General features: G+C 48.1%; 2 protein-coding genes and 1 non-coding gene across 3 annotated transcripts; all 3 read right to left on the reverse strand.

The window, feature by feature from the left end:
• Positions 1 to 495: 495 nt before the first annotated feature.
• Positions 496 to 32,926, reverse strand: SDHB (succinate dehydrogenase complex iron sulfur subunit B). Its single transcript, XM_038747200.1, has 8 exons — positions 32,835 to 32,926; positions 11,670 to 11,797; positions 10,863 to 10,948; positions 9,272 to 9,408; positions 8,662 to 8,778; positions 7,554 to 7,655; positions 6,175 to 6,297; positions 496 to 725 (listed from the first exon to the last, which is right to left on the reverse strand). The coding sequence occupies exons 1-8, from the start codon at positions 32,907 to 32,909 to the stop codon at positions 651 to 653; spliced, it is 843 nt and encodes a 280-aa protein (XP_038603128.1). The 5' UTR covers positions 32,910 to 32,926; the 3' UTR covers positions 496 to 650.
• Positions 32,927 to 44,889: 11,963 nt separating this feature from the next.
• On the reverse strand, positions 44,890 to 108,573 carry PADI2 (peptidyl arginine deiminase 2). Its single transcript, XM_038746471.1, has 16 exons — positions 108,423 to 108,573; positions 89,886 to 90,069; positions 86,837 to 86,909; positions 77,701 to 77,762; positions 71,758 to 71,875; positions 71,108 to 71,233; positions 65,861 to 66,039; positions 64,682 to 64,785; positions 64,077 to 64,188; positions 61,454 to 61,561; positions 58,048 to 58,199; positions 53,991 to 54,135; positions 48,945 to 49,038; positions 48,750 to 48,835; positions 47,369 to 47,497; positions 44,890 to 46,166 (listed from the first exon to the last, which is right to left on the reverse strand). Exons 1-16 carry the CDS (start codon positions 108,512 to 108,514, stop codon positions 45,933 to 45,935), a joined length of 1,998 nt encoding a protein of 665 aa, XP_038602399.1. The 5' UTR covers positions 108,515 to 108,573; the 3' UTR covers positions 44,890 to 45,932.
• Positions 85,409 to 85,545, reverse strand: LOC119929384. Its single transcript, XR_005451510.1, has one exon. It is a non-coding gene; the product is annotated as a small nucleolar RNA SNORA7 (small nucleolar RNA).
• Positions 108,574 to 144,179: the final 35,606 nt, after the last annotated feature.

Consider the following 144,179-nt stretch of genomic DNA (forward strand, 5'->3'; position numbering starts at 1 on the left):
AGAGCAAGCATCAGTGGGATGGGAAGAAGGAAGCCTGAAGACAGGAATTACTTTAGTTTGCTGCCGACCCGAGCCTCGGCTCTAGGCTGGAGATGTTATATTGAAGTGGTGTCCTCTCCCATGCGCTTAGTACAGTGCTTGGCAAAGAGTTAAACGCTCAAATACGATTGATTGGTTTTACAACCCAATATGCCCAGGCACCCGGCAGAGAACCCACGTTTAGCGAAGCTTGTTGGGAGGTGCTCGCCCATTTCAATGCTGCATTCAGACACACAACTGTTCCTTTCAACACCACATCATGCTGATTCCTGACAGATGCAGACCCTAATTCCACCCTTGAGTTCTAACCAAAACACGTAGGATGTACGAGTATCAATTTTCCAATCACTTCCCCAACCTTCCCAAACCAAGATTCTGACACGCTTCCACAACTCGCCGATTCCTTCGGCACGTAAACTGCTTCATTCCCTCTGAAAGAACACGGACTCGGTCTAGTTGTTTGTTAATAAAGTAAGCTCTTTATTATCCTTTAAGGTTTTTTATTGTACATGCGGTATTCCTGGAAAGACAAATCCCCAGGGGTGAGTTTGAATCAGATATAAATTACATTCAGCCTGTGTTATGATATTCCCGGTTGCCGGAGGAGGCGGTTAAGCTGAAGCTTTCTCCTTGTAAGTTGCCATCATTTTCTTGATTTCAGCAATTGCTTTTCCTGGGTTCAGCCCCTTGAGAAATGAGAAAGGAGCTGTTAGGCCACCCCCAAATTACAGCAGTAACAGCTTTATTTCCCCAGGACTGGCGTTTTTGGGGGCCGAGCGAGAGACCCCGCTTTGTGTGTGGGGGCGGTTCTGGCCCGCTGCGGGTTGTAAGCCGGCCTTGGTCACTTAACCAACAATATCCTACGCTCCTGGCTGGCAGAATCTCCCATCAGGAATGGCAGACAATAATAATAATCACAGACCCTCCCCAGATAAAAAGTCATCAATAAATAGATTTTGTTGAGCACCTACAAGGGGCCAAACGTAGTACTAAGCACTAAGGAGAACACACAAGAGTTAGACTACACAAACCCTGCCCTTAAAGGAGTTTACAATCTAGTGGAGGATGCAGACACGGTATAAATTACATTTAGTTGGAAGAGGAGGATGAAAAACTGGAATAGGAGAAGCAGCGTGGCTCAATGGAAAGAGCACGGGCTTTGGAGTCAGAGGTCATGGGTTCAAATGCCAGCTCCACCAGTTGTCAGCTGTGTGACACTGGACAAGTCACTTAACTTCTCTGTGCCTCAGTTACCTCATCTGGAAAATGGGGATTAAGACTGTGAGCCCCCCGTGGGACAACCTGATCATCTTGTAACCTCCCCAGCGCTTAGAACAGTGCTTTGCACATAGTAAGCGCTTAATAAATGCCATTATTATTATTACTTAAGTGCTTATTGAGTGCCAAGCACTGCTCTAAGTGCTGGGGTGGATACAAGGTAATCAGGTTGTCCCACGGGGTGCTCAAAGTCTTAATGCCTTCTAGACTGTGAGCCCACTGTTGGGTAGGGACTGTCTCTATATGTCGCCAACTTGTACTTCCCAAGCGCTTAGTACAGTGCTCTGCACACAGTAAGCGCTCCATAAATACGATTAATACCTATTTTACCGATGAAGTAACTAAGGTACAGAGAAGTGACTTGCCCAAGGGGACCCAACAGACAAGTGGCAGAGCTGGGATTAGAACCCGTGACCTTCTGACTCCTAGGCCGGTGCGCCATCCACTACGCCACGCTGCAATACGTCCTGAGGCTTCAGGACTGGGAGTCGGTTGAAGTGGGAATCCACTGAAGAGCCAGTTAGTGGTCGGGGCAGGGCGTTTCCTGCCAGCTGTGTTCCCGCTGGGGAGCCCAGTGCAACGAGCAGGCAAGGAGCCAAGGGTGCAGCACATCGCGGTCTGGATTACTGCATCAGCCTCCTCTCCGATCTCCCACCCTCCTGTCTCTCCCCACTTCAATCCATACTTCACGCCACTGCCCGGATCATTTTTGTCCAGAAACGCTCTGGGCAAGTCACTCCCCTCCTCAAAAATCTCCAGTGGCTACCAATCAATCTGCGCATCAGGCAAAAACTCCTCACCCTGGGCTTCAAGGCTGTCCATCCCCTCACCCCCTCCTACCTCACCTCCCTTCTCTCCTTCTCCAGCCCAGCCCGCACCCTCCACTCCTCCGCCGCTAATCTCCTCACCGTATCTCGTTCTCGCCTGTCCAGCCATCGACCCCCGGCCCACGTCATCCCCCGGGCCTGGAATGCCCTCCCTCTGCCCATCCGCCAAGCTTGCTCTCTTCCTCCCTTCAAGGCCCTACTGAGAGCTCACCTCCTCCAGGAGGCCTTCCCAGACTGAGCCCCTTCCTTCCTCTCCCCCTCGTTCCCCTCTCCATCCCCCCATCTTACCTCCTTCCCTCCCCCACAGCACCTGTATATATGTATATATGTTTGTACATATTTATTACTCTATTTATTTTACTTGTACATATCTATTCTATTTATTTTATTTTGTTAGTATGTTTGGTTTTGTTCTCTGTCTCCCCCATTTTAGACTGTGAGCCCACTGTTGGGTAGGGACTGTCTCTATATGTTGCCAATTTGTACTTCCCAAGCACTTAGTACAGTGCTCTGCACATAGTAAGTGCTCAATAAATACGATTGATGATTGATGATGATGATGATGATCCCACTGTTGGGTAGGGACCGTCTCTATATGTTGCCAGCTTGTACTTCCCAAGCGCTTAGTACAGTGCTCTGCACATAGTAAGCGCTCAATAAATACGACTGATTGATTGATTGATCTTAGAGCCTAAGAGGGGGAGGAGGGGAAGAGGGGTACACACAGTAAGCGCTCAATAAATACGATTGATTGAATGAATCGGGAAATGCCTTTTAGGTCTCCGTCCCTGCTAGCCAGCCACGGGCAGGTCTGGGACTAAAACCCACGGCTCCCGATTCTTTCTTCTGGGTCAAAAACACTCCTAGATTCGGACTTACTTTCTACAGATCTTCTCGTGCTCTTCAACTAATCAGGTCCAGCAACCAACAGTTTACTTTGGGAATCTGGAGGTGGCCAGAAAGGCGGAGATTCAGTGGTGCTGTACCACTTTGCAAAGGACCAGCAGTGGCTGCTGTAGCTTGGAGCTGTTGGGGTCTGAGCCAGGCAGAGTCTTACACTCTGCTCCTCTAGCCACTGTCCCGTACTGCCTTTTTAGCTTTCCTTTTTCTTTTATCACTGTCTTGTCCCTATGCTGTTATGTATTTTCACTGTTTCATCTAGTAATAAATAATAATAATGAAATTTGTTAGGCGCTTACAATGTGCCAGGCACTTCATTCATTCAGTCGTACTTATTGAGCACTTTCTGTGTGCAAAGCGCTTGGGAAATACAAGGTGGCAACATATAGAGACGGTCCCTACCCAACAACGGGCTCACAGTCTAGAAGGGGGAGACTGACAACAAAACAAAACATGTGGACAGGTGTCAAGTCATCAGAATAAATAGAAGTCAAGCTAGATGAGCCCCATCCGTTTTCAGGGCTAGTTGATTCGGCAGGTGAGTTGTTACACCCTCCTTAGCGGATTCCGACTTCCATGGCCACCATCCTACTAAGTGCCAGGGTGGATACAAGCAAATCGGGTCGGATACAGTCCCTGTCCCGCACAGGGCTCCCAGTCGTCATCCCCATTTTACAGATGAGGCAACTGAGGCACAGAGAAGTGAAGTGGCCTGCCCAAGATCACATTGTCCTTATGTGTCTGTTGTCCGTCCTCGCTCCCCATCTTCTTAGGTTGTGCACCCCTTGGGGGCCAGGAACCGGGTGTAATTCTCGACTGAGTGCTCTTTCCCAACACGTAGTTCACTGTTTTGCACCCAAAGGGACTTTATTCATTCGATCGTATTTACTGGGCGCTCACTGTGTGCGGAGCACCATGCTAAGCACTTGAGAAAGTGCAGTACAATAAACAGTGTCATTCCCTGCCCACAATATGTTTACAGTCTAGATGGGGGGAGACAGACAGCAATAACAAATAAAATGACAGATATGTGCATAAGTGATTTGAGGCTGGGGGGGGAAGAGCAGAGGGAGCACGTCAGGGTGACGCAGGAGGAAGTGGGAGATGAGGAAAAGGGGGGCTTAGTCTGGGAAGGCCTCTTGGAGGAGATGTGCCTTCAATAAGGCTTTGAAGGGGGGGACGAGAGTAATCATCTGTCAGATTTGAGAAGGGACGGAGAGGCAGGATGTGGGTTAGGGGTCAGGGGTGAGAGAGGCAAGACCGAGGCACGGTGCGAAGGTTAGCACTATAGGAGCGAAGTTTACGGGCTGGGTTGTAGAAGGAGAGAAGGAAGGTGAGGTAGGAGTGGGCAAGGTGATGGAGTACTTTAAAGCCAATGGTGAGAAGTTTTTGTTTGATACGGAGGTAGACGGGCAACCACTGGAGTTTTTTTTTGAGGAGGTGACATGCTCTGAGCGTTTTTGTAGAAAAATGATCAGGGTAGCAGAGTGAAGCATGGACTAGAGTGGGCAGAGATGTCAGCAAGGTGGCTGACGTAGTAATCCAGGAAGGACAGGATGAGTGATTATATTAATGTGGTAGCAGTTTGGATGGAGGGGAAAGGGAAATACTATTACTCCTCCTCCTACTCTTACTCCTGAGCCTTCTTCCGACGGCCCAAATCTCAAAGCGAGGGGGGAAATCTGAAGGACTGAGGGCAATTCAAAAATAAAACACTGAGAAACTGGTGAGCAGACACAGCAGGAGAAATCAGTACGACCTTCAAACTTTTCTTTGTTTAAGGAGTTAAACCACTGCCACATTTCCCTGGGGGTAGAAATGTGGAACCTCAAAATTGCCAAAAAAGATTCCCTGTTGATTCTGATTTGTACCGGGAGAATGGTGAAGAGCAGGTCCATTCCAGAAGTCTTTATGATTGCCCGTAAGGGGCACTGCAGGTGGGGAGGGGGGGCTGGCGCCGTGCCACGTGCAGGGTCTGCTGGATCAATCCAGCAAGGGGTTAAGTGGACAATCCCAGCTGAATGACTATGTGCCGGCACGGGTGGAGGAATGCTTTTGAGTGGCTCTCGGTTCTGGACTTGGTGGTTTGCTCCTACATCCAAGCTGATCAAGTTGTGCTTTCATCAATGACATGGGAGGGCGGGGGAGAAGGGGCATGACTGGTCGCCCCTGCCCTCTGCCACAGCTGGAACCTCGGTCTCCAGAAAAGGAAGCTTCCCTCCTCTAGACTGTAAGCTTGTCGTGGGCAGGGGACGTGTCTTCCAACTTGTTGTATCATTCTCTCCCAAGTGCTTAACATGGTGCTCTGCACGCGTTAAGTAAGGGCTCAATGAATACCAGTGATGACGACACTGAAGCTTCCGCTTGATGCAGGGTGGAAAGGGATGCAGGAAAGGGCCCAGGCCCACATTACTGCCCTTTTATCGGCAGGGTTTGCCACTGCTCAGAGCAGAAATCATGGTCCCAGTCTATACATGGGGACATCGAGGCCCTGAGAAGGGAAAGGACCTGATCTAGGGCTCCTGATATGTAGCACAATAGAATCTTGGTTTTGCTTTACAGAAACAATGGATGCGAATGGCATAATTTATTACGTTTGATGGCCCAATAGAGGTCCTTGGCAAAGCCCTGGTGAAAGAGGTCATGATCCTAGTTCCCTAGTCTGCTCTCCAACCAGAGGGTTGGCTTCATCATCATCCTCAGCCGTATCCCCCAAGCATACACAGTCTGGCACATTCCTAAGCCGGGCACTTGAGTCTTAACATTTTCTGCAGATCACTAGGCCCAGTCAATCAATCAAATGGGGTAAGCAGCATGGCCTAGTGGATAGAAAACAGGCCTGAGAGACAGGAGGGCCTGGGTTCTAATCCTGGCTCCGCCACATGGCTGCTGGGTGACCTTGAGCAAGTCACTTAACTTCTCTGTGCCTCAGTTACCTCATCTGTAAAATTGGGATGAGTGCGAGCCCCATGTGGGACAGGATCTGTGTCTGACCTGATTAACTTATATCTACCCCTGTTCTTAGAACAGTGCTTGGCACGTAGAAAGCACTTAAATACCATAATTATTATTAATTTAACCAGGTTCGACCGAAAGAGCAAAGCTGAGGCTTCTGGGGAGGCCAGAGTACCTTGGGGCAGGTCCGCGTGCAGTTCATGATGGTGTGGCAGCGATATAGGGAAAACGGGTCCTGCAGCTGGGCCAGACGCTCCTCTGTGAATTCGTCTCTGGAGTCGATCATCCAGCGATAGGCCTGGGGGCCAGAGCAAACACCAGTCGATAATCTCAATTCAACTCCACCGTGACTCAGACCAATGCCTTCTAGCTGAACTTATCTGGTGCTCCTTCCCGGCCCCTGGATCCTGTCAGAGTTTTAACTGATGAGATAAATTCTACAATTCTGGCCCGGTTCGTGGTTTTAGAACAGTGCCAGGAACATAGTAAGTGCTTAACCATAAAAAACCACACCCCGTCATGCACCAAACTCCCACCCTCCCAAAAAACAAACAAATGAAGAAACCAAAAAACAAAACCCTCCCTGACCCAGTGGAATAAAGGAGGGAGAATTTGTTTTTGGAGGAGCTTGGGGTTTTTAAAAATGAAATGGGCAAAGTTGAAGTGCCCACTGTTTTCCGGGGAAAGGAGAGGAAGAGTGTTTTCTTCGAGAAGAGCCATCCTCCTGGTGTGGGGTCATGCAAATACACCCTGGTGGGTGCCCAGTCAATGTCTGATAGCCTGGCAGGGTGTCCTCATCCTGATCTAGCTCAGAAAACCTCCACCCACCCACTGCTCAGGTGGCAGAGCCCTGGGCCCCAGGCCTGAACTCTGGGTTGAGGAAAGGAGCAGCGAGAGGGAATCTAGTACTGGAGGAGAACAGGCGGGTGGGAAGTTGGCTGAAAGAGGGAAAACATCTTGACACCTATGAAACGTGCATCACAGATGAACAAACTTCCTCCCAAGGCTTCGAATGTGGGGAGAAATCAGTCCTGAGGGCTTTTGCCTTTCGGAAAGCTCAGGGGATAAATAATAATGATAGTATTTGTTAAGCGCTTACTATGTGCAAAGCACTGTTCTCAGCGCTGGGGAGGTTACAAGGTGATCAGATTGTCCCAGGGTGGGGGGTGGTGGTGCTGGTAACAGTTTTAATCCCCATTTTACAGATGAGGTAACTGAGGCACAGAAGTTAAGCGACTTGCCCCAGGTCACACAGCTGACAGTTGGCGGAGCCGGGATTTGAACCCATGACCTCTGACTCCAAAGCCCGGGCTCTTTCCACTGAGCCACGCTGGTTCAGGTCCAGAGCCCGTCAGCTGCGAAGGCAGAGAAAAGCAACCTAACCCTTTCTCTGAGCTGGAGCGTTGGCCTGAGATGTCCGCCTGGGTCTCCGGGACTCTGAGTTCACCTTCTCCTCCACATACCTGGCTGTGGGATCTAGAGCCCTTCTTCCCGCAGCGCCTTCCCACTCCTCCCTCCTCGCAGCTTCCAGCTGAGCCGGTTCTCCAGCCTCACCTGCATGAGGACGGCGGGTCCCAGGTACTTGTCTCCATTCCACCAGTAGCTGGGGCAGCTGGTGCTGCAGCAAGCACACAGGATGCACTCATAGAGCCCGTCCTGCACACAGAAAGCAGGACAGTCAGATGCACGCAACGGAGAGACGCGCCTGACCCTGCCGAGGGAATTTCAATTCATTCAATCGTATTTACTGAGCGCTTACTGTGTGCAGAGCCCTCTAACTGGGACATCCATAAGCATCTGAATCTTCATCTGAGCCATTTAAAAGTCCTTCTCTCCAGTATCCTCACAACTCCCACTCCTGGAGGAAGGGAATGTCACCCTGGAGGAAGGTAATGTCACCCTCTTGAAAAAATGAGGCAATTGAAGCTGAATGGAGAGTGGACTGGTAGCTCCTTGTGGGCCAAGAATATTTATAGTCTATATTGTGTTTCTTTGCCAAGCACCTAATATAGTGCTTAGCCCACACAGTAAGTGTGTGGTAAATACCAGATTGATTGATTGGGGCTGCCAAGTCAGGGGAGGAACTGGGATTAGAAATGAGTTCCCAGGTAAGAGTGGCCACTCCATTACGAGCTCCAGGACCCTTCCTGAGCAGATGGTTCCAAACTTGGGGGCCTCTCTGGAAATGGATGTCGGGATTAGCGTGCGTCTGAGGAAGAGACTCTTCTTTGTCCTGCCTTAGAGCCACATCTCCCTCTTCTGACACCTCATGACCTGTGGTGGTGGGAGATGGCTGCAGAAAGGAAGGGTGTGGGGAAGAGTTGGCTGTCTCCCTCCTCCAACAGCTCACCCTAAGATGTGCTGGGAGTTTTTGCAGGGTCAGAGAGTTGGCAGCCAGCGGGAGTGTGTAGAATATGCGGCTTGGAATGAATCTGATGGTTTAAACAGGTCTTCCCTCTTGCCCACCAGCTGGAAATCCCAATGGGATTTCTGAGGAGAGAGTTCCTGACCATTTCTCACCTTCCCTGACCAGGTGGCCCCTGCTATTACTGGGCTACCAAGACCGAACCAGCACCCAGTCCCCTGGTTCCACCCAACCCCAGAGGCACGCCACCCCCACCCCAATCCCACCCAGCAAGGCAATTGATCGGCAAATCATCACCAGTTTCTCACGATCTTCTATGGACTGTAGATACTGCTGTTTACCCTCCTGGGATTCATCTTTCTTCTTTAAGTATGGCTCAATGGATTTGTACTGGGCATAGAAGTTACTTAAATCCTGAGGGAAGGACAAAAGGCAAGGAGTGAGGCAAATCCCACTGCCGTGGTTACTACCAATTCACAGCAACCTTCCTGAGCTGATGAAACGAGTTGTCGAGTTTCTCCAAGCCTGTCCCAAGTGGGCCGCCTCCGAAAGGGTCTTCAGCGGAGGCGGTCCCACAATCAGAGCCGTCACGCCACTCTTCCCGGAACATTTCCTTGAACCCCGGAGAGCTAGATTCCCCACCTGGTGCTCTCCCCCCGTGGGCCACCCAACCCCAGAAGCAACGACCACCAGAGATCAAATGCCTGAAGTCTCTTTAGTCAGTTTTTCCACCTCAGCATTTTCAGTTCCCTTTCTGCACCACCAGCTACTACTATATCAGGAGATGAGGCGGCGGCCTAAGGAAATTGCTCCACCCACTGCCTAATAACAAGGCTCTAGCGAAACTAGGATTGTCTCCAGTCGGCACTTTCTAGGACCAAAAAACAAGAGAGGTGCAGAAACTCACAGGAACCAGATCCTTCACCACGTACATGTGGGGTAGGGGGTAGATTTTAGAAACTTTGTTGATGTCGGGGTCGATTCTTCTGGTGCAAGCCAGGGTGTTGCCCCCGTTGATGTTCATTGCACAAGAGCCACAGATACCTGAGAGAGAGAGAGACAAGCCTTGAACACAAGGAAAAACAATGCTTCCCTACAGTGTCAGCCCAACCCTTCCTCAACCTCTGCTGTTCTCACCCCGACTTGGGAGTCGGGGGGCTGCCTGACACCACGGCACCATCTGGAGACCCCTGCATAGAGATCGCTACCACCCCAGTCCTGTCTCCCACCCCCGAGGAGTGGTCCTCGGCTGAACATCAAGAAGTGGTTCTCCCACTCCTCCTCCCCAAGGGACACCAGGACTAGGGCTCCAAATAGCCTCACACATAAGTAGGGCACCGATCAAAGCCAGTGCCTGTGCTCTCTCCTTTTCTGTCTCCCAGTGTCACAAATGGCAACTTCGCCACAACAAGCTATCCAAGGGCCTAGAAACAAGAGTTGCTTTGGCCTGGCTCCGTTCCCTGGACCCTTTAACTCTTCGCTCTGTCCGTTTTTTCAAACACCACCTTTTCCAGGCTCCTGACCACCGTACCTCTTTTGGCGTTTCACCTCAGTAGCCAAGAAGACACAATTACCTGCTTGCATCTGATACATCACTAACCCACCACCTCCGCCCTTCCCAAGTCAAGGGGCAGAGCTCCTTTCCTTGACTGCTCTGAAGCATTTCAGAACTGAACGGCCATGCAAAAGCAGAAGATGGCATTTAGAAAGCTCCTGAACCTTGTGTTTTGGAAACCATTTCTGGCCAAGTTTTGAATGAAAGGCATTAAAACAAGGACTTCCCCTTCATGAGCTGGCTAAGCTCCCCCTGCCATCCCTCAACATTAGTAATACCACATTCGTTTCCACAATTCCACTTGGGATCCAACAGATTGAAGAGCGTGGAGGCTTGGGGTTAGTATGGAACAGAGACAGCCCAACTAGGTTTCCCTTTATTTGGCCCTAGCGTGACCCATGGATCTGAGAAATCCCCAGCTCCTTTGCTTGAAAAATGCAACCTCGATGGAATTTATTGAATGCTTACCATATGCTGAGCACTGTACTAAGTGCTTGGGAGAGTATAATACAGTAGAGTTGGGAGACACGATTCCTGCCCTTTAGGAGATTATCCATACAACTGACAAAGTTGTTGGGCAAGCCAAAAGAACCCGGGATCCTCTGTTTCCCCCAAGTTCACCGGGGCAAAGGTACCCAGACCGAAGGCTGGTCTTCAACAGTTCTCAGTAACGTCATACAGCTCCAGCTGTATCCGGAGGGCTGAAGTGATGGAGTAACCGTTTCAGTTATGGTCACTGAAGGAAATGTACAATGAGAGCCTAGTATCTGAATCTAAGTGACTTTGACTTTTTTGTACTTTCACCAAAGAAGGGTGGGTGTAATGAACCCAAGCTCACTTGGAAAAATGCCAGCAGCTCTAAAATCTGTACAACATGACCCTCCAACTGGGCGGAGGCTCTACCGTTAGCCCTTCCCTGTGCCCTTTCAGAAGAAAGGGGTACCTTCTCGGCATGATCTCCGGAAAGTCAGAGTGGCATCCATTTCATTTTTTATCTTGATCAGCGCATCCAACACCATGGGCCCGCACCTAACGACAAAAACGACCGGCAAAAATTGCACAAATCCGTCCCATCACCCTCCCTCTCCCCCTGCTCCAGGGGCTTCTTTTCTAACCCACACAGTCTCCTTGACCTGTTTCATTTTTCAGCCTGTTTCCACGGCAGCCTGCGAAAAAGATGGCTGATTCTACTTTTGTGCACTGGCACCAGAGACCTTTAGCACATCCCAAGTCCAAACTGGGGGGAACCCTTTGAGGCGACGGAATACTAGTGAGTCAGATGATTTGCAGATTCAATTAGGACCAGACCGTTTCTAATAAGAATGAAAAGATGTTAAGGGGAAAGTCCGTAAAAGCCCCCAGCATTAAGTCTCCAAATTCAAAAGCACAACAATTTACCTCTAACTGGGAAGTGGGGCCATAGGAGCACGGATTTAGAAATCTGCCAGGCTGGGCCATTTTGGGGCGAGGGAGCCTGGGTTGACCCCGGCTTCTGATGCTCAGAAATTGCCACTTCTCGTGGGATTCCTGGGTGAGCAGCACGCCCCAAGTTTGTGGCCCCGTGATCTGCCTCTGTAGGAGACGTAAGTGCCTTCGGAGGGGTCACTTTGGGCATTTTGACACTGACCTTCTCTTTACTAATCCCAGCAGCTCTGGTTTTTGCCCTGGGGTGGGCAGGGGAACGGTCGCCCCTGTAACTGAGATGGCCCCTGACTGGACGCCCACCGCCCTATTTCACCACGACACTCACTTGTTCAGGTCTATCTCGTAGGTCTGCATGTGAGGCTTGTCTCCGGGCTTGTCAGGGTCCCATCTGTAGATGGCAAATTTCTTAATGCGAGGAGCTGCCGCCGCCTGGCTCTGAGCCCCACGGATGGCCTGGAAGCAAAGAATCGGGGGAGCGGGAAGGAAAAGAGTCAGAAGAGAAAACTGGCTGGGGTAAACCCTCGATCTGTTTATTCTGTCACTGCTGAAATGTGGACTTCTAGTGGGCCTGCTTCAGAGACCACAAATTCTACAATTTCTGGCTTATAGAGCACAGATCTGGGAGCCAGACGGTCATGGGCTCTAATCCTGATCCTGTGTGACCTTGGGCAAGTCACTTCTCTGGGCCTCAGTGTCCTCATCTGTAGAATGGGGATGATGAGCGTGAGCCCTATGTGGGACAGGGACTTGGTCCACTCTGACTACCTTCATTCATTCATTCAATCGTATTTGTTGAGCGCTTACTGTGTGCAGAGCACCGTACTAAGCGCTTGGAAAGTACAATTCGGCAACAGATAGAGACAATCCGTACCCAACAACGGGCTCACAGTCTAGAAAGGGGGGGAGACAGATAACAAAACAAAGCAAAACAAGTAGACAGGCATCCAGGGCATCAATATAAATAGAATTATAGACATCATTAATAAAATAGAATAATACATCCGTATCTATTCAAGTGCTGTGGGGAGGGGGTAGAGCAGAGGGAGGGAGTTGGGGTGATGGGGAGGGGAGGAGCAGAGGAAAAGGGGGGCTCAGTATGGGAAGGCCTCCTGGAGGAGGTGAGATTTCAGTAGGGCTTTGAAGAGGGGAAAGTGTGCTAGTTTGGCAGATGTGAGGAGGGAGGGCATTCCAGGCTAGAGGTAGGACGTTGTTGCCGACTTGTACTTCCCAAGAGCTTAGTACAGTGCTCTGCACACAGTAAGTGCTCAATAAATATGATTGAATGAATGAAGTGGGCCAGGGGTCAACGGCATGACAGGTGAGAATGAGGCACAGTGAGGTGTGGGCTGAGCTGTAGAAGGAGAGGAATAGTGTGGAGTTTCTGCCTGATACAAAGGTTGACAGGCAACCACTGGAGATTTTTGAGAAGGAGGGGTGACATGGCAAGAGCACTTCTTTAGAAAGATAATCTGGGCAGCAGAGTGAAGTATAGACTGAAGTGGGGAGAGACAGGAGGTTGGGAAATCAGAAAGGATGCTGCTTAGAACACAGCTTGGCACACAATAAGCATTTAACAAGTACCATAATAATAATAATTATTATTATTATAATTAAGAGAGAAAGGAGGAAGGTGCGGGGGGAAAGGTAAAAACATTAGGGAGGGGAGGATGGGGGTGGCGGTGTGTGTGTCAGCAAAATGACAGGATTTTTGAAAGGATGATGTTTTGGAGTAGAAAATAAAGGAAAATTCCAAATTGGGCACCTCGAACTGCTTTTTCCGATCTTTGGGCTCTAACAACCTAAGAGGCTGTATTGTTAATAATGTCCAACTGCAAACATCATTACAATCTTAAAAAATGGAAGGGTGCCACTTGAGGATTTGTGCGAATCACAAACTTCAAAGACAAAAAAATGATTTTTTTTAAAAAAGGAATGACAAGAAGCTCCAGAAACCACTTATGGCTTCCTTGGCCCCTCAGTTGGCTCAGGGAGCTGTACCCCACCCAACCAAACCCTCTAGAAGGCCCAGAACCCGCCAGCGTCTGGAATCCAAGTCTGGTTCAGGTCTCTCCCCCATCTTGACTGGGAGCCCGCTTTTGGGTAGGGACCGTCTCTATATGTTGCCAACTTGGACTTCCCAAGTGCTTAGAACAGTGCTCTGCACACAGTAAGCGCTCAATAAATACGACAATGAATGAATGAATGAATGGTTTGTGCTCCAAGGTCACCTCCCCAGCCAGCCTCTGCTAATAGAGGGGGAGTGTCTGGGGAACCCCAGGGTTGGGGGGGGGGGGGGGGGGGGGGGGGGGGGGGGGGGGTGTGTGTGTGTGTGTGTGTGTGTGTGTGTGTGTGTGTGTGTGTGTGTGTGTGTGTGTGTGTGTGTGTGTGTGTGTGTGTGTGTGTGTGTGTGTGTGTGTGTGTGTGTGTGTGTGTGTGTGTGTGTGTGTGTGTATTAATCTGGAATCACAGCCACTGAGAATATGTGGGGAACTGACATTTACACTAGACTGTAAATTTCTTTTGGGCAAGGAGACAGGTTTTGTGACCGGACCTCCTTCCCCTTCGTATCTCACAGACCGGCACTCTCTCCACCTTCAAAGCACTACTTAAATCACACCTCCTTCAGGAGGCCTTCCCTGACTAAGCCTTCGCTTCCCCTCTTCGCCCTGCCTTCTGAGTTACGTGTCTGGGTCTGTTCCCTTTAAGCACTTTGATGTTCGCCCCACCCCACCGAAGTTGAAGTACAGAGCCTCAGGTAGAAACAGCATGGCCTACTGGAAAGGGAATGGGCCTGGGACCCAAAGGACCTGTGTTCTAATCCTAGCTCTGCCACTTGCTTGCCGTATGACTTTAGGCAAATCGCTTAACTGCTGCATGCCTCAGTTTCCTCACCTGTAAAATGGTGATTCCAAACCCATTCTCCCTCCCCCCTAGAATGTGGGATAAGGACTGTGTCCACCCACATTAGCTTGCATTAACCCAGCGCTTAGCATGATATCTGGCACATAGGAAGCATAATAAAGTCCCCTATCCGTAATTTATTTTAATGCCTGTGAGCCCACTGTTGGGTAGGGACTGTCTCTATATGTTGCCAACTTGTACTTCCCAAGCGCTTAGTACAGTGCTCTGCACACAGTAAGCGCTCAATAAATATGATTGATTGATTGATTGCCTGTCTCCCTCACTAGCCTGTAAACTCCTTGTGTCCAGGAATCAAATCTACCACTGCACTCTCCCAAACAGTTGTGGTAACAGCACTTGTTAAGGGCTTCCTGTGTGCAGAGCACTGTACTAAGCACTGAGAATACACAGGAGGGAATGAGATACAGTCTCTGTCCCCCAAGGGTGGGGTAGAAAATGAGGGGGAATAGAGTGTGAGGGGGCTTGCAATCTAAGTACTACGTACAGTACTTAGTACAGTGCCCTGCACTCAGTAGATGCTCAATAACTGCCATTGGAGAAGCAGCGTGGCTCAGTGGAAAAAGCCCGGGCTTTGGAGTCAGAGGTCATGGGTTCAAATCCCGGCTCCACCGATTGTCAGCTCTGGACTTTGGGCAAGTCACTTAACTTCTCTGTGCCTCAGTTACTTCATCTGTAAAATGGGGATTAAGACTGTGAGCCCCCCCGTGGGACAACCTGATCACCTTGTAACCTCCCCAGCGCTTAGAACAGTGCACACAGTCCGCGCTTAATAAATACCATCATTATTATATTATTATTGACTGTGCTTCCGTTGTCCTTTCCCAAGTGCTCGCTATAGTGTGTTGGACTCCGATGGACCTTTGGCCCTTCTAGAAGATAATAATAATAATAATAATAATAATAATAATAATACTGATAATGATAGATAATGACGATCCGCTCCTGCTCTGCTTCCCACCTGTCCCAGTGGCATATGAGCCTTGGGAAGCCCGTGGCGTGTGCATTCCGCCCCACTCAACCACTGGGCAACACCACCAGGAATTCCCTCCGCACCATCCCGGAGCTTCACTCAATCACTGCTATTTTCTGAGCACCTATTCTGTGCACAGCACCCTGCTGACTCATTCAGAGAAAAACTACTGTAGGAAGGCATGATCCCTCCCCTCCAGGAGCTTACAGTCTAGCAGGGGAGACGGCTACTAGAATAAATTACAAGTGGGATGAAGGAAGAAGATATAAGTAAGAAATGGAGCTAAGTGCTATTGCGGTTGTGAGTACTGGAGGGCTTACAGGGTGTGGGGACGCTGAGGCGGTAGTCGGGGAGAAGAGATATTAATCAGGGAAGGCCTCCTGGAAGAGGTGTGACTTCTGAAGGGCTTTGGAAATGGAGAGCTGCCAACTCTGCCACATGTCTGCTGTGTGACCTTGGGCAAGTCACTTAACTTCTCTGAGCCTCAGTTACCTCATCTGTAAAATGGGGATTAAGACTGTGAACCCCACATGGGACAACCTGATCACTCTGTATCCCCCCCAGTGCTTAGAACAGTGCTTTGCATATAGTAAGTGCTTAACAAATGCCAACATTTTCTTTTAGACTGTGAGCCCACTCTTTTAGACTGTGAGCCCACTGTTGGGTAGGGACTGTCTCTATATATTGCCAACTTGTACTTCCCAAGCGCTTAGTACAGTGCTCTGCACACAGTAAGCACTCAATAAATACGATTGATGATGATGACAGCTGCGGCACGGTGGATATGAAGGGGGAGTCTCTTCTCTTCTAGACTGTGAGCCCACTGTTGGGTAGGGACTGTCTCTATATGTTGCCAACTTGTACTTCCCAAGCGCTTAGTACAGTGCTCTGCACACAGTAAGCGCTCAATAAATACGATTGATTGATTGATTGATTGAGGGAGGCAGCGAGGAAAAGGTCAACAGCAGGAGATGAGAAGGAGGCCCCGTGTGAGACGGCTAGCTTGAGAGGAACGGAGTTCAAGCTCGGGCACACTGGGAGAGGAGAGAGGAAAAGTACCAAGCTGAGAGCTGAGTGAGGGCCTTAGAGCCAGTGGTCGGGAGTTTCTGTTGCTGGGGACAGGAACGGGCAACTGTTGGAAGATTCTGAGGAGTGGGAAGACGTGTGCAGAACGGTGTTTTAGAAAAATGGTCACAAAGGGAGGTGGAGAGGAAGTGGAGGCAGAGGGTGTTGGCCACCCGTTTGCAGAGTTTGAATGGAACGAGAGGAGGGAGATGGGGCCAAAGCTGAATGGTGCAGGGGGATTCAACTGAAGCACTTCCACTCAGTTGCCAAGATCCGCCCTTTCCTCTCCATCCATACCGCTACCCTGCTCGTTCAAGCTCTCATCCTATCCCGTCTGGACTACTGCACCAGCCTTCTCTCTGATCTCCCATCCTCGTGTCTCTCTCCACTTCAATCCATTCTTCATGCTGCTGCCCGGATTACCTTTGTCCAGAAACGCTCTGGGCATATTACTCCCCTCCTCAAAAATCTCCAGTGGCTACCAATCAATCTGCGCATCAGGCAGAAACTCCTCACCCTGGGCTTCAAGGCTGTCCATCCCCTCGCCCCCTCCTACCTCCCCTCCCTTCTCTCCTTCTCCAGCCCAGCCCGCACCCTCCGCTCCTACGCCGCTAATCTCCTCACCGTACCTCGTTCTCGCCTGTCCCGCCGTCGCCCCCCGGCCCACGTCATCCCCCGGGCCTGGAATGCCCTCCCTCCGCCCATCCGCCAAGCTAGCTCTCTTCCTCCCTTCAAGGCCCTCCTGAGAGCTCACCTCCTCCAGGAGGCCTTCCCAGACTGAGCCCCTTCCTTCCTCTCCCCCTCGTCCCCCTCTCCATCCCCCCATCTTACCTCCTTCCCTTCCCCACAGCACCTGTATATATGTATATATGCTTGCACATATTCACTACTCTATTTATTTTACTTGTACGTATCTATTCTATTTATTTTATTTTGTTAGTATGTTTGGTTTTGTTCTCTGTCTCCCCCTTTTAGACTGTGAGCCCACTGCTGGGTAGGGACTGTCTCTATATGTTGCCAACTTGTACTTCCCAAGCGCTTAGTCCAGTGCTCTGCACACAGTAAGCGCTCAATAAATACGATTGATGATGATGATGAAGTGGAGTCGGGAAGGCTCCCACCATCAGCAGTGGGTGTCCTCGGCCTTCGACCCTTCCCGGGGGTGCCCGCGGCCTTGCAACTACCTCCGCCCCTCCAGTATGCCCTCCTGGGGCCTTGCTCCTCACCTGCCCCATGCCAGCGGGGCCCGGAGGGACTCCAATACTAGCAATACTAGCAGCGGAAGGATTCTCAGCCGCGAAGAGCCAGAAACTCTGCTCCCCTGGCCATGGTGCACTATTCATCATCATCAATCGTATTTATTGAGCGCTTACTGTGTGCAGAGCACTGGACTAAGCGCTTGGGAAGTACAAGTTGGCAACATATAGAGACGGTCCCTACCCAACAGTGGGCTCACAGTCTAAAAGGGGGAGACAGAGAACAAAACCAAACATACTAACAAAATAAAATAAATAGAATAGATATGTACAAGTAAAATAAATAAATAAATAGAGTAACAAATATGTACAAACATATATACATATATACAGGTGCTGTGGAAAAATACCTTTCCTGGTATTTGCCATTTTCCTTGTCTCGTGGTTGTTCTGATGTTATCATTTCATCCCTCTTTATATGTCCATCGCCAACATTCCCCATTTAGCCTTAGATTGGGAGCCACTTGGAAGCCAGCCTCCCTAACTCTCATCTGTGTATCTTTTTCCCAGGGCTTCAGAGTGTTCTGCATCAAGTGAGTGCTTAAGAAACACTAGTCCTCAGCGTGGCTCAGTGGAAAGAGCACGGGCTTTGGAGTCAGAGGTCATGGGTTCGAATCCCGGCTCCGCCACATGTCTGCTGAGTGACCTTGGGCAAGTCACTTAACTTCTCTGAGCCTCAGTTCCCTCATCTGTAAAATGGGGATTAAGACTGTGAGCCCCACCTGGGACAATCTGATCACCTTGTATCCCCCCAGCGCTTAGAACAGTGCTTTGTACATAGTGAGCGCTTAACAAATGCCATCATTACTAGTACTCACAGTAGGTGCTCAATACACATAATCATTAGAAGCAGCGTGGCTTAGCGGAAAGAGCACGGGTTTGGGAATCAGAGGTTGTGGGTTCTAATCCCAACTCCGCCACTAGTCAGCGGTGTGGCTTTGGGCAAGTCACTTCACTTCTCTGAGCCTCAGTTCCCTCATCTGTAAAATGGGGATTAAGACTGTGAGCCCCACGTGGGACAATCTGATCACCTTGCATCCCCCCAGCGCTTAGAACAGTGCTTTATACATAGTAAACACTTAACGAATGCCATCATTATTAGTACTCGTAGTAGGTGCTCAATACACATAATCATTAGAAGCAGCGTGGCTTAGCGGAAAGAGCACGGGTTTGGGAATCAGAGGTCGTGGGTTCTAATCCCAACTCCGCCACTAGTCAGCGGTGTGGCTTTGGGCAAGTCACTTCACTGTGCCTCAGTTACCTCATCTGTAAAATGGGGATTAAGACTGTGAGCACCGCGTGGGACAACCTGATTACCTTGTATCTTCCCCAGCACTTAGAACAATGCTTGGCACATAGCACTTAACACATACAATTATTATTATTAATTATAATAATTATTATTATTACTATTCTTGGCTGCACAGAGCTGCAGGCAGACTCCACGTGGCTCTCTATTGCCACCTAATGGTAACTGGAGGAAATGTCCCCGGGAATCTAGATTACCATACTGAATTTCAATAAAATAATAATAATATTAATATTAATAATAATAATAATGGCATTTGTTAAGCTCTTACTATGTGCAAAGCACTGTTCTAAGCGCTGGGGGGATACAGGGTGATCAGGTTGTCCCATGTGGGGCTCACAGTCGTCATCCCCATTTTACAGATGAGGTAACTGAGGCTCAGAGAAGTCAAGTGACTTGCCCAAGGTCACACAGCAGACATGTGGTGAAGCTCTTCCTCCCTTCAAGGCCCTGAGAGCTCACCTCCTCCAGGAAGCCTTCCCAGACTGAGCCCCTTCCTTCCTGTCCCCCTCGTCCCCCTCTCCATTCCCCCCATCTTACCTCCTTCCCTTCCCCACAGCACCTGTATATATGTATATATGGTTGTACATATTTATTACTCTATTTATTTATTTATCTTACTTGTACATATCTATTCTATTTATTTTATTTTGTTAGTATGTTTGGTTTTGTTCTCTGTCTCCCCCTTCTAGACTGTGAGCTCGCTGTTGGGTAGGGACTGTCTCTATGTGTTGCCGACTTGTACTTCCCAAGCGCTTAGTACAGTGCTCTGCACACAGTAAGCGCTCAATAAATACGATTGATTGATTGAAGCCGGGATTCAAACTCATGACCTCTGACTCCAAAGCCCGGGCTCTTTCCACTCAGCCATGCTGCTTCTCTAAAACCCTACTGGTGTCATCAACAACAATGGTATTTATTGAGCGCTTAGTATGTGCAGAGCTCTGTTAATAATAACAGTAATAATAATGATGGTATTTGTTAGGTGCTTACTATCTGCCAGGCACTGTTCTAAGCGCTGGGGTGGACACAAGCAAATCAAGTTGTCCCAGGTGGGGCTCACAGTCTCAATTTGCCATTTTATAGATGGGGTAACTGAGGCACAGAGAAGTGAAGTGATTTGCCCAAGGTCCCACTGCAGGCAAGTGGCAGAGCCAGGATGAGAACCCCTGACCTTCTGATTTCCAGGCCCAGGCTCTAACCATTATGCACGTTGCTTGGGAGAGTAAGTGTTTGGGAGATTACAATGCAAGGGAAATTAGCAGATGCGTTCCCTGCCCACAGTGAGCTTACAATCTACAGGAGGAGACATTAATATGAATATGTAATTTATAATACATAATTTCTACTCCCCTCTCCTCCATTATCACAGCCAAATCATTATTTTAAGAGACCCCAAAATCCAAAACTGTTCATTTTGTAGAGCTACCAAAGCCCTCATGCTACAGTAGAACACATCTCTACCAAGAGGTCTTAAAATTATATGAATAAATACCTTACAACCTAGGGACAGGGTACATCAATCAATCAATCAATCAATCGTATTTATTGAGCGCTTACTATGTGCAGAGCACTGTACTAAGTGCTTGGGAAGTACAAATTGGCACCACATAGAGACAGTCCCTACCCAACAGTGGGCTCACAGTCTAAAAGGGGGAGACAGAGAACAGAACCAAACATATCAACAGAATAAAATAAATAGGATAGAAATGTACAAGATAAATAAATAAATAAATAGAGTAATAAATATGTACAACCATATATACATATATACAGGTGCTGTGGGGAAGGGAAGGAGGTAAGATGGGGGGATGGAGAGGGGGACGAGGGGGAGAGGAAGGAAGGGGCTCAGTCTGGGAAGGCCTCCTGGAGGAGGCCTTATCTGTTACATATCTGTTACATATCTGGGAACAACTCAAAAAACAGTCTGAAGGTCTCAAGATTGGGAAGAGGAACCAGCTCAGAAACGGAGATAACATCAGCAGAGTCTTGGGCATGTGGAGGATGATTCCTTGGGGCGACCAGGCCAAGGATGTTGTACAGAGCTTTTCCAAGTGCTTATGACAGTGCTCTGCACCCAGTAATCACTCAATAAATATGACTAACTGAAGGGTCCTTCCAGAAATCACCCCCTGGGGCAAGAACAAAAGCAGCAGTAGCAGCCAGTGCTCCACCCTACACACTAAGAAAAGTCCTGAGTAGCCAGCCTGGGGGGAAAAAACCCCCAAAAACAAAAACCTGCTCTCCTGGAGCTGGTTCACTGACTGATAATCCAGTTTACCTTGTAGGGATTCATTCAATCGTATTTATTGAGCGCTTACTGGGTGCAGAGCGCTGTACTAAGCGCTTGGGAAGTACAAGTTGGCAACATATAGAGACGGTACCTACCCAACAACGGGCTCACAGTCTAGAAGGGGGAGACAGACATCGTGTATACAGGTGTCAAAGTCGTTGGAAAAAATAGAATTAAAGCTATATGCACATCATTAACAAAATAAATAGAATAGTAAATATGTACAAGTAAAATAGAGTTATAAATCTGTACAAATGACGTGGTCTCCTAAGAGATCTGCATCAAGCAGAGTGGCCCAGTGGAAAAAGCCACTATGGGAAGAGAATGTGTCTTCTAATTTTGTTGTATTGTACTCTCCCAAGGGCTTAGTACAATGCTCTCCACCAGTAAGCGGTCAATAAATACCACTTGCCTGCTGTGTGACTTTGGACAAGTCACTTCACTTCTCTGGGTCTCAGTTCCGTCATCTGCAAAATGGGAATTCAATACCCATTCTCCCTCCTACTTAGACTGTGAGCCCCACGTGGGACCCATTACCTTGTTCTTACTTCAGAGTTTAGTACAGTGTCTGGCACATATTAACCGCTTAACAAATTCCATTATTATTAATCAATCAATCAATTTCACTTGGTTACTGAAATCAAGCACTTTTTGAAAATCCACTAGGACCTTTAGGCTACCTCAAATAAAGACCAGATATGGTTCTGCCCTCAAGAAGTTTATAATCAGTGACGGAGACAAGACAAACACACCTTCGTGCACTGAATGGTTGGTACGTATTCACTATATTTATTTTATTAATGATGTGTATGAAGCTATAATTCAATTTACTCTGATGGTATTGACACCCGTCTGTTTGTTTTGTTGTCTGTCTCCTCTTTCTAGACTGTGAGCCTGTTGTCGGGTTGGGACTGTCTCTATATGTTGCCGATTTGTACTTCCCAAGTGCTTAGTACAGTGCTCTGCACACAGTAAGCGCTCAATAAGTACGACCGACTGACTGACTGAATGAGGACTAGTGTTTCAAAGAGAAGCGGCGTGGCTCAGTGGAAGGAGCCCGGGCTTTGGAGTCAGAGGTCATGAGTTCAAATCCCTGCTCCACCACTTGTCAGCTGTGTGACCTTGGGCAAGTCGCTTCACTTCTCCGTGCCTCAGTTCCCTCATCTGTAAAATGGGGATGAAGACTATGAGCCCCACGTGGGACAACCTGATCACCTTGTATCCCTCCCAGCGCTTAGAACAGTGCTTTGCACATAGTAAGCGCTTAACAAATACCATCATTATTATTATTATTCTTATAAAGAGGGGTTTGAGCTGCAATTTAAAGAAGGACGCGACTGCACTTGGGATTTCGGGGGCGAAAGGTTGCAGGTGGGAGACAGGACAGGACCGATGCCGTGAGCTGAAGTGGACGGCGTGGGCTGGGTATAATGGGGTCAATTTCTGAGTTCTGCTCACTTTCTCAAAACCCTGTAGCCAAAAATAACAACAGCTTTCCATCTTCTAGACCAGAAGCTCCTTTTGGGAAGGGATCATGTCGACCAACTCTGCTGTACTGAACTCTTCCAAGCACGTAGTACAGAGCTCGGCACACGGTAAATGCTAATAAATACCACTACTCCCCGGTCTCCCATCACTTCTGCTCATTCCTTAATCAATGAGTGCCTGTTGATATTCATTGCTATTATTCCCCCAAAGGTAATAATATATACCACATCTTAGCATTCATTCAATCGTATTTATTGAGCACTTACTGTGTGCAGAGCACTGTACTAAGCGCTTGGGAAGTACAAGTTGGCAACATCTAGAGACGGTCCCTACCCAACGTGGGCTCACAGTCTAGAAGGGGCAGCCAGACAACAAAACAAAACATATTAACAAAACAGAGTATGTACAAGTAAAATAAATAGAGTAATAAATACATAGAAACATATATACAGGTGCTGTGGGGAGGGGAAGGAGGTAAGGCGAGGGGGATTTTGGATAGGGACTGTCTCTATATGTTGCCAACTTGTACTTCCCAAGCGCTTAGTACAGTGCTCTGCACACAGTAAGCGCTCAATGAATACGATTGATTGATTGAGGGGGCTCCGTCTGGGAAGGCCTCCACTGTTGAGTTATCTGATAATTCAGATAAATACCCCTCCCCCAAAAAACAGAAACCATTACTTTAATTGCTTCAAGGTGAGTCTAATTTGTGTGTCAAATTCACTCCAAACAACCCTTTCCCAGCACCCATGGATTCTTTCCCAGCACTTAGTACAGTGCTCTGCACAGACTAAACACTTAATAAATGTTATTACCATTACCCCCCTCTTGGAAAAGGGGGGTCCAGGTTTTGGAATTTGTTCCCAGGTTGGGTTTTCTTAAAGCAATACCTGCTTTCTCAGCTCTTTTCTCTGCAAATGTAGAGGTCATTGGGCAACAGTGTCTGGGAGTATAAGCAAGTTGATTATTAATAACCTAGGTTTCTGAAGAGCAGGCCACGAACTGAAAGCACAACCAACTCGAAAGGGGCCAGAGGATGAAGGTCACTTGCCCTAACTGAATTGCAACAAGTCAGGCTCTGAGCTATAATCAATCAATCGATGGTATCTCATCATCATCATCATTAATCGTATTTATTGAGCGCTTACTGTGTGCACAGCATTGTACTAAGCACTTGGGAGAATACAATACAGAGGTGGGAGATGCATTACCTGTCCAGAACAAGCTCACAGTCCAAAGAAATCATACAGTCAAGAGTTAAGCACACAGAAATAATGCTCCATGAGTAATGTTATGAATCACTTGGCAGATTCAGCTTCAGGAAAACTGGGATATGAAAAGACAGGCTTGGAAACAATCAATCGTATTTATTGAGCGCTTACTGTGTGCAGAGCACTGTACTGAGCGCTTGTGAAGTACAAGTTGGCAACATATAGAGACGGTCCCTACCCAACAGCGGGCTCACAGTCTAGAAGGGGGAGACAGAGAACAAAACCAAACATATTAACAAAATAAAATAAATAGAATAGATATGTACAAGTAAAATAAATAAATAGAGTAATAAATATGTACAAAGCCCGGGCTCTTTCCACTGAGCCACGCTGCTTCCCTCAATATCTGTACCACCACTATATGTTGCTACAGATTTATTACTCTATTCATTTTACTTGTACGTATTTACTATTCCATTTATTTTAATAATAATGGAATGCCTGGAATAATAATCCTAGCCTGTGAGCCCACTGCTGGGTAAGGACCGGCTCTATATGTTGCCAACTTGTCCTTCCCAAGCGCTTAGTCCAGTGCTCTGCACACAGTAAGCGCTCAATAAATACGACTGAATGAATGCATAATTACTAATTACCAATAATTAATGCTACTATTAGCGAGGCCGGGCCTTCCCTGCAGGCAGCCTCCAGACCTAGATCCTGACAGGGAAAAACTTGACAAGAAAGATAGCGGCAGCGATCGATCCTTATGTGCATTCAATGACCCTGCATTGGTCTTATCAGTCACAATCCCATGCATCAACCATTAATCAACCCATCACTAATAACAACTGTGGTTTTTTAAAGTGCTTATTATGTGTCAGGCACTGTACATAAGCAAATTGGGTTGGACACAATCCCTGTCCCACATCAGGCTCACGGTCTTAATCCCCATTTTACAGGTGAGGTAACGGAGGCCCAGAGAAACAAAGTGATTTGCCCAAGGTCACACGGCAGACAAGCAGAGGAGCCGGGATTAGGACCCATGTCCTTCTGAGTCCTAGGCCTGCACTTTATCCACAAGGCCACTGAGGTACATTCAGCGCTTAGAACAGTGCTTTGCACATAGTAAGCGCTTAACAAATGCCATTATTATTATTATTATTGCACACCTGCTGGGCACAAAACACTGCACGAACACCTTAGGAGGCTGCAACTGGAGAAAAGCTGAGAAGCAGTATAGCCTAGTAGGCAGAGCACAGTAGGAGGGGGCAAGTTGATGGTAAGTAATGCCCTCCCTCTTCACACCTGCCAAACTAGCTCTTTTCTCCTCTTCAAAGCCCTACTTAGAACTCACCTCCTCCAGGAAGCCTTCCCACACTGAGCCCCCCCTTTCCCTCCACTCCTCCTCCCCATCGCCCCCACTCCCTCCCTCCGCTCTACCCCCTTCCCCTAGCACGTGTGTATATTTGTACATATTTATTACTCTATTACTGATGTGTATATCTATTAATATTATATCCATATGTTATAATTTAATTATATTATATGTAATATATATTAAAGATATATTATTATATCTATATTATATATCTATAATTCTGCTTATTTTGATGGTATTGATGCCTATCTACTTGTTCTGTTGTCTGTCTCCCCCTGTGAGCCCGTTGTTGGGTAGGGACCGTCTCTATCTGTTGCCGAATTGTACTTTCCAAGCGATTAGTACAGTGCTCTGCACACAGTAAGCGCTGAATGAATGTATGGAGTTTCTGTCTGATGCGGCGATGGATGGAAATAAATCACTGGAAGTTCCTGAGGAGTGGGTAACATGGACCGAAAGTTTCTACAGAAAAATGATCTGGGCAGCAGAGTGAAGTATGGACTGGAGTGGAGAGAGACAGGAGGCTGATAATAATAATAATAATAATAATAATAATGTTGGCATTTGTTAAGCGCTTACTATGTGCAAAGCACTGTTCTAAGCGCTGTGGGGATACAAAGTGATCAGGTTGTCCCACATGGGGCTCACAGTCTTAATCTCCATTTTACCGATGAGGTAACTGAGGCTCAGAGAAGTGAAGTGACTTTCCCAAGGTCACACAGCAGACATGTGGCAGAGGTGGGATTCGAACCCATGACCTCTGACTCCAAAGCCCGGGCTCTTTCCACTGAGCCACGCTGCTTTATAATGATTGTATTTGTTAAACGCTTACTACGTGGCAAGCACTGTTCTATGCACTGGGGGGGGAGATACAAGGTTGTCCCACGTGGGGCTCAGTCAATCCCCATTTTACAGATGAGGTAACCGAGGCACAGAGAAGTGAAGTGACTTGCCCAAAGTCACACAGCTGATAGTGGCCACGCCGGAATTAGAACCCATGACCTCTGACTCTCAAACCCAGGCTCTTTCCACTAGGCCACACTGCTTCTCTGATTACTGATGGAGTAATCAAGGCAGGATATGACTCAGAGGACCCACGTGGCCTAGTGGAATATTTATTTATTTATTTTGCTTGTACATATCTATTCTATTTTTTTTATTTTGTTAGTATGTTTGGTTTTGTTCTGTGTCTCCTCCTTTTAGACTGTGAGCCCACTGGTGGGTACGGACTGTCTCTATGTGTTGCCAACTTGTACTTCCCAAGCGCTTAGTACAGTGCTCTGCACCCAGTAAGCGCTCAATAAATACGATTGATGATGATGATGATAGTGGAAAGAGCCCAGGCTTGAGAGTCGTAGGTCATGGGTTCTAATCCCGCCTCTGCCACTTATAATAATAATAATGGTGGCATTTGTTAAGTGCTTACTATGTGCCAAGCACTGTTCCAAGCGCTGGGGTAGATACAAAGTAATCAATTTGTCCCACATGGGGCTCACAGTCTTAATCCCCATTTTACAGATGAGGTAACTGAGGTCCAGAGAAGTTAAGTGACTTGCCCAAAGTCACGCAGCTGACAAGTGGCCGAGCCGGGATTAGAACCCGTGACCTATGACTCCCGAGCCTGTGCTCTTTCCACTGAGCCCTGCTGCTTGTCAGCTGTGTGACTTCTGGCAAGCCACTGAGCTTCTCTGGGCCTCAGTTCCCTCATCTGTAAAACGGGGACTAAGACTGTGAGCCCCACGTGGACAACCTGATCACCTTGTATCCCCCCAATGCTTGGAACAGAGCTAGGCATCTAGTAAGCGCTTAACAAATACCATCCTTATTATTATTATTATTATTATTATTGGATCAACATGGTAGCAGTTTGGATGGAGAGGAAAGGGAGGATTTCAGCGATGTGGTGGAGGTGAAACTGACAGGACTGAGTGACACACAACATGAGGGCTGAAGGAGAAGTCGAGGAGAACGCCAAGGTGACCTTGGCGGGCCCGAGTTCTAATTCCGCTGTGTGACCTTGGGCGAGTCACGTGACGGCTCCGTGCCTCAGTTTCCTCATATGCAAAAAATCTCCTCAGAGGTTGAGGCCTGGCGGGGCCGGGTCTTGGCCCCCTCACAGGCCGTGCTCGCCAAATTCCACGATAATGAAATCTGAGGGGGCCGCGCTGTTCCACCCGTCCCCATTCATTCAATTGTATTTATTGAGCGCTTACTCTGTGCAGGGCACTGTACTAAGCGCTTGGGAAGTACAAGTTGGCAACATACAGCAAGGTCCCTATTCAACAACGGGCTCCCAGTCTAGAAGGGGGAGACGGACAACAAAACAAAACATGTAGACACGTGTCAATGGCATCATAAATAAATGGAATTAGAGACGTATATTCGTTCATTCCATCGTATTTGTTGAGCGTTTCCTGTGTGCAGAGCACTGTATTAAGCGCTTGGGAAGTACAAGTCGGCAACATATAGAGGCGGTCCCTACCCCACAGCGGGCTCACAGTCTAGAAGGGGGAGACAGACAACAAAACAAAACATGTAGCCAGGTGTCAAAATCATCAGAACAAAGAGAATTACAGCTATATACACATCATTAACAAAATCATCAAAATGACAAGCAGCGTGGCTCAGTGGAAAGAGCCCAGGCTTTGGAGTCAGAGGTCATGGGTTCAAACCCTGACTCCGCCAACTGTCAGCTGTGTGACTTTAGGCAAGTCACTTAACTTCAGTGCTTAGCACAGTGCTTTGCACATAGTAAGTGCTTAATAAATGCCATTATTATTATTATAATTATTGTTCTCTGTGCCTCAGTTCCCTCAGCTGTAAAATGAGGATTAAGACTGACAGTCCCCCGTGGGACAACCTGATCACCTTGTAACCCCCCCAGGGCTTAGAACTGTGCTTTGCACATGGTAAGCGCTTAATAAATGCTATCATTAAATGCTATCATCAACTTCTCTGGGCCTCAGTGACCTCATTTGTAAAATGGGGATTAAGAATGTGAGGCCCCCCATGGGGCAACCTGATCACCTTGTAACCTCCCCAGCGCTTAGAACGGTGCTTTGCACATAGTAAGCCCTTAATAAAAATGCCATTATTATTCTTATTTAAGTAAATAGAATAGTAAATATGTACAAGTAAAATAAATAGGGTAGTAAATCTGTACCAACATATATACAGGTGCTGTGGGGAGGGGAAGGAGGTAAGGCCGGGGGGGATGGGGAGAGGAAGGAGGGGGCTCAGTCTGGGAAGGCCTCCTGGAGGAGGTGAGCTCTCAGTAGGGCTTTGAAGGGAGGAAGAGAGCTAGCTTGGAGGATGTGTGGAGGGAGGGCATTCCAATATGTAATAATAATAATAATGATGGCACTTATTCAGTGCTTACTATGTGCAAAGCACTGTTCTAAGCGCTGGGGAGGCTACAAGGTGATCAGGTTGTCCCTCGTGGGGCTCACAGCCTTAATCCCCATTTTACAGATGAGGGAACTGAGGCCCAGAGCAGTTAAGTGACTTGCCCAAAGTCGCCCAGCTGACAACTGCTGCGTGGCTCAGTGGAAAGTGCCCGGGCTTTGGAGTCAGAGGTCATGGGTTCAAATCCCGGGTCCACCGCTTGTCAGCTGTGTGACTTTGGGCAAGTCACTTCACTTCTCTGGCCCTCAGTTCCCTCATCTGGAAAATCAATCGTATTTATTGAGCGCTTACTGTGTGCAGAGCACTGCACTAAGCGCTTGGGAAGTACAAGTTGGCAACATAGAGAGACGGTCCCTACCCAATGGGGATGAAGACTGTGAGCCCCCCGTGGGACAACCTCATCACCTTGTTAACCTCCCCAGTGCTTAGAACAGTGCTTTGCACACAGTAAGCGCTTAATAAATGCCATTATTATTATTAACAAAAGCCATCATTATTATATAAAAAAAGGGGCAAAGTCAGGATTTGAACCCATGACCTCTGATTCCAAATCAATCAATCAATCGTATTTATTGAGCGCTTACTATGCGCAGAGCACTGTACTAAGCGCTTGGGAAGTCCAAGTTGGCAACATATAGAGACGGTCCCTACCCAACAGTGGGCTCACAGTATAGAAGGGGGAGACAGAGAACAAAACAAAACATATTACCAAAATAAAATAAATAGATATGTAAAAGTAAAATAAACAAATAAATAAATAGAGTAATAAATATGTACAAAGCCCGGGCTCTTTCCACTGAGCCACGCTGCTTCCCTCAATATATGTACCACCAATCAATCAATCAATCGTATTTATTGAGCGCTTACTGTGTGCAGAGCACTGGACTAAGCGCATGGGAAGTCCAAGTTGGCAACATCTAGAGACGGTCCCTACCCCACAGTGGGCTCACAGTCTAAAAGGGGGAGACAGAGAACAAAACCAAACATATGTTGGTACAGATTTATTACTCTATTCATTTTACTTGTACGTATTTACTATTCCATTTATTTTAATAATAATGGAGTGCCTGGAATAATAATTCAGGCCTGTGAGCCCACTGTTGGGTAAGGACCAGCTCTAGATGTTGCCAACTTGTCATCATCATCATCATCATCAATCGTATTTATTGAGCGCTTACTGTGTGCAGAGCACTATAATAAGCGCTTGGGAAGTACAAATTGGCAACATATAGAGACGGTCCCTACCCAACGGTGGGCTCACAGTCTAAAAGGGGGAGACAGAGAACAAAACCAAACATATTAACAAAATAAAATAAATAGAATAGATATGTACAAGTAAAATAAATAGAGAAATAAATATGTCCAAACAAAACCCGGGCTCTTTCCACTGAGCCACGCTGCTTCCCTCAATATATGTACCACCAATCAATCAATCGTATTTATTGAGCACTTACTGTGTGCTGGGCACTGTACTAAGCGCTTCGGAAGTCCAAGTTGGCAACATCTAGAGACAGTCCCTACCCAACAGTGGGCTCACAGTCTAAAAGATCAATCAGTCGTATTTATTGAGCGCTTACTGTGTGCAGAGCACTGTACCAAGCGCTTGGGAAGTCCAAGTTGGCAACATATAGAGACGGTCCCTACCCAACAGTGGGCTCACAGTCTAGAAGGGGGAGACAGACAACAAAACCAAACATATTAACAAAATAAAATAAATAGAATAGATATGTACAAGTAAAATAAATAGAGTAATAAATATGTACAAACAAAGCCCAGGCTCTTTCCACTGAGCCATGCTGCTTCCCTCAATATATGTACCACCAATCAATCAATTAATCGTATTTATTGAGCACTTACTGTGTGCAGAGCACTGTACTAAGCGCTTGGGAAGTCCAAGTTGGCAACATATAGAGACGGTCCCTATCCAACAATGGGCTCACAGGCTAGAAGGGGGAGACAGACAACAAAACCAAACATATTAACAAAATATAATAAATAGAATAGTAAATATGTACAAGTAAAATAAATAGAGTAATAAATATGTACAAACAAAGCCTGGGCTCTTTCCACTGGGCCACGCTGCTTCCCTCGATATATGTACCACCAATCAATCAATCAATCGTACTTACTGAGCGCTTACTGTGTGCTGGGCACTGTACTAAGCGCTTGGGAAGTCCAAGTTGGCAACATCTAGAGACGGTCCCTACCCAACAGTGGGCTCACAGTCTAAAAGATCAATCAGTCGTATTTATTGAGCGCTTACTGTGCACAGAACACTGTACTAAGCGCTTGGGAAGTACAAGTTGGCAACATCTAGAGACGGTCCCTACCCAACGGCGGGCTCACAGTCTAGAAGGGGGAGACAGACAACAAAACCAAACATATTAACAAAATAAAATAAATAGAATAGATATGTGCAAGTAAAATAAATAAATAAATAAATAGAGTAATGAATATATGTACAAACAAAGCCCGGGCTCTTTCCACTGAGCCACGCTGCTTCCCTCAATATATGTACCACCAATCAATCAATCGTATTTATTGAGCGCTTACTGTGTGCAGAGCACTGTACTAAGCGCTTGGGAAGTCCAAGTTGGCAACATATAGAGACGGTCCCTATCCAACAATGGGCTCACAGGCTAGAAGGGGGAGACAGAAAACAAAACCAAACATATTAACAAAATATAATAAATAGAATAGTAAATATGTACAAGTAAAATAAATAGAGTAATAAATATGTACAAACAAAGCCCGGGCTCTTTCCACTGGGCCACGCTGCTTCCCTCGATATATGTACCACCAATCAATCAATCGTACTTATTGAGCGCTTACTGTGTGCAGAGCACTGGACTAAGCGCTTGGGAAGTCCAAGTTGGCAACATCTAGAGGCGGTCCCTACCCAACAGTGGGCTCACAGTCTAAAAGATCAATCAGTCGTATTTATTGAGCGCCTACTGTGTGCAGAGCACCGGACTAAGCGCTTGGGAAGTCCAAGTTGGCAACATCTAGAGACGGTCCCTACCCCACAGTGGGCTCAAGTCTAAAAGGGGGAGACAGACAACAAAACCAAACATATGTTGGTACAGATTTATTACTCTATTCATTTTACTTGTACGTATTTACTATTCCATTTATTTTAATAATAATGGAGTGCCTGGAATAATAATTCAGGCCTGTGAGCCCACTGTTGGGTAAGGACCGGCTCTAGATGTTGCCAACTTGTCATCATCATCATCATCATCATCAATCGTATTTATTGAGCGCTTACTATGTGCAGAGCACTGTACTAAGCGCTTGGGAAGTACAAGTTGGCAACATATAGAGACAGTCCCTACCCAACAGTGGGCTCACAGTCTAAAAGGGGGAGACAGAGAACGAAACGAAACGTACTAACAAAATAAAATAAATAGAATAGATATGTACAAGTAAAATAAATAGAGTAATAAGTATGTACAAACAAAACCCGGGCTCTTTCCACTGAGCCACGCTGCTTCCCTCAATATATGTACCACCAATCAATCAATCAATCGTATTTATTGAGCACTTACTGTGTGCTGGGCACTGTACTAAGCGCTTGGGAAGTACAAGTTGGCAACAGAGAGAGACGGTCTCTACCCCACAGTGGGCTCACAGTCTAAAAGATCAATCAGTCGTATTTATTGAGCGCTTACTGTGTGCAGAGCACTGGACTAAGCGCTTGGGAAGCCCAAGTTGGCAACATCTAGAGACAGTCCCTACCCCACAGTGGGCTCACAGTCTAAAAGGGGGACACAGAGAACAAAACCAAACAAATTAACAAAATAAAATAAATAGAATAGATATGTACAAGTAAAATAAATAGAGTAATAAATATGTACAAACAAAGCCCGGGCTCTTTCTACTGAGCCACACTGCTTCCCTCAATATCTGTACCACCACTATATGTTACTACAGATTTATTACTCTATTTATTTTACTTGTACGTATTTACTGTTCCGTTTATTTTAATAATAATGGAACGCCTGGAATAATAATCCTAGCCTGTGAGCCCACTGTGGGGGAAGGACCGGCCCTAGATGTTGCCAACTTGGACTTCCCAAGCGCTTAGTCCAGTGCTCTGCACAAAGTAAGCGCTCAATCAATACGATTGAATGAATAATTACTAATTACTAATAATTAATACTACTAATAAGGCCCGGTTTCGCGGGCCTCACCTGCAGGCAGCCTCCGCCGCGGAGGGTCACGGCGGGCCCGCTCCGCCTCAAGGAGACTCGAAAGGCCGCCGCCATCTTGCCCGCCGCCGCCGCCGCCATCTTGTCCTCCGACGTCGGCCCCCGCCCCCTCCACGCCGGCGCTCCTCCGCGGCCCCACCGCGCCTTGCGGGCGCGGGGGACGCTCTAGCCGCCGCGAGGACATCGAGTTGAGAAGACGCTTCCGGCCGAGCGGGGAAACCAGGCGAGCCCGGAGGACGCGAACGGCGGTCCTCAGTGCGCATGCGTAGGGAGTTTTTGCGCACGCTCATTTGACGCCTGGCGCCCGTCCTTCAAAGGCCTTCGCAGACTGAGCCCCCTTTTCCTCTCCTCCTCAGTGCGCATGCGTACGGAGTTTCTGCGCACGCTCATTTAACGCCTAGCGCCTGTCCTTCAAAGGCCTTAGCAAACTGAGCCCCCTTTTTCCTCTCCTCCTCATTCATTCATGCATTCATTCATTCATTCATTCATCCACTCATTCATCCATCCAACCTGTATATATGTCTGTACATATTTATTACTCTATTTATTTATTTATTTTACTTGTACCTATCTATTCTATTTATTTTATTTTGTTAGTATGTTTGGTTTTGTTCTCTGTCTCCGCCTTCTAGACTGTGAGCCCACTGTTGGGTAGGGACCCTCTCTATACGTTGCCAGCTTGTACTTCCCAAGCGTTTAGTACAGTGCTCTGCACACAATCAGTGCCCAATAAATACGATTGATTAATTGATTGATCCATTCATCCATCCATTCATCAATTCATTCATCAATTCATTCAGTCGTATTTATTGAGCACCTATTGCGTGCAGAGCACTGTACTAAGTGCTTGGGAAGTACATTCATTCATCCATTCATTCATCCATCCATCCATCCATCCATTCATTCATTCATCCATCCATTCATTCCTCCATTCATTCACTCGTATTTATTGAGCGCCTACTGTGTGCAGAGCACTGTACTAAGCGCTTGGGAAGTACAATCGTTCATTCATTCAATCATATTTATTGAACACCTACTGTGTGCAGAGCACTGGACTAAGCGCTTGGGAAGTACAATCATTCATTCATTCAATTGTATTTACTGAGCGCTCACTGTGTGCTGAGCACTGGACTAAACGCTTGGGAAGTACAATCATTCATTCATTCAATCGTATTGAGTGCTTACTGTGTGCTGAGCACTGTACTAATCGCTTGGGAAGTACAATCATTCATTCATTCAGTCGTATTGAGCGCTTACTTTGTGCAGAGCACTACTAAGCGCTAGGGAAGTACAATCATTCATTCATTCAATCATATTTATTGAGCATTTACTGTGTGCAGAGCACTGTACTAAGTGCTTGGGAAGTACAATCATTCATTCAATTGTATTTATTGAGCGCTTACTGTGTGCACAGCACTGTGCTAATCGCTTGGGAAGTACAATCATTCATTCATTCAGTTGTATTGAGCACTTACTGTGTGCTGAGCACTGTACTAAGCTCTTGGGAAGTACAAGTCGTCAACATCTAGAGACGGTCCCTACCCAACAACGGGCTCACAGTCTAGAAGGGGGGAGACAGAAAACAAAACAAAACATGGAGACAGGTGTCAAAATCATCAGAACAAATAGAATTAAAGCTATATGCACATCATTAACAAAATAAATAGTAATAGTAAATACGTACAAGTAAAATAGAGTAATAAATCTGTACAAATATATATACAGGTGCTGTGGGGAGGGGAAGGAGGTAGGGCGGGGGGGGGATGGGGTGGAGGAGATGATTCGCCTCCTCACAGCACTTGTGTATATTTGTACATACTTATTACTCTATTTTATTAATGATGTGTATATAGCTATATTTCTATTTGTTCTGGTGGCATTGCCACCTGTCTGCTTAATAATAATAATAATAATGGTGGCATTTATTAAGCACTTACTATGTGCAAAGCACTGTTCTAAGCACTGGGGTGGATACACGAGAAACAGCGTGGCTCAATGGAAAGAGCATGGGCTTTGGAGTCAGAGGTCATAGGTTCAAATCCCAGGTCTGCCGATTATCAGCTGTGTGACTTTGGGCAAGTCACTTCACTTCTCTGTGCCTCAGTTACCCCATCTGTAAAATGGGGATTAAGACTGTGAGCCTCCCGTGGGACAACCTGATCACCTCGTAACCTCCCCAGTGCTTAGAACGGTGCTATGCACATAGTAAGTGCTTAATATGTGCCATCATTATTATTATTATTACAAGAGAAACAGCACGGCTCAGTGGAAAGAGCACAGGCTTTGGAGTCAGAGGTCATGGGTTCAAATCCCGGCTCTGCCAATTGTCAGTTGTGTGACTTTGGGCAAGTCACTTAACTTCTCTGTGCCTCAGTTACCTCATCTGTAAAATGGGGATTAAGACTGTGAGCCCCCTGTGGGACAACCTGATCACCTTGTAACCTCCCCAGTGCTTTGCACATAGTAAGTGCTTAATAAATGCCATTATTATTAATATTATTATTACAAGGTGATCAGGTTGTCCCACGTGGAGCTCACAGCCTTAATCCCTATTTTACAGATGAGGTAAGTGAGGCACAGAGAAGTCAAGTGACTTAACCAAGGTCACACAGCTGACAGGCGGCAGAGCCGGGATTAGAACCCATGACCTCTGACTCCCAAACTAGGGCTCTTTCCATTGAGCCACGCTGCTTCTTTTTTGTTGTTGTTGTTGTCTGTCTCCCCCTTCTAGATTGTGAGCCCATTGTTGGGTGGCGACCGTCTCTATATGTTGCCAACTTGTAGTTCCCAAGTGCTTAGTACAGTGCTCTGCACACAGTAAGCGCTCATTAAATATGAATGAATGAATGATTTCTTTCGCGGTTTTTGGGGCCGTGACCTGTTTTAGCGACAGATCTTGAAAATGGCATGGAACTTCATCACAACAGGAGATTTTGAGGCCTTCCTCAATCTATATTGTGAGTCCTTTGACAGCAGGGATCGTATCTACTACCTCTGTTGTACTGTAATGATGATGGTATTTGTTAAGCGCTCACTATGTGCCAAGCACTGTTCTAAGCGCTGGGATAGATAATAATAATAATGGTATTTGTTAAGCGCCCAAGGTAATCAGGTTGGACAAAGTCCTTGTCCCACTTGGGGCTTACAGTCTAATCCCCATTTTATGGATGAGGTAACTGAGACACAGAGAAGTGAAGTGATTTGTCCAAGGTCACACAGCAGACCTGTGGCAGAGATGGGATTAGAACCCATGACCTTCTAACTCCCAGGCCCGGACTCTATTACCTAAGCCATGCTGCTACTCTGTAGTGTCCCGGGTGCTTAGTACAATGTCCTGCGTACCGTGCTACTTAATAAAGACCTCTAATTGATTGTTGTTCCATTGTTTCTTTTTGGGTATAAGGAAGTTTGGACTCGGAGTTTACGTGCGTCTGGTTCTGTTTCTTGAGGATTGAGTGTTATAGGGGAATGAACATTTGAAGTACAGGTGACTATTACTACTAATGCTACATTATGACTACTAATTAATAATAACAATGATGGCCTTTGTTGAGTGCTTACTATGTGCCAAGCACTGTTCTAAGGCGATCAGGTTGTCCCACGTGGGGCTCACAGTCTTCATCCCCATTTTACAGATGAGGTAACTGAGGCTCAGAGAAGTGAAGTGACTTGCCCAAAGTCACACAGCTGACAAGTGGGGGAGCTGGGATTAGAACCCATGACCTCTGACTCCCAAGACTCTTTCCACTGAGCCATGCTGCTTCTCACTGTGGTATTTACTAATCAAGCGCTTAGTACAGTGCAAGCGCTTGGTACAGTGCTTTGCACACAGTAAGCGCTCAATAAATACGATTGATTGATTGATTGATTAAGTTCTATGTGTCAAGCACTGCACTAAGCACTGGGGTCGATGCAGTTTCATCAGCTCAGACACAGTCTCTGTCCCACATGGGGCTCACTGTAGAAGGAAGTACAGGTATTTCATCCCCATTTTGCACGAGGAATCAATTCATTCATTCAGTCGTATTTATTGAGTGCTTACTGTGTGCAGAACACTGTACTAAGTGCTTAATTGTATCAATTGAATCAACTGTATTTGAGTACTTACTGCATACAGAGCACTATACTAAACTTTTGGGAGAATAGAATATAACAATATAAAAGATGATAATAATAATGATAATGGCATTTATTAAGTGCTTACTATGTGCAAAGCACTGTTCTAAGCGCTGGGGGGGGGTTATCAGGTGATCAGGTTGTGCCAAAGGAAGTTCACAGTCTTAATCCCCATTTTACAGATGAGGTAACTGAGGCCCAGAGAAGTTAAGTGACTTGCCCAAAGTCACACAGCTGACAATTGGCAGAGCTGGGATTTGAACCCATGACCTCTGACTCCAAAGCCTGTGCTCTTTCCACTGAGCCACGTTCCCTGCCCACAACAAGCTAACAGCCTAGGTGGGGGGACCAACATTAACATAAATAAAGGTATGTAATAATAACAATAATAATAATTGTGGTATTTATTAGGCACTTAATACACACCAGGCACTGTACTAAGTTCTGTGGGGTGGGAGGAGGGATGAAGACTGTGAGCCCATTGTTGGGTAGGGACCGTCTCTATATGTTGCCGACTTGTACTTCCCAAGCGCTTAGTACAGTGCTCTGCACACAGTAAGCGCTCAATAAATACGATTGAATGAATGAAATGCATATAATAATAATAATAATAATAATAATAATGATGACATTTGTTAAGTGCTTACTATGTGCCAAGCACTGGGGGGATGCAAGGTGATCAGGTTGTCCCACATGGGGCTCACAGTCTTCATCCCCATTTGACAGATGAGGGAACTGAGGCACAGAGAAGTGAAGTGACTTGCCCAAAGTCACTCAGCTGACAAGTGGCGGAGCCGGGATTAGAACCCATGACCTCTGGACTCCCAAGCCCGGGCTCTTTCCACTGAGCCACGCTGCTTCTCCAGGCATGTGAGGACATTTCCAACAGTTGTTGTTACATAAGTAGATAGGATAATGACCAAGGATGCTGAATATTGCTTCCTTTTTTATGGAATTGTTAAATTCTTACTATGTGCCAGACACTGTACTAAGTGCTGGGGTAGATACAAGATAATCGGGTCGGCCACATTCCTCTTTCCACATGGGGCTCACAGTCTTAATCTTCTTAGAGAAGCAGCGTAGCTCGGTGGAAAAGAGCACGGGCTCTGGAGTCAGAGGTCACGGGTTCAAATCCCGGCTCCGCCATTTGTCATCTGTGTGATTTTGGGCAGGTCACTTAAGTTCTCTGTGCCTCAGTTACCTCATCTGTAAAACGGGGATTAAGACTGTGAACCCCCCTTGTACTTCCCAAGCGCTTAGTACAGTGTTCTGCACACAGTAAGCGCTCAATAAATATGACTGAATGGATGAACCTGATCACCTTGTAACCTCCCCAGCACTTAGAACAGTGCTTTGCACGTAGTAAGTGCTTAGTAAATGCCACTATTATTATTATTATTATTATTAATCCACATTTGATAGATGAGGTAAATGAGTCACAGAGAAGTGAAGTTCCTTGCCCATGGTCACACAGCAATGTGGCAGAGCCGGAATTAGAACCCAGGTCCTTCTGACTCCCAGGACCCTGCTCTATGCTGTTTCCTGGCTATGGAAGAAGTTATGAAAAACACTTTTGACTCACTCTTATGGAGGAGGTAAAGGAATAAATCAATAAGCGAAAAAGGAATAAGAATCTCAGGGTGCTGGGGTGGCTAAAAGGAAGGCTTGAGCAGGGTGAGGAGAGGAGATTCATCAGAGAATATCTTCTGGAGCAGGGGACTTATATCAAAGACTTTGAAGGAAGAGAGGGGTTTAATGAAGTAGACGCAATAGAGAAGCATGGCTGGGAGTCAGCATGGGCCTGGGAGTGGGAAGGCCCTGGGCTCTAATCCCGGCTCTGCCACATGTCTGCTGTGTGACCTTGGACAAGCTACTTAACTTCTCTGTGCCTCAGTTATCTCACCTGTAAAATGGGGATTAAGAGTATGAGTCCCATGTGGGACAAGGGACAGTGTCGGAACTGATTATCTTGCGTATACCCCAGTGCTTAGAACAGTGCTCGGCACATAGTAAGAGCTCGACAAGTACCATAATTATTATTATTATTAGAGCATGTGAGTAACGGGCTGGAAATGGAGGTTTGCTCTAAAGGGGCAAAGAGCAGGAGCTGGAGTGTAATGGGAGAAGAGAGCGAACAGATAAAGCGGGTGAGGATAGAGAGACTCGAAGCCGATGGCTAGGAGTGTTGTGCGTGCAAAGCCTTTGGAGATTTGTGGGGAGGGAAGTAGCCGGCGATTTGGAAGGGCCAGTTTGGTGCTTTACACGCAGCGGGCATTCATTAAGAGCGGTTACTATGATAACTTTAGATATTTGCAGCTGCACAGAGAGGGAGAAGCTGGAAGGAGGCTATTTTGGGATGGAGCAGAGGCCTGCCACATGCTATTTTGGTTCCCAGGCGAGTAGAGTCAGCATCTGGACGTCCCCACTCTTGGGTAACCCGGCTCCAGTGCTACACTTCTTACCGTGAGTCATTGCTCTTAGTACTCTCTTAGGACTCTCTTAGAGAGTCATTGCTCTTAAGCAGTGCTCTGCACACAGTAAGCACTCAATAAATACGATTGATGATGATGATGCTCTCTGGAGGAGTTAGCGGCTGCCAGATGTTTCACCGAGTGTTTCTAGAGCAGGGTTGGGCAGTCTACGGCTTGGGAACCGTAACTGGCTCTTGGAACCAAATGTGGCTCTCAAGCTGGGGAAGACGGTGGCGGGGCGTTTACAACTGTTATTCACATTGAAAGAAGTGACATTCATTTGTGTTTATATTGTAGGATTGACTTTTTGCACATTTACTGCTCAAAGGCATAATTTAGTGCGTCTCTTTTGCCCACAGAGGTTGCTTACCCCTCTTCTTGGGCATTACAAAGTACCTCTGGAGGACATGTGGGACAGACTGTCGGGTTACCTTGTGGCCACCCCACATGTAACACAGTGTTTGGCACATAGGGCTAATAAATACCAGCATTGAGGGGAAAGTTGACAGGACTCAAACCCACTGTGTCCCATGCCTTTAGAATGGCCAGTCCCTTCTTCTCTTGTTTTTTTCACTCCAAAGGCAGCTCATGTCCCCCAGCTCCTTATAATAATAAAAATGATGATGATGATGATGGTATTAGAGAAGCAGCACAGCTCAATGGAAAGAGCACGGGCTTGGGAGTCAGAGGTCATGGGTTCAAATCCCAGCTCTGCCAGTTGTCAGCTGTGTGACTTTGGGCATGTCACTTGACTTCTCTGTCCCTCAGTTAGCTCATCTGTAAAATGGGGATTAAAACTGTCCTGTAACTGGCTCCTGGAACCAAATGTGGCTCTCAAACTGGGGAGACGGTGGAGGGGGATTAAAACTGGGACAACCTGATCAGTTTGTATCCTCCCCAGCTCTTAGAACAGGGCTTTGCACGTAGTAAGCGCTTAACAAATGCCATTATTATTATTATTTGTTAAGATCTTTCTATGTGTCAAGCACCGTTCTAAACGCTGGGGTAAATACAATCTAATTAGGTCGGACACAGTCCTTGTCCAACATGGGGTGCTCAGTCTTCATCTCCATTTTACAGATGAGGTAACTGAGGCACAGAGAAGTTAAGCGACTTGCCCAAGGTCACACAGCAGACAAGTGGCAGAGTCAGGATTAGAACCCAGGTCCTTCTGACTCCCAGGGCTGTGTTCTATCCACTAGGCCAAGCTGCTTCAAATAATAAAGTTATTTGTTAAGTGCTTACTCTGTGCCAAGTACTGTACTCTGCCCATCCGCCAAGCTAGCTCTCTTCCTCCAAGGCCCTACTGAGAGCTCACCTCCTCCAGGAGGCCTTCTCAGACTGACCCCCTTCCTTCCTCTCCCCCTCGTCCCCCTCTCCATCCCCCCATCTTACCTCCTTCCCTTCCCCACAGCACCTGTATATATGTATATATGTTTGTACATATTTATTACTCATTTATTTTACTTGTACATCTCTATTCTATTTATTTTATTTTGTTAGTATGTTTGGTTTTGTTCTCTGTCTCCCCCTTTTAGACTGTGAGCCCACTATTGGGTAGGGACTGTCTCTATATGTTGCCAACTTGTACTTCCCAAGCGCTTAGTACAGTGCTCTGCACACAGTAAGCGCTCAATAAATACGATTGATGATGATGATGATGTACTAAGTGCTAGGGTGGATATAAGATAATCAGATTGGACACAATGCCCGGAAGCGGTAAATGCCTCAGAGGCAGAGTTCCACTGTGGGGAAGCCCTAGGATGGATCCTGTTCCCCCGTGGGCTGGAGTTGCGACAGTTGTCCCGACAATTGTCCCGACAAAAGTCCCGACAATTGGAGCTCGGAGAGGAAAGGATTGTAAATTGGCCCGTGGCCCCTAAGAGAGTCTGACTCCCTCACTCAGCAGATGCCTTCTGGTGATGATGGCCAGTCAATCATGCTGTCGGTTCGCTCTTGCATTAACCGCAAATTAACAAGCATGATTACACCACTTATTCCAGGGAAGAATATAGGCGGCTGAGGCTCCAGGCTCCCGGAAAAGAGGAGGTGATTCGGATGCAAGGAATCAGACCTGCCAGAGCTGAAGTCGCACGTCCCGTGGCTGAGCAACTCGGCTGCTCGGGTTCCGAGCAAGATGCGGTGTGGGGTTCTGGTCTTCACTTCCTCATCCTTGATTTCCTGGGCCATGCTTCAGAGAGGCTGGGTAGACTGTTAAATTATCTTACTCAAATTAGCTGCCTTTTTTTAATGGTATTTGCTAAGTGCTTACTGTAATAATAATGGTGGCATTTGTTAAGCACTTACAATGTGCCAAGCACTGGAGTATACACAAGATAATCGGTTCCGATACTGCCCCTTGTCCCACATGGGGCTCATACTCTTAATCCCCACTTTACAAATGAGATAACTGAGGCACAGAGAAGTTAAGTAGCTTGTCCAAGGTCACACAGCAGACATGTGGCAGAGCCGGGATTAGAGCCCAGGACCTTCTAAATGCTGTTCTAAACACTGGGGAGGATACAAGGTGATCAGGTTGTCCCACGTGGGGTTCACAATCTTAATCCCTATTTTACAGATGAGGTCACTGAGGCACAGAGACATTAAGTGACTATGAGCCAAGGACACATGTGCCCCCCCCCCCCCCCTTTTAGACTGTGAGCCCGTTGTTGGGTAGGGACTGTCTCTCTATGTTGCCAACTTGTACTTCTCAAGCGCTTAGTACAGTGCTCTGCACACAGTAAGCGCTCAATAAATACGATTGATGATGATGATGATGACGACTTTACTGAATGCTAGGGTAGATGCAAGCTGCACATTGCACGTAGTCTATGTTCCGCATGGGGCTCTCAGTCTTGATCCCCATTTTACTGATGAAGCAACTGAGGCACAGAGAAGTGAAGCACTTGCCCAATGTCACACAGCCGGCAAGTGGCAGAGCTGGGATTAGAATGGGTTTAGAACTCAGGTCCTTCTGACTTCCCCACCCATGGTCTATCCACTGGGCCATGCCGTTTCTCTAATTATTTCTTTTCTGTGAGGATGTGGAGGTGGTATGTGTTTGGGAGGGAGAATAATCGTGTATACAAGTGTGTACATGAATGCATTTAGTTTCACATACTCTTTGTCCCGGCGAGAACATGCTGATGGGGATAGCACACAACCACTGTCAGCCTAATCAATTCCTCTGGTCATGTCTTGGTATCGAAGGCTCTCGACCCAAGCTTCTCCGCCGCTCCTGGTGGGAGACTCCCTCCGTGTGAATTCACCAAAGAAAGAGGAGTCAAGCAGCCGCTTACAACTACCCCTCATTTTCACCATAGCATTTTATTTTCTTTTAGTCAGAGGAGCTGTAAGCAGCATTAGGCTCGCGCAAGCCAACTCCCAAGGTCCCTCAGGGTTGCCTCTGCCTGTACTTTACTGAAAGAGTAAAAAAAAATCAACTGCGGCTCGTTGAATTCAAAGCCACCAGTGACCAAACCATTTCAAGAAAAAGCAGGAACAGGAACCGGCTTTAGTTGCCGCACACAGTCTCATCCCCGCCAACTCTAAGAACCAGGGAGGGTCCCGATTAGTCCGGAACAGAGCCACAAATGCAGCGACCGGCCACGCTCCTTGCTTCCACAGATGTCTTGGCCCACTGGGCCGCCCCTCTTGTGTCTCCAAGCGGCTTGGAAGATATCAGGCTTAATTGTTGGTGAGAATCACATCAAACTTCGGCTGCAAAACCCTCAGAAAAATCCATAGGTACACCGATTTTGCACTCAAAAAACTTAGCATCTCCTTAAAGCAGTAAAGAAAGAGAAAAGCACACCTCCAAGAGAAGGTCTTTCCGTAGACTAACACCCTCTAACAGGCACTTGGCATGCATAGGCAGGAAGGTGAGAACCTGAGGAAAGAACTGAAGAGCCAGAGTTCCCAGACCCCTTTGGCTATTTTGGATTTTGGAAGGCACCATTGGTTCTGGGGTCTCCAATGCCTTAGCTTTCAAAGGATGCTCCCTATTGAATGTGAAATGGAGTTGAGGTGGGACTCTCTGCCCAGACAAAGAATAAATGATCCTATCACAGAAGGGTCACGATCTTCAAACACACATACACACACCCACACATACACACACCACCTTCAGTTGCAGGGGTAACACAGGCAGCGTGGGATCTGGGGAGAGAGGGGAGGGAAGGAAGGCCGAATCCTCTCCAGACCCGAAAACTCCAGCCACAATTTCCCTCAAAATGAAGTGTCCTTCCAAGTGGAATGAAAGATTTGCATTTCCATGCCACCCAGGAGGATCTTTTTGTAATGGAATTCTCTTTCCAATCTAAATCATTTCCTTTTGCCCCAAGCCATTTTTCAGGCTGTGTTGCTGCAGGAGTGTTAGGATTATCACATTAATCATGCAGATTGGCAGGAACATGGACAGTGCCAATGCCCCATCTTAGTGTGGGGTCCCAAGCCTGTTTTTGCTATTGGTCTCTAACACCAGAGAGGGTTGAATCATTCTCATCATTCTCATCTCATTATTCTCATCATCATCTGTGAATAATCAGTCAGGTCCTTCAGAGTCAGTGAGAGACCCCCCAGGGAGGAAGGGAGAGTGTTTTGGAGGGGGATAATCTGTTCAGGGTTTGGGAAGTTGAGAAAATGACCCTAGTCTGTATTCCCCACATCTCCCTCAGTGAGTTTACTAGATAAGTCACAGAATGTCAGCCCTTCATGCCAGGGATCCAGTAGCTGGCAGCTTGGGAAAGCCAGGCTGATTACCCGTTAAGTTATCTCTGAGGTGTGGGGCTGGGCCGGCCTCCAGTGAGGCTCAGAAGCTGTAAATAGAGTCAAGTCCTACTCCTGTAAGTTGGAAAAAACGAGGGCCTGGTCAAGAGGCTGGAAAGAGGGAAAAAGCCAGGGAGCTGCCCACGAGTTGGGAAGACTGTGTCCTTAGAACTGGATTAGGCTGGTTTGGAATCCACCCTCTCTATGGCTGGCCACAAGAGCCTTGCCCGAACAGGAGCTGGGCTAGAAGGCGCTGGGGGCAAAGGTTTATAGCACAGACCAGCCTAATCAGGGGGTGGGAGAAGAAAGCAAGTCAGTCAGGCTGATACAGATCTTTGTCTGGGCCAGTTACTTCCCCTTTAGCCCCTACAGCCCTGAGGTGTCTCCTGGGCTCCCTACCAAGAGAGATCCAAGGATCTGTCCCAGGCTGTTCTCTGTTAGAAAGATCCACAGGCCTCATAGGGAGCTCATGGTGGGGCCTCTTTCAACCAGGCTGGGTCTCTCTGGGAGAAATGTTATCAGATCCTCAAGCCGATCAGAGAGCCGACCCAGTGGAGTCAGCCCTCAGTCTCTTGCCGAGCTTCTAGACTGTGAGCCTGTTTTTGGGTAGGGGCCGTCTCTATATGTTGCCGACTTGTACTTCCCAAGCGCTTAGAACAGTGCTCTGCACACAGTAAGCGCTCGATAAATACGATTGAATGAATGAATGAATAAATAGGGGCCCTTATTAATAACCATTCTGCCCTCTCCTCTGCTCTGCGATCCTTAGGCAGAAACTTTCTGAATCCTAGTTGATCCTGGAATAATAATAATAATGTTGGTATTTGTTAAGCGCTCACTATGTGCCGAGCACTATTCTAAGCACCAGACTCTCCCAGGGCCTGGCTCAATAAGGAGAAGCTTCCTATCTGAAAGGATTAGGATTAGGATATTAGGATTAACAGGGTGCCAAGAGAGGTTCTTGGGTCTTCGTCTCTAATTATTACTATTATTTTAAAAGGAACCATTTTTCCTGAATGCGATGACCATTCAATAGCTTGGAGGCAGGCGGTTGGACTGCATGATCCCCCCCACCCTCCCAACCAGGTTCCCTTCCAGCTTTAGGATCCTGTGGCTCTAGTGGCCTGGAATAATCCCAGATGAGGATCCTCAGGAGGCCAGAAGCATTCAGCCTTGTGAGATAGGCTGATTCCTGAGCCAGGACACCTCAGCGGAGGATGCTTAATGCCCAGCGCCCAGCGGTCCTGGGGCCAGCAAAGCATCCTGGCTGCTGGGATGCCACAGTAGGCAGATCCCTGCTGCTGGATGGAGTGGCCAGAGGAACGTGCCAACTCTGCTCGTTCAGGAACGTGGACCCAGCTGGGCCACGATGGGGAGGCCACCACAATAGGGAGCGAACGCGGGTGGCAGAGATGGAGGGTCAGAAGTTGGGGTGAGGACAAGGGCTCCCACTAACAGGTAGTCCGGTTGGGAATTATTGCTCAGGAACTTGGAGATCTGTTCGGAGCGGGAGGTGACCTGGGTGGTTGGGGGAGACCGATGGTTGGGCACGGGCCCCTTTGAGGCTGGATTTCTCTGGGACCCTCCTGGTCTTTGGGGAACATCTATCGCAGGTCCTCGGGTCCCACCCCCCGTAGATGCCAACAGGGAAAAGTGGCCTCCCCCCAGGGGTTTGCTCCAGGGGTGGGAGGTGAGGAGGGGCAGCTCCAGCCCACCGGGGGAGGGGTCACAGCTCCATGTGCCACCACTTGAAGGCGAAGGGCTGCCGACGCACATTGGTGCCGCAGTGGACCTCACCCATGTACTTGTGGTAGGCGGAGATGTCGTCGATAAAGGTGCAGAAGAGGCCCAGCGGCTCCAGGAGGGCCCGGGCGTGTGCCTCCAGGCAGCACTGCTCCTCGATCATGGGCCCGAAGGGCTTGGGGACACCCAGGTTCTTCTGCAGCACGATCATGTTCACCTGCATGGGAGAGGGCAGCGGATCAGTAGGCCTTGTCCCCCTCTGAGCTCCGGCCCAACCATCCTCTCTGTCGTCTGTCTCCCTTCCTCTAAGTCAAGCTTTAGCTTTCTCGCTGACCTCTCTGCCTCCAGCCCCTCCCCTCTCCAGTCCATACTTCCCTTGCTATCTGGATCATTTTCCTAAAATGTCATTCAGCATTCATCATCCCACTCCCCAGTAACCTCCAATGATTACCCATTCCTTACATCAAGTCCCTTCTTCCCCTCTTCAAATCTACCAGACCATCGCTCTCCCCAACTCCAAGGTCTTCTAAGCAGCCTTCCCTGATTAATATTTCTTCTCCCTGCATTGTCTCCCTTCAAAAAAATAGCATTTTTGTCACCTATGCACTCATGCGCTCACATGCCATCCATAGCTCTTCTGTGCACACTGACTTACCCTACTTTTTTAAGCTCTGACTCATCTACACATCCATCTTTCTTTTCTCTTCCTCTATCGGTAAGCTATTTTTTGTCCATCTCCCTGGCTAGATCATAACCTCCTTGAAGACAGGTATCGGGTTGAATAATTCTATTGTGCTCTCCCAAATGCTTAGTACAGTGCTCTGCACAGAGAAGGTGCTCAATAAAAGAGAGATGATTGATTGGTAGGAAAAAGGGTAAAGTAGCTTCCTGGGTTAGATGCCCTGAAAGATCCCCTAAGGTCCAGTTGGACCACCTTAAAGCCCAAGAACCAGTCAGTGGGGATGGGGAACTTGGAGGGCAGAGAAGGAGGTGGGGTTGGAAGCACTCTTTTCTCCTGTTCCTTCCTATCTCCATGGCTCTGGGAAACCCTCCCTAAAGGAGGGTTCCCTGGAAGGTTTCCAGTTGGAGTGGGAACCAGGGATGGGGGAGGGGGCTCCCCTAACTTTTTTTTAACAATGCCTGACTGAGGTGTGGGGGCAATGTGGTGGTAGGGGGTATAGGACTTAGCCCTCAGTGGGTAAGGGCCTAGGAAAACCAAGGGGGTGGGCTTGCTGTAGCTCCAACCCTCCCTGTCATCCATTCTCACTGTCAGTTCCCCCTTCCAGTTCACCCCAGCAGGTGGTTCCGGAGATGAGATGAGAAAACAGGGTGGGGGTGCGAGGGCCCTGGCCCGGGAGCCCGGGGCCTGGAAGAAGGGGTGGAGCGATCTCAGGCTGTGACAGGGAAGGAGAGGCTCACCATGTTGGGGAAGTAAGCCAGGGCCTGGCCCTGCTCGTTCACTACGAACAGAGCCGGAAGATCGATGATGTCACGCTCTGTCAGTCCCAGCTCCTTCTTCAGGATGTCCCGGTTCCAGTCCAGGCAGCGCTGTAGAAGCCAGGAGAGGGGTGGGGAGAGCATTCAGAGGACCCGGGATGCCAGGATGAGGAGATCCTAGGGCTGCCCTCTCCATGTCTCCTCTCCCGACATGGGTCCCTTTTCTGCCACCCTCCCCAATCCCACGTCACAGCCGAGCTCCTTGATCCCCACCTCCTAGCAAAGCACTGGCCCTGCTCCCGCACTATCCCAGATGTTGGCTGCCTCTGCCCTTCTCTGGCCCTGGTGTAGGGGATCTGCCTGCTCAGGGAAGGGATAGGGGAAGAGGGAGGAGAAAGGACTGCAGCACGACGTGAGAGAAGCCATGAAAAGCTAAAACTCTGGATCTGAACAACCTGCAAACAGCCCCAGGGTAGTTTGTGTAAATGAACAGAAGCTTCATCCAGTTCCCCATGGGGCCTTTTTCGTTTCACTTCCTGGATCCAGAGGCGCCTGGGGAAGTGTCCCAGAAGGCTGCTCCCTGATCTGCTCTATAGTCTCGCTCTGTGTGGCTCATCTTTCTGGCGACCCAGATGGGGTGGAACAACACATCACTCCATCTCAGCAGTCACCCTGCTTCCTGAGAGATAGCGTGGCCTAGTATATGGAGCCGGGGACTGGGAGTCAGGGGACCTGGGCCCTCATTGCCTGTTGTGTGCCCTTGGCAAGTCACTTCACTTCTCTTTGCCTTGGTTTCCTCATCTGTCAAATGGGGATGAATTATCTGTTGTCCCTCCCTCTTCGACTGTGAGCCCCTTGTGGGACAGAGACTGGTGATCTTGTATTTACCCCAATGATCAATACAGTGCTTAGCATGTAGAAAGTGCTTAATCATCAATCAATGAATGGCGTTTGAGGCCTTATTTGTGTGTAGCGCACTGTACTACGCGCTTGAGAGACTACGATATAATAGAGTTGGTAGACATGTTCCCTCTCCACAACGAGCTCGCAGTCCAGAGGAGTTAACCAATAGCCCAGTGATGATTATTAGCAGAGCCATTCCCACCGTCACCACGAATGGGTTTCTAATTGTCTTCTCCCGGCTCCTCCCTACCCTCGCGTCTGGGAGCTGGCACCTCTGGTTCAGTTCCGGAGCCGCATTCCAGGGAAGCAGCGGACAGAGGGGGTCCGGTTCCCCTCTCTGTCCAGCATTTGGGGTTGGTCAGCGGGGTGGCTTAGCAATTCTGGGCCTCTGCTTCCTCCCCAGACAGCTTCTGGTCCTCGGCCGGGGCCAGAGCCCCTGCGCTCGGGGCCGCACGCCTACCTGGACGTACAGGTTCTGCTGTGTCAAGCTCTCGTTGGACAGGACCTTGTTGATGGTGATCCTCTTGGTGTTCACACCACTGAAGCCTGCGAAGGACAGGTTGCCCATTGACCAACCGCCTTCCGCCAGCCTCCACCGACCATGGCTTCCCTGGCCCCGGCCCCCTGGCCATCCCAGTTCCCGTGGGTGCCGTACCTTTGAACATGACCGCTTCCCCGTGACCCTCCTTCTGCTTCTCCCGGAAGAGCTTGTAGCAGGCCGTAGTGCTGGCCATGACCATCCGGAATTCCTGGGGAGAAGGCCCAGAGGACAGAAGATGAAACTTGAAAAGATCCATGTTCTAATAATCCGGTAGCCCAGAGAGCTGTGTGGTTTAATGGAAAGAGCATGGGCTGGGAGGCAGGTGGCCTGGGTTCTAACCCCAGCTCTGCCACTGGCCTGCTGTGTGACCACCGGTGAGTCACTTCACCTCTCTGGGCCTCGGTTTCCTCACCTGCAAAATGAGGATAATAGTACTTGCCTCTCCCCTTGTCATGGGGCTGTTGGGAGGATAAAATGAAAAAATTGACGTGAAAGAACATAAGAATGCTCCACAAATTCAAGGAACTACTCACATCATCCAGGAGAGAAAGGGAGGGGGATTTGGTTGCAGTATCTAGACTATAAACTGATCGTAGGCAGGGAGCGTGTCTTCCAACTCTTCCAAGCACTTAGCAGAGTGCTCTGCACACAGTAAGTGCTCAGTAAATACCATTGATGGATTGAAGCTTCTGCTGAGGATCCTCTCTAGACAGTATGCTCACTGTGGGCAGGGAACGTGTCTACGAACTCTGTTATATTATACTCTCCCAAGCATTTAGTTCAGTGCTCTGCACGTAGTAAGCACTCAACAAATACCGTTGATTGATTGATTGCCAAGCGGAGATTGGGACAATGGAGAGGGCAGAAGGGGGGAATGCAATGAGACGAGGGAGGAGCAGTGTGGAGGAGAGCAGGAATGGTGTTGAGAAGAGAGTACAGTGGCATCAGAATTGATTGAATAACTGTGGTATTTATTAAATACCGACTTTGTGCCGAGCAAACCTGCCGTATGCAAAGCCTTGGACTAGATGCTTGGGAAACATACACCAGAAGACGAAGTGTGTACTGAGTGCTTACTGTGTGCAGGACACTGTACTAAACGCTTAGGGGAGTACACTAGAGAATGCGGACGTGATCCCTATCTTAAAGGAGTTTACACTCAAGCAGGAAAAGTGACGGCTGGGAAGAGCCAAGGAAACAGGAAAAACCTGTGAATTTCTCACAGGTCTCAGGGACTGAATCACAGTGGAGACCCCTGGTTCCTCTTATCCAGTGTTTTCCTCCGAGGAGGCAGAGCGCCAATTTAAACTCCACCTCCAGCTACTGAACTGAGGCTCCCCATCTTCAAAGTTCTACTAAAATCACCTCTCCTCCAGAAAGTTTTCCCTCACTAAACTCAATGCATCACCTGTGCACTCAAGTCCGTACTCTGATCTTCAACCCAACCCCACAACACGTAGGTACATATCTTTATATTTCTAAAAAAAAGATATTTGTTAAGTGCTTACTATGTGCCAGGCCCTGTACTAAGTGCTGGGATAGAAACAGAGTAATCAGATTGGACACAGTCCATGTCCCACATGGGGCTCCGTCTTAACCTCCATTTAGACACAAAGAAATTAAGTGACTTACCCAAGGTCACACAGTAGACAAACGGCAGAGCTGGGCTTAGAAACCGGGTCCTTGGCTTCCTAGGCCTGTGCTTTTTCCACTAGGTCACATGGCTTTTCAATTCATTCATTCAATAGTATTTATTGAGTGCTTACTGTGTGCAGAGCACTGTACTAAGCGCTTGGGCCACAAATCGGCCACATATAGAGACGGTCCCTACCCAACAACGGGCTTGCAGTCTAGAAGGGGGAGACAGACGACAAAACAAAGCAAGTCTGCCCTTCTAGGTTGAAAGCTTGAGGGCAGAGATCCTGCCTCCTATTAACTCTCCCAGGTGTTTAGTACAGTGCTCTGCAAATGGTCAGCATTCAGCAAATACTACTGACCATTATGCTGTAAGCTTGTCTCTACGATAGGCTATAAGATTGTCTCTAGATTGCAATAATAATAATAATAATAGTACTTGTTAAGTGCTTACAATGTGCCAAGCACTGTTCTAAGCAATGGGGTAGATACAAGTTGGGCTCACACCCTAAATCCCCATTTTACAGATGAGGTAATGGAGGTCCAGAAAAGTTAAGTGACTTGCCCAAGGTCACACAGCAGACATGTGGCAAAGCCAGGATTAGAACCCTTCTGACTCCCAGCCCGTGCTCTATCCACTAAGTCACACTGCTCCTTGTTATGGGGGTTGTTGCCAACTTGTACTTCCCAAGCACTTAGTACAGTGCTCTGCACACAGTAAGCGCTCAATAAATATGATTGACTGATTGATTAGGGAATATTTCCACTAATTCTGTTGTTCTGTTCTCTCTCTAGCGCTTAGTACAGTGCTCCGCACGTAATAAATTGCTCAATGAATACCACTGATTGATTGATTAACTGAGTAATTGATGGAGAGGGAAGGATCTGCTCAGGATGACTCAATTGCATAGAACCAGATTATCATCCCACCCTCAAGTCCAGGCTGGCTCCTCTCAGGCTGATTCTCTGGCAGGCTGATGCCCTGTCTCCTTCTTGCTATAACAATCAATCAGTGGCATTTATTCATTCATTCAACTGTATTTATTGAGCGCTTACTGTGTGCAGAGCACTGTACTAAGCACTTGGGAAGTACAAGTTGGCAACATATAGAGATGGTCCCTACCCAACAGCGGGCTCACAGTCTTATTGAGCGCTTACCTTGTTCAGAGCCCTGTACTAAGCACTTAGAAGAGTTCAATATAACAGAGTAGGTGGACATGTTCCTTTCCCTCAAGGAGCTTAGTCTAGATGGGGAGACAGACATTAATATAAATATAACAAACAATCCTTGCCCTCCAGACGACTGGCCTGAGTGGGTGTTCAAGATCAAAAGGCCTTCATGGCAGAGCTCTAGACGGCTCCAATTCAGCACCTCAAACTGATTAAAATAATGATGATCGCATTTGTTAAGTGCTTACTATGTACCAGGCACTGTACTGAGCGCCGGGGTACGTACAAGCTAATCAGGTTGGACACAGTCCCTGTCCCGCAGGGGGCTCACAGTCTTAATGGCTCAGTGGACAGAGCCTGGGTTTTGGAGTCAGAGGTCATGGGTTAAAATCCCAGCTCTGCCAGTTGTCAGCTCTGTGACTTTGGGCGAGTCACTTCACTTCTCTGTGCCTCAGTTACCTCATCTGTAAAATGGAGATTAAGACTGTGAGCCCCCTGTGGGACAACCTGATCACCTTGTAACCTCCCCAGCGCTTAGAACAGTGCTTTGCACATAGTAAGCACTTAATAAATGTCATCATTATTATTATTATTAATCCCCATTTTACAGATGAGGTAACTGAGGCACAGAGAAGTGACTAACCAAGGTCATAGAGCAGACAACTGCTGGAGCTGGGATTAGAAACCACGTCCTTCCAACTCCCAGGCCCGTGCTCTATCCACTAGGCAACACCGGTCAAACTAGGAGTTGGGAACTTTATGTGGGGAACCAGGAGAGCTTGGGAAGCTGGTGGAGACAGGAGCTATGGAGCGTTGAACAGTTGTGGGATGGTGGCAGTCACCAGAGTGGCCACCTACTTCTGTCATTTAATGTCCATCTCCCATTCTATATAGTAAATCCCTTGTGGGCAGGGAATGTGTCTACCAACTCTTTATCAAAGCAACGTGGCTCAGTGGAAAGAGCACAGGCTTTGGAGTCATGGTCATGGGTTCAAATCCCGACTCCGCCAATTGCCAGCTGTGTGACTTTGGGCAAGTCACTTCACTTCTCTGTGCCTCAGTTACCTCATCTGGAAGATGGGGATTAAGACTGTGAGCCCCCCGTGGGACAACTTGATCACCTTGTAACCTCCCCAGTGCTTAGAACAGTGCTTTGCACACAGTAAGCACTTAACAAATGCTATTATTATTATTATTTATATTGTACTCTCCCAAGTTCTTAGTACTGTGCTCTCCATACGGTATATAATCAATAAATACTATATTAACTGAGCGATTGTTTGATTTTTTAATGGTATTTGTTAAGTGTTTTCTAGGTGTCAGGCACTGTACTAGGCGCTGGGGTAGATACAAGCTAATCATCCCCCTGGCCTGGAATGTCCTCCCTCTGCACATCCGCCAAGCTAGCTCTCTTCCTCCCTTCAAGGCCCTACTGAGAGCTCACCTCCTCCAGGAGGCCTTCCCATACTGAGCCCCCTCCTTCCTCTCCCCCTCTTCCCCCTCTCTATCCCCCCTGGCTTACCTCCTTCCCCTCCCCACAGCACCTGTATATATGTTTGTATGTATTTATTACTCTATTTTATTTGTACATATTTATTCTATTTATTTTATTTTGTTAATATGTTTTGTTTTGTTCTCTGTCTCCCCCTTCTAGACTGTGAGCCCACTGTTGGGTAGGGACCATCTCTATATGTTGCCAACTTGTACTTCCCAAGTGCTTAGTACAGTGCTCTGTACGATTGAATGAATGAATCAATGACACAGTCCATGTCCCATAAGGGACTCACAGTATCAATCCCCATTTACAGATGAGGTAACTGAGGCACAGAGAAGTTAAGTGACTAGGGCAAGGTCACACAGCAGACAAGTGGCGGAGCTGGGATTAGAACCCAGATCCTTCTAACTCCCAGGCCCAGGCTCTGTCCACTAGGTAATGCTACTTCTTTAACTGAAGCGTTTTATCTAGTTGGGAATTTCAGAATTGGGAATTTCAGATCTACTGTGAGATCTAACTCTGATACGGAGGTGGTTCAGAGGAGTTATGGGAGCCTTTCATGGGGGGCAGTTGGAGGATGAAAATGCTGGAGAACCTCTGCCCATCTCTTGGGATGGCATCACCCCAACACTACGTTGCGTTCCAGTCTGCATCCTTCATCATCATCAATCGTATTTATTGAGCACTTACTATGTGCAGAGCACTGTACTAAGCGCTTGGGAAGTACAAATTGGCAACATCCTTCTTCCTCTGGTTAGGTGACTTCCTGCGGACACCATCGTCTGCTGCCAAGAACTGGGAGGACAGGCTCCCCGCCTCCCACTCGGCTGAATCCACTGCAGCTTCATCTCGCCACTCACCTTCTTGCGTGGGATGGGGACGAAGGTCATGAACTCATCCACGTGGCCGACGACCAGCCAGTCTGAGTACAGCTCAATGGGGGCCTGAACTTGCTGAGCGTACAGGAAGTCTCTCACCACCTTGGTCATCCTCCTTCCAGCAGCCCTGAGGCAGTAGCAGTGATAGTATTTATTAAGCGCTGACTGTGTACGGGGCACTGCACTAAGCACTGGGAGAGAATACCCAGGTGGGGATTAGACACAGGCTATGGGGATGAACAGTGGAGGAAAACATGCCCCGCAGCCTAGCTTGTAGAGTCACAGATGGGAAGGGACTCAGAGATGATAAGTGACTCAGTGCTAAACGCTTATTACAGTGCTTTTCAGTCAGTAGGCGCTCAACCAATCCCTCATCAATCAGTCAATCAATGGCAAGTCAGCAGAGGGGTAGTGCCGCTGAAATTAGAAGCCAAGTCTCCTGTCTCCCCCTTCATTACCCTTTCCTTTGGACTAGGCCTCTCCACTGAACTCACCTTCATAGCTTTACTAAATTCATATGTCCTCTTAGAAGCCTTCCCTGACTATTCATTCATTCATTCACTCATTCAATCACATTTATTGAGTGCTTACTGTGTGCAAAGCACTGTACTAAGCACTTGGGAGAGTACGATATAATAACAAATAGACACACTCCTGCTTACAATGAGCTCACAGTCTAGAGGGGGGAGACAGACATTAATATAAATAGATAAGTAAATAAAGCCCTCACTTCCCCTACTCCCTCTTCCTTCTGCATCACTCTTCAACTTGAACCCTTTAAGGCCTTGACATTCACCCCACCCTCAGCCTTACAGCATTATGTAATAATAATGATGGCATTTATTATGTGCTTACTATGTGCAAAGCACTGTTCTATGCGCTGGGGAGGTTAAAGGTGACCAGGTTGTCCCACGGGGGGCTCAAAGTCTTAATCCCCATTTTACAGATGAGAGAACTGAGGCCCAGAGAAGTTAAGTGACTTGCCCAAAATCACACAGCTGACAATTGGCGGAGCCAGGATTTAAACCTATGACCTCTGACTCCAAAGCCCGAGCTCTTTCCACTGAGCCATGCTGCTTCAGGTCTCTCTCCCCGTCCAGGCTGTGAACTCTCTGTGGGCAGGGAACAGATCTTCCAACTCTGTTGTTTCGCACTTTCCCAAGCTCAGTAAATACCATAGTATTTACTCATAGTAAGCGCTCAATAAATACCATTTATTGATTGATGTTCCCTAGTATCTTTGAACTCTAGGACTAGAATACTCCCATGCAAGGATTATTTAATCAATCTTTTCCCAAAGGGAGAGGTCTTCACCTAGGGATTCCCACTGGCTGGTTCAAGGCCACTGTTGGAAGGGATTCACAGTTAACTAGAAGGAGAGGGGAGGAGGCAGAAACTAAGGCCAGGGATGCTGTCTCCTCTTCGCCGATCATCCTCCCTTCTCATTTCTAGCTAGTAGGGCCCTCTAGAGAACACTCGTCCATTCCATCTCAAGGACCCTCGCTTGGTTCAAGGCCACTGTTTGTAAGGGATTCATAATTAACCAGAAGGAGAGGGAAGGAGGCAAAAACTAAGGCCAGGAATGCTGTCCCCTCTTCTCCCATCATCCTCCCTTCTCATTTCTAGCTACTAGGGCCCTCTAGAAATCACTCGTCCCATTCCATCTCAAGGACCCTCGCTTGAGGGGCTGGAGAAAAACACCGAAGGCTGATTACAGCACCTCCCTGGGGTAATCAATCAATCAATCGTATTTATTGAGTGCTTACTGTGTGCAGAGCACTGTACTAAGCACTGTACAAGTTGGCATCTGTACTGGAGCACTGATGGAGAGGGCAGTGAGGGTCAGAGAGAAGCTGGTGAAATGGATGAGCAAATCATTACCACAAACTCCACCAAAATGGATTGCCTACTACATGCAAAGCACCGTGCTAGGAGTTTGGAAACATGACAGAAGCAGAAAATGTGACCCCTGACCTCAAGGAGTTGACTAGCCAATGGAACGTTACCACTGCCAAGATGCTCTGAATAAGGCCCCACCCAAGCACGGAGCCAGAGCCTTTTCTGATCTCTTGGCCAGCACCAGGGGTCTATATTCAGCCTCACTCGCATCCCAGGAGATCAACATTGGGCAACCAGAGACAAGATGTTTTCACAAGGGTGGTGGTGGGAGGGAAGGGGAACAGTGAGGATTGAAGCATTTGGAATATCTGAAATGTCTTCCCTCAGATATCCTGTCCCCTTTAAAAATGAAACACACAAATAAACAAACTAACAAACAACCCTAAAAAGGTTCTGTCCTACTTGAGGGCAGCAGATTGTTTCCAAGCTTTCAAAAATGAACATTCATTTATTGAACATTTACTGTGAGGGGCCCCACTTCTAACTTTGGAAGTCCCTCAAGGCTCAGCTCTGGGTCCCCTTCTATTCTCCATCTACACCCACTCCCTTGGAGAAATCATTTGCTCCCATGGCTTCAACTACCATCTCTATGTGGATGATTCCAAATCTACATCTCCAACCCTGATCTCTCTCCTTCTCTGCAGTCTCACATTTCTTCCTGCCTTTGGACAGCTCTACTTGGATGTCCCTCCAACACCTGAACTAAACATGTCCAGAACAGAACTACTCACCTTCCCACCCAAACCCAGTACTACCCTTGACTTTTCCATCACCGTTGACAGCCCATAGCCTTGACATTACCCTCCTCTCATCTCTTTCATTCAACCCACATATTCAGTCTGTCACCAACTCCTGTCATTTCTACCTTCACAACTTTTCTAGAATCTGCCCTTTCTTCTCCATCCAAATGGCTGCCATGCCGATTACCGCAACAGCCTCTTTGCTGACCTCTTTGCCTCTCATCGCTCCCCTCTCCAGCCCATGCTTCACTCTGTTGCCCAGATCATTTTTCATAAGCAGTGTCTCTTCACTCCCTCAGAACCTCTAACGGTTGCCCATCCACCCTGTATCAAATAGAACTTCCATACCATCGGCTTTAAGGCACTCAATGAGTACTCCACCTACCGTACCTCGTTGATTTCCTATTACAAACCCATCTACACATTTCTCTCTTCTAATGCTCACATACTGATTGTACCTCAATGCCCTACCATCAACCCCTTGCCCACGGCCTCCTTCTGTCCACTCCCTCCTCCTTCACATCTGACAGACCTCCAATCTTCCCATATTTAAAACCCTCCTAAAATCAAAACTCCTCTATTGCTCTTTCCCAAACACTTGATACAGTGCTCTGCATCCAATAAGTGCTCCATAAATACCATTGATTGCAGAGCACTGATTACTAAGGTGAGTAGTTCTGTTCTGGACCCGTTTAGTTCAGATGTTGGCGGGACAACCAAGTAGAGCTGTCCCAAAGGCAGGAAGAAATGTGAGACTACAGAGAAGGAGAGAGATCAGGGCTGGAGATGTAGATTTGGGAATCATCCACAGAGAGATGGTAGTTGAAGCCTTGGGAGCGAATGATTTCTCCAAGGGAATGGGTGTAGATGGAGAATAGAAGGGGACCCAGAGCTGAGCCTTGAGGGACTTCCAAAGTTAGAAGTGGGGCCCCTCACATAAATGATTGTTCATTTTGAAAGCGTGGAAACAATCTGCTGCCCTCAAGTAGTACAGGACCTTTTTAGGGTTTTTTGTTTGTTTGTTTGTTTCATTTTTAAATACCATTGATTACTAAACAAAAGATTACAATGCAAAAGAGTTAGTAGATACAATCCCTGTCCTCGAGTTACTTACAATTGACCAGAAACATACATGCCTCTAGACTGTAAGCTCATTATGGGCAGGGAGTGTGTCGGCTAATTCTGTTGCATTGTACTCTCCCAAGCGCTTAGTACAGGACTCTGCACATAGTAAGTGTTCAATAAATACCATTGACAGATTGATGCCTCCCCCTTCCTCTCCCCAAGACTGGTGCCCAGGCATCCAGGCTACCAGGCTGGAGAAGCCCCCCTACACCTGGCCCACCTGCTCCACCCTCCAACCCCACCCTGGAGTGCCCAGACCCCCGAGGGTCTCTCACATGGGGAAGCTGCTGCCGATGAGGATCCTGCCGAGGGGGTACTCCTTCCCGTTCACCGTCACCGGAGGGCTGACTTCCAGGTTCCCAAAGGAGTCCAGGCTGGTGACTTTCTCAAAAAGGGGCTCTCGGGTCACGTAGCCGAAGTCTGGGCCCTGGGCAGTCACACAACACAGTCAGTGCCTACACTCCGGAAGCTGCTTCCCTGCCCCAAATCCACACAGCTCCTCCAGTTAATCAAAGCTGAACAGAAGCATTTTTAAATAACGATAATAATAGTACTTGTTAAGGACATATTATGCACATGCTATGTGCTGAGCACTGGGGAAGGTACACGGTAATTAGTCCCTTGCCCCACACAGGGCTCACAGTCTAAGTAGGAGGGAGAACAGGTATTTCATTTCCATTTTATAGATGAGGAAACGGAGGCACAGAGAAGTTAAGTGACTTTTACCCAAAGTCACACGGTAGCCAATGGATACTGGACTGGGCATCAGGTCAGGATCCACTTTCCTCCCCAACCCCAAGTTTCAGACAGGGGAGGAGGGGTGTGTGTGTGGGGGGGTGTTAGGGGGAGACCAAGTTTCACTTGTTCCAGTCCAGTGGATTGTTCAATGCATTGCACCCAGTGGGTGACCAATAAATCCCTCTGTTACCACAGAGGAGAGATTGTCCGTTACAGTCATTCACACTGTCCCCCAGCCAGACAGGGAAAGGTTAGTTCTCACTTGGGTGGGTGGGCGGTCTTAGCTGGAAAAGCAGATGAGGTGGGGGGCTTCCCTGGGCATCTCCGGGAGCTGGGCACAGTGACAACGGAGCCAGGCACGGATCACTCAACTGCTGCTCAGCCTCCAGGAACCAAAACAGTGATGACAACCCAAATCTCTTTGGGGCCACTCCAAGCCACGGTCGCCAAAGACCAGGTGTGGGAGGAGAGGGGGGGAGAATGGAAAAAAAAAATCCCTGAACACTCAGCTCCCAATCCCCTTTGGCAGAGGTCACACGGGAAAGATGTTGTCACTAGCTTTTATCTGTCTGTCTACTCTCATCTGGTCTGCCTTAGCCTGTGAGAGCAGCTTTGGGGGTGGCGATCATGGCTGGCTCTCGTTTGGCCAGCGCCCAGCGGCCCACGTGGATGGGCACCGAATGAGTGCTGTGGACAGATTGCCGGGCATAACGCTGCTGCAGGAAACAGATAATAATCCTTGTGTGTTGTGGTACTTATTAAGTGCTTAGCTTACTATATACCAAGCACTGTGCCAATTGGTGGGGATAGAAACAATACATTCAGATCAAACCCAGGCTCAGACCCACATGGGGCTCTCAGTCTATGGTGGGTGTGTTTGTGTAGGGGTGTGTGTGCTTGCGTGTGTGTTTGTGTTGGTGAACAGGTATTGAATCTCCATTTTACAAAAGAGGAAACCAAAGCCCAGGGAACCCACGTCTCCTGACTCCCATTCGCGTGATCTTTCCACTATCCAACCAACCTGGATTGTGCGGGGAAGGAGGGCAGAGAGGGCAGAAAGATAGTGGGGTGGAAATGGGCAGGGAGTCAGGGGCCCTGACCCACTGACATTCCGTAGGATCTTGGGCCAAGGGCAGAGGACCTCACTTTCCAGTTGTGTAATGGCGATGAAAATAAGATTTATTGTAGCTTACTCCTCAGGGGTGTTTGAATGAGAAAAACAAAAATTCAGGCTGAATTGGGCAATATAGTTGGGAGCAGGGGGCTGGCAAAGCAGAGAGTTCTCCTGCAAGTACAAAACTGCTGCTGCGCTTTAATCCCCGGCCCTCTGCCCCCGAGAGAAGCCATGTGCCTAATGGGTTGCAGAGGAGAGAAGCGGGCTTTTCAGAAAAGAGGGAACTTAGCAGCGAGCGTGAGAGCCTGAAATAATAATAATGACAATAACTGTGCCAGACACTTCACTAGGCTCTGGGGTGGATAAAAATATAACATAATATAACATAATATAACACATAAAAATATGTATGTTTGTACATATTTATTACTCTATTTTACTTGTACATATCTATTCTATTTGTTTTACTTTGTTAATATGTTTGGTTTTGTTCTCTGTCTCCCCCTTCTAGACTGTGAGCCCACTGTTGGGTAGGGACCGTCTCTATATGTTGCCAACTTGTACTTCCCAAGCGCTTAGTACAGTGCTTTGCACACAGTAAGCGCTCAATAAATACGATTGATTGATTGTTAAAAGCAGATCGGACTGGACACACTCCCTATCCCACTTGGGGCTCACGGACCTAATCCCCATTTTACAGATGGGGAAATTGAGGCAAAGAGAAGTGAAATGACTTGACAAAGGTCACACAGCAGACAACTGGCAGAGCTGGGATTAGAACCCAAACCTTCTGGTTCCCGGGCCTGTGCTTTATCCACTACACCATTCTGAAAGAATGTACCGGCCATTCTGGAATAGAGGGTACTACATAATAGCAGTAATAATAATTGTGGTATTTGTTAAGTGCTTATTATGGGCCGAGCGCTGTACTAAGCACTGGGGTAGATACCAGAAAATCAGGTTAGTCACCGTCCCTGCTTGCAGTTTGCAAGGTACTACAGTTAGTTAAGAGCTGAGCTGCATTGAAAAATCTGCTTCCTTTCCCAGCCCGTAGCCCATTTTGCTTCCTTCTCCAAAGCCCCCATAGGCCCTTGCAGGCAAAGCTCTGGTATCCATCTTGACTGTAAGGTCCTCTAGACTGTAAGCTCGTTGTGGGCAGGGATCACATCTACCAAATCTTTTGCATTCTAAGCTCTTAGTACAGTGATCTGCGCACAGTAAACGCTCAAGAGAGAAGCAGCGTGGCTCAGTGGAAAGAGCACAGGCTTGGGAGTCAGAGGTCACGGGTTCTAATCCTGGCTCTGCCATTTGTCAGCTGCTTGACTTTGGGCAAGTCACTTCACTTCTCTGAGCCTCAGTTACCTCATCTGTAAAATAGGGATTAAGACTGTGAGCCCCAGGTGGGACACCTGATTACCTTGTCTCCCCCCCAGTGCTTAGAACAGTGCTTGGCACATAGCAAGTGCTTAACAAATGCCATCATTATTATTAGTAGTATTATAATAAATCTCATTAATTGAGTCTTTTTAGGTGTAAGAACTGAGAATCGTGGTTGGGAAGGAGGTTGGTGAGAGATGACAAGGAGGTGGAGGATGAGACAGGGAAGCAGGAAAATCCCTTCAATGGAATTTTTCTTTCCTCAGTCTTTTGGGAGATTCTCACTTCTCCCACCCCACATTGCTTTCCCCTTTCCTCCCCCTGAGTGGGTTCTTGCAGCGGGAGTCCACAAATAGTGGTTGCAGCAGTGGGAGGGCCAATCCCTGAATTCATGCTTTTTCGAGTAGAGGTTCCCAAACAGAAACCCAGATGAGGGGCCCCTGAAGTCTCACCAACAGCTCTTTCACCGGAAAGTCTTTCAAGTCTCCATCTCTGGGGGAATCCAGCACCACGGGGAAGATTTTGTGAGGAGCATGGATGTAGCCAAACTCAATCTCATCCTGTTAAGGGGACAGGAAGTTTACATCAGGGAGATGCAGGCTGGGGGAAGCCATTCCACTTATGAGGGCGTTGAGTCCTGCCAACTCCCAGTTTACCGGTCCTGGGGGATGGGAATGCCCTGGATAGTGGAGACCCACTTCTAATCCCAAAGTGACACCTTTGTCGTTTGTTTCAACCCCCTCCCTGTCATTTTCTTTGAGTCATTCGGGTGCAGTTAGAATGGCTGAGTTGGTTTCCCCTCCTTTCCACGATCCTGTCCCAGCTCCGGGCGTAGTGCCTATCTAAAGTGAAGTGGCCGCGAGGTGGGAAACATGAGAAGGATGTTGAAAGCACCTGGACCAAGATGGGTTGGCTGCCACATGGACTGGGCCAAGAGCCCAAGAGCCCCTGTTGCAGCTGCTGGCTCAGGCCTGCTTTCTAATCATGGACTGCTTTCTAATGCTAATCTTCTCACTGTACCTCGATTTAGTCTATCTCGCCGATGACCCCTCACCCATGTTCTGCCTCTGGCCTATAATAATAATAATAATACTAATTATGGTATTTGTTAAGCACTTACTATGTGCCAAGCACTGTTCTAAGAACTGGGTAGGTACAAGGTAATTAGGTTGTCTCACGTGGGGCTCAAACTCTTAATCCACATTTTACTGATGAGGTAACTGAGGCACAGAGAAGTAAAGTGGCATGCCCAAAGTCACACAGCTGACAAATGGCGGATCTGGGATTAGAACCCACATCCTCTGACTCCCAAGCCTGTGCTCTTTTCACTAAGCCACGTTGATTCTAGAACCCCCTCCCTCCTCATATGTGACAATTATTCTCATCTTCAAAGCCTTTCTGAAGGCCCATCTCCTCCAAGAGGACTTCCCTGACTAAACCCTCCTTTCCTCTTCTCCCACTCCCTTCTGCATTTTCCTGGCTTATTTCCATTATTTCCCCTCTCCCAGCCCCACAGCACTTATGTACATATCTGTAATTTATTTATATTAATGTCTGTCTCCCTCTCTAGACTGTAAGCTCATTGTGGGCAGGGAATGTGTCACTTTACTTCTCTGTGCCTCAGTTACCTCATCTGTAAAGTGGGGATTAAGACTGTGAGCTCAGTGTGGGACAGGGACTGTATCCAATCCAATTACCTTGTATCTACCCCAGCTCTTAGTATAGTGCCTGGCACATAGTAAGTGCTTAACAAATTCCTTAATAACAATAATAGTAATACAAATGTGTCTGTTATAATACTAATGTGTCTGTTATTGTTATACTATGCTCTCAAGTGCTTACTACAGTGCTCTGCACACAGTAAGCACTCAATAATAACAATAATAATTATGGTACTCGTTAAGCACTTACTATGTGCTGAGCACTGTCCTAAGCACTGGGTTAGATACAAGATAGTCAGATTGGAGACAGTCTCTGTCCCACAGAGGGCTCACATTCTTAATCCCCATTTTCCAGATGAGGTAACTGAGGCCCAGAGAATTGAAGTGACTTGCCCAAGGCCACACAGCAGATATGTGGCGGAGCCGGGATTAGAACACATGACCTTCTGATTCCCAGGCCCGTGCTCCATCCACTAAACCACGCTGCTCCTCCAGTAAATATTATTGACTGACTGACTGCCATGATCACCACTGCTCCTGGCCCAGTCCTCTAGGATCTATTTACTGCTGTGATAATAATAATAATAATAATGATGGCATTTATTAAGTGCTTACTACGTGCAAAGCACTGTTCTAAGCACTGGGGAGGTTACAAGGTGATCAGTTGTCCCACGGGGGGCTCACGGTTTTAATCCCCATTTTACAGATGAGGGAACTGAGGCATAGAGAAGTGAAAAGACTTGCCCAAAGTCACACAGCTGACAATTGGCGGAGCCGGGATTTGAACCCATGACCTCTGACTCCAAAGTCCATGCTCTTTTCCACCGAGCCACGCTTCTTCTCTAAAGCTGGGAGCCAGAGGACCTGGCTTCCAATCCACTGTTCCCAGCTTCAGCCCTGGGACTTATCCTCACTCTGCTCTCCCTGGAGGCTGGTGTGCTTCTCCCTCAAGCCATGGTGGAGGGAGAGCAGGCCAGGCTGCAGTAGCCCAGCCGTCTGAGCAACCCACGAGTCTTTTCCAGGAGTTCACTGTAAGGGTCAATTGCCCACTGAAGCCAAACACAAGTTCTTGTTTGGTGTGGAGAGAGTGGGCAGGGGAGCAGTCCATATTTTTCAGGGAAGCAGGAAGCCCCACCTAGAGATCAAAATTGAGGGGATGGAATCAGAGGGGATGGAACCGGGCAGGGGGCTCTCATTTTAAGGAAGTTGAGAGAGAGCAGCAGTGACTGGCTAGTGAGCATCACCTGTGTTCCACACTCCACTCTGTTGGCACGGTGGGAAAATCCCCTAAGGGGCAGAGGTAGCCTGGCCCCATATGACTGGGCGACCTTTCCTGGGGGTCAATCACATCCTGGGAGGTACTTTTGGAATGGGGGAGAACCGCGACTCAGGACCTCTCTGGCCGGCCCCTCACCTGCATCCAGCGGTCCCCGCGGTTCATGTACCGGAAGCAGACCTTTATGTCGCAGCAAGCTTTCTCCACCAGACTCTTCAGCTCCTTCAGGAACAGGTAGTTATCCTTCACGCTGAGGAGAAGTGGGACAGTGGGATGGAAGGGCCGGAGTGCAGAGGCGGAGGTAAGACACTCACTGATTTTGTGTGGACAAGCTGGGAAGGACTAGTGCCCCCACAAGTTAACAGAGGAGGGGACCCCCCCCTGAGGCTGTTAGGGGCCTGGGATGGGACCCGTACTGCCCCGTACAGTGGCCGGACCTGCCAGTATCTATCAGGAGGGAAGGGGGATTCAAGGGTAGAATGTCTATTCTTTAAAGACCCATCTTTAAGGGCCCCATATGGGTTAATAACCCCAAACTCTGTACCCCCATAAGGATGGTGCTATGGCAGGGAATTGAGGAGGGCTAGGGAAACAGTTCGCTATGTGCCTTAGGGTATTTGACTCTGATCCCAGGGATTGATGATCCCTGAGACAGAGGCAGAAATCCCAGAAATGCCCAGATGGGTGAGCCGATCAGGGGCACACTGGGGGGGCCACCCCCCACCTCCCACCCCACTTCTTACCTGCAGACAAACACATCCACGGGGGGCAGGGTGTTGGGGGTCATGATCCACGGAGCCACTCGGAAGGTCACAGTGTCCGTGAAGATGGGTGTCTGAGGAACACCCTGGAGAGATGGGGACAGAGCACCACAGGTGAATGGGCCACTAGAGAGCTGGAAGAGGCCTGGCAACCTCACAGGGACCGACACTCCATGGTACTTGAGTACACCGTGTGCCAAACACTGTGCTAAGAACAGTGATAAATCTCCTTGTTCCCTATGGGGATCACAGACCAAGAGGGAGGGCTGGGGAACAAGTATCTTATCCCCATTTTTCATTTCACTTTAGAATTTGAGCCACATGTGGGACAGGGACTGTGTCTAACCTGATTATCTTTTTATCTATCCCAGCACTTTCATTCATTCATTCATTCAATCGTATTTATTGAGCGCTTACTGTGCACAGAGCACTGTACTAAGCGCTTGGGAAGTACAAGTTGGCAACATATAGACATGGTCCCTAGCCAACAACGGGCTCACAGTCTAGAAGGGTGAGACAGACAACAAAACAAAACATGTGGACAGGTGTCAAGTCATCAGAATAAATAGAAATAAAGCTAGATGCACATCATTAACAAAATAAATAGAATAGTAAATATGTACAAGTAAAATAAATAGAGTAATAAATCTGTACAAACATATATACAGGTACTGTGGGGAGGGGTAGGAGGTAGGGCTGGGGGGATGGGGAGGAGGAGAGGAAAAGGGGGGCTCAGTCTGGGAAGGCCTCCTGGAGGAGGTGAGTTCTCAGTGAGCTCTCACTTAGAACAGTGCTTGACACATAGTGCTTAACAAATATAATAATGATAATAATAATATAATGAGGGAACAGGGACACAGAAGTGATTTGCCCAAGGTTGCACATGAGGCAAATGGTGGAACTGGGGGATTAGAACCCACGTCTCCAGACCCCCAGGCCTGTGCTCTTTCCACTAGGCTGCTGAGCACCCCCAATCCTTCCTTTTCCTGTTGCGTGGAGACCCGAGACAATCTGTTGGAAAGCCCAACAGACCCAGATTTCCCTAGTGGGGGTTAGGTAACTCTTGGCAAGGGAACCCCATCCACCCAAACCCAGTTCTTGCCCTTCCCTACTCTCCCTTGGGCCTCCCAGACTCCCCCCGGCTTCCCACTGCCCCCAAACCTCAATCAGGCGCTCCAGGAGGCTGATGTGGATGGAGACCAGGCCAGAGAAGCTTTCATCCGGGAAACGCAGGCCCTCCACGAAGAACTCCATCTCAGCGGAGCCACCGGTGTATTTCACCACGTGATAGAGCTTTCGGCGGCCCAGGATGTGGATGTATCGCTGGCCGAAGAATGGGTCTGGAAGGGAGATGGAACGGCGGGAGGGGATGGGGGTGTGAGGACACGGGACCTCCCTTCTTCCTTTGGTGGAATGCCAAAACCCTCTCGTCATTTACTGGTCAGGGCCCAGCAGGCTCCTGGGTTACTGGGAGATGAGGATCTGGAGCCCAAGCATTAAATAGGAGAGGCCCTTAGAGAACGGTTGCTAGATGATAATAATAATAATAACAATGATGATGGCATTTATTAAGCGCTTACTATGTGCAAAGCACTGTTCTAAGCACTGAGGAGGTTACAAGGTGATCAGGTTGTCCCAAAGGGGGCTCACAGTCTTCATCCTCATTTACAGATGAGGTAACTGAGGCACAGAGAAGTCAAGTGACTTGCCCAAAGTCACACAGCTGACAACTGGCAGAGCTGGGATTTGAACCCATGACCTCTGATTCCAAAGCCCGGGCTGGGAAGCAGTGTGGCCTACTGGGTAAAGCATGGGACTGGGAGTCAGAAGGACCAGGGTTTTTAAATCCTGGCTCTGCCACTTGTCTTTTGTGTGACCGTGGGCAAATCACTTAACTTCTCTGGGCCTCAATTACCTCATCTGTAAAATGGGGATTAAGACTGTAAGCCTATATGGGACGGAGACTGAGTCCAAGTCAATTTGCTTGTATCCACCCCTGCACTTAGTACAGTGCTTGGCACATAGTAAGAGCGTAACACATTCCAAAATTAATTATTAATAATAATAATAATTATGGCATTTATTAAGCGCTTACTATGTGCAAAGCACTGTTCTAAGCGCTGGGGAGGTTACAAGGTGAGCAGGTTGTCCCACGAGGGCCTCACAGTCTTCATCCCCATTTTACAGATGAGGTAACTGAGGCAAAGAGAAGTTAAGTGACTTGCCCAAAGTCACACAGCTGACAAGTGACGGAGCCGGGATTTGAACCCATGACCTCTGACTCCAAAGCCCGTGCTCTTTCCACCGAGCTATGCTGCTTGTCTTATGATTGTTATGATGGAGAGCAGGAAACAGAGCTGGGACCAAAAGCCAGGAGAAGAGAAGTCACCCGTTAGCCTGTAAGCTCCTTGAGGGCAGGGGGCCTTGTCTTTACCTCTACTGTACTCTCCCAAGAGCTCAGTACAGGGCTGTGCTCACAGAGGTGTTCAATAAAAAGACTGATCGATTGAAGACTGCCCTTGATCAAATCGGAAAGGGCCACTGTAGAGGAGGGCATCCAGATGACCTCCTCAGAGGATGAGGTCTGTGAGCCCACTGTTGGGTAGGGACTGTCTCTATATGTTGCCAACCTGTACTTCCCAAGCGCTTAGTACAGTGCTCTGCACACAGTAAGCGCTCAATAAATATGATTGATGATGATGATGATGATGAAACAAGAAGCAGAGGGAGAAATTGGCACAGGAGAAGCTCCAGCTAGATAAGAAAGGATGGACTGTGACTGTAAGGGTCACTTAGCCCTCTTGGACCAGGCCACCGAGTGAGGAGATGTTGGGTGCTGACTTTTCGGAAAACAGGCAACCATATACCTGAAATGGGGATGATACAGTCCTGTTTGGGAGGCAGAGGACTACACCAAATGATCTCTGAAGTTCTCTTTCAACAGTGAGATTCTCGAATTCCCAAGACTTCAGTGAGGACACGGGGCCTCCCTTCTTCCTTTGGTGGAATGCCAAAACCCTCTCATCATTTACTGCTCAGGGCCCAGCAGGCTCCTGGGTTACTGGGAGACTATGACCTGGAGCCCAAGCATCCAACATCCCGGGCCAGGATGTCTCCTTTGGGATTAGGGATAGGGTCTGTCTGGGCTCCAGTCTCCAGAGGGGCTCTGGGCCCACTAGGAGAGGCTGGAATAGCCAACTCTGGCATGAATGGAATGGCTTTCTCTGCAACTGCTCATGGTGGTGGCTGCCCTGATCTCCCCGTGCACTGGAGAGAGAAAGAAGTGGGTGAATCACATGGGTTTCCAGCTGGGATCCTACCATGAGTTGGTTTCTGTAAGAGATCTGTGCTGACTGAATTGACCAGAATCTCAGGGCAGTTGGTAACCTTGGTGCTCTGATTTTAAATCCAACATCTGTTTATTCCAATGGCCAGGAGAAGTGGTCATGGACATGGGTTCCTGCTCTCTTCCCCACCTCTGTCCACAGTCATTCTTCCCACCTCTCTGAGGGGAAGCCTGAGGCCCAAGGAAGGGGTCAGATTAAAAAAAAAACTCCAGGACTTGTTCCAAGATGGGATCCCCCCTATGAATCATGCTGAGCCCTCAGTTTCCCTGTTAGTTAATCAGCAATTCTTAATGATGATGGAATATAAAGTCTGTTGGGGGAAACTAACTGTAGGGAGAAACCAAACCAAAACTCTAGATTGTAAGCTCCTTGTTGGCAGGGAACATGTCTACCACTCTAATATAATGTACTTCCCCAAGCACTTAGTACAGTGCTCTGCACGCAGGAAGTGCTCAATACATGCCACTGACCAAATATCCCCCAGAAATACCAAACGATAAACTGTTCTCGTTAATGTCGTTAGGATCCAGAACAAAGAATAATGCTAATGTGCAGCACAGTTCACGGAGACTTGGGAGATGGGGCATTACAGAGAAAACACTGCAAGACACTCAATGCAGAGTTGGGAGCAGAATGAATCTGTGCTTTCCCTGAGAGATCAGGCTTGGGGACAAACACTGGGGAAGAGCCAGAAGGAGCCAGGGAAACAGAATCTGGTCCTTCAAACATGTTCCCGACCATCCCGTGACTCCCATCCCACCCTGGGGCTGACTCAGGTCTGAGGGAGGGACAAAGATAAGGAGGCCTGGCTTGCTGTCTACAATGGGCCTTTTTTCTTGGGCTGAGTCCCTGGGTCCAGCTCTGGGCTGGTCGATTCATCAGGAAGCACAGTCCTGGCATTGTCTGGAGGAGAGCATGGCCTCCCTCGGCACCCACGCCTCTGCCACGCGCCAGTTCTCACTGCCAAACAATGATGTAGTTCTCCTGTGTCAGCCCATCTGATTCCTGAGCCCGAGGTCTCCTCCAGCCCTGCCCGTGGGCTCCCTCGTCTGGGTCCCATCTGTCTACTATTCTCAACTCTCATCCATCTGCTCTAGGCAGCCAGAGGAAAAGCCATTAGAGTCTCATTCAGCAACAACTCACCCTCCCTTGGGGTTCCTGGTCTGAGGAATTTAACTACCCAGAATGCCAAACCAGGACCTCATAAGTCAGGCCTCAGGCGCAGGTCCTCTGGACACCTATTAGAGGGTAATAATAATAATAATGATGGTATTTGTTAAGTACTTACTATGTACAAAGCACTGTTCTAAGTGCTGGGGGTGGGGATACAATGTTATCAGGTGGGGCTCACAGTCTTAATCCCCATTTTACAGATGAGGGAACTGAGGCACAGAGAAGTTAAGTGACTTGCCCAAAGCCACACAGCTGACAAGTGGTAAAGCCACGATTAGAACCCATGACCTCTGACTCCCAAACCAGGGCTCTTTCCACTGAACCACACTGCTTCTCACAATAGTAAGATCCTTGTGGGTAGGGAACATGTCCCTTTGTTATTCTGTACTTCCCAAGACCCTAGTATTGTGCAATGCACCAAATGGGCACTCAATAAATGCTACTACTTACATCTATTTTTCTTAAATGGTATTTGGTAAGCATTTACAGTGTACTAGGCAGTGTACTAATCAATCAATCAATCAATCGTATTTATTGAGCGCTTACTGTGTGCAGAGCACTGTATTAAGTGCTTGGGAAGTGCAAGTTGGCAACATATAGAGACGATCCCTACCCAACAGTGGGCTCACAGTCTAAGCACTAGGGTAGATGAAAGCTAATCAGGTTGGACACAGACCATGTCCTTCATAGGGCTCCCAATCTTAATCCCCATTTTACAGATGAGGTAAGTGAGGCACAGAGAAGTGAAGTGACTTGTTCAAGGTCACACAGCAGAAAAGTGGTGGATTAGAACCCAGGTCCTTCTGATTCCCAAGCCAACGCTCTATCCACTAGACCACACTGATTTTCATACTGTTCCTCTGGAAGTACAGGCCTGTCAGGGACTTTGGTCAGGGGGTTTAGAGAAGAAGGCACTGGGTTGTGGGCCTGGACACCTGCATTTTCTTCTCAGATCCACCACTTAGGTACCGTTGGGGCCTTGGGCAAGTCACTTGATATCTCTGAGCCACTGAGAAATGGGGCTAGTCATAGCCATTTCTTTCCGAGCTCAGAGGAGTGTCATGGGAATGAATGAGAACAGATTGGTAATCCACTCTGGAAGAAAGGCAGGAGAGAAATGAAAGGTTTACAATAATCAATCAGTGGTATTTGTGGAGCACTTACTGTGTGTAAAACACTGTATTAAGTGCTTACTATCCTAATCTAAAAGGTTCTTCCTACCTAACGGTTCCACAACCCCACCCTCAGAGTCTCCTTTCAGCTCTCCCTATTGGGCTTTGCCATTCCACATCTCCCAGGATCTTTGTTTTATGAGTGGAGAAACTGAGAGGCAGTGACTCATGGACAGAGCCAGGATCTGGACATTTTGGGAGCGAGGCAGGCAACTCCTTCTTCATCTTGAGATCCTGTAGACTGAGATTCAGTCTCTTAGTGGGCTCTGTGGGGTCCAGAGGACGTAGCTTGCAGAGGAAGAGCCTGGCTCTGGTCAGGGAAATGGGGGAGAATAAGGACGCTGGTTGGGAGGAGAAGGTCCTGGGTGTGGGAGAGGGGAAGAGGGGGAAACAGAGAGTAGGCCCAAGGCATCAGGACAGAAGGGAGGAAGAGGGATTGGAAAGATGGATATGGGAAGCCCTGAGATTCCAATTTGGGTTAGGAAAGGTGGGGGCCAGAGAACTACAACAGAATCAGAAGAGAAGCAGGACAAGGAGTCCTGGAGAAAGTTGAAAGCCATTATGGGACTGAGCAGGATGGGGCCTAGCTGCTCTCAGTGGTGTAGATGGGAAATGGAGGGAGGGAGAAGGGCAACGAAGAAGAAAGGAGGCAAGAGCAATCCCCAGAGAGGGGGCTGCCCCAGCTATGGGCCGATGCCTTGGAGGCAGACACTCACTGTCCACGTAGAACACGCCTACTTTGTCGGAGTCTGACATGGAGATGTAGAGGACCATTTCGTAGCCAAACGGGAGCCGATCAGGACCACGTGTCCTTAGTATCATCCGGGACATGTCGTTCAGATCTGGAGGGGAATGCAGACAGACAGACAGACAGGTCAGGACCATTGGAAGTCCAGGCTCTCCATGCCCTCTCCTCAGGCCTTTCCCACATTCCCAATTCCCTGGGTCTACCAGACTTTCGAGGGACACGGGTTCAAATACTGGTTCACCTGACTGACTGGCAGACAAACCTGGGCAGAAGGGGTAGGTGTGTTTACTCTGGTTTCTCCCCCAGAGACACCAGAACCCTTCCTCTCAGCTCCACTAAATTCACATTGAACTGGCCCTCCTGACCCATCAGAGAATAGTATAAGCCTTAGGAACACACACAGAAACCTCTGCCCTCAAGGAGCTTACAGTTGAATGGGAGAAAGGCAGACGCCTCTGCCAAATATACCCATCAGCCTGCTCTTCCCCCTCCAAGCCATTCCCCTTAACTCCTGCTCCCTGTTCCCCCAGAAAAGGAGGACGGGGACCACCCCTGCTGAAGCTAATCCTCCCAGGATTTCACCCTCTGTATCACGCTGGGACCACCCCCACCGCCGACCTTCCTTGCTGTAGATCTTCTGGTCAGCGCTGTCCCCCGTTGGCAGCCATGGGGTCTCCCGGTCACAGTTCACCAGCAGGATGGCCCCCTGTCCATCAGGGCCCCAGGTCCAAGAACCCTGTGGCCAGAAGGAGAGCAGCGATTAAGACGGGATCCCACTGCCCAGGAAACTCCACCTCCCGTGGGACCCCAATCCCTTCTGCCCCACCCCCAACTCTGTCTGTTCCATTGTGCCCCGCTGGCCCGATATCCCCCTTCGCCGCTGCTTTCCAGAGGGGAGTGCAGATGGGCAGACCCCTCCCCACCACCCCTGAATTCCTGCACCCTTTCCCAAAGACTTCGGGGTTTGTCCATGTAGTCATTTGTGCTGCTTGGTGCAGTTCAATACAAGGGCTTCGTTCATTCATTCATTCATTCAATCTTATTTATTTAGTGCTTACTGTGTACAGAGTGCTGTACTAAGCGCTTGGGAAAGTCCAACACAACAGTAAACAGACACATTCCCTGCCCACAACGAGCTATGTTGAAAGACATATGGGCCCTCACTGAAGGCAATGTCCACATGGTTGAACCAAAGATTCCCTTGCCTCCAGGCAGGACCGTTTCTGATCAGTTCCAGGGGATATCTCTTCTTCCTAATGATTCCCAGAGAAGGAGACGTTTGCCCTCTCTAGTGGGACAGAAAGTCTGGAGTTTTCTTTGCAGAAGGACGGGGGAGGTGGAGGGAGGGAAACAGAACACTCATTTGGGATCTTAGGTCATATTTGGCAGGAGAATCTCTCTGGGAGAAGTCATCCTGGAATGACAGTCCCTTTGGGAGAAGTAGTATGGCCTAGTGGAAAGATCCCGAACTTGGGAGTCAGAGGAACTGGGTTCAAAACCTGGCTCTGTCACTTGTCTGCTGTGGGACCTTGGGCAAGTCACTCAACTTCTCTCTGTCTCAGTTATCTCAACAGTAAAATGGAGATTAAGACTGTGAGGCCCTTGTGGGATATGGACTGTGTCCAACCTGATTAGCTTGTATCCACCCCAGTGCTTAGTATAGTGCCTGGCACATAGTAAGTGCATAACAAATACCATAAAAAAAATCCCCAAATGTAAAGGAGTTGGGCTTGCCAGTACTCCCAGAGGTAAGGCTTCTGGCTGGATTAGCAACCATCTCTCAGAGCTGTATGGGCTCCTAGCCCCTGCAGACTCCTCCAGATTCCTTACAATAAATCAGTGGTATTTACTGAGTGAGTACCATGTGCAGAGCACCGTACTAAGTGCTTGGAAGAGTACAGCACAACAGAGTACAGGGAGTCACAAGCTAATTAGGTCAGACACAGTCCTTGTTCGCAGTCTAAGTAGGAGGGAAAACATTCTACAGTTGAGGAAACTGAGGCACAGAGCAGTTAAGTGACTTCCCCAAGGTCACACGCCAGACAAGAGGTGGAGCAGGATTAGAACCCATGTCTACAAGGAGTTTACAGTCTAGAGGAGAGGAGACTTACAGGGAGAGTTGGCTCCTCAGAGCTGGGTGGGAGGTCCCAGGGCAGTGGCCCCCGTGCCGGGACTGAGACCAAAATCTGATCATTCCCAGAAAGAACCTAGGGCAGTGGCCCCAGTTCCGGGACTGAGGCCAAAATCTGATCATTCCCAGAAAGAAACCGGGGCTGGTGAATTCCTCAATATTTGTTAGTGGCTGATGTTGAAGAAAGGAAAGAGGAAACACCAGAAACAACAGCAGGCAGGGGTGGAGGGGAGAGGGAGAGGTCAACACTCTGCCCAGCCTATGTCACATGGCACTAAAGGCACAACTATGCCACCCCTCCAACCATAAATGCAGCCTTGGAGTGCAGTTTGTACTGTGTTGCGCTCCTGCTTGCTTAAATTTCCAGTTACCTTTTGTGCCACAGTGGGATCACAACCGGTAGGGACGAGAGAGCCCCAGTGACGCTGTGCAAACCGCTAGCATCCTAGACAACTTGCACTGGCCATGATGCAACCAGAGAGAAGCTTGGCCATTCTGCTCACTGACATCCCGCCCAAATCCTCCCACTCCCTCCCTCCCCTGGGCCCCGGCTGGCCCCATTTCAATAGCTCTGCCAATTGCTGACTGGCAGCCTTTGGTTTCCGAACAGCAGCGTCCTCAAGATGAGTTACTGAGAAGCAGCATGGCCTAGTGGAAAGAGCACCGGCTTAGGAGTCAGAGGATCTGGGTTCTAATCCAGGCTCCACCCAGTCGCCTGCAGTGTGACCTTGGGGAAGTTGCTTCATTCAAAACTTTTGGTAAAAAGAGAATTTGGTCTCAGAGTTGCAACTGTCCCCTCCACACTGTACTGGCCTTGTTAATAATAATAATAATAATAATGGCATTTGTTAAGTGCTTACTATGTGCAAAGCACTGTTCTAAGCATGGGGAGGTTACAAAGTGATCAGGTTGCCCCACTGGGGGCTCACAGTTTTAATCCCCATTTTACAGATGAGGTAACTGAGGCACAGAGAAGTGAAGTGACTTGCCCAAAGTCACACAGCTGACAGTTGGCGGAGCCGGGATTTGAACCCACGGCCTCTGACTCCAAAGCCTGGGCTCTTTCCACTGAGCCACGCTGCTTCTCGTTCTGTTCTCCTCTGCTATATTGGACCTCAGCCACTGCCCCACCTTGCTCCCCGCATCCCTTTGGTGCAGACAGAACTCTAAGGGTCCAGAGAGGGTAAGTGTCCAACCCGAGGACACACAGCCTGTTCATGATGGAATAGAACTGGAGTCCGCGATTCCTTTCCTATCCATCAGTCTCCACCCCTCTGATGACAGCCAGGCTGATATTTTTAAGCAAAGTTTACGCCTTTAACGTGCTCTGGCTCTGGGCACAGATGACACATGCTCTCGTGCCCATCTTGGCTTTATGAGAGTGGGTTTCTATTTCAGCTTCTCCTGGATGCACAGATGGGGCATGCGGTTGGGTGTTTGTTCTTAAAGGGCAGGGCCACCTTGCTGCAGGGAGCTACCCAGTGACAGGAGGACTCTTCCCGGCAAAGATGCCCACCGCAGGCCGGGGCTCACGGGGGCTAGGGTTTGTTTAGTCCCCAGAACCTCACCCAGTCAAAGCCCAGGAAGAATCAGAAAAGCAGTATGGCCTCGTGGCTACAACAGGGTCCTGGAGTCAGAAGTACATGGGTTCGAATCCTGATTTACCTCTTGTCTGTTGTGTGACTTCGGGCAAGTCACTTAACTTCTCTGTGCCTCAGTGACCTCATCTGTAAAACGGGGATTAAGACTGTGAGCCTCCCGTGGGACAATCTGGTCACCTTGTAACCGCCCCAGCACTTAGAACAGTGCTTTGCACATAGTAAGTGCTTATTAAATGCCATCATTATTATTTCCTCAACTGCAGAATAGAGAATCTGTTTTCCCTCCTACTTAGACTGCGAATAGGGACTGTGTCTGACCTAATTAACTTGTATCTACCCTTGTGCTCAGAACAGTGTTCGGCACACAGCAAGAGCTTACCAAATACTACTATTTGAAAAAAAAAAAACCCAAAACAAAAACTCGGGCATATTGCAGAATCCTCTTTTCTGGAAAAGCTCCAGCTATTGAGGTCTCACAACTGTCTCTGTTTACTCCTTCCTGAGTCTCACAACCCAAAGTGAGAGAGTTCTTCTTATCGTCTGCGTCTGACCTAAATCTTTCTTGCTGCAGCGGAAGCCTAGTCCCTCTTGGCCTCAGGAAGGAAGACAGTGGCCTTCTGCTCAGGACGCAGCACTTTCTACCACCCAGAGATGAGGAGTGAGTTAATAAAAGGGGCTGGGGGGGTGCTGTAGGTAGTCAAAGACTTTGGAACCCTGAGCCTGGGGGTTCTGACTGCTAAAATTGGGAGTGGGGAGAGTGGGTGGAGCCCGCAGGGAGAAAGGGGAAGCGAGAGACAAGAGGCAATTTAGTCTTATTTTCAGCAGGGCTGGTCTGGCCACATCAGGGGACCTATAACATTGCTGCCCTCCAACTGCCTCGTGTCATTGCTTCTGCAGAGCCCACATATTACTATCAGCGTGACTCAGTGGAAAGAGCACCTGATCACCTTGTAACCTCCCCAGCGCTTAGAACAGTGCTTTGCACATAGTAAGCGCTTAATAAATGCCATTATTATTATTGTTATTATTATTCTCTGCGCCTCAGTTACCTCATCTGTAAAATGGGGATTAAGACTGTGAGTCCCCTGTGGGCCAACCTGATCACCTTGTAACCTCCCCAGCGCTTAGAACAGTGCTTTGCACATAGTAAGCACTTAATAAATGCCATTATTATTATTATTATTCTCTGTGCCTCAATTACCTCATCTGTATAATGGGGATTAAGACTGTGAGTCCCCTGTGGGCCAACCTGATCACCTTGTAACCTCCCCCACGCTTAGAACAGTGCTTTGCACATAGTAAGCGCTTAATAAATGCCATTATTATTATTATTATTCTCTGTGCCTCAATTACCTCATCTGTAAAATGGGGATTAAGACTGTGAGTCACCTGTGGGCCAACCTGATCACCTTGTAACCTCCCCCACGCTTAGAACAGTGCTTTGCACATAGTAAGCGCTTAATAAATGCTATTATTATTATTATTATTTGGAGTCAGAGGTCATGGGTTCAAATCCCGGCTCCACCGACTGTCAGCTGTGTGACTTTGGGCAAGTCACTTAATTTCTCTGTGCCTCGGTACCTCATCTATAAAATGGGGATTAAAACTGTGAGCCCCCCGTGGGACAACCTGATCACCTTGTAACCTCCCCAGCGCTTAGAACAGTGCTTTGCACATAGTAAGCACTCAACAAATACCATTATTATTATTATCATTATTCCTATAATAGTACAATCATTCTATAATGACATCTTACTATCTTGTATCTACCACTGTGCTTAGTATACTGCTTAACTATTATTGTCCCTATAATATAATCAATAATAACAATAATGCTAAGCAGTGCTAAGCATGAGGATAGACAGAAGATAGCCAGGTTGGACAAAATCCCTGCCCCACATGGGGCTTTCAACCTAAATGAGAGGAAGGGAGCTCGCAGATGGAGAACAGGTATTGAATCCCCAATGTACAGATGAAGAAAGAGAAGCATGGAGAAGTTAAGTGACTGGTCCAAGGTCACCCAGCAGGTAAGTGGCAGAGCTGGGCTAAGAGGCCAGGTCTTTAGACTCTCAGATCTTTTCACTAAGTCACGCTGCTTCTTCTGCCAGGACTCCCCTCCTCATGAGAAACTGTCCCTATTCTGTTTCTGTTTCTGTTTGGTCCCCAGCCCAACCCCTTTCTTCATTTATTCATTCATTCAATCATATTTACAGAGCGCTTACTGTGCGCAGAGAACTGTACTAAGCACATAGGAGAGTACAATACAACAATAAACAGACACATCCCCCGCCCACAATGAGCTTACGTTCTTGAGAGGGGAGGCAGATATCACTATAAATCCTTCATATCTGATAGACCATCATCCTCCACCATCTTCAAAATACTAAAATCACATCTCCAGGAAGCCTTCTCTGACTAACCTTTAATCTCCCACCCAAGCCCCTCCCTTCTGCAACACCTCTGCACTGGCCAGTCAATCATATTTATTGAGCGCTTACTGTGAGCAGAGCTCTGTACTAAGCACTGAAGTCCTTACCCCCTGAGCACTTAAGTATCCACCTCTCCTTCCACGGCACTTATGCCCACACCCTCATATTTGGTTGTCTCCCTTCGCGTAGACTTAGATAGTTCAGCTTAGCTAAACTCACCTTGAGGTAGACCTGCCCTTTCTCCATTTATTTCCTCTTGTGCCTTTCTATTCCCCTGGCAATCCCTTCCCACCCATGGGCTGAAGCATCTTCCTTTCTCTAGCCTCCTCTGCTCTGGACACCCAGCCCGGTAAGCATTCATATGGAGCAGAGGACATTGGGTGGAGGTGGGGGCTGTTACCTTCCTGGGGTTGTTCTTCTCCACCACGCCATCACGGTCCGCATCCACGTCCAGAGAGATCTCTGCAGGGTACACACAGTTGGCCAGGGGGTGTAAATGACTCGAGGTCCAGAATCCTGTCTACTTGCTCTAGTGTACTGTCCCGTATGCTTGTGAGCCCAGTGCTGTGCACAGAGTGAGCAGTCAATACTGACTACTGAACTGAGTCGGTACGGCCTGGAGACGTTCCAGCAGCCAACTCTCCAGGTCCTAGGCCTGAGTGGGCCAGATTCATTCATTCATTCATTCAATCGTATTTACTGAGCGCTTACTGTGTGCAGAGCACTGTACTAAGCGCTTGGGAAGTACAAGTTGGCAACATATAGAGTCGGTCCCTACCCAACAGTGGGCTCACAGTCTAGATTGAACCTGGGCTACAGTCGATCAATCAGGCATACTTACTGAGCACTTACTGTGTGCAGAGCAGTGTATAAGCACTTGGGAGAGTACAACACGACAGTATAACGGACACATTCCCAGCCCACAACGAGCTTGCATCCTAGAGGGAAAATCCCACTGGTCTTCCTAACACACGGTTTGCGCCACTGATCTCTGGCTCTGGGGATATCGCATATCAGAGAAGCGATATGGGCTGATTTGAGTCTCTGTTCCTTCCTCATTTTCCACCGTCCCGGCTCCTGCTCCTAGCGAGCTGGAGGGGCTGCAGGACATTGCTAAGGAGCAAGGAGAGGGCCCAAATGTTGGCAGGAGGGCAAAGGAGGCAGAGGCCTGGCTAATCCACACCCTGAATGGAGATTGCCCAGAACCTTAAACCAAGGCTTTTAAATGGCCTTCCCTTGCTCTCCCCTCTGAGAGGTGGGTCCGGGGGTGGGCGGGGTGTGTGTGTTTCCGGGGGGGTGGTGAGGGAGTGGAGGGAGGGTACAGGGGGGCGGTGGCAGGAAAGGGTTGGCAGGGAGGGGTTGTCACGGGGATGAAAACCTGCTAAATACAGAATGGAGAATGGTAACAATAATAACAACAGTAATAATAATCATGGTATTTGTTTAGTGCTTACTATGTGCCAGGCACCTTACTAGGCGCTGGGGTGGTTACAAGCAAATCAGGTTGGACACAGTCCCTGTCTGGCATAGGGCTCACGGTCTTAATCCCCATTTTACAGATGAGGTAACTGAGGCACAGAGAAGTGAAGTGACTTGCCCAGACAAGTGGTGGAGCTGGGATTAGAACCCATAACCTTCTGATTCCCAGGCTCGTGCTCTATCCACTACTATACTATGGTATACTATGCCTCAGTCCGAAGGTCATAGCACAGTTTAACAGTCAATATGTACATCCCATGACCAGTAGCTGCCTAAAACAAACAAGGACCCGGATTACTGGGTCCTCCTTTTCCTCCCTTAGGAAGGCAGACAGTAACAGTGGTTCACTACGGGGTGACCAGTAATCCAGGTGCGTGGAGGTCTATGGGAGGGGGAGCACCCCCGACCCTTCAGCGCTACTGAAAGAGGAAAGCATTTATCCCAAGAGGGACAGTGATGATGGAGAACCCTCGGCTCCCGGCCATCATTTGGCCGTGTCGTCACCCCGTTGGCTGGTGGTTGGGGCACCTCTCCTGACCAGGCAGTGTTTCTCTTTCTGCCTGCTGACTCTTTCAGGGATCTTGGCCACCTTGTGCGTGAGCTGGAGGGAATCGGGGTACAGTGAGGTCGCACTGGGGACTGTTGGGCTCACCTCATCGGCTGGCACCTTGTCCTTGGCTGTGGATGTTGGGGGCTGGGTCTGCCCCCTCCCTGAGGGCAGCCCGGCCGATTCTTGGCCGCTCCGGGCATTGGGGGTGGGGCAGCTAGGGTCGCTCCCTGCAGAAGTGACTTACTCCTGGCCTAGTTTCTTTCTAGCCCAGCCTAATTTCCCTCAGGGACCAACACAGCCACTGCAGGGTGAGCTGGGAAGGAACCGGTTTGGGGAGAGGGGCAGGGGCTGGAAGCTGGGTGACTTCAAGGCATCAAACATCTGTCCCTCAGACACCCCTCCCCTCAACCCCCTCCCGGGAAGCAGGGGGGCAGTCTGGCTTTGGGGCTGGTACACTATGAGGGATGCTTCCCAGAGGTACGTGCCTGCAGTTCAGTTACCCAAAATAATCTCCGAGGTGTCAGGTGGCCGTGGAGTGTCTGGCAGATTAATGGGAAATGTCAGGGGGATTGGGTTCGGGGCCGTCTGTCCGCAGGGGTGGCGGCGCCAGACTGGCTCAGGCTCCTGGCTTTGGTCATTCCCTACCCCCTCCTCCACCCAACATACACTCCTCTTCAGGCTGGCATCAGTAGCAGGCAGGGCCCCTAAGTGGATCAGTAAAGGAACTGAGGACTAACAGCATAGCCTGGTGGAAAGAACAAGGGCCTGGGGGTCAGAGGACTTGAGTTCTACTCCTCGCTCTGCCGCTTGCTTCCTATGTGATCTTCGGCAGGTCATTTCACTTCTCAGGGTCTCAGTTTCCTCATCTGTAAAATGGGGATTCAATACTTGTTCTCCCTCCTACTTAGCCTGAGAATACCAGGGGGAAGAGGGACTGTCTCTGTCTTAATTTAACTTGTATCTATCCTAACATTTAAAACAATGTTTGACAGATACCACAGTGATAACACTATTGTTATTAATAACAGCGATAATAATAATTTAAATGTCCTTCCCCCATATTCCAATGTCATTGTCTCTCCTGGGATGGTCTCTGAGGGCCACAGAGTTAGCAGGCACCATAGCCTCACACATATCATTTACATAGCCCACACCTTAATTACAGTTTTATTAAGCACTTACTGTGGGCTAAGCACTGTGCTACATGTGGAGGTTAGATACAAAATAATCAGATCAGTCCCCGTCCCTCTGTCATATGGGGCTCAGAGTCTCAGAGATAGGGAGCACAGATATTTTCTCCCCCTCTTACAGATGAGCAAATGGAGGCACAGAACAGTTAAGTCACTTGCTCAAGGTCACCCAGAGGGCCAATGGCAGAACTGGAACTAGAACCCAGGTCTCCCGGGTCCCATTCCCAGACTCATTCCAGAAAGCCAAGTTGCTACCCAGGGCTCCCGATCCAAGAAGTCGAGCACTAATGTGGCCTGGGAATCTCAGTCGGTGTAAAAACCTGGCCCCCTTCACAACATCTGCCATCCTCAAAATTAAAAGGAGAAGGACCGTGAGTCTTGTTTCAATTGTCTAGTTTCTAGACTGTGAGCCCGTTGTTGGGTAGGGACCGTCTCTATCTGTTGCCGACTTGTACTTCCCAAGCATTTAGTACAGTGTTCTGCACACAGTAAGCGCTCAATAAATACGATTGAATGAATGCATGAATATCATCACCCAAACGCTTAGTACAGTGCTTCTCATTCAGGAAATGCTCAGACCACCGTTGCATGGGTCACCCCACATGCTACAGGGGGGAAGCCCCTTAAATTGGAAGCTCTTCAAGGTCAGGGACTCTGACTTACTTCTATCGTGCCATTCCAAGGGCTTAGAACAGTGCTCGGCACCCAGTAGATGTTCAGTGACTCTTCCTGAAAGCAGATCTAGGCAACTGTGAGATTGCCCTTCTTGCCTACAATTTATGGTTGTTTAGGGTTGCAAAGAGTGTGAACAGGATATCCCTGCCACTAGGTGTGAAGCCTAGAACTGGGCTCTGAAATTCTGTTCACCTCCCTTGCCTCCGTTCCCTCCATCTCAGGGGACTGTCTCTGCTCCCACCTGAGGGGCCACCAGCCAAATGGCCCGTGCCCCCAGCAGCCGTGGCCCAGGGCAGTGAGTTCAGTTTTTGACTGCCCCACAGGAGGGTGGCAGGGTTCGCTTTCTCACCTTCTCATCCCCGGCTTCCCCGGGAAAGCGTGCCCGGGCCCTGTTCCTTCCTGGCAGCTCATGCTAATCTCAGCTAATTAGGGGTGAGCCTAATTCATTCATTCATTCAGTTGTATTTATTGAGCGCTTACTGTGTGCAGAGCACTGTACTAAGCGCTTGGGAAGTACAAGTTGGAGCCTAATGTGAACAGACTATTGGGAACTCAGAGAGGGGAGAAAAATATTGGAAGCCAGGGGCAGGCAGAGTGAGGGGCAGAACAAGGGAGCCTTATTGAATATATGTATATATGTTTATACATATTTATTACTCTATTTATTCATTTATTTATTTTGCTTGTACATATCTATTCTATTTATTTTATTTTGTTGATATGTTTGGTTTTGTTCTCTGTCTCCCCCTTCTAGACTGTGAGCCCACTGTTGGGTAGGGACTGTTTCTATATGTTGCCAACTTGTACTTCCCAAGTGTTTAGTACAGTGCTCTGCACACAGTAAGTGCTCAATACGATTGATTGATTGATTATTGAAGGCACATCTCTTCCAAGAGGCCTTCCCAGACTAAGTCCTCTTTTCCTCTTTTCTCACTCCCTTCTGCAGCGCCCCGACTTGCTTCCTTTATTCACCCCCCACTCCTGCCCCACAGCACCTATGTACATATTTGGAATTCATTTATTTGTATTAATGTCTGTCTCCCCCTCTAGACTGTAAGCTCATCATGGGCAGGGAATGTGTTTGTTTATTGTGATATTGTACTCTCCCAAGTGCTTAGTACAGTATTGTCACACAGTCAGTGCTCAGTAAATACGATTGAATGAATGAATGGGGCAGAGTGAGGGGCAGAGCGAGGGGCAGGCAGAACCCCAGACCCTGCCAATGGGGATCCTTTGTGTTACTGTTGCCCAGACAAGTCCCTGCCTCCCAAGCTGGGGTGATGCTGAAAGCACTTGCAAATGTGGGACAGCTCCCTGTTGATCCTGAGGTAACCTATGAACTCTACAGAGTGCGTTCCTCTCCCCCTCGTCCCCCTCTCAATCAATCAATCAATCAATCGTATTTATTGAGCGCTTACTATGTGCAGAGCACTGTACTAAGCGCTTGGGAAGTACAAATTGGCATCCCCCCATCTTACCTCCTTCCCTTCCCCACAGCACCTGTATATATGTATATATGTTTGTACATATTTATTACTCTATTTATTTATTTATCTTACTTGTACATATCTATTCCATTTATTTTATTTTGTTAGTATGTTTGGTTTTGTTCTCTGTCTCCCCCTTTTAGACTGTGAGCCCACTGTTGGGTAGGGACTGTCTCTATGTGTTGCCGACTTGTACTTCCCAAGCGCTTAGTACAATGCTGTGCACACAGTAAGCGCTCAATAAATACGATTGATTGATTGATTGATTGTTGACACTGGGACCCCCAACCCCACTTGGTTCCAGGGCCATTGTGTTCCACTCCCCAGTCCCAGTAAACATAGGCCCCCTTGCCCAGACACCCCTGGACTTGAGGGCAGGAGCAGGAGCAGAAGTGTTAAAAGGAAAAATTCCACAAATGAAGAATCTGGCTCCACATCCGTCACCATCCTGGGAGATGAACCAACTGAAAACCGGATGGACTGGTATGAAACCAGCCAAATAGTTCTGCCAGCCTGGTTCCCCTCTGCCAACTAGGACCCCCTTTTAGACTGTGAGCCCGGACTTTCTCTATATGTTGCCAACTTGTACTTCCCAAGCACTTAGTACAGTGCTCTGCACACAGTAAGCACTCAATAAATACGATTGATTGATTGATTGACCAGCCAGAGGCCCCGGGCTACCAAGGTGGCACCACCAGCAGGGCCTAGGAGGCTGGGATTCACACCATGGCATTTGGACTGGGCAGCCATCCCTCTGAGCTTGGTGACCAGTGTAGCTATGCATGGCCTAGGGAACAGCATTATAATAATAATAATAATAATAATGTTGGTATTTATTAAGCGCTTACTATGTGCCAAGCACTGTTCTAAGCGCTGGGGTAGATACAAGGCAATTAGGTTGTCCCACATGGGGCTCACAGTCTTAATCCCCATTTTCCAGTTGAGGTAACTGAGGCACAGAGAAGTTAAGTGACTTCCCCAAAGTCACACAGCTGACAAGTGGTGGAGTTGGGATTAGAACCCACAACCTCTGACTCCCAAGCCCGTGCTCTTTCCATTAAGCCATGCTGCTTCTCTCGTTGCCTAGAGACAGGCCTGGTGTAGTGAATAGAGCATGGGCCTGGGAATCAGACGGTCGTGAGTTCATTCATTCATTCATTCGTATTTATTGAGCGCTTACTGTGTGCAGAGCACTGTACTAAGCGCTTGGGAAGTACAACTTGGCAACATCTAGAGACGGTCCCTACCCAACGTGGGCTCACAGTCTAGAAGCGGCAGCCAGACAACAAAACAAAACATATTAACAAAATAAAACAGAGTATGTACAAGTAAAATAAATAGAGTAATAAATACATACAAACATATATACATATATACAGGTGCTGTGGGGAGGGAAGGAGGTAAGTCCGGGGGGGGGCGGGGATGGGGAGGGGGAGAGGAAGGAGGGGGCTCAGTGTGGGAAGGCCTCCTGAAGGAGGTGAGCTCTTAGTAGGGCTTCGAAGGGAGGAAGAGAGCTAGCTTGGCGGATGTGCGGAGGGAGGGCATTCCAATATATAATAATAATAATAGCGAGTTCTAATTTTAGCTCGACCACTAGTCTGCTGTGTGGCCTTGGGCAAGTCATTTCACTTCTCTGGGCCTCAGTTACCCCATCTGTAAAATGGGGATTTAGACTGGGAGCCTCAAGAGGGACAGGGACTATGTCTCCAACCTGATTTGCTTAGTTACCCCATCTGTAAAATGGGGATTTAGACTGGGACAGGGACTCAAGATGGACAGGGACTATATCTGCAGCCCAGCGCTTAGTACAGTCCTAGGCACATAGTAAGAGCTTAATAAATACCACAATTATTATTATTATTAGAGATAGAGCATGGGCCTGGGAGTCAGAAGGACCTGAGTTCTAATCCTGCCTCCTCCACTTGTCCACTGTGTGACCTTGGGCAAGTCACTGAACGTCTCGCTGCTTCAGTTACCTCATCTGTAAAATGGGGATTAAGACTGAGCCCCAGGTGGGACAGGGATAGTGCCCAACCTGATTAGCTTGTACCCCGGCGCTCAGAACAGTGCTTGACACATAATAAGTGCTTAACAAATACCATCTTCATCATCAACCACGGGAGTCACATCGGACCCGACTTTTCCAGCAGCTGGGTGACATTCCTTTGGCGGGGCCAGGAGCTCTTATCCCCGGCCTGGGAAGGCCAGCTCAGCTACAGTGGGGCCTGCAGTTATGCATCGCGGTACCCCTCCTCTTCCTCCTCCCCCTCTTTTTTCAGGGGCAGCGGCTGTGGCCACCACTGTAGCAGCCGAGGGGTTTTCTCTCCTGCCACTCTGGTCAAAAGCCAGAGCCTCAGTGGATCATCCCCTTGGCCCTCTTGGGTCACGAAGTAGAAGACTGAAAAGTATGACCATCCCACCCAAGCTGGTACATCTGGTCAACTTAGACCTGGCCCTGCTTGGTTGTTGTAGGGAGTGGGGAGAGAGGAGGAGAAGAAAGGAGTTGATTTCAGGGTCTTTTCTTATGCCGTCGACCCACAGCAACGCCATGGACACATCTCTCCCAGAACACCCCACCTCCATCTGCAATTGATCTGGTAGTGTAACCATAGTTTTCTTGGTAGAAATACAGAAGTGGTTTGCCATTGCCTCCTTCTGTGCAGTAAACTTGAGTCTTCGCCCTTGTTTCTCTCCCATGCCGCTGCTGCCCAGCACAGGTGAGTTTTGATTTCTAGCAGATTGCCTTCCACTCGCTAGCCACTGCCCAAGCTAGGGATGGAATGGATAGGCCTCTGCCTCACTCTCCCTCCTGTAGTCAAGATTGGTAGAGTACTGGGAACTCTCCAGATGTGACCCTGAAGGGGGGATTTCAGGGTAGTAATAATAATATTTGTTAAGCACTTATTTTGGGCCAAGTACTGTACTAAGTCTGGCTCTGTCTTCCCTGATTAGCTTGTTTCTACCCCAGACCTTACTACAGTGCTTGCCCCGTGAGTGCTTAACAAATAATAATACCTAACAATAATAATAATAATTATGGTACTTGTTAAATGCTTACTGTGTGCCAAGCACTGTCCTAAGTGCTGGGGAAGAGACAAGTTAGTTAGGTGGGGCACAGTCCCTGTCCCACACAGGGACACTTTTAATCCCCATTTTACACATGACGAACTGGGGGCCAGAAGTGAAGTGACTTGCCCAAGGTCACATAGGAGACATGTGGTAGAGCTGGGATTAGAATCCATGACCTCCTAACTCCCACGCCCATGCAGTATCTACTAAGCCACACTGCCTATCCAGTTCATTCATTCATTCAATCGTATTTATTGAGCGCTTACTGTGTGCAGAGCACTGTACTAAGCGCTTGGGAAGTACAAGTTGGCAACATCTAGAGACGGTCCCTACCCAACAGCGGGCTCACAGTCTAGAAGGTAATTTCAGCCAAAGTATTTTGAGGGGCTGGATTATCTGGATGATTTATTAAGGCAGATCCAGCCTGAATATTTTCTATATGAAAACTCACAGGCAGTAAACTAAAGAAGGAGGTGAATAATTCCACAGCAAAATCAATTGTCAGCTGTGTGACTTTGGGCAAGTCACTTAACTTCTCTGTGCCTCAGTTACCTCATCTGTAAAATGGGCATTAAGACTGTGAGCCCCCCGTGGGACAATTTGATCACCTTGTAACCTCCCCAGTGCTTAGGACAGTGCTTTGCACATAGTAAGTGCTTAATAAATGCCATTATTACTATTATTATTATTGAGAAGCAGCATGGCCTTATGGATAGAACATGTGCCTGGGAGTCAGAAGAACCTGGGTTCTAATCCCAATTCCTCCACTTGTCTGCTCTGAGACCTTGGGCAAGTCACTTCACTCCTCCGTGTCTCCGTTACCTCATCTGTAAAAGATTGAGAGCCCTGTGTGGGACAGGGACAGTGTTCATTCATTCAATCGTATTTATTGAGCGCTTACTGTGTGCAGAGCACTGTACTAAGCACTTGGGAAGTACAAGTTGGCAACATATAGTCCAACTTGATTAACATGTCTACCCTAGTGCTTAGTGCAGGACTCTTCAGGGTGGAGCTGGTGATGGAAAACTCCAGACGGGGGGCGGAAATCCTCCTGGGAGGAACCCCAATCAACCCTCTCACACTTACCGATGGCGGTGAGGAAGACCCCGGCCTGGTCGATTGGTATGCCCCCTTCCTCCCTGAAGTAGCTGACAGTAACCTGGGGGTGCACACAGTGGGAGAGAGAAAGGTGATCAGGGAAGTGGGTCATGTGACCAGTTCATTCGTTCATTCAATCGTATTTATTAAGTACTTACTGTGTCCAGAGCCCTGTACTAAGCGCTTGGGAAGTACAAGCTGGCAACATATAACGACGGTCCCTATCCAACAACGGGCTCACAGTCTAGAAGGGGGAGACAGACAACAAGACAAAACCAGTTATACCTAGGGAAGCATTCCATTCATTCATTCAATCGTATTTATTGAGCGCTTACAGTGTGCAGAGTACTGTACTAAGCGCTTGGGAAGTACAAGTTGGCAACATATAGAGACGGTCCCTACCCAACAGTGGGCTCACAGTCTAGAAGGGGGAGACAGAGAACAAAACAAAACACATATTAACAAAATAAAGTAAATAGAATAAATATGTACAAATAGAATAAATAAATAGAGTAATAATTCCAGGAACACTTGCTCAGGGTGAGCCAGGGAAAGTGGTTCAAGAGGCTGTACTCCCCAGGGTGAAGGGCAGGCTGGAAAACCCCTCGTCTGTGGGCCGCAATATAGAGGGGCTAGGCTACGGGCACTGGCCATGGATAGACTCTACCCCACAATGTTGCTTGTGTGTCTGAATGAGTTTTGCTGCTTATCTGGAGTTGCACTGAAGGTCCCCACAGAGTTGCTATTCTACAGCTCCTCCAACTTCTGCTTTTTGCCTGAAAGGAAAGGAAAGGGTGGGGCAGCAGAGGGCTAGCTCGGGGCAGGAAAGAGTCCCTGCCAGAACTGTCAGCTGTCCCAGTCATCTGGTGTCCCTGAGAAGTGCCCACCTACTTCTGCCCCACAACACTGCCGAAGGAGAACTCTGAATAATAATAATAATAATTTTGGTATTTTGTTAAGCGCTTACTATGTGCAAAACACTGTTCTAGGCGCCGGGGAGGATACAAGGTGATCGGGTTGTCCCATGTGGGGCTCACAATCTTAATCCCCATTTTACAGATGAGGTAACTGTGGCCCAGAGAAGTGAAGTGACTTGCCCAAAGTCACCCAGCTGACAAGCGGAGGAGCCGGGATTTGAACCCATGACCTCTGATTCCCAAGCCCGTGCTCTTTCCACTGAGCCACGCTGCTCCTGTAAAGAAAGGTTCTCCTCTGAAGAACCAGTAGTGACTGAAGTAGGGCTGTGCCTAAGTGAGCAGAGGTTTTTTTTATGGCATTTGTTACTCTCTCTTAATATGTGTCAAACATTGTTCTAAGCACTGGGGCAGATGCAAGTTTATCAGGTTGGAGACAGTCCCTGTCCCATGTAGGGCTCACAGTCTAAATTGGAGGATGGAAAATTTAAGCACCATTTTACAGGTGAGATACCTGAGGCACGGAGAAGTTAAGTGACTTGCCCAAGGTCACACAGCAGCCAAATGGCAGAGCTGGGATTAAAACCCAGATCCTCTGACTCTCAGGCCCATGGTCTTTCCAATAGGTCACCCTACTTATTAGGCAGGAAACCAGACACTTGAGCAAAAGTCCTGCCGGCCGATCCCAGCCTGGGTCACTCCAATTTAAGTCGGAAGCTCTTCCCGTCCGATCCGATTGAAGATTCAGACCCTTCCTTGAGGGCTGGAGATTGGGAAAGTAGGATTTTATATTGGAAAATTAAACATCAGGGGCACAGTGAGGAATCTACAGGCCTGATGTTCCGAAACGCCGAGCTCAAACCAAGGCTCAAGTGGGAGAAAGAGCATCAATTAGTCTCGGCACCTAGCTTCTTAATAATAATGGTAATGATGACAGTTGTTAAGCTTTTACTATATGTTAAGCACTGTTCTATGCGCTGAGGGTAGAACAAGCTAATCAGGTTGGACACAGTCCCTGTCCCACATGGGCTTCACAGTCTTAAATTTCAATTCTACAGATGAGGAAACTGAGGCACAGAAGTTAAGTGACTTGTCCATGGTCACACAGCAGATAAGTGGCGGAGCTGGAATTAGAACCTAGGTCCGTCTGACTCCCATGCCTGTGCTCTATCCACTAGGCAATACTGCTTCCCTGTGAAGGAGAACTTGATAAGTTCTAGCAACAACATTATTTCTATTGGCAGATCCCTTTTTTCCTCTGTATGAGAGGGAAACTGAGGCCAAGGGAGGGAAAGCAACTTCTCTCCCCCGACCACCGTCCACTCAGCTGTGGGAAAGAAAGAGTGCTGGGAGCCAAACTCAGGGGTCCTGGTCACCCAGCCAGCTTCTCATGGGCTCCACAGCGTCCTCAGCCTCCATCTCAGGCTCCTCTTGAGAAGAGCCGCAGAGTGAGAAGGGGAGTTTCTCCTTGTTGCAGAGCTGATCCTCAGGTGAGAGGATGCTAACTAGGATCAGGGAGGTGGAAGATTAACCAAGAGGAGGCCACCACTAGACTGTAAGCTCATTGTAGGCAAGGGATGTGACTGTTTATTGTTGTATTGTACTCTCCCAAGTGCTTAATACAGTGCTCCGCTCACAGTAAGTGCTCAATAAATAGGACTGACTGAATGAATGGTATGAAACATTTCTTTTAAAGCCTCCTCAGAGAAGGAGGGGCCCTATGGGTGTCTCAGCATCTCTCTATACTGGGAGACCAGATAAAACTGGGTTCAGAAAATGCCAGGTTGAAGTTACTCTGGTCAGGAGGCCACTGGGTGATTCCTGCTTTGGGAGAGAGAGGGAGATTTTTAGAGGGAAGTTTTCGCCAATCACAGGAAGCTAGTTGGGTGAGGTCACTGGGTGTGGGACTAAGGGCAGGGCCGAGATAGAGCTCAGCAGCGGTGGTTCCTTCCTCGGGCAGTGCCAGCTACTGCCCCCAGACCACTGGGTACACTGGAACACACACGGGGCAGGGGGCCGGTCTTCTGGATTGCTTTTGGTGGGTGGGGACCGGCTACTGCGTCTGCATGGCACGAATGGGGAGCCAGGGAGGAGAAGGAAGTGGCCCTTCTTGGCTGCCCTACCTTGTGGTCCCTGGCCTCGGCGCTGGCTTGGTTCATGCTGAGGCTCAGGGTGGTGTCGGAGGAGATGGCCCAGCGCTGTTTGCCATTTCTAGTTGTCTCTTCCACCTGCCCATCTTTCACCACGTCCACCCGCACCCCGGCTGTGTACTTCAGGCCAAAGGTCCGGGCCTCAGCCGGAGCCGCACTGCAACAGAGGAAATGGGGGGAACCCCTGGGTCAAGAAACGGTGTTGGGAGAAAACACGGACAAGCGGGAGTTCTTCCTCTGCCTGACAGCCTCCCATCTTTTTTTTAATGGTATTTGTTAAAAGCAGCGTGGCTTAGCGGAAAGAGCATGGGCTTTGGAGTTAGAGGTCCTGGGTTCTAATCCCAGTTCTGCCACTTATCAGCTGTGTGACTTTGGGCAAGTCACTTAACTTCTCTGGGCCTCAGTTACCTCCTCTGTAAAATGGGGATTAAGACAGTGAGCCCCACATGGGACAACCTGATTACCCTATATCTATCCCAGGGCTTAGAACAGTACTCGGCACAGAGTAAGCGCTTAACAGATGCCATCATCATTATTATTATTCCTTCCTCTGATATTTGAGAAAGATGTAGGACCAGGGTGGAGGATGCTCCCCACTTCTTGGTCCCTGCCAATCCCAAACACAACAGCTCAGAAAAGAGTCCCAACCCCAACTCCCCATTAACTCCCCTCCCCGGCAACCCGAGATCAAATCTGGCTCCAAGTAGAAAAACAGCCATTTCAGGAAGGAGCAGCACAAAGAGCTACATTCATCCTCTTGGCCGTTGCTGCTGTTGTTGCCTTTTTGTTTCGTGTGAGCGAATAGAGCCTGCCCAAGCCATCTGGGCTTGGGAATAATGAGAATCATTAACTAGGAGCCATTCTCTGGAATCAAGGGCTGAAACCTTAGACCCAGGAAGATCATTTTGTCATTCAGTACTTGGAGCTTAGCACCTCAAAGCCCTGGGAGGATTGTCTCTCCTACTGGGCTAGAAGGGGAAGAGGCCAGTCTGAGGGTCTGGAGCTTCTTATCTTGAGGCTCTGAGCACTGGATTTGGGGAAAATGCTCCATGTTGGAATGAGCACCAGGATGAAAGAAGTTAGAGGAAAGGAAGGGTGGAGGGGGAGGAGTCAGGAATCAGTTGTATTTATTAAGTGCTTATTACGTGCTGAGCACTCTATTAGGCGTTTGGGAAAGTACAATACCAGAGTTAGCAGACACATTCCCTAACCGCAATGAGCTTATATAATAATAATAATAATAATAGTAATGGCATTTATTAAGCGCTTACTACGTGCAAAGCACTGTTCTAAGCACTGGGGCGGTTACAAGGTGATAAAGTTGTCCCACAGTGGGCTCACAGTCTTAATCCCCATTTTACAGATGAGGGAACTGAGGTCCAGAGAAGTGAAGTGACTTGCCCAAAGTCACACAGCTGACAGTTGGTGGAGCCGGGATTCGAACCCCTGACCTCTGACTCCAAAGCCCGGGCTCTTTCCACTGAGCAACGCTGCTTTTCTATAATAATGGCATTTATTTAGCACTTACTATGTGCAAAGCACTGTTCTAAGCGCTGGGGAGGTTACAAGGTGATCAGGGTGTCTCACGTGAGGCTCACAGTCTTAATCCCCATTTTACAGATGAGGTAACTGAGGCACAGAGAAGTTAAGTGACTTGCCCAAAGTCACACAGCTGACAATTGGCGGAGCTGGGATTTGAGCCCATGATGTCTGACTCCCAAGCCAGTGCTCTTTCCATTGAGCCACGCTGCTTAAAAACCTAAACTGGAGATGCCGGGGATCGAACCCGGGGCCTCATACAAGCTACATCCCCATACAGTGCTACAATATAGTCTACAGTAAGATGTTCTGAGCACAAGTTATTTAATAATAATAGTAGTAATAACAACAGTACTTGTAAAGGGCTTATTATGAGTCATTCATTCAGTTGTATTTAGTAAACGTTTTCTGTGTGCAGAGCACTGATTCAAGCACTGTGTTAGATACAAGTTAATTGGGTTGGACACAGTCCCTGTCCCACATGGGGCTCACCCTCTTAATCCCCATTTTACAGATGACGTGACTGAGGCCCAGAGAAGTGAAGTGACTTGCCCAAGGTCACACAGCAGACGCATGGCAGAGCCAGAATTAGAACCCAGGTCCTTCTGACCCCCAGGTTCGTGCTCTATCCACTAAGCGATGCTGCTTTTCTACAACAGAGTTAGTCTCAATACTCAAGGAAGTCCCATGCTCCAATGGAAATAGTGCGGGTGTGGGGGTCAGAGGACCTGGTTCTAATTCTAGCTCCACTACTTACTTACTGTATGATCTTGTGACAGTCACTTAGTTGTTCTCTACCTCAGGTTCCTCATCTGTTCATTGGGGATCCAATACCTGTTCTCTCCTTCCCTTTAGACTGTGGGCCCCACGTGGGACAGAGACTGTGTCTGACCTGATTAGCTTGTATCTACTCCAGCACTTAGTAAAGTGCTTGGCACATAGTAAACACTTATACCACAATTATCATTATAAGTACTGTTATTATCTCTAACAGTGATGTGGCTAAGGAGCGTGGAAGGAGGCAGGGGTGGGGAAAGGGTCCAAGACAGTGCCTGTCCACGTCCAGTTTGCTGCCCATAACTTCCTCTCTGGCCCCTTGAAACAAGTTGCTCATTAGCATCTGCTGGATTGTCAGCTTTCTGAGGGGCAAGGATTGTGTCTACTTACTCTAGTTCACTCTCCCAGCTACTTAGTACGGTGTGCGGCATACAACAGGTGCTCAATAAACACCATTTATTGACCTCTCAGGCCAGAGAAGCTGCCAGCCCCATATTGGCACTTGCTCCCTAGCATCCAGACCCGTGGAGGAGCAGGCCAAGGTCAGACAAGAAGCAACAATCTCCTGGGGATGGTCTGGTGCCAGATCACCTGCCCAGACTGTAGCCCGCAAGACACAAGGAGTTTCTGTGTCTTGAAAATACAATCTGAATTCAAGTGCGAGTCACCAGAAGGTGCCAGAGCCCTGTCAGCCATGGCAACTGAAGCTGAAATCACCTCGCCCCCTCCTCCCTCACCTCCCTTATCACCTTCTACAGCCCAGTCTGCACACTCCGCTCCTCTGCTGCTAACCTCCTCACTGTACCTCGTTCTCGCCTGTCCCGCCGTCAACTCCCAGCCCAAGTCCTCCCCCTAGCCTGGAATGCCCTCCCTCCACACATCCACCAAGCTACCTCTCTTCCTCCCTTCAAAGCCCTACTGAGAGCTCACCTCGTCCAAGAGGGCTTCCCAGATGGAGCCCCCCTTTCCCTATCCTCCTCCCCATCCCCCACACCCTACCTCCTTCCCCTCCCCACAGCACTCCTAATGAAATCTGGATTTAACCACTCTAACAGTGGGGAGACACCAGGCATGACATTTCCTGGGATCATTTCGTTTTACTCCCGAAGGAAAAAAAAAGAATTGAAAAAAGAATTGAAGATCCAGCAATCTGGGCCATTGTGGTATGTTACGTCAGGAACAGCCATTAGACTGGGGGAGGAAGAAATTTAAAAAGAAGCATTTTTATCCCCCTTTTACCTCCGATTAGCTTTGTGACCTGGAGTATATCACTTAACCTCTTTGGGCCTCAGTTTTCCTATCTGCATAATGGCAGATTAATGCCTAGTTATCTCCTTGTGAGCAGAGAATGTGTCTACCAACTCTGTTGTACAGATTTATTACTCTATTTTACGTGTACCTCTTTACTATTCTATTTATTTTGTTAATGATGTACATATAGCTTTAATTCTATTTGTTCTGACAACTTGACACCTGTCTACATGTTTTGTTTTGTTGTCTGTCTCCCCCTTCTAGGCTGTGAGCCCATTGTTGGGTAGGGACCGTCTCTATGTGTTACCAACTTGTACCTCCCAAGTGCTTAGTACAGTGCTCTGCCCACAATAAGCGCTCAATAAATATGATTGAATGAAATCCTCTTCCTCTAGTGCTTTCTCACTTTTATGAAGCTCCTCCACCACGGGTGAGGGTGCCAGGAGTCGGAGACAGAGCCCCTGGAGGACCAGTAAAGCCCTCGGCCTGGGCTCCGCTGGTCCCCTCAAACGCTGCCTGCTGTAGCTGATAAGCCAGAGGTTTTGGAGGCCTTGGGGCAGAAGTCTGGTCGCCTCAGGGCCAAGGGTGAAGTGTGAGGTGGGGAAGAAAGGTGAGGGGCAGCCCTCCGCTGCTTTATTTGGCGGTCCCAGCAGAGACACAGCACAGGGCGAGCTGGTCTGCTTGGGGTTGGTGTCCTCCTCTCCTGGGTCACTGGCCCTGGGTGGATTTGTCCATTCAGGGCAGTTTCCACTAGAGCCAGCGGGCTGACTCTGTGTCTGTGCCTGCCCACCCACTCAGCACACCCAAAGTTGGCCTTTTCGCGATCCTGGGTGCTCAAAGCCAGCAGGACCGCCACCACGGACATATTGGCTTGAATTTCCCGGATGACCTCCTAATAAAATCTGGATTTAACCACTCTAACAGTGGGGAGACACCAGGTGTGACATTGCCTGGGATCATTTCTTTTTACTCCCAGCAATCTGGGCCATTGTGGTATGTTATAATAATAATAATAATGATGATGGCATTTACTAAGCGCTTACTATGTGCAAAGCACTGTTCTAAGCACTGGGGAGGTTACAAGGTGATCAGGTTGTCCCACAGGGGTCTCACAGTCTTAATCCCCATTTTACAGTTGAGGTAACTGAGGCACAGAGAAGTTAGGTGACTTGTCCAAAGTCACACAGTTGACAAGCGGTGGAGCTGGGATTTGAACCGATGACCTCTGACTCCAAAGCCCGGGCCCTTTTCACTGAACCACGCTGCTTCTCACTGAGCCACGGGTCAGGAACAGCCATTAGACTGGGGGAGGAAGAAATTTAAAAAGAAGTATTTTCATCCCCCTTTTACCTCCAATTAGCTTTGTGACCTGGAATATATCACTTAACCTCCTTGGGCCTCAGTTTTCCTATCTGCATAATGGGAGATTAATGCCTAGTTAGCTCCTTGTGAGCAGAAAATGTGTCTACCAACTCTGTTGCATTGTACAATCCCAGGTGCTTAGTACAGTGCTCTGCAAATAGTAAGTGCTCAGTAAATACCCTTTATTGATTTCTCCCTCAGAGATAAATACATATGACTCTAGACTGTAAGCTCACTGTGGCCATTCTTTCATTTATTCAATCATATTTATTAAGTGCTTACTGTGCATGGAGTACTGTACTAAGGGAAGTACAACAATAAACATACAACAATAAACAGGGAACATGTCTACCAACTGTTACATTGTTCTCTCCCAAGTGCTTAGTGCAGAGTTTGTGCACAGTAAACATTCAATAAATATGATTAATTGATGTGAAGAGCTGAATAATTTAACTGGGTTTTAAGCAGCCTGGCCTCATGGATAGAGCATGGGCCTGGTATATACAAGGACCTGTATTCTAATTCCAGCTCCACCACTTGTCTGTTGCGTGACACTGGGAAAGTCACTTAACTTCTCTTTGCCTCAGTTACCTTATCTGTAAAATGGGGATTAAGTTTGTCAGCCCTGTGTGGGACAGGGACTGTGTCCAACCTGATTAGTGTGTATCTATCCTAGATCTTAGAACTGTGCTTGGCACATAGTAAGCGAATAATACCATAATTATTCATTATTAATATTAAATACGATCTTTTGGGGGTAGACAGGGAGAAGGTGCACAGCTCATTCATTTCATCCATTGGTCTGCTCCTATGAAAGATTCTTCTTTTGCCGTACTGTGCCAGGGGACTCTTAGGAACCTTTAGAGTGGCAGTCATGGATAGAGAGTTTGACCCTATGACCGCCCCCACCTTCCCCTATTATTTAACCAGAGCCCCATCAGCAGCTGCAGAAGGCATCCTTCTCAAGACAGGCAGCCACATGTTGGAAGTCTTTCGCTCAATCAATTATACTTTTTGAGCTCTAGCTGTGTGCCACTGTACTAAATAATAATGATGATGATGATGATAAGTGTGGTATTAAGTGCTTATTATGTACCAGGCACTATACTAAGTGCTTGGGTGGATACAAGCAAATCAGGTTGGACACAGGCCCTGTCCCATGTGGGGCTCACAGTCTCAATCCTCATTTTACAGATGATATAACTGAAGCCAAGAGAACTGAAGTGACTTGCCCAAGGTCACAGCAGACTAGTGGCAGAGCTGGGATTAGAACCCATGACCTTCTGATTCCTAGGCCAGTGCCTTATCCACTACACCATGATGCTTCTTTAAGCTCCTGGGAGAGTACAGTGTAACAATAAACAGACACATTCCCTGCCCACAATGAGTTTACAGTCTAGAGATGAGCTTTGTGAACACCAGCCCTGAGTTTGTCTCAGTAGCCTCTTCCTCCTCCTTCACCCTGGGAGATTTCTCCTCTCTGCCCTCCTGCCCCATGGTAGCAAAACTACATTAGGGCTGGGTGGCCGGGGCGACAAGCTGCTAGCAATGCTGCAGGACAGGGCATCTGTCCAGCTCCCCAAAGGACAATCCAAAGGTTTGGGGTAGAGGGTGGCCTTTCCGGATGGCCAGGACTCAAGGGAAGGGGGCTGGAGGCTGGTGGTTGCCACCCCAAAACTGGCCTGTGGGCACTGAGGGAGGCTTTGGGATTGGGGTGGGTCCCACCATGAGCATGATAATAATAATAATGATAATAATAATAAGGGTATTTGTTAAGCACTTACTATGTATCAAGCACTCTTCTAAGCGCTGGGGTAGATCAGGCTGGACACATGTCCTACATATGGCTCACAGTCTTAATCCCCATTTTACAGATGAGGTAACTGAGGCACAGAGAAGTTAAATGACTTACCAAAGTGGTGGAATTGGGATTACTTCCCTAAGACCCCTTTTCCTCTGCTCCTCTTCCCCTCCCCATTGCCCCGACTCCCTCCCTCTGGTCTACCCCCCTCCCTGCCCCACAACACTTGTGTATATATGTACATATTTATTATTCTATGTATTTTATTAATGATATGTATATATCTATAATTATATTTATTTATATTGATGTTATTGATGCCTGTTTACTTGTTTTGATGTCTGTCTCCCTCCTTCTAGACTGTGAGCCCATTATTGGGTAGGGATTGTCCCTATTTGTTGCTGACTCATACTTTCCAAGCACTTAGAGTGCTCTGCACACCATAAGTACTCAATAAATGCAATTGAATGAATGAATCCAGGTCCTTCTGATTCCCAGGCCCGTGCTCTATCCACTAGGCCCCATGCTGCTTCATCAAAAAGCAGGATGGCAGGAATCAGATGGTACCCTTGGCAATCAACACGTTTGTCTTTGCCAAGGCCAACTGAACCTCCGATGGTGTTCACAACATAATGACCCGGCCCCAGTCAATGGTCATGACTGAGTGATTACCAGATGCAGAGCACTATAGTAAGTGTTGGGGACCATACATTAGATTAAGTAGATTCAATCTCTGCCCTCAAGGAGCTTCCCACCCTCAGGAGGCTTCCACATCAACAGAGATGGGGTGACTTGGCTCCACGGTGCTGCAGGGTCAGCTGCAAGGAGACAGACCTGCCATCGGGATGAGGAGAATGGAGAGGGGCAGGGAAAGGGGTGAGACTAGGGATACCGGTGAATGTTCTTGTAAACATACCTAACTTTCCTCCTGAGAATGCACAGAGACTTCGTCTCTGTCACCTTATGCGGATATTGTTGGTCTAGGAGATGGGTATTGGAGGTAGAATGGTGGGTAGGGGAGTGGGGATGGGAGGGAAATTGGTCAACAAGGGCAGAGCACAGTGCATGATCATTTATATGGTTAGGAGTAACTTTGTTCAGCAGTGAGCTGGGACAAGACATCTCCTCTAACTCCAACCTATTCATCCTCTCACGCTGTCAACTCCTTGCCCATGTCCTCCCTCCCGTCTGGACAGTCTACCAATTTCTCCATCTTCAAAGCCCCCCCCAAAATCTCATTTCACTGGAAGGTCTTCCCTGACTAACTGCTCATCACCCCACCCTATTCTCCCTTTCTTCTGTTTCATCTGTGCATTTCAATCTGTACCCTCTACACTCTGTGGAACACATACCTATACTCAGTTCCTTCTCCTACCTGAAGTGTATTTTAGTATCCACTCTCCCAGCTTGACTGAAAGCAGGGATCACATCTACCAACTCTGTTGCATTATTCCAAGTGCTCAGAACAGTTCTCTGAGCTTGGCACACACTAAGTGCTGAATAAATGTCAGGGGCTGATAAGTATTAGTCTTCTAGACAGTCTTCTAGACTGTGAGCCCGCTGTTGGGTAGGGACCGTCTCTATATGTTGCCAACTTGTACTTTCCAAGTGCTTAGTACAGTGCTCTGCACACAGTAAGTGCTCAATAAATACGATTGAATGAATGAATGAATGAATTAGAATTCCCAACTTTGGTGTACTCCTCTCTGGGTCTTAGCTCCTTGGCCAGTGGTTTCCAAAGCCTTTGTGGAATGTCACAGCTCGCCGCAGCCTTCACTCCCACCCTTCCTGGCTTAGAAGGGGGCTCAGGTGTTGGAAGTGTGGACAATTTCTTCCACGGAAACTTCCCAGGCAGCTGCTTGGCTCCAGACTGCTGGCCAGGGCCCAAATAGCTGCCCTGCCTTTGCTGTTGCTAAAAACACCCCCAGCCCACCCGTAGCAGAGGATGCAGGGCTGCAGACAGATTCGGTTTCCTTACAGATTAATAAATGCATGAGTTCTAGCACATGCTGGGTGTCCCATTCCCTTTTGTATAAGTTTTCTGCTCCCTACTGGGTCATTTGGGACTCTAAAGATGCCTCAAATAGTTCTTTGATGCTCACCTTAAGGTTTCCACTAGTTGCTAACCCTATGGAAAGTGTCATTATCCCCTGATACATCAGTTCTGGAACAAGTTACAGCAAGGGGGTTGTTAAATGGCTGATTTTCACTTTAGCCTAGACTTGGGAAAGCCTATGATGTATTCCTAGTCAGTCTGCCCTTCATTTTCCAGGTAATAGACAGGCACTGGGAGAGAAACACGCTTACCTTTTTCAATTTGCTGGTTAAGGTTTGATTCTCACCCTTTATGGATGGCTAGCTTTGTGCTCCAAGAGGGGGTTTAGTCCTCAAAAGGGCCCATTGTCCACTGGATGCTCAGTTTTGCCCAGGGCTTAATGCAGACTTCAACCACCATCCCTCCAAAATCTCCTTCAACCAACTGGGCCTCAAATCAGGGATCTTTATCTTTATTTTAATGTCTCTTCCAACTCCGCAAGCTCCTTGTGGGAATGGAACAGGTCTACCAACTCTGTTATAGTGTACTCTCCCCAAATGCTTAGTACAGTGATTTGTACACAGCAAGTGATCAATAAATACCAATGCTGATGGATTGCAAAGCAACATCTTAATAGGGAGCCCCATGCTCCTGAGAAACGAGGAATAGAAGAAAGAATGGAAGGTGGTGAGGAAGGAGGAGAGGTAAGTAAGCAGTGAGGGGAAGCAGGAAGATATTGGAACATTGTTATTCTTTGCCAGTTCCATATGCATTAACTCAACCAGCCTTACAGACTCCAGTGAGGCAGAGAATTCATTCATTCAATCGTATTTATTGAGCACTTACTGTATGTAGAGCACTGTACTAAGCACTTTGGAAGTGCAAGTAGGCAACATATAGAGCTGGACCCTACTCAACAATGGGCTCATAGTCTAGAATGGGTGGGGTATGTTTGGGGGAGTGGGAAAAGACACATTGAACAGTGGAAGTACTCAGATACTCTCTTACACTCAGCATCTATGTACAGATCTTCATACTCTGCTGCTTCCCCTATTAATTGACTTTAATGTCCATCTCCCCCATTAGACTATAAGCTCCTTGAGGGCCGAGATCACTCCTATCACCTGTATTGGTAGAGCAGCAGCGTGGCCTAGTTGCAAGATCATGGGCTTGGGAGTCAGACGATGTGGGTTCTAATCCCACCTTCATCACTTGTCTGCTGTGTGAACTTGGGCAAGTCGCTTCACTTCTCTGGGCCTCAGTTCCCTCATCTGTAAAATGGGGATTGAGACTGTAAGCCCAACATGGGACAACCTGATTACCTTGTACCTATCTGAGTGCTTAGAACAGTGCTTGGCACATAGTAAGCACTTAAAAATAATAATAATTATAATGTACTCTCCTAAGTCTTTAGTACAGTGTTCTGCACATATTAAGTTCTCAAATATGACCGACTGGACCCAGGACTCCTGGATCCCACCTTCTTGCTCTTTTCAACCTCATACAGATTGAACTGTTGGTCAATAGAACCAGAGTGAAGTTGGAATAAGGACACAAGGTCTGCAGTGGGGGGATTTTTCCTCCAAGGAGAATTCCCTATCTGGAATAGGAATGATGTTTTCCCTGAACATCTTGAACCCTCCCCATCAGTGGTATTTATTGAGTCCTTCTGTGTGCAGAGCATGGTGCGAAGCCCTTGGGGGAGTGCACTAGAGTTAGTAGACATGATCCCTACCTTCATGGAGCTTATGCTGTAGCAGGGGAAGACAGATAGTTTAAGAGCAATCGCTTGTCCTGAAGGGTTTAGGATGTCACCTGCCTGGAGGCAGGGAGCTGGACTTGATGGGCCTTTCCAAATGCAGAGATGCCTTCTCACCTTCAATTAAATTCTCCTCTCTGATTCTCCCCTCGGGATCTTGGTTTGCCACAGTGGCTAACCCTGGCTGTCTCCTTTGGCAGGGGGATAAGGAGAACAAGAACACAGGAGTTGTTAAGCAAGTAGTCTCCATCCTCATGACTACATCTCCTGAGAATCAGAGATGGAGTGAAACCAAGAAGACTAATCCTTCTATGATCCACCCTACTCAGTGGGTCCTATCAATTTTCCAACCCAGCCACCCACAGACTCTGGAAGGCTGGGAGACTGCACCTCGAAGACCCCATGGGGTCTGGGAGCTCCTGGGACAAGGGAACCAGGGAGGAAGAAGCAGGTCAGAGCCTGGTGCCCTGGTTGGCTCAATCCTAGGTGTGGGGCTTGAGTCCTCCCCCTACTCCTTGCCCAAACTTGGAAGAAGAGGGGCAGCACACAGCTGTCTGCTGGGTTGGCAAAGAGACTGCCACCTTCTTGGGAAAGACCTCAGGCCCTTCGTGGTAACCTCATCCCCACCTCACCTGCCCCTGGAACACCTCCAACCAGGGTCCTGCCTTCTAAGGTTGAACATGTCTGGGCATTTGGGTGATTTATAGGGGCAACGTGAGCAGCTTGGGTGCTCGTGTTTGCTGGATCATTTTACCAGAACCTCACTGGGCCAGAAACCAGCCCAGGAACTGGTACACCTTTGGCTGCAGCCGCTGACACAGCAGGCCTAAAGAGTGGACTCAAACCAGATCCATATTCATTGGGAGAGTGTCATTTAATGTACCAACAGCTCCTTTGCCCTGGCTTCCTTCCCCAGAAATACCCTCCAATTCCAGCTTCCTCCCAATCGTTGGCCGGGGGGCCTCTGTTGGAAGAGTAGGTGGTGGGCCAGAGTAGGAGTGTCCCCATTCTTCTCCCCCCATTTAACCCTCCCCCAGGTGCTGCTTTTTCCCCTTCCAGCCGCTCCAGCTGGGACAGGCTGAACTAGCCCAGTATAGAGAAGCAGCATGGCCTAGTGGATGCTGCACGGGCCTAGGAATCAGGAGGGCCTGGGTTCTAATTCTGGCTCCACCACATGTCTGCTGTGTGACCTTTGGCAAGTCACTAACTTCTCTGGGCCTCAGTTACCTCATCAGTTAAATGGGGATAAGAGTGTGAACCCCATGTGGGAGAGGGACTGGGTCCAACCTGATTAACTTGTATTTACCCCAGTTCTTAGAACAGTACTTGGCATATAGTAAGTGCTTAACAACTGCCATAGTTATCATTCCCTCGAATGTAAGATCATTTTGGGCAGGGAATGTGTATGTTTGTTATATTGTACGGAGTACAGTGCTCTGCACACAGTAAGCACTCAATAAATACGACTGAATGAATGGAGGAGGGAGTGGATTGGTCTCCTGGCACTCGGGGCTATTGGGGAAAGCAGCACCCCCCATGGGGGCAAAGTTTTCTTGGGCTTTCTCTCCCCAGAAGTTCTCTTTGACTTCAAAGGGACAGGGAAGGAGGGAGGGAGTGGTGGAAATCAGAGCCTTCGTACAGTACTTAACACACAGTAAGCACTAAATAAATACAATTGAATGAATGAATTTAGACCATTTCACAGGTGGATGAACAGAGGCAGAAGAAAGTCACCCGACCTCAAAAACTCAAAAGTGAATCAGGTGCAGATCCCAAGGGCCCAAGCTGCTCCACCCAAAACCTTGACTCTTTGGGGAAAGGGAGGTGGTGTCCTCTCCCAGAATGGCTACCACAGAAACTGCCCTCTCAAACGTCACCAATGTCCTCCTGCTTGCCAAATCCAACGGCTCCTACTCTATCCTAATCCTCCTCGACCTCTCAGCTGCCTTCGACACTATGGACCACCCCCTTCTCCTCAACACGCTATCCAACCTTGGCTTCACAGACTCTGTCCTCTCCTGGTTCTCCTCTTATCTCTCCGGTCGTTCATTCTCAGTCTCTTTTGGGGGCTCCTCCTCCCCCTCCCATCCCCTTACTGTGGGGGTTCCCAAGGTTCAGTGCTTGGTCCCCTTCTGTTCTCGATCTATACACACTCCCTTGGTGACCTCATTCGCTCCCACGGCTTCAACTATCATCTCTACGCTGATGACACCCAAATCTACACCTCTGCCCCTGCTCTCTCCCCCTCCCTCCAGGCTCGCATCTCCTCCTGCCTTCAGGACATCTCCATCTGGATGTCTGGCCGCCACCTAAAACTCAACACGTCCAAGACTGAACTCCTTGTCTTCCCTCCCAAACCCTGCCCTCTCCCTGACTTTCCCATCACTGTTGATGGCACTACCATCCTTCCCATCTCACAAGCCCACAACCTTGGTGTCATCCTTGACTCTGCTCTCCAGGAATCTTACAGTCTAGAGGGAGAGATAGTAGTACGAGTATTAACAATAGTATTTGTTAAATTGCTGGGAAAGAACACATGAGTGAGAATTAGCTCAGGTTCTGGTGGATCCTGTGGGGAGAACCCCTTGGGTGTCTACTGGAGGGAAGGGCAGGGCCACCAGCAGGATTAAGAGAAGCAGCATGGCTCAGTGGAAATGAGCCCGGGCTTTGGAGTCAGAGGTCATGGGTTCAAATGCCGGCTCCGCCAATTGTCAGCTGTGTGACTTTGGGCAAGTCACTTGACTTCTCTGTGCCTCAGTTTCCTCATCTGTAAAATGGGGATGAAGACTGTGAGCCCCCTGTGGGACAACCTGATCACCTTGTAACCTCCCCAGCGCCTAGTACAGTGCTTTGCACGTAGTAAGCGCTTAATAAATGCCATCATTATTATCAAGGGTTCTCAGAGAAGGGGTGAGAGAGGCTGACACACTTTGTAGACATCCCTTGCCCACACTCATGATGCCTTGTTTATGCTCCTGCCCCCTCGGATTCTCTTTCCCCATGTGAGTCCACTTGAACTAAGAGAAAAGAATTCATCTGGTTCTACCAGGCCTTGGGGGGTGGCTGATGAGGAACCAGCATCAGAGACTCCCTCATTGGTGGTAAGGTAACAGGGCACCACTTAGCATCCTGGAAGCCAAGGAGGGCCATCCATCCATCCATCCACCAGCCTGGGGCTAACCCATAACAAGACAGTTTCTTCAGATACTGCTTTCCTGTCAGGTCCTGCCTTGTTTCCCCCTCTCCCTCCTGTGGCCAAGATGACCAGGGCTCTTTCTCCCAGCTGTATGTGCCATCCTCAACCCAGAAAACCACCAGGTGTTTTCACTCTGCCCTCAGGCCCCATCTTGGGGAAAACCAGTGGAGAAAGCTAGGAGAACTGCTCCTGCTTCTGCCCAGCAGAAGAGAAAGTTCTCCCAGAGGCAGTGGGGATCACCCCCTCAACCGACCAAAACACTACCTCCCCAAAATAATCTTCTCCTGGTTGAGGGGGTCACCCTATAAGATCTGGTGGTGGTGGCAAGTGCCTCAGGGTCCCAATGGGGATAAGGGGAGAAGGAGGAGCCTCTGTCGAGGGAGAATCGTGGCAGCAGGGGACCAATAATAATAATAATAAATGATGGCATTTGTTAAGCTCTTACTACGTGTGAAGTACTGTTCTAAGCACTGGGGGGATACAAGGTGATCAGATTGTCCCACATGGGGCTCACAGTCTTAATCCCCATTTTACAGATGAGGTAACTGAGGCCCAGAGAAGTTAAGTGACTTGCCCAAAGTCACACAGCTGACAAGTGGCAGAGCTGGGATTAGAACCCATGACCTCCGACTCCCAAGCCCGGGCTCTTTCCACTGAGCCACGCTGCTTCTCTGTACTAAGCTCCTTCTCTTTCTCCCCACCACCCCTCCAACAACCCCCTGATTCCCAGCCTGGCTTCTCATCAGGGTTCAAGATGACAAGATATGCACAGCTGTAAACAAGAGTATTCAGTGACAGCAGAGGTTTATGGGATTAGGCTGATTCATGACAGACAAGCTACTTGGAAAACTAAATCCATCCTCAGGAAGGTGACTTTCTCAAGGCATGCCATTTCTCCTTGGACCCTCCCTCCACCTCCTTTAGGAAGGAGCTGGGGTATTATCTTCTGCAAGTGGGGGCTTACTGTAAGGTCAACCCTCATTTTAAATAGAGCACTACCCTCCACTGGAATAGCAGCATGGCCTAGTGGATCGAGTATAAGCTTGGGAGTCAGAAGGACCTGGGTTCTAATTCCGGCTCTGCCACCTGTCTGCTGTGTGACTTTGGGCAAGTCACTTCACTGTGCCTTGGTTACCTCATCTGTAAAATGGGGATTAAGACTGTGAGCCCCATGTGGGACAGGGACTGTGTCTGACCCAATTTGCTTGTATCCACCACAGTGCTTTGTACAGTGCCCATCACATAATAATAATGATGATGGCATTTATTAAGCGCTTACTATGTGCAAAGCACTGTTCTGGGCGCTGGGCACTGTTCTAAGTGCTGGATGGCAAGCACTTAGCAAATGCCACAATTACTATTTTCCTAACCTTGGGATGGACAGGCAGAGACCAGGGAAGTTCCAGGGTGGAAGAGCGGGCAGGAAAGAGCAGGGGTTTAGGGGAAGTGTCAAGTCCAAGAGCAGGCTTAGGAATAGTAGTGGAGGGATCTGGGCTAGTGAGTGTTTGAAAAGAAATGCCTTGATGCATGGCACTAGGAGCACAGAGAGGTTGAGTGACCTGCCCAGGGTCACAAAACAATCCCTTGGAGAAGCAAAGTTTACAAACTCACTAAACACGAGCAGGAGGAGCAGCTGGCATGTGGTGGTAGCTCTGAGGCCTAATCTCTGGGCTACAGTTAGTGCTTACATCTCAGCCCTTGGCCCAGAGCCAGACGGGGAGAGGACCAAGTACTTAGAGAAGCAGTGTGGCTCAGTGGAAAAAGAGAGTCTTGGGAGTCAGAGGTCATGGGTTCTAATCCCCTCTCCACCACTTGTCTGCTGTGTGACTTTGGGCAAGTCACAACTTCTCTGTGCCTCAGTTATCTCATCTGTAAAATGGGGATTAAAACTGTGAGCCCCACGTGGGACCACCTAATCACCTTGTAACCCCCCAGCGCTTAGAACAGTGCTTCGCTCATAGTAAGTGCTTAACAAATACCATCATCATCATTATTATCACTTCCTGCACGACTGGCCGGATCAAGGCCCGGTAGTGGGGCATCAGTGAGTCTGGTGGTCTCTCAGCACCATGTCCTAAGCCAGAAGGTCAGATAGTCAAACATCAGCACACAAAGACCAGAAACAGGACACACTCGGGGGCCAGTCTCTCCCCTCTTCAGTCTATACTTCTCACTGCTGCCTGGATCATCTTCGTGCAGAAACGCTCTGGGCATGTTACTCCCCTCCTCAAAAATCTCTGATGGCTGCCTGTCAACCTACGCATCAAGCAAAAACTCCTCACTCTCAGCTTCAAGGCTGTCCATCCCCTCGGCCCCTCCTACCTCACCTCCCTTCTCTCCTTCTCCAGCCCAGCCCGCACCCTCCGCTCCTCTACCACCGCTAACCTCCTCACTGTACCTGGTTCTCGCCTGTCCCGCCGTCGACCCCTGGTCTGGAATGCCCTCCCTCTGCACATCCGCCAAGCTAGCTCTCGTCCTCCCTTCAAAGCCCAACTGAGAGCTCACCTCCTCCAGGAGGCCTTCCCAGACTGAGCCCCCTTTTTCCTCTCCTCCTTCCCGTCTGCCCACACCCTACTTCCTTCCCCTCCCCAAAGCACCTGCATGTATGTTTGTACAGATTTATTACTCTATTTATTTTACTTGTACATATTTACTATTCTATTTATTTTGTTAATGATGTGCATCTAGCTTTATTTCTATTTATTCTGATGACACCTGTCCACATGTTCGGTTTTGTTGTCTGTCTCCCCCTTCTAGGCTGTGAGCCCGTTGTTGGGTAGGGACCGTCTCTATATGTTGCCAACTTGTACTTCCCAAGCGCTTAGTCCAGTGCTCTGCACACAGTAAGTGCTCAATAAATGCGATTGAATGAACGAATTAACTTTCTCAGGATCGAATCTCACCCCTTGGTGTCTGCCCACCTGCTCTGGAGAACAGCTATCTCCACCTCTAAGGGTATTTTCTAAGGCATAGCTCTTGGCAGGATAACGGTGGGAGCAGAGGAACAAGAGGAGCAGGCACATTGGTGGTGGCAGAGGGGACTAGACGAAGCTGGACCACGGCTGGCCCTGAGCCCCCAGGAGCAGGGGCGGGGGCAGGAGGCAGTGGTCCGAGTGACTGAGGAGAAGCAGCAGGGAAGGGTGATGATGACAAGGGGGAACCCAGGGAAGGGAAGGAGGGATGAGGGAGCGAGGGGTGATGGAGGAAAAGGAGCTGAAGGGCATGGGGAAGAACAAGGAAAGTAGGTGGGGAGGCAGGGAGGGAGAGGCCAGGGCGTGCAGGAGTTGCAGGGGAGGGAGAGCCCTAGGTGCAGGAGATGGGGGGCAGGGGAGGAAGAGCCCAGGGGTGCAGGAGAGGAAGAGCCCCGGGGTGAAGGAGACAGGGGGCAGGGGAGGGAAGAGCACAGGGGTGCAGAGGAGGGAGATTTCAGGGTGCAGGAGTCAGGGGGCAAGGGAGTGAGAGCCCAGGGATGCAAAAGAGGAAGAACGCCGTGGATGAAGGAGTCAGGGGGCAGGGGAGGGAGAGCCCAGGGGTGCAGAGGAGGGAGATTTCAGGGTGCAGGAGTCGGGGGGCAAGGGAGTGAGAGCCCATGGGTGCAAGAGAGGAAGAACCCCGTGGATGAAGGAGTCAGGGGGCAGGGGAGGGAGAGCCCGGGGGTGCAGAGGAGGGAGATTTCAGGGTGCAGGAGTCGGGGGGCAAGGGAGTGAGAGCCCAGGAGTGCAAGAGAGGAAGAACCCCGTGGACGAAGGAGTCAGGGGGCAGGGGAGGGAGAGCCCGGGGGTGCAGAGGAGGGAGATTTCAGGGTGCAGGAGTCGGGGGGCAAGGGAGTGAGAGCCCAGGAGTGCAAGAGAGGAAGAACCCCGTGGATGAAGGAGTCAGGGGGCAGGGGAGGGAGAGCCCAGGGGTGCAGAGGAGGGAAATTTCAGGGAGCAATTTCAGGGTGCAGGAGTCGGGGGGCAAGGGAGTGAGAGCCCAGGGATGCAAGAGAGGAAGAACCCCGTGGATGAAGGAGTCAGGGGGTAGGGGAGGAAGAGCCCAGGGGTGTAAGAATCAGAGGATAGGGAAGGAAGAACCCGGGGTGAAGGAGTCGGGGGGCAGCGGAGGGAGAGCCCAGGGGTGCAGGATTTAGGGGGCAGGGGAGGAACATTTCAGGGTGCAGGAGTCGGGGGGCAGGAGAGGGAGATTTCTGGGTGCAGGGGTCGGCGGGCAGAAGAGAGAGCCGAGGGGTGCAGGAGTCGGGGTGCAGGGGAGGGAGATTTCAGGGTGCAGGAGTCGAGGTGGAGGGGAGGGAGATTTCAGGGTGCAGAAGTCGGGGGGGGGGCAGGGGAGGGAAATTTCAGGGTGCAGAGGAGGGAGAGCCCAGGGGTGCAGAGGAGGGAGATTTCAGGGTGTAATTTCAGGGTGCAGGAGTCAGGGGGCAAGGGAGTGACAGCCCAGGGATGCAAGAGAGGAAGAACCCCGTGGATGAAGGAGTCAGGGGGCAGGGGAGGGAGAGCCCAGGGGTGCAGAGGAGGGAAATTTCAGGGTGCAGGAGTTGGGGGGGGGGGCAAGGGAGTGAGAGCCCAGGGATGTAGGATTTAGGGGGCAGGGGAGGAACATTTCAGGGTGCAGAGTCGGGGAGGCAGAGGAGAGAGCCGAGGGGTGCAGGAGTCGGAGGGCAGGAGAGGGAGTGTCCAGGGGTGTAGGGGAGGGACATTTCAGGATGCAGAGTCGGGGGGCAGGAGAGGAAGATTTGAGGGTTCAGGGGCTGAGTTGAGATGGCCGGGGACGGGGAGGACAGCCATCCTGACCTGAAGACATCGATGCACAGCCGCGTGCCCAGGACGCACACGGCCTCGATGCGGCTCCCGTACTGCAGCCGCAGGGTCCGCTCCGGCAGCATCGCGGCAGCCACAGCCCGCCCCCGGCGCCTGCTGCTCCAGGTGAGGCCGGCCCACTCCCCAGCAGCAGCTCCGACCGCTGCCACGGCCGCCCCGTGGCCCGTTTATCCACCAGCTGGAAGGGGCGGGACCCCACACCAGCTCCTCCCTCTTTGGCCCAAAGACTTCCCCCTTTTCATTCAGTTAATCGTACTGATTGAGCGCTCACGGTGTGCAGAGCACTGGACTAAGCGCTTGGAAAGTACAAGTCAGCAATAATGAGAGACGATCCCTGCCCACAAAGGGCTTACCCTTCTGGGGCAGGGCCCGCTGAAAGAGCCACCCTTTCCCTTTCACCTCCCCTGGGCACCACCCTAGCCTTCTTCCCTACACACTCCCGGCTTATTCGAGGTCAAAGGCCCAACTTTTCAAACTTCGGGGCAGCTTCAGGGGCAGAGGGGCTGCCACTGGGGTCTCCTGGCGTCTGGTGGTCAGGGCTGGGACTGGACATCTCCTGGGGATTGAGGGGACGTGATACATCTGAAGGGCTGTCGGGACATCCATGTAGCGATAATAATAATAATGGCATTTGTTAAGCATTTACTGTATGCCAAGCACTGTTATAGATGATCTGGAGGCAGAGGAGATGAAGATTGCAGAGGATTTGCTACTCTCCTACAACCCAGCCCTTATGTTTTGCTTCTCTGGTGCTAACCTTCCTGATGTACCTCGATCTCATAATAATAATAACTATTGTATTTGTTAAGTGCTTACTATGTGTACCGGTCACTGTACTAAGCACTGGGCACTGTACCCCGCCGCTGACCTCTCACCCATGTTCTGCCTCTGCCCTGGAGTGCCCTCCCTCCTCATATCTGACAATTGCTGCCTCCAGATTCAAAACCTTTCATTCATTCAATCGTATTTATTGAGCACTTACTGTGTGCAGAGCACTGTACTAAGCACTTGGGGAGTACAAGTTGGCAACACATAGAGATGGTCCCTACCCAACAATGGGCTCACAGTCTAGAAGGGGGAGACAGACAATAAAACAAAACATATTAACATTGAAGGCTCATATCCTCCAAGAGGCCTTCCCCGACTAAGGCCTTCTTTCCTCTTCTCTCACTCCCTTCTGCATCACTCTGACTTGCTCCTTTTATTCATGCCCCCCCGCCTCTCCTAGCCCCACAGCACTTCTGTACATATCTGGAATTTATTTCTGTTAAGGTCTGTCTCCCCCTCTAGACTGTAAGCTCATTATTGGCAGGGAATATATCTGTGTATTGTTGCAATGTACCCTCCCAAGCGCTTAGTACAGTGCTCTGCACACAGTAAGTGCTCAATAAATATGATTAACTGACTGACAGGAGAGGTCCAAGTGACTGAGGTAGAATAGGGAGTCATCTGTGTAGAGGTGGTAGCTTCCCAAGGGAATGAGTGTGAAGTGAGAATAGGAGGGGATCCAGGACTCGCCTTGAAGGATCCCCACAATTAGGAGTGGCCAGAGAGGTGAGGAGAACTGCGAGTCCACAATGGGGAGGGAAGTTAAGGCACTAGCAGCTTCAGGCCCTTGGGTCAGCCAAGCTTGTCCTTTCAGTGCCCGGTGAGCAGGGATCTTACAGGTCCCTGCAGTCTCCCTGGGCAGCTAAATTAGGCATTGATTAAGAGCGCAGCAGCTGGGAACCACCAACAATAGGGAATAGGTCTGCAGCAGCATCTGTGAAAGCAGGGGGCCCCGACACCCCAGCAATGCCCAAGCCCAGCCAAGGGATCTAGGGAAATTCAACACCAGGCCTCTTGATCCTGTCCAACCTCCTGCCTCAGTGACTTCATCTTTCCCAGGGCCTAGCTGCCTGAGGGACTGAGGACACGCCGGTTGGCATGGCCCTGGGGCAGAGCGGGCAAAGCGCTGCCCGCCAATGGGCTCTGATTGGGGGTGGAGCACCAGCCAGTCAGGGGAAAGCTGGCAGCCCTCCCAGAGTCAGCTCCCTACCCATTTCGAAGGTGGAAAGGGGAAAAATCACAGGCCTGGGAATCAGGAGATCTAAATTCTAATTTTAACTCTGCCTTCTTTATTTTTAAAGGTATTTGTTAAGCACTACTATGTACCAGGCACTGTACTAAGCACTGGGGTAGATACAAGCAAATCAGGTTGGCCACTGTCCCTGTCCCACACGGGGCTCACAGTCTTAATCCCCATTTTACAGATAAGGTAACTGAGGCAAAGGGAAGTTATTTGCCCAAGGTCACATAGCAGACATATGGCAGAGCTGGGATTGGAACTCAGGTCCAGCTGACTCCTAGGCTCATGTTGTATCCACTAGACCACACTGCTTTTCTTGCTTTCTTTGTGACCTTGGGCAAGTCGCTAATGTCTCTGTACTTCAGTTTCCTTGTCTGTAAAATGGGGATAATATTCCTGCTCTCCTTTGCTCTTAGAGCTCCGTTTGAGGCAGAGACTATGTCTGATCTGATTATCTTCTATCTCCCACAGTGCTTGGTGTATGAGGCTTAGCGGAAAGAGCACGGGCTTGGGCCTCAGAGGTCATGGGTTCTAATCCCGGCTCCACCACTTGTCTGCTATGTGACCTTGGGCAAGTCACTTAACTTCTCAGTGCCTTAGTTCCCTCATCTGTAAAATGGGGATTAAGACTGTGAGCCCCACAGGGGACAACCTGATTACCTTGTATCTACCCCAGCACTTAGAACAGTGCTTGGCACATAGTGAGCACTTAACAGATACCATCATTATTATTAAATGCCACAGTTTGTATTATTATTCTTCCAGGGATCCCTAAATTTGCCTACCAAGGCAGCAAAACCCAACAGATCTGTCCCATTATCTGGGAAATTTGGGTAATTGGCATTCCACTATGAAGAGCAGATAGTTGTTGGAGGGGGCAGGGAACAGTTCATGTCCAGGCCAGAGGAGTTGGACCAATGGGGTAGGCTTTGGTGAGGAATGACACTCTTCATCCCTCCCTGGGCTGGCTACTTTCCAAGTGGGAATTTTGTTGTGGGGTATTGTTGTTCAGAGAATGCCGGATTCCCAGGGTGAGCATTTAAAATCGCCTGTAGGTGTAACACCTGTTATCACTCGTGGGGTTTGAAGAGGCTTGACCCTCCTTTCCATCCTGCCCAGGCCTCTGGTCCTTGTTCTCTGTTGTTCTCAGAGAATGTTGACAATGCAGTCTGCCCCTTGGGCTCTGAAATAAGGCTCCAAGGACTACCTATCTGGGCCTCCACCGTAACCTGGGAGACTGACAAGCTTTCCCTGCTCCCTCTTTACCCTTCCCCTGCCAGTCCTGCTGAGCTGTTTCTCTCCTCTTCTGGGCAGGAAGAGAAAGAGGTGAGCAGGCAGAGGGCTGCCCCCAACCCTAGTCCTTGTTCAACTCTTTAATTCCTTCCCTCCTTGTTTCAAGTTCTGACCTGTTGCTCACGGCCTAGAACTTCCTCCCGTCTCCCATCTGGCAGACCCCAGCTCTCCTCATCTTCTAACTCCTTCTGAAATCTCATCTCTCCTACATCTCCCCCAGAAGATTTTCCCTGATTTATCGCTCCTCTCCCCAGGTTATCTCCTACCCAACAGCCACTCCAGCACTTCTTTGTCACCTTAGCATTTGTAACCTCACACTTCCCGAAGGACTTTTGACCAGATTTTCCTCTCTCCACCTGATGGCCATGCAAATCCTCCCATGACCTATGACCCAAAATTGTGGCTCTCAGAGCCCTCTGCCTTCTTTTCTTCTGGACCACCACACTGCCATCCTGCGACCCGCACTGACTCTCGTCCACACCACTGAGGGACCTCCATCCTGACCTTACGTTTTGGCGAGACAGACAGAAGCAGTCACAGCCTGACACCATCCCACAGAACCTCGGGAAGACTGAGCGGCTGCTTCTGGAGTGCTTACTGTGGTCCCGGTTGTGACTACGGACTCTGAGCCACAAAGAGCTGGAATTTCTGCTCCTCCAGCCACGGTGCCCTTCTCAGCTTTGTCGTTGTCTTTATATTTCCTTAGTGCTTTTGTTGCATCACTCCCTATGTGTCCGCTGCAAGTACCGTCTCCCCATTTTTATTTTTAGGTTGTGAGCCCCTCAGGGACAGGGACTGTGTCTAATATCCACCTGGGTATTCTTTCCCAGTGCTTAGTACAGTGTTCTTCATATAGTAAGCAGGGACCTGAGAGTCAGAAGGTTATGGGTTCTAATCCCGGCTCCACCGCTTGTCTGTTGTGAGGCCTTGGGCAAGTCACTTCATTTCTCTGTGCCTCGGTTACCTCATCTGTAAAATGGAGATTAAGACTGTGAGCCCTATGCGGGACAGTGACTGTGTCCAACCTGATTTGCTTGTATCCACCCACTACTTAGTATAGTGACTGACACACAGGTAGCGCTTAACAAGTACTTCCCAAGCACTTAGTATAGTGCTCTGCACACAGTAAGTGCTCAATAAATATGATTGAATGAATAAATTAACAAGTACCATTATTATTATTATAGTAATAATAATAATGCATGCTATTATTACTAATAAATACTATTACTACTACTACTCCATTACTCCTCAGGCTGCAAGGCCTTCTGGAAACAGCGGTTCCCTCCTCTGGTGTTATCGCTCCTACTATTTTGCCTTTTCCCCCCGCTCCTTCACGACTCTCCTCCTCCGCACCTCTCCCTACAGCCTGCTGACCACGGCTCTCTGCGTCTTCCCACGGTCCCCACTGGGAGCCCTGCCCCTCGCTACAGAGAAGCGGCGTGGCTCAGTGGAAAGAGCCCGGGTTTGGGAGTCAGAGGTCATGGGTTCAAATCCCGGCTCCGCTACTTGTCAGCTGTGTGACTTTGGGCAAGTCACTTCGCTTCTCTGGCCCTCAGTTCCCTCATCTTTAAAATGGGGATGAAGGCTGTGAGTCCCCCGTGGGACAACCTGATCAACCTTGTAACCTCTTCAGCGCTTAGAACAGTGCTTTGCACATAGTAAGTGCTTAATAAATGCCATTATTATTATTATTATTACTATTTTCCTCTGCACCTCCCCCTGCAGTCTGCAGCTTGCTTCTCTCTGTCTTACCTCCCACGGGCGCGTAAGGTGGGATCTCTGGACTCGACAAACCAGTTGGGTATAGATGAACTTTGCTTATCTGGTCATCTTCCCCGAGTGCGCTTGAGCCCCCACAGATGGCCCCTCTCTCTCCCCCGGGCCTGAGTGCCCCCCGCCTGGCTAAGTCCCCTTGCAGCCAGCTGTCACTGTCCAACCTGCCAACACCCAGCCCTCAGTCCTTGTCTCTGACTGGTGTATCTGCCTCTGCCTCTCCTCGGCCGCTCTGTACTGGTGTGGAGCAGGGAGCCCAGGGGGATGCCCAAGCTCAGAAGTCCACATCTGAGGATCCCCCAGGGGGGAACAGGGTGGCATCTCGGGGCTTGGCTTCTCCAGGGCAGGGAGAGCCAATCCTGAACCCTTACCCTGGGCCACCTAACCTGGAGGAAGAGAAGGTCTAGGCCCCCAAATCAAGTGGCTCCCTGCTGCCCCTCAGATCCAAGAAAGAAGGTGGGGAGCGGGATAACCGTACGGAAAAACCTTTTAGAAAGATTCCACCATTTCTGCGCATGGGGAAGCAGAGGGACCAGGTAAAAATAAAGTTGGCTGCTGCACATTGGCAGACGTAGAGGGTGGCAATGACTCTGTGTGGCAGCCATTCTTGATTTGGGGATCTGGTATGGGCACCATTTTGAATGTCCCAAATGGTGATCATCTTGGAAGGGTCGGAGGCATGATGCACTCCTATCTTGTGCTGCGCTGAGATAATCGCTTACCTCACTTACTGCCTGAAGCTGGCCGTGGTCCTAGAGCGTCTCCAGGGCCATTTTTTCCGCAGTCCCATTCTTCGGGAGAGAGGGCTGTGGCAGGTGGAAGGGAGGCACACTGGGGATGGGGGTGCATGCTGCAAGCCCCTGCTCCCAGTAGTAATCTAGATGCTGTCCACAGGCCAATCAGAGCATGGACAGGCAGTGGCCCTCTCCCTTTTATAAACTATGTCCCAGGCACAGTAAATCAATCAATCAGTCCAATTTATTGAGTGCTTACTGTGTGTAGAGCACCGTATATAGCACTTAGGAGAATACAACATAATGTAGTTGGTAGACCTGGTTCCTCCCCACAGTGAGCTTACGTTCTAAAAGATCCTGTCCTGGCTGTGTCTGTAATCTGCTGGGTGTCTCTGGGCACTCCACTTCCGACCTCAATCCCCCGTCTGCAGAAAGAACCCCGAGGGAAATTATGCCTTGAGTTTTTTTCTGAAGCCCAGTGGGGGTCGGGCCACTTGGGGCAATGCCCTTTAGTCCAAGACCCCTCAGGGCAGAATAGGGAGGGCAAGAGAGGGGCCTAGGACCTTGCCTGTCCCCCAGATCCTGCCCCAGACTTGAGGCTGGAAGCCTTCTTAAGTTCCCCAGGTCTCTTGAGGCTTGGTCTGCCAGTCAAGCACTGTTCCGGAAATGTCTGATGGCTACTTTGGTTAAGCCTGCACCTCAATCTCTGAGAGCAGCAAGGCCTAATGGATTTCCATCCGTGGGCCTGGGTCTGAGAGTTTGGACCTGGGTTCTAATTTGAGCTCCGCCACTTGACTGCTGGGTGTCCTTGGGCAAGTCATGTAACTTTTCTGTGCCTCAGTTACCTCATCTGCAAAATGGGGATTAAGACTGTGAGCCATTTGTAGGACAGGGACTATGTCCAACCTGATTATCTTGTATCTACTCCAGTGCTTAATACAGTCTCTGGCACATCTCTAGACCTGATCTCTCTCTCTCTCCAGTCTCGCATTTCCACCTGCTTTCAAGACATCTCTACTTGGATGTCCTCCCATCACTTCAAACTTAACATGTCCAAAACAGAACTCCTTATCTTCCCACACAAATCCTGTCCTCCCCCTGATTTTCCCGTCACTGTAGATGGCACTACCAACCTTCCCGTCTCACAAGCCTGTAACCTTAGTATTATCCTTGACTCCTCTCTTTCATTCAACCCACATATTCTAGACCGTGAGCCCGCTGTTGGGTAGGGACCGTCTCTATATGTTGCCAACTTTTACTTCCCAAGCACTTAGTACAGTGCTCTGCACACAGTAAGTTCTCAATAAATACAATTGAATGAATGAAAGAATGAATATTCAGTCCATCACCAGATTGTTAGTCCCACCTTCACCACATAGCTAAAATCTGCCCTTTCCTCTCCATCCAAACTGCTACCATGTTAACACTATCACTTAACCTCTCCCGTCTTCAATTACTCTCCCCTTCTTCAAAGCCTTATTGAAAGCACATCTCTTCTGAGAGGACTTCCCAGATTAAGCCCCCCCACACACCTTCTCCTACTCCCTTCTGCATCATCCTGACTTGCTTCCTTTGATCTTCTCCTCTTCCAGCCCCACGGCACTTGTGTACATATCCGTAATTTATTTATTTGTAATGATGTCTGTCTCCCCTCCTCTAGAGTGTAAGCTCACTGTGGGCAGGGAATGTCACTGTTTATTGTTGTACTTTCCCAAGCATTTAGTACGGTGTTCTGCACACATAAGTGCTCAATAAATGCAATTGAATGAATGAATGAAGCACATCACAAATGCCTTCATCATCATCAAGTCACTTCGGTTCCCTGTGCCTCAGTTACCTCATCTGTAAAATGGGGATTAAGACTGTGGGCCCTGTGTGGGACAGGGACTGTGTCCAATCTGAATATCTTGTATCTGTCCCAGCACTTAGTACAGTGCCTGGCACATAATAAGTGCTTAATAAATACCACAATTATTATTATTATTATTATTATTATTATGTTCAAGGACATCAGCTGCTGTAGATAATAATAATAATAATAATAATAATGGCTTATAATAAACACTTACTATGTGTAAAGCTCTGTTCTAAGCGCTGGGGAGGTAACAAGGTGATCAGGTTGTCCCAGGGGGGGCTCACAGTCTTAACCCCCATTTTACAGATGAGGTAACTGAGGCCCAGAGAAGTTAAGTGACTTGCCCAAAGTCCCACAGCTGACAATTGGTGGAGCTGGAATTTGAACCTGTGACCTCTGACTCCAAAGCCCAGGGTCTTTCCACTGAGCCATGCTGCTTCTCTAGATGACTCCAGCCTGCAGGAGGCCAGCCTTTCGAAGCTCTCCTCCCCAATCCATGTCCAGTGAGAAAGCTGAATTAATCAGCTTAATTAATAAATGCATTCATTAATTAATCCTCTATAATGTAAGCTCATTCTGGGCAGAGAACATGTCTACCATGTTCTCTGGAGAAGCAGCGTGGCTCAGTGGAAAGAGCCCAGGCTTTGGAGTTAAAGGTCATGGGTTCAAATCCTGGCTCCAACACTTGTCAGTTGTGTGACTTTGGGCAAGTCACTTCACTTCTCTGTGCCTCAGTTACCTCTTCTGTAAAATGGGGATGAAGACTGTGAGCCCCCCATGGGACAACCTGATCACCTTGTTAATTTCCCCAGTGCTTAGAACAGTGCTTTGCACATAGTATGTGCTTTATAAATGCTATCATTATTATTACTATTACCAACTCTCCTAAGTGCATAGTACAGTGGTCTGCATACATTAAGCTCTTAATAAATACCACTGATTGATCGATTGATTGATTAATTAATCAGTGAAGGGTATTTCCTGAGTGCTAACTTGGTGCAGAGCACTGTACTAAGTGCTTAGGGGAGTACAGTAGAGTGAACGGAGACAATCTCTGCCTTCGACTGTTTGGAGAAAATGGGTCATATGCCAGGGGTGATGAGAAGGGCAGTGGGAGACTGTTCCAGAAGCTTATGGGATAAAGAAAAAATGTATTGGGGATTTTGAAAGCATGTCCATGCCAATCTGGCTTTAGGATCTCATCTCGTCATGCTCTTTCAGTTCTAGCCAAATATAGAAACCCATCCCCTCTCTGTGGAGTTCCCTTAGGAATTCCAAAACCGGCAGTGAGATGACCGTGAGAGCATTTAGCTTTACTCAGGCCAAGCCTGACCCAGATCAGAACTAGCACATTGAGTCTCCTGTCATAAAAGAAAGAAAATAATTCAAAAATGACAGTTACTTCAGAAACATTGAAGCACTCAGTGGCACCCGCCTGCCCTCTGCTAGGTGTCATGGGGTTAGGTGTCTCCAGCGCTTAGAACAGTGCTTTGCACATAGTAAGCGCTTAATAAATGCCATTATTATTATTATTATTATGGGGTGTCTCTTCCCAAACAGTCAATCAATCAGTGGTATTTACTGAGCGCTTGCTTTGGGCACAGCCCTGTTTTGAGCACTTGAGGGAATACAATAGAGTTGGTAGACAGGGTCCCACACAGAGAGCCTCCCATCCATTCATCCGTTTAATTGTATTTATTGGCACTCAATATGTGCGGAGCACTGTACTAGCACTTGGGAGAGTACAATACAACAATAAAGAGACACATTCCCTTCCCACAACGAGCTGATGGGAATGACAGTCCCATCAGAAGCAACAAGTTCTTCAGGTCCTGGTGGTTCCTAATCCCCTTCCCAATTTTCTGGCTTCTCCCTCCTACCTAATTATGGTATTTTATTAAGCGCTTACAATGTGCCAGGCACTGTACTAAGCGATGGGATGGATACAAGCAAATTGGATTGGACACAGACACTGTCCCATGTGGGGCCCACAGTCTCAATCCCCATTTCACAGATGAAGTAACTGAGGCACAGAGAAGTGAAATGACTTGCCCAAGGTCACACAGCAGACAAGTGGCAGAGGCAGAATTAGAACCCACAACCTTAGACCATGTGGGACAGGGACTGAGTCCAACCTGATTATCTTGTATCTACTCCAGTGCTTAGAACAGTGCTTGGTACATACTAAGTGAGAAGCAGCATGGCCTAGTGGAAAGAGCACAGGCCCAGAAGTCAGAGGACCTGGGTTCTAATCCAGACTCTGCCGAATGTATGACCTTGGGCAAGTCTCTTAACTTCTTCATGCCTCAGTTTCCTCAGCTGTAACTGGGGATTAAATACCAGTTCTCCCTCCTATTTAGGATGTGAGCCCCATAATCATAAATAATAAATAATAATGGCATTTATTAAGTGCTTACTATGTGCAAAGCACTGTTCTAAGCACTGGGGAGGTTACAAGGAGATCAGGTTGTCCCACGGGGGGCTTACAGTTTTAATCCTTATTTTACAAATGAGGTAACTGAGGCCCAGAGAAGTGAAGTGACTCCCCAAAGTCACCCAGCTGACAATTGATGGAGCTGGAATTTGAACCCATGACCTCTGACTCCAAAGCCCGGCTCTTTCCACTGGGCCACACTGCTTCTCACGCTGCTTCTCATACAGCCCCATGTATTACAGAGACTGTGTCTGCCTTAATAATAATAATAATAACGATGGCATTTATTAAGTGCTTACTATGTGCAAAGCACTGTTCTAAGCACTTAATTAACTTGTGCCTACTCCAGCATTTAGAACAGAAGCAGCATGACCTAGTGAGAAGCAGAGTGGCCTAGTGAAGAGAACATGAGACTGGGAGTCAGAAGGACCTGGGTTCTAATCTCAGTTTTGCCACTTGTCTGCTGTGTGACCTCGGACAAGTCACTTCACTTCTCTGTGCTTCGGTTACCTCATCTGTAAAATGGGGTTTAAGACTGTGAGCCCCATGTGGGACATGGACTGTGTCCAACCTGATTAGCTCGAATCTACTCCAGCATTTAGAACAGTGCATAGAGCATAGTAAATGCTTAACAAATACATTAAAAAAGTGCTTAACAAGTACCATCATTATTATAACTATTATTAATATATGACACCCTGAGATGGTCCGTGCCAGGCCAACCACACACACACTCAGAGCCCCACGTGGGACAACCTGATCACCTTGTATCCTCCCCAGCACTTAGAACAGTGCTTTGCACATAGTAAGTGCTTAACAAATGCCATCATTATTATTATTATTAAGTGGGGGAAAGCCCAGAGGTTCTAGAGCAGAGAAAGGGCCCACACCTCAGTCTCCCTCCCAAAGGGGAAGCTATTTGCATGGGATAGCAGTCATTTTATTTTTAATTGTATCTGTTAAGCACTTATGTGTCAAGTACTCAAGTAGGGTTCTAAGCTCTGGGGTAGATACAAGTTAATTAGACCAGATACAGTCTCTGCCCCATGTGGGGCTCACAGATTTAGAAGGGAGAACAGGTATTTTGCTGTTGAGGTAACTGAGGTCCAGGGAAGTTTAGTAACTTGCCCAAGGTCGCACAGCAAGCAGAGGGCAGAGACAGGATTAGGACCCAAGTGCTGTGGCTCACAGGCCTGGGCTTTATCCACTTTGCCACTCTTATTGGTAGCAACAGCCGGAGCACGGAAAATTACCGGGGAGGGTTTCGGTAAGGAGGAGGGGCCTGGCAAGGCAGATTAGATGCCCCAGAGTAATTTTAGAGTCCCTCTTCCATAGGTGATTGCGGGGACAGGAGGCAGGGAGAAGTCCAGGCCAGCTTCTTCTGAGAGAGCAGGAAGCATGAAGCTGGTTCGGACGAGAAGGTTGTGTATTCTGCTAGGAGCTTCTAAAGAAGGACTCTCATCGTCATCATCAATCGTATTTATTGAGCGCTTACTGTGTGCAGAGCACTGTACTAAGAGCTTGGGAAGTACAAATTGGCAACATATAGAGACAGTCCCTGCCCAGCAGTGGGCTCACAGTCTAAAAGGGGGAGACAGAGAACAAAACCAAACATACTAACAAAATAAAATAAATAGAAAAGATATGTACAAGTAAAATAAATAAATAAATAGAGTAATAAATATGTACAAACATATATACATATATACAGGTGCTGTGGGGAAGGGAAGGAGGTAAGATGGGGGAGATGGAAAGGGGGACGAGGGGGAGAGGAGGGAAGGGGCTCAGTCTGGGAAGGCCTCCTGGAGGAGGTGAGCTCTCAGTAGGGCCTTGAAGGGAGGAAGAGAGCTAGCTTGGCGGATGGGCAGAGGGAGGGCATTCCAGGCCCGGGGGATGACATGGGCCGGGGGTCGACAGGAAAGCAGCTCAGAACCACAAAGAACCAGGGGTTTCATGAGGGAACGGACCCTTCTGGGCCGTATAGACTATGAGCTCACGGGGTGGGGGGCAGGGAATGTCACTGTTTATTGTTGTATTGTACTTTTCCAAGCTCTTAGTACACTGCTCTGCACACAGTAAGCGCTTAATAAATGTGATTGAATGAATGAATGAATAAACCTGGGAGTAAGTTCCAGATTTTTGTTTTGATGGCATTTGTTAAGCACTTACTATGTGCAAAGCACTGTGGGGGAGCTGATTATCCCTGCATTTGTTTCAAGGTCTGATGTATACAATTGTTGCCTGTAAAATTAACTAAATAAATTCCAGTGTTCCACTCTCTGTAAGAGCACAAAACAGCAGAGGACTTTTGGATTAATCAATCAATCCATTTATTTATTGAGCACTTACTATTAAGTAAAACAGGGTCATAATAATAATGATGGCATTTATTAAGCACTTACTATAAGCAAAGCACTGTTTTAAGTGCTGGGGAGGTTACAAGGTGATCAGGTTGTCCCGCAGAGGGCTCACAGTCTTAATCCCCATTTTACAGATGAGTTAACTGAGGCACAGAGAAGTTAAGTGACTTGCCCAAAGTCACACAGCTGACAAGCCCGGGCTCTTTCCACTGAGCCACGCTTGCTTCTCTGAGCAGCGTGTGATTGTGTACTATGTGTCTGTGCAGAGGCCATGAACTTGGAGATCTGAACTTGAAGAAGTCACACATTATAGCATAAATGAGTAATGAAAACCAGTAATAGTTGTGGCATTTGTTAAGCACTTTCTATGAGCCCAGAACTGTATTAAACACTGTGGTAGGTTAGAAGAAAGTTAGTTCAGACAGAATTTGTGTCCTCTAGTCTAAGGGGGAGGGAGAACAGGTATTTAGTCTCTATTTTTCAGATGAGGAAACTGAGGCACAGCAAAGTTAAGGGACTTTAACATCACACAGCAGGCAAGTGACAGAGCTGGGATTAGAATGCAGGCCTCCTGACTCCTACGTTTGTGTTCTTTTCATTCAGTCATTCTGCTTCTTGGAACCCATCATAAAGTATATCAACTGATTGTCCTGGTTTAAGCAGAGGCCCTTAGCTATAACAATGACAACATCAATAGTAATCGTGGTATGTGTTAAGCACTTACTATATGCCAAGCACTGTACTATATGCTCTGGGCTAGAAATAAGATAATCAGGTCGTTCACAGGCCCTATCCCACACAGAACTCCAGGGCTAAATACTCTGTTGTATTTTACTCTCCCAAGCACTTAGTACAGTGCTCTGCATATAGAAAGGACTTAATAAATACTACTGATCGATTCCTTCCCAAATCTTCTGCCCCACCGACTTTCCCATCACAATTGGCATAACCCTCCTCCCCAACCCTGAAGCCACCTTCTTGCGTTGTCCTTGACTACATCCCCTCTTTCAACTGCCAAATTTGGTCAACCCTTGTATCCTGTCATTTTTTCCTCCATATTTCCCAGATCTGCCCCTTCCTTTTCATCCAAATTGCCACCACGTAGTCCAGATGCTCATCACATCCCTGAATAGACTATTGCCTTAGCCTTCTCACTGCCTCTCTGCCTCCAGCCTCTCCCCTCTTCAATCCACTCTTAATTTTGTCGCCTGGATCGTTTTTCTAAAACGTCATTCCGCAGGTCTCCTCATTCCTCAAAAACCTTCAGTGGTTGCCCATTCCACTAGGCATCAAGCAGACACTCCTCGCCGTCGACCAATGGTATTTATAGAGCACTTACAATGTGCAGAGCACTGTACTAAGTGCTTGGGAGTTGGCAGACACGTTCCCTGCTGACATCGAGCTTACAGTCCTTGTCTGTTTGAGATTTGGGTGAATCTGAACCAAGGAGACATGGATAGATGGGGAAGACATGGATTAGATGGAAGAGGGGTGGAAAGAAGAGCAGCTACACTAGCCCTGGTTTCAGGAAGACCCCCGCCCCGCACTCGCCCCATATTCCCCACCCCTTCTCCCAGGAGGCTAAAGTGGGTCCAACCTCTGGAGTTCACGATCATCCTAGAGAAATCAAAATGTTCTAAACAGAATCTGACCTTTGTCTCCATAGTAGGCAGTATGCCTAGTGGAAAGCACCACTTTCCTACTGAGAGCTCACCTCCTCCAGGAGGCCTTCCCAGACTGAGCCCCTTTTTTCCTCTCCTCATCCCCATCCCCCCGCACTACCTCCTTCCCCTCCCCACAGCACCTGTATATATGTTTGTACATCTTTATTACTCTATTTATTCTACGTGTACATATTTTGCTATTCTATTTATTTTGTTAATGATGTGCATCTAGCTTTACTTCTATTTATTCTGATGCCTTGTCACCTGTCCACATGTTTTGTTTTGTTGTCTGTCTCCCCCTTCTAGACTATGAGCCCGTTGTTGGGTAGGGACCGTCTCTAGATGTTGCCAACTTGTACTTCCCAAGCGCTTAGTACAGTGCTCTGCACACAGTAAGCGCTCAATAAATATGATTGAATGAATGAATGAATGAATGAAAGAGCACAGGCCTGGGAGTCAGAAAGACCTGGGATCTAATCCTGTCTCCGCCACTTGTCTGTTGTGTGACCCTGGGAAAGTCACTTAACCTCTCTGTGCCTCAGTTTCCTCGTCAGTAAGACTATAAGTCCGTGTGGAATATGGGCCATGTTGATTGCTATTAGCTTGTACCTACCCCAGTACCATCAGCTTTAAGGTCCTTCATCAGTTCTCTCTGACTCACCTATCCACTGTCTTGTGTCCATGTGGAATATGGGCTGTGTCGATTGCAATTAGCTTGTACCTACCCCAGTACCATCAGCTTTAAGGTCCTTCATCATTTCTCTCTGACTCACCTATCCACTGTCTTGTCCTACAGAATCACAGCTAATGCTCATCTTTCCTTCTAGGCTCACCGTGTCCTGTTCTTAAGTCTCCCACCTCCAACTCCTTGCTTGCATCCTCCCCGCTGCCTGGAACTCTCTCCGTCTTCAAATCTTCCAGATACAGCCCTCTTCATCTTCAATGACCTTCTCAAATCCCTCCTTGTCCAGAAGACTTTCCTCAGTTAATTTTTCTTCCTCTCAGGTCATTTCCTTTTAACTCCCTCCCCGTAATAATAATAATAATAATGATGGTATTTGTTAAGCACTTACTATGTGCAAAGCACTGTTCTAAGCACTAGGGAGGTACAAGGTGATTAGGTTGTCTCATGGGGGGCTCACAGTCTTAACCCCCATTTTACAGATGAGGGAACTGAGGCACAGAGAAGTGAAGTGACTTTGCCCAAAATCACACAGCTGACAATCGGCAGAGCTGGGATTCAAACCCGTGACCTCTGACTCCAAAGCCCAGGCTCTTTCCACTGAGCCACACTGCTTCTCCAGTACAAATGTAGTCCCAGATACCAGTAACTCTTTTGTACCTCTTTCACTCATTCATTCATTCAGTTGTATTTACTAAGCACTTACTGTGTGCAGAGCACTGTACTAAGTCCTTGGGAAAGTACAATACAACAATAAACAGTGACATTCTCTGCCCACGGTGAGCTCACAGTCTAGAGGCGGAGAGGCAGATATCAATACAAATAAATCAAAGCATTTGCTTAAACCATTAAAGCATCTTTCCATTCTCTTTTTCCTCCTTTTGGTAAATTATTCTGTGTCTGTCTCTCCATCACACTGTAATTTCTTTGTGTGCAAGGATATGTGGGGAGGCAACATGGCCCAGTGGAGAGAGCCTGCACTTGGGAGTGACAATCTCTACTCTCACCAGCTCTGAAATCCCTCTATCTGACCACAACCTCCTCACCTTTCTCTCCCATATATGCCCCTGCCAAAAACCTGTCCTGTTTCCTCACAGAGTCCTCTGATCCAGCGCTTACAGCAGTGCTTTGCACATAGTAAGTGCTTAATAAATGCCATCATTATTATTATTATTATTATCTTTTGACCCCATCCAATTTCCTCAAGCCATTATGCCCATTTAGACTCCATACCCGAACTACCTTCCCTTAGTGACCAAATTGATGGCCTCAACACCACCCTCTCTACTGAACTCAACTCGCTCTCTCCCCGTACCTTCGCTGATCCCGTACCCCTAATCCACAGCCCTGGATCACTTCCACAGTCTGCTTTCTTTGCTCTTGTGCACAAGCTGCAGAGCGCTGCTGGCAGAAATCCAGATAGCAGCTCGATCTCGTCCATCTGAAGCTCATCATTTCCTGCTTTTAATAATAATAATAATAATGGTATTTGTTACGCGCTTACTATGTGCAAAGCACTGTTCTAAGCGCTGGGGTAGACACAAGGTGAACAAGTTGTCCCACGGGGGGCTCACAGTTTTAATCCCCATTTTACAGATGAGGTAACTGAGGCACAGAGAAGTTAAATGACTTGCCCAAAGTCACACAGCTGACAGCGGAGCTGGGATTTAAACCCATGACCTTTGACTCCAAAGCCTGTGCTTTTTCCACTGAGCCATGCTGCTTTTACTCTGCCCTCTCCTCCCCGCAGCAACACTGTTGCTCCATCCTTATTGCTTCCCATGCCCATTGCCCTAGCCATTTGTTTCAGGCATTTAACTCCCTCCTCTAAAACTTTGCCCACCCTATCTGTCCCAACATTATCACAAGAGATCTCCTGCAACCTCTCAAAATCCTTTCCCTCCACCTGAGCCTCTGACTCCATCCCTTTACACCTTATCAAAACCCTCGCCCCTTCCCTCCTTTCCTCACTGACCATCATCGTCAACTGTTCACTCTCCAACACCTTCCCGCAGCTTTCAAACATGCTCTTGTATCCCCATCCTAAAAAACCCCTCAGCTCCTTTGCCCCATCTAATAATAATAATAATGGCATTTATTAAGACATGTGCAAAGCACTGTTCTAAGTGCTGGGGAGGTTACAAGGTGATCAGGTTGTCCCATGGGGGGCTCACAGTCTTAATTCCCATTTTACAGATGAGGTAACTGAGGCCCAGAGAAGTTAAATGACTTGCCCAAAGTCACACAGCTGACAATTGGCATAGCTGGGATTTGAACCCATGACCTCTGACTCCAAAGCCCGTGCTCTTTCCACTGAGCCACGCTGCTTCTCCCTCCTATTATTCCACTCCAAATTCCTTGTGTGAGTAGCCTGCACCTGCTGCCTCCACTTCCACTTCTCCAATTCTCTCCTTGATCCCCTCCAATCTGGCTTCCTCCCCCTTCACTCCACTGAAACTGCCCTCATAGGTCACCTGTGATCTCCTTCTTGCCAAATACAAAGGACCCTACTAACCGAAACAAAACTAACCCTCCATGACATCTTAGATGCCTTTGACACTGTGGATCACCCCCTTTGCCTGGAAACATTATCCAATTTTGGCTTCACTGACAATGTCCTCTTCTGCTTCTCCTCCTAGCTCTCTGACCACTCATTCTCAGTCTCTTTTATGGGCTCCTCCACTGCTTCCCACCGCTTAACTGTGGGAGTTCCTCAAGGCTCAGTTCTGGATCCCCTTTTATTCTCCCTCTACACCCATTCCCCTGGAAATCTCATTCACTCCCGTGGCTTCAACTACCATATCTATGCGAATGATTCCCAAACCTACCTTTTGAGCCCCAATCTTTCTCCTCTGCAGTCTTGTATTTCCTCCTGCCTTCAGGACATCTCCATTTGGCTGTCCCACCAACTCCTCAAACTTAACTTGTCCAAAATAGAGCTCCTCATTTTCCCATCCAAACCCCATCCTCCTCATGACTTTGCCATCATTGTAGACTTTACCACCATTCTCCCTGTCTCACAAGCCTGTAACCTTGGGAATATCCTCGACTCAACTCTCTTATCAAGCCACATATTCAGTCTGTCATCAAATCCTTCATAACATTGCTAAAGTCTGCTCTTTCCTCTCCATCCCAACTGCTACCATGTTAATCCAAACACTTATCCTATCCTGCCTTGATTACTTCATGGGTCTCCTTGCTGACCTCTCTATCTCCTCCTATCTCTTCCCACTTCAGTCCATACTTCATTCTGTTGCTTGGGTCATTTTTCTACAGAAACGTTCAGTCCATGTTACCCATCCCTCAAGAACCTCCGGTGGTTGCCCATCCACCTATGCATCAAACAGAAACTCCTTACCATTGCCTTTAAAGCACTCAGTCACCTTGCCCTCTCCTACCTTACCTCCCTGATTTCCTAATACAACCCAGCCCACACATTTCATTCCTCTAATGCCAACTCACTGTACCTCAGTCTTGTCCATCTCATCACCAACTCCTCACCCACGTTCTATTTCTGGCCTGGAACTCCCTTCCACTTCATATTCGATGAACACTCACCCTGCCCATCTTCAAAGCCTTATTAAAAGCACATCGTCTCCAAGAAACCTTCCCTGACTAAGCCCTCATTTCATCTTTTTTAAAAATAATAATAATAATGATGGTATTTGTTAAGTGCTTACTATGTGTAAAGCACTGTTCTAAGCGTTGGGGGGGATACAAGGTGATCACATTGCCCCACGTGGGGCTCACAATCTTAATCCTGATTTTACAGATGAGGTAACTGAGGCTCAGAGAAGTTAAGTGGCTTGCCCAAGGTCACACAGCAGACATGTGGAGGAGCTGGGATTAGAACCCATGACCTCTGACTCCCAAGCCCCGTGCTCTTTCCACTGAGCCATGCTGCTTCTCTATAGTATTTGTTAAGCGCTTACGATGTGCCAGGCACTGAACTAAATGCTGGGGTAGTTTATCAGATTGGATACAATCCGTGTTCCACAAGGGGCTCACGGTTTTAATCCCTATTTTACAGATGAGGCAACTGAGGCACAGAGAAGTTAAATGACTTGACTGAGACAACACAGCAGGCAAGTGGAAGAGCCGAGATTAGAACCCAAATCCTTTGACTCCTAGAGCCAGAGACGAGATTAGAACCCAAGTCCTTTGACTCCTAGAGCCAGAGCCGAGATTAGAACCCAGTCCTTTGACTCCTAGAGCCAGAGCCGAGATCAGAACCCAAGTCCTTTGACTCCTAGAGCCAGAGCCAAGATTAGAACCCAAGTCTTTTAATAATAATAATAATAATAATAATGATGGCATTTGCTAAGTGCTTACTATGTGCAAAGCACTGTTCTAAGCGCTGGGGAGGTTACAAGGTGATCAGGTTATCCCAAGGGGGACTCACAGTTTTAATCCCCATTTTACAGATCAGGTAACTGAGGCCCAATCAATCAATCAATCAATCAATCGTATTTATTGAGCGCTTACTATGTGCAGAGCACTGTACTAAGCGCTTGGGAAGTACAAATTGGCAACACATAGAGACAGTCCCTACCCAACAGTGGGCTCACAGTCTAAAAGGGGGAGACAGAGAACAGAACCAAACATACCCAGAGAAGTGAAGTGACTTTTTTTGCCTTCTCTGACTTCTCTTCTTTTGACTCCTAGTGCCATACTCTTTCCACTAGGCCATGCTGCATCTCTCACTCTCCCACTTCTTTCTGAATTTGAATTAACACCCTTTATTCATCCCACCCTCGGCCCCACAGCATTTATGCACATATCCATAATTTAGGAGCAGTGTGGTCTAGTGGATGGAGCATGGGCCCGGGTGGTAGAAGGACTTGCATGAATAATTATTAATAATAATTATAATCATGATATTTGTTAAACCCTGACTATGTGCCAGGCACTGGGGTGGATACAAGTGAGTGAGTGAGAAGCAGCGTGGCTCAGTGGAAAGAGCACGGACTTTGGAGTCAGAGGTCATGGGTTCAAATCCCGGCTCTGTCAATTGTCAGCTGTGTGACTTTGGGCAAGTCACTTAACTTCTCTGTGCCTCAGTTCCCTCATCTGTGAAATGGGGATTAAGATTGTGAGCCCCCCGTGGGACAACCTGATCACCTTGTAACCTCCCCGGTGCTTAGAACAGTGCTTTGCACATAGTAAGCATTTAATAAATGCCTTTATTATTATTATTACACAGCAAATTGGGTTGGATATAGTCTCTGTCCCACTTGGGGCTCACGGTTTTAATCCCCATTTTACAGATGAGGGAACTGAGGTGCAGAGAAGTGAAGTTACTTGCCCAAGGCCACACAGCAGACAAGTGGTGGGGCCAGAATTAGAACCCAGGACCTTTTGAATCCCAGGCCTGTGCTCTATCTGCTACGCCCTGCTGTTTCCTGGTTCCGCCACTTACCTGCTGTGTGACCTTGGGCAAGTCACTTAACTTCTCTGTGCCTTGTTACCTCATCTGTAAAATGGGGATTAAAATTGTGAGCCCTCTGTGGGATAGAGACTGTACCTGATTATCTTGTATCTACCTTAGTGCTTAGTACAGTGCCTGGCACATAGTAAGCACTTATACATACCATTAAAAAAAAGTTTCTCTAGTCTTACCCTTCTGGTCTGTGAGCTCCTTCTAGGCAGGGAATGTGCCTACCAACTCTGTTAATGATGGCATTTATTAAGCGCTTACTATGTGCAAAGCACTGTTCTAAGCACTGGGGAGGTTACAAGGTGATCAGATTGTCCCACCGGGGACTCACAGTCAATCCCCATTTTACAGATGAGGTAACTGAGGCACATAGAAGTTAAGTGACTTGCCCAAAGTCACACAGCTGACAATTGGCGGAGCCGGCATTTGAACCTCTTGACCACTGACTCCAAAGCCCGTGATCTATCCACTGAGCCACGCTGCTTCTTTAACTCTGTTATGTAACTTCTATAACTCTGTTATAACCCAAGCACTTAATTCAGCACTCTGCAGACAGTAAGCACTCAATAAATATGACTATTTATTTAATTAATTAATTAATTTATTTATTTTACTTGTACATAGCTATTCTATTTATTTTATTTTGTTAGTATGTTTGGTTTTGTTCTCTGTCTCCCCCTTTTAGACTGTGAGCCCACTGTTGGGTAGGGACTGTCTCTGTATGTTGCCAATTTGTACTTCCCAAGCGCTTAGTACAGTGCTCTGCACATAGTAAGCGCTCAATAAATACGATTGATGATGATGATGATGACTGGTTGTCTGATTGAATAGACAAGGGTTAATAATAATTGTGGTATTTGTTAAGCACGTACTATGTGCCAGACACTGTACTAAGCACTTGAGTTGATACAGGTCAATCGGGTTGGACACAGTCTCTGTTCCCATGTGGGGCTCACAGTCGCAATCCCCATTTTTCCAGATGAGGTAACTGAGGCCAGGATAAGGGAAGCGACTTGCCCAAGGTCACTTAGCAAACAAGTGGAAAAGCTAGGATCTAATCAAAGTCCCATCAATGGCTATTGTGTAACCTTGGGCAAGCCACAAACCCTCTGAGCCAATTTCCTAATCTTAAAATGGGGTTTAAATAGATTATGAGTCTTATATGGGTCAGCGATTCGGTTCTATCTGACAACCTTGTATCTGCCCCAATTCTTAGCACATAGCAAACAATAAATGGCGCAATTATCCTATCTGTTGTACTCACCCAAGTGCTTGGTGTATAATAGGCGGTAATCAATGCTACCGATGGATAGATCGGGTTCGGCAAATTTTGTCTATCTTGTAGAAATTCCCTAGGTCTCTGGATCATTTGAAGTCATCATCTATTTTCTTTGTACACATTTACTATATTTATTTTATTAATGATGTGTATATAGCTATAACTCTATTTATTCTGATGGTATTGACACCTGTCTACTTGCTTTGTTTTGTTCTCTCGTCTCCCCCTTCTAGACTGTGAGCGCGTTGTTGGGTAGGGACCGTCTCTGTATGTTGCCGACTTGTACTTCCCAAGCGCTTAGTACAGTGCTCTGAACCCAGTAAGCGCTCAATAAATACGACTGAATGAATGAACGATACAGGATTCCTGTTGACGACAGGGGAATGAGACTCCGAGAGGTCATGGGTTCGAATCCCGGCTCCGCCACATGTCTGCTGTGTGACCTTGAGCAAGTCACTTAACTTCTCTGAGCCTCAGTTCCCTCATCTGTAAAATGGGGATAAAGACTGTGAGCCCCATGTGGGACAACCTGATCACCTTGTATCACCCCCAGCGCTTAGAACAGTGCTTTGCACATAGTAAGCGCTTAACAAATGCTATTATTATTATTATTATTATTATGAGACTCCGGGGAATTCGAGTATCATGCGACGTCGAAGCCACCACCTCCTCATGGTCACTAGGTGGCGCCACCTCCCTATTCATTCATTCCATCGTATTTATTGAGCGCTTACTGTGTGCAGAGCACTGTACTAAGCGCTTGGGAAGTACAAGTCGGCAACAGATAAGAGACGGTCCCTACCCCACAGTGGGCTCACAGTCTAGAAGGGGGATACAGACAACAAAACAAAACATGTAGACAGGTGTCAAAACCGTTAGAATAAATAGAATTATAGCTATATGTACATCATTAATAAAATACATAGAGTAGTAAATATGTACAAGTAAAATAAATAGAGTAATAAATATGTACAAATATATACAAGTGCTGTGGGGAGGGGAAGGAGGTAGGGAGTAGGGGGGCCTATCTCACAGCTGTCCTCACTTAATCTGCAACACAGACTTGGTTCTGCACAAAACCATGGGAAAAGGGAGGCGTTGTGCCCTTCAGCCAATCAGTTCAACAATCGATAGCACTTATTGAGCGTTCACTATGTGCAAAACACTGCAATAAGCACTTGGGTGAGTATATAGTAGTAGAAGAAGTAGTAGAGAAGCAGCGTGGCGCAGTGGAAAGAGCATGGGCTTGGGAATCATAGGTCATGGGTTCTAATCCCGGCTCTGCCACTTAGCTGTGTGACTTTGGGCAAGTCACTTAACCTCTCTGTGCCTCAGTTACCTTATCTGTAAAATGGTAATTAAGACCGTGAGCCCCACGTGGGAAAAACTGATTACCTTGTATCTCCCCCAGGACTTAGAACAGTGATTGGCACATAAAGCACGGGCTTTGGAGTCAGAGGACATGGTTTCAAATCCCAGCTCCACCAATTGTCAGCTGTGTGACTTTGGGCAAGTCACTTAACTTCTCAGTGCCTCAGTTACCTCATCTGTCAAATGGGGATTAAGACTGTGAGCACCCCATGGGACAACCTGATCACCTTGTAACCTCCCCAGTGCTTAGAACAGTGCATTGCACATAGTAAGCACTTAATAAATGCCATTATTATTATTATTAGTGCTTAAGAAATGCTATCTTTTTTTTAAATAGAAGACATGCTCCTGTAGTTTGTTATGGTGTTTGTCTTCTGGGCTAGATTATAATCTTCTTGAGGGCAGGGATCATGTCTATTAACTCTATTGTAGTGTCCTAAGCATTTAATCAAGGCTTTAGCACACAGTAAGCACTCAATAAATATTATTGATTGATTGGTTGATAATCCCTGCTCTCAAAGTGATTGCAATCTAATGGGGGATACAGATACCAAACAATTTATAGATGGGAGAAGCAGAGAAGCAGCATGGCCTAATGGAGAGAGCACCGGCTTGGGATTCAGAGGGACTTGGGTTCTAATCCTGGCTCTGCCAACTGCTTGCTATGTGACAATGGGCAAGTCACTTAATTTCGCTGTCCCTCAGTTTCCTCAACTGTAAAATGGGGGTACATCATACTTAGCACGTGAGCCGCACATGGGGCTGGGATTGTGTCCGACCTAATTAACTTGTACCTACCCAGCACTTAGAACAGTATTTGATACATAGTAAGTGCTTAACAAATACCATAAAAAAGGAGGAAGAAATCATCATCATCATTATCAATCGTATTTATTGAGCGCTTACTATGTGCAGAGCACTGTACTAAGAGCTTGGGCAGTACAAGTTGGCAACATATAGAGACAGTCCCTACCCAACATTGGGCTCACAGTCTAAAAGGGGGAGACAGAGAACAAAACCAAACATACTAACAAAATAAAATAAATAGAATAGATATGTACAAATAAAATAAATAAATAAATAGAGTAAAAAAATATGTACAAACATATATACATATATACAGGTGCTGTGGGGAAGGGAGGGAGGTAAGATGGGGGGGATGGAGAGGGGGACGAGGGGGAGAGGAAGGAAGGGGCTCAGTCTGGGAAGGCCTCCTGGAGGAGGTGAGCTCTCAGCAGGGCCTTGAAGGGAGGAAGAGAGCTAGCTTGGCGGATGGGCAGAGGGAGGGCACTCCAGGCCCGGGGGATGACGTGGGCCGGGGGTCGACGGCGGGACAGGCGAGAGCGAGGTACGGTGAGGAGATCAGCGGTGGAGGAGCGGAGGGTGCGGACTGGGCTGTAGAAGGAGAGAAGGGAGGTGAGGTAGGAGGGGGCGAGGTGATGGAGAGCCTTGAAGCCGAAGGTGAGGAGTTTCTGCCTTAATTTAAATTTAAATCCTTAAATGTTAGAGTGTACAAAGGGATATGTTCAAAAGTGCTCTGGGCTGTTGTGGGTACATAAGTATAAAGGAGATGGAAAGGTACTGAGAGGATGGTTGAGAGGAAATGACCTTGGGGGAAGAAAATTAATCGTGGAAAGCCTCTTGGAGGAGGAAGGATTTCGAACGGGCTTTGAAGGTGGGGAGAGCTATGGTCTGGCACATTCGAAGGAGGAGGGAGTTTCGGTAAGGGTACGAATCAGGGGTGGGAGACAGGAAAGTTGAGACATCCAGTGAGTTGGAAAGCTTGATAAGAATGCCGAGCCCAAGGTGGAGTACAGCATGAGAAGAGAGTGGATAGGCAAGAGGGAGAGATAGGATGAAAGAGGCCCAGTTGCTACACACTGTACTAAGCGCTGAGTCGCTGGGTCAGGTTGGTCACAGCGCCTATCCCGCATGGGGCTCCCAGTCTTAATCCCCATTTTACAGATGAGGTAACTGAGACACAGAGAAGTGACTTCCCCAAGGTCACCCAGCAGACAAGTGGCAGAGCTGGGATTAGAACCCAGGTCCTTCTGACTCCAGGCCGACAGTCTATTAACTAGCGCAGTCTGCTTTCTCATTTTTTAGCCCCTTAAACAACTGTAAAGCTCTAGTGCCTCCCGACATCCCACTTATCTAGGAAGGAGCACCCCGGGCATTTTGTAGGAATTCCTCTTATTTTCTCCAGGTGGAGAAACCCAGGACAGCTTCACAATTCTGAAGTCAGCCCTTACTTTATACAAAGAACAGACAAATGGTAAAATAATTTTCCTTCAAATCAGTCAATCAATTTTATTTATTGAGCGGTTATTGAGCACCAAGTCCTGTATTAAGTGCTTGGGAGAGCACACCAGGAGCAAAACACATTCCCTGTCCTCAAGGAGCTTACGTTTCAATGGGTGAGTCAGAAAGACCAAAGATACAAATGGTAAGAAAAGGAGGCAGAAGAAGGATCTAGCAGGAAGTAATACAAATATATTAGCATGAACGGGCAACTTCTAGGCAGAATCGATCCATCAGTGGTATTTATTGAGCATTTACTGTGTGCAGAGCACCATACTGTGCGCTTGGGAGAGTACAATATAATAAGGTAGGTAGTCTAGTTCCCTGCCCACATTGGGCTTACAGTCTAGAGGTAAGCAAAGCATTAAGGTTATGCAGCCTTTGTCCTCATATGGGCAAATCAAGACAGTTGATAAATCAAACCCGTAACCCCAGCCCTCTCACCTACTCTCCAGAGACCATTCCATCTTTCACGTTTAACATTCCGTGGTGCTACCCAATACATCTAACCAGTTGTCTACACACGCTGCCTAGAATTCCTCAACAACAACTCTCTCCTCGACCCCCTCCAGTCTGGCTTCCGTCCCCTACATTCCATGGAAACTGCCCTCTCAAAGGTCACCAATGACCTCCTGCTTGCCAAATCCAACGGCTCATACTCTGTCCTAATCCTCCTCGACCTCTCAGCTGCGTTCGAGACTGTGGACCACCCACTTCTCCTCAACAAACTATCTGACCTTGGCTTCACAGACTCCGTCCTCTCTTATCCTCTTATCTCTCCGGTCGTTCATTCTCAGTCTCTTTTGCGGGCTCCTCCTCCCCCGCTCATCCTTTTTCTGTGGGGGTTCCCCAAGGTTCAGTGCTTGGTCCCCTTCTGTTCTCGATCTACACGCACTCCCTTGGTGACCTCATTAGCTCTCACGGCTTCAACCATCATCTCTACTCTGATGACACCCAGATCTACATCTCTGCCCCTGCTCTCTCCCCCTCTCTCCAGGCTCGCATCTCCTCCTGCCTTCAGGACATCTCCATCTGGATGTCTGCCCGCCACCTAAAGCTCAACATGTCGAAGACTGTACTCCTTGTCTTCCCTCCCAAACCTTGCCCTCTCCCTGACTTTCCCATCTCTGTTGATGGCACTACCATCCTTCCCATCTCACAAGCCCGCAACCTTGGTGTCATCCTCGACTCTGCTCTCTCATTCACCCCTCACATCCAAGCCGTCACCAAAACCTGCCGGTCTCAGATCCGCATCATTGCCAAGATCCGCCCTTTCCTCTCCATCCATACCGCTACCCTGCTCATTCAAGCTCTCATCCTATCCCGTCTGGACTACTGCACTAGCCTTCTCTCTGATCTCCCATCCTCGTGTCTCTCTCCACTTCAATCCATACTTCATGCTGCTGCCCGGATTATCTTTGTCCAGAAACGCTCTGGGCATATTACTCCCCTCCTCAAAAACTCCAGTGGCTGCCAATCAATCTGTGCATCAGGCAGAAACTCCTCACGCTGGGCTTCAAGGCTGTCCATCACCTGGCCCCCTCCTACCTCACCTCCCTTCTCTCCTTCTCCAGCCCAGCCCGCACCCTCCGCTCCTCTGCTGCAATCAATCAATCAATCAATCAATCATATTTATTGAGCGCTTACTATGTGCAGAGCACTGTACTAAGCGCTTGGGAAGTACAAATTGGCATCACATAGAGACAGTCCCTACCCAACAGTGGGCTCACAGTCTAGAAACAGTCTAGAAACCAGTCCTATTTATTGAGCACTTATTGCTCTGAACCGGTCTGGGGGATGGCATCATCAAAACAAACTCTCGTTGGCTCATCTGCCCTAGGCCAGAGTCACATGGTGAATAGTTAGTTATCACTGGGCAGTGGGGGCAGGGGGCGTGAGCAGAGGAGCTGGGAAATGGTAACATCAGGCTGTGCTGATTTTATTTTCTTTCCTTCTAGTCGAGGCTGAAGCTCTCAGCTAATTTGAGATTTTTGGGATTTTCTGTGCGATTGCCCATCGTTCATTCAATCATATTTATTGAGCACTTACTATGTGCAGAACACTATACTAAATGCTTGGGACAGTACAAGAAAACAATAAACAGACACTTTCCCTGCCAGACATCAATACAAATAAATTAATTACAGATAGATACATAAGTGCTGTGGGGTTGGGAGTGGGGAAGAGCAAAGGGAACAAGTCCGAGCAATGCAGAAGGGAGTGGGAGATGAGGAAAGGTGGGGCTTAGTCTGGGAAGGCCTCTTGGAGATGTGCCTTCAGTAAAGCTTGGAAGTCGGGAGTGTGTAATTGTCAGATTTGAGGAGGGAGGGCATTCCAGGCCAGAGGCAGGACCTGTCTCCATCCCCCCCATCTTACCTCCTTCCCTTCCCCATAGCACCTGTATATGTATATATGTTTGTACATATTTATTACTCTATTTATTTATTTTACTTGTACATATCTATTCTATTTTATTTTGTTAGTATGTTTGGTTTTGTTCTCTGTCTCTCCCTTTTAGACTGTGAGCCCACTGTTGGGTAGGGACTGTCTCTATTTGTTGCCAACTTGTACTTCCCAAGCGCTTAGTACAGTGCTCTGCACACAGTAAGCGCTCAATAAATACGATTGATTGATTGATTGAGTAGGGGCGAGATTGAGGCATCCTGAGAAGGTGGGGAAAACTGGCTACAGATACCCAAGAATTAATAATAATAATAATAATAATGATGGCATTTGTTAAGCACTTACTATGCACAAAGCACTGTTCTAAGCGCTGGGGGGATACAAGGTGATCAGGTTGTCTCATGTGGGGCTCCCAGTCTTAATCCCCATTTTACAGATGAGGTAACTGAAGCTCAGAGAAGTTAAGTGACTTGTCCAAGGTCACACAGCAGATATGCGGCAGAGCCAGGATTCAAACCCATGACCTCTGACTCCAAAGCCCGTGCTCTTTCCACTGAGTCACACTGCTTCTCAATTAACAAGCAAAACAATCATAGAAGCAGCGTGGCCTAGTAAACTCACTGTGGGCAGGGAATGTGTTTACTTATTGTTATATTGCACTCTCCCAAGTGCTAAGTACAGTGCTCTGCACACACAGTAAGCATCAAAAAATACTACTGACTGACTGAACTTTTCATCTACAGAAGTTGAAAGGAAGCAGTTTGGTTTAGCTCAAAGAGTATGGGTCTGGGGGATCAGAGAATCAATCAATCAATCGTATTTATTGAGCGCTTACTATGTGCAGAGCACTGTACTAAGCGCTTGGGAAGTACAAATTGGCAACACATAGAGACAGTCCCTACCCAACAGCGGGCTCACAGTCTGAAAGGGGGAGACAGAGAACAGAACCAAACATACCAACAAAATAAAATAAATAGGATAGAAATGTACAAGTAAAATAAATAAATAAATAAATAAATAAATGAAGTAATAAATATGTAATAAATAAGAGAATCCTAGGTTCTAATTCCAGCTTGCCACATGTTTAGTTTTTGACCTTGAGTAAGAATCACTTAACTTCTTCAGCTTTAGTTTCCCTCTTTGGTAAAATAGGATTAAATCCTACTCCTTTCTACTTTGATTGGGAGCCCCAAGTGGGAGAGGGACTGTGTCTAACCTGATTATCTTGTATCCACCGCAGAGCTTACAACTGTACTTGACACATGGTAAGCCCTTAATATGTGTCATAATAATAATAATAATAATCATAAAACAACAATAAAATAAAAATAAAAAGGGAGAATTTAAGGCTATGTAATTGTCATTATAATTACATATCCTTATATACTCATTATTATTATCGAGTTGGTACATATAATCCCTGCCCACAAGGAGAAAAGTCTAGATGGGGGAGACAGCAGCGTGGCTCAGTGGAAAGAGCCCGGGCTTTGGAGTCAGAGGTCATGGGTTCGAATTCCAGCTCCGCCACATGTCTGCTGTGTGACCTTGGGCAAGTCACTTAACTTCGCTGAGCCTCAGTTATCTCATCTGTAAAATGGGGATTAAGACTGTGAGCCCCAAGTGGGTCAACTTGATCACCTTGTATCCCCCCAGAGCTTAGAACAGTGCTCTGCACATAGTAAGCGCTTAACAAATGTCATTATTATTATTATTATTATTATTAAAATACATTACTGATAGGGAAAAAAGGAGAGTATAAGGATGAAATAACAACAGTAATAATAATAATAATAATAATTTCATATCCTTCTATTCTCCCCTTTCCCCTCTCAGTAGTGTCTCCCTCTCTAGACTGTAAACTCGTTGTAGGGATGGATTATGTCTACCAACTCTATTGTATTGCACTCTCCCAAACACTTAGTACACTCCTCTGTCCATAATAAATGCTCAACAAATACCATTGATTGATTGATTTTTTGGAGGAAGCTGGGCTCTCTCATGGGCCAGGAGTATTCCAGGAGTTCTCTACCGTTGCGGGGCAGATTGTCTCTTCTCACAGAGGCTGAACTAAGAGACGCCTTGCCTCTCCTCCCTCAGCAGCACGGCCACTGTCCTCAGTGGAACTTACTGCACCAAGCAGGCTCTGGCGAGGGATGGCTTACTCTGATTTTCTGCTGGACTGTTGGGAGGAGCCAATTTGTCATCCAGGTTTGCAGATTTGCAGATCAAGGTGGCCACTGGCACTAGGGATCTACAGGGAACCCTGACCTCAGACCTGACCTGAGCCCTTCATCACCTTCCTGGCGGTGTGACCCCTCATGTTTTGCACATCCTTCTCCTCCAAGAGGCCTTCCCTCCTTTCCTCTTTTCCCATTCTCTTCTGTGTCACCCTTATGTGCTGTTTTATCCCCCCTCTCCCAGCCCCACAATGCTTATGTACATATGTGTCATTCATTTATTTATTTATGTATTTATTTATATTAATGTCTGTCTCTCCCTCTAGGCTGTAAGTTTGTTGTGGTCAGGGAATGTGTCGGTTTATTGTTGTATTGTACTCTCCCAAGTGCTTAGGACAACGTTCTGCACACAGTAAGTGCTCAATAAATACGATTGAATGGATGAATGAATGAGTGAATGAACCTAAGCGAGCATATGCCAACTCAAACATGCCAAAAAACCCATACCCTTCACATAGGCACAAGAATTCCTGTCAGCAATGAAAGGTACAGCAAGGGCCGGGGGAAAAAGAGAAAATGAAAAAGCAGAGACTTAGGAGACCTGCAGTGAGACCGGGCTTGTCTGGCAATAAATAATTATTGATGAATTATTGATGACATCAGTGGGTCAGTCAGGGAATATGGGGAGTGGGCGGAAGACTGTAAAGGTGATTGGAGGGCCAATGAGGTGATAGAGATGGGTACAAAGCCAACATATCAAAGAGAAGGTTGCTTCCCTCATCTGGATTACCCTCGAACCTGTTCACATTTACATGTGGGCATAAATTTCTCCTAGAGTTAGCGTCTAGTTATTGAGCGACTCTTCTGTGCAGAGCACTGGGCACAATCGGGAGAATAAAAGAGTTATGAAAGACATTCCTGCCCCCACCGAGGTTATGATCTGATGAGAGAAGCAGGCAGACACAGATTATTTTTAGTTAGGAGGAGCAGGGGGAACTAATGCATTCATTGATCAGTAGAATTATAATGAGTGCCTACTAAGATGCATAGAGACATCTGGTAATGGCCAGAATATGAAAATAAAACTAGAAGAATAAATAGAGTTCATGAATTGCTATTTGCATGAATGCTAAGGGGGCTGTGTATCCACAAGCATTAAATTGTTGAGATGGCACTTTTAATCATCGTGGTTGTTATTGGCTAAGCACTTACTATGTGCCAAGCATTGTATTATGTGGGGGAAGATAAAGATAAGCTGGTCACAAACGATCTGAGGAGATGGGGATTAATCCGGGAAGGCTTCCTGGTGGGATTTCAGGAGGCTGTTCAGGATGGGGAGAGCAGTGGTCCAGTGGATTTGAAGGGGGAGGCAGGCAGTTCCAGGCACAGGGTCTGAGGGAGGAGTTGAGAGCGAGACAATGTTAGGAGGTTAGCCTGGAAGGAATGGCGGACTCTGCGTGGGAACTAAGTGGGTGAAGAAAACATACATAAGAAAGAGAGAGCTTGAGGAGAACTCTGAAGCTACTGATAAGGAGTTTCTGCTTGAGGCAAAAGGAAATGAGTAGCATTGAAAATTTCTGAGGATGGTTTAGGCAATGCCTTTCTCAGGATGATCCCTGGAGGTTCCTTCCAGCTCTAATCAATCAATCAGTGACATTTATTGAGCACTTTCTGTGTGCAGAACTCTGGACTAAGCTCCTGGGAAAGTACAATACAAAACAGTTGGTAGACACGACCAAAAAGGGAATGGGAATAGTAATAATAACTGTTACTACTATGCCAAGCACACTGTTCAAAGAGCTGGGGTAGATACAAATTAAGCAGGTCTGACACAGTCTGTATACCATGTGGGGCTCACCGTCTTAATCCCCATTTTACAGATGAGGTAACTGAGGCACAGAGAAGTGAAGGATCTCTGTCCACAAAGATCCTTATAGTCTATAGGAGATAGACATTAAAATGAATTACAGATAGAAGACATGGCAGAGTGAAAGAATATGCTCGTAAGTGCTGTGGGGCTAAGGGAGGGGTGAATATTAAGTGCTTAAGAGATACAGATCCAACTGCATAGACTAGGCAGAGGGGAGGGTGGGTAGAGGAAATGAAGACTTAGGGAAGTTCTCTTGGAGGAGATGTGATTTTAGGAGAGCTTTGAAGGTGGGGAGAGAGGTGTTCTGTCAGATGTGAAGGGAAAGGAGTTCTGGGCTAGAGGGAGGATATGGGCAAGGGATTGGCAGCAGGAAAGATAAGGTTGAGGTACAGTGAATAGTTGATAGTAGAGAACTAGAGTATTGAGGTTAGGGTAATAGTGGGAGAGACCTGAATAAGTGCCTTAAAGCTGATTTTAGGGTGTTTCTATTTGATCCTGCCTTGGTTGGGCAATGACTGGAGGTTTTTAAGGAGTGGGCAGATGTAGATGGAATGTTTTCTTTAGAAAAATGATCCGGGCAGCAGAGTGAAGTTTGGAGTGGAGTGGGGGTAGACAGCGTTCAGGGAGGTCAGCCAGGAGGCTGATGCATTGTCAAGGAGGAATAAATAAGAGCTTGGATCGGTGTGGTAGCCATTTGGAGAAGAAGGGATGGTTCTAGAGATGTTGTGAAGGTAGAAGTGAGAAGACGTTGTGACAGATTGAATCTGTGGGTTGAATGAGAGAAATAAGTGGTGAATATTGCCAAAGTTATGGGCTTTTGAGACCGGTGATGTTGGTCTATGGTGATAGGAAAGTCAGGGATTTGAGGGACAGGGTTTGGGTGGGAAGATGTGGAGTTCTGAGTCAATCAATAAATGATGACTGCTCCCTTTATCCCCAGCTGCTAGGGCAGGGGCCAGGCAGAGCAGAGGGCACGGGGGTGGAGTGTGGGGGGAGATGTGGTGGAACAGGGGAGGGGGGCAGCCATTCCCCCTGGGGATCTTGGGGGATGCTCCTGAGCAGACACGTCTGCTCCATGGGGGCGACAGGGCCAGGGACCCCGCAGCTTTCTGAGTTGTGCTTTCCGCCTGCCTCATCGCAGGTCTCAGACCAACACAACAATCCCAGTCAGGGTCAGAGTGGCCCTCTGAGCACACCCCCAATGGTGGCCCCTATCTCAAAATGCAGCGTCAACACCTCCGTTCCCAAGCGGACACACCTTTTACAGATGGAAGCTGTCTGGAAGTCCAGTTGTCCAGACTCCTACCTCCTCCTAGGCCTGGCCTTGGAAAATTTGCCTTGTCAGCCCCCCACCCCAGGTGCACTAACCCAGGTTATGGGTCAAAACCAAGCACTTAATACAGTGCTCTGCACTTAGTTAAGTGCTCAGTAAATACCACTGATTGAGTGATCGACTGATTAATTGTGAGGTCCCTTCTGCCCCTGCCTTTCAGAGCTTAATTTACCCATCTCTTCCTAGAGCCAGCCCAATTCCTCCCTTCTCCAAAGCAAACATGCTCACAGCTCCCTTTATCCTGCCATGCCCCTAGCAGGGCCAAACACGCTTCTGGAATGTCCTTAACCCTTGCCCCCCTCCATTCCCCAGCATCATGACTTAGTGGAAAGAGCACGGGCTTGAGAGTCAGAGGATGTGGATTCTAATCCCCACTCTGCCTCTTGTCTGCTGTGTGACCTTGGGAAAGCCACATCACTTCTCTTTGCCTCAGTTACCTCATCTGTAAAATGGGGATTAAGACTGTGAGCCCCACGTGGGACAACCTGATTACCTTGTATTTATCCCAGGGCTTAGAACGGTGCTTGGATTAAGTGAATGAATAAGCACTTGGCAAATACCATCATCATTATTATTATTGTATAATAATAATTATATTATGATACCTATTATTATTAATCCCCTACCATCCCTCCTTCTGACTCACCACTGCCACTAACTGCTCCCCCCTGCCCCTGATGGCTCTGACACCTTGCTGATTCATTCTGTAAATAACCGACAGAACTTGGCCTTCTTACCGTCAGGGGTCTGTACAATTTCCTCTAAAAGGTCCCTGCCCCAACACTTAGGTCCATATCCGCGTTCCTTCCAAAGTGGCGGTAGAGGCTCGGTGAGGGTGGGATTATGTAACTTTAGCTTGCTTTGAGCAGTGCCCAGGGTGCTGGGGAGCCTGTGCTACTTAGAGGCCTCTGAGAATGGGGAGGAGGAAGATGAGGAGGAGGAGGAGGAGGTGGATAGTGGGGGTGAGGTGTCGGAGAGGGCAGAGATGAGAAGCAGTGTGGAAAGACCGTAGGCCTGGGAGTCAAAGAACATGTTTTCTAATTCCGGCTTTGCCAATTGCTTGTTGTGTGACCTTGGACAAGTCACTTAACTTCCCTGTATCCCAGTTTCCTCGACTGTAAAATGGGGATAAATACCTCTTCTCCCTCCTATTTAGACTGTGAGCCCCATGAGGGAGAGGGACTGTGTCTGACCTAATTAACTTGTACCTACCCCAGAACTTAGAACAGTGCTTTATACATAATAAGTGCTTAACAAATACCATTAAAAAAAAAGAAGAAAGTGGTAGCGGATCAGAAGTGTTGAGGGCATGGAGTGGAAAGGGGAGCCACTGAGACACTGCGGGTCCAGGAGAAACACCCAGTCTCCCGAACTAAATGGCCTCGGTGCTGTCTCATTCAATCGCTTACTGTGTGCAAAGCACTGTACTAAGTGCTTTTATATCGAGACCCAGGGAACCCCGGCCCGGCTGACAGCCCCGAAACAACAGATCCAGTCAACATTGCTGAGGATGGCCTCAAGTGTCCTTGGCTTGAAGGTCACAGGTTCAGCTCTGATTTATCATTCACCACCACCCTGTGTCCAAACGTTAGCCTAGAACAGTGCTTTGCACGTAGTAAGCGCTTAATAAATGTCATCATTATTATCATTAGCTTGCCCTCCCGCATGGGCTGGGGGAGCTCCTTCTCTTTGTACCCTTTTGGCACGATGATGTTCACTCCAGCGCCATGTCATTTATCCTTAAACTCTACCGTGAGAAGCAGCATGGCATAGTGGATAGAGCACGAGCCTGGAGTCAAAAGGACCTAGGTTCTAATCCTGGCTCTCCCACATGTCTGCTGTGACCTTGGGCAAGACCCTTCACTTCTCTGTGCCTCAGTTACCTCATCTGTAAAATGGGGATTAAGACTGTGAGCCCCACATGGGATACGGACTGTGTCAGACCTGCTTAATTTGTATCTACCCCAGCTCTTTGAACAGTGTGTGGCATAGTAATAACAGTTATTATTACTATTCCCATTCCCTTTTTGGTCATTTATTTTAAAGTCTGTCTCTCCTTGTAGACTGTAAGCTCCTTGTGAGCAAGAGCTGTGTCTACAGATGTTTTGCATTTTACTTTACCAGGTGCTTAATACAGTACTCTGCACACAGTAAGCTTCATTTCAGAGACACCCTAAGGGAGGTTGCAAGAGAGGGCTGAAGAGGGAACAGAGGGGCTGGAAAAGAAAACAAAGGTGGAGAAAATCTTAACAACCCTCTTCAAGCGCTTGAAGGCATCTTTACTGGTTTCCCGTTTTCTCCGCCTTCTGAGGACAAGATGGAAAATGTAAGTTCGTTATAGGCAAGGAAGGAGTCTGCTAATTCCATTGTATTGTACTCTCCCAAATGCTTAGTACGGTTCTCAGCACATAGTAAGTGTTCAATAAATACCATTGATCGATTGGTGCATTGGCTGAAACTGCAGCAGTAGGGGCTTAGGTTAAACATTGGGATGAACTTCCCAAACAGGAAGGAATGTAAGAAATGTGGGAAGCAGCGTAGCCTAGTGGAAAGAGCATTGGCCCGGGAATCAAAGGACCTGGGTCCTAATCCCAACTCCACCACTTCCCTGATGTATGACACTGGGCAAGTCCCGGTGCCTCAGTTTCCCCAACTGTATATTGGGGATTCAGTATCTGTTCTTTCTCCTAGAG

Source organism: Tachyglossus aculeatus, chromosome 5 (assembly GCF_015852505.1).
Source record: "Tachyglossus aculeatus isolate mTacAcu1 chromosome 5, mTacAcu1.pri, whole genome shotgun sequence".
Lineage (NCBI taxonomy): Eukaryota > Metazoa > Chordata > Mammalia > Monotremata > Tachyglossidae > Tachyglossus > Tachyglossus aculeatus.

Coding starts and splice junctions, on each gene's coding strand:
- PADI2 (XM_038746471.1), bottom strand. CDS start 108,514: ATGCTGCCGGAGCGGACCCTGCGGCTGCAGTACGGGAGCCGCATCGAG. Junction 64,786..65,860: donor TCCTGGAGCGCCTGATTGAG/GTTTGGGGGCAG, acceptor CCATCTCTCCAG/GGTGTTCCTCAGACACCCAT. Junction 47,498..48,749: donor AGCAGAACCTGTACGTCCAG/GTAGGCGTGCGG, acceptor TGGCTTCTACAG/CGCTGCCTGGACTGGAACCG.
- SDHB (XM_038747200.1), bottom strand. CDS start 32,909: ATGGCGGCGGCCTTTCGAGTCTCCTTGAGGCGGAGCGGGCCCGCCGTG. Junction 9,409..10,862: donor CCGGAGATCATGCCGAGAAG/GTACCCCTTTCT, acceptor TCTCTCTCTCAG/GTATCTGTGGCTCTTGTGCA. Junction 7,656..8,661: donor TAGAAGATCGTGAGAAACTG/GTGATGATTTGC, acceptor TTCTGTGTGCAG/GACGGGCTCTATGAGTGCAT.